We start from the raw sequence: 121,896 nt of genomic DNA on the forward strand, positions 1-121,896 counted from the left end.
AGCCTGCGGATCACGGAGGCAGTGAAAGCTAAGCACTGCAGCAATTTCCTATTTTCTTCATTGTGTTTGAAAGTGTTTCACTCTGCACTCCATTCCTTCTCCAGATAATGATACACACTGAGTCTTCCCAATATTTGGTGCACCTGCAGATATAACTGCTCTACTTCTTCTACTGGAAAATTATCCAATTTTTGCACCTGCTTATTAAAATCTGGCAGCGCAGTCATTAAACTCCAGCCGTGCAATAAGAACTGTATTAAAAATAGAAAGCTCCAATTATGATCTTTTCAATTCGTTTATCTTCACCCTTAAAAGTCTGCTGCATTTTCATGTGAACGCTGCAAACGGCGACTAGGAAAACTGACTGTCCAATGGGACATTGAATATGCAAACACTTAATCAGGCCATTAATCTGGATATAATTAACTGCAAAGTTTGGGGGGAAAAAAATCCACTTATTCAAGACAAATGACTGTTTTTCACAGAGTAAATAAAAAACACAGTGGGTGGGTAAAGTACATGTTGGCTGAAGTATTTATAGTCACTCTTTAGTAGAACGTCTAAAGTTGCCCATGAATATAGTATCAGAGGACGTAGAGATGCACGGATTAGCTGATTAGTCGACTACATTCAACAATGAAATAGTCACGAGCTAATTAGCAAGTCGCTAGCTGGGTTTTATTCAACAGAGTGAAGCTTCACGTCTTTCTGTTTTCATATTTTGCTTCCTAATTCCAAAGACTTGTGCCGAAGCATTGTCAATGCCATGCTTGAAGAGGGAGCAGAAATATGAGCATACTTCTTAATGCTAACATGCTAACTAGCTACCTGCGGCTGCACCTAGCTTTATACGGCGACAGTATTATTTGGAAAAAGTCCAGTTACAGTGTTTTCATCTCACTTATACTGTCAAACGGTCTCGTGATAGAAGCAGTGTGTACCATATCTTAAACTGTGTGATACTAAGTAATACTCACCTCTAATTAATAGCATTAAAATAGCAGGTGTAGCATAGTGTGAAATGTTTGAACGAACATCATTTCTCCCTTACCAGATTAGAGTCTACAGACTCTAAAGTACGGTGGCCCTAAAACCTCAAAACACAAGATGCCCTGAGAGCTCACAACACAACCCAAAATGAAGAACGCCACAACGCAACACCAAACGGTTTTGGAAAATAATCTAATTGCAATATTTTTCCTCAATATTGCGAATGCGATTTCATATGCGATTATTTTTTTCAAGGGACTCTTGTCATGTATTTTTAATGAACACAAGCAATAATTCAATCTGTTTCATAATAAACAATTTCAAGATTTATTGCACCTTTAAATAAATATAGAATATACATTTTAAAGCACAGATTACAACAATAAAGCAAACAAATCTGTGGCTTTACCTCTTCAACATATCTAACTTCACGTTTCATGAAACATGTAAACATGTGGACTTAACAGGACAGTACAAGACAGGACAAGAAAATAAATAAATAAATAAAAATTTCAGCCTTTGTGATTAGAAAATCATGTTTTACAATATCGCAATAATATTGCAAATGCAATTGATCGTTCAGCCCTAATTCCAGATAAACTGTATTATCTTACAGGACTGAGAATCTCAGCGTAGCCACAGAAAACACGAATGAATGAATGAATGAATGAATGAATTTACTGGTCTGAAAACGCTCTACGCACGCAGGCTTTATAAGCTGACTGATGTAGGTCAGTCCATCGGATAAAAATCTATAAGTTTCCTATAGGATCATTCTATCCCTAGGATAAAATGATCCACCTTTTCTTGGGCAGGTCATTTTCCAAGAGAACTAATTGCTCAGATCTTATCCACTTCATAACCTACTCCCGACCAGGTTGGGTGTTCAGCCTAAGTTACCACGGTGATTTATCCCCGTAAGAAGTTAGCCAGCGTCGTAGTACAGGAGGACACACCAAATAAATCCCAACAGTTAGCGCAATAAAAGGAAATCCAGCTTCGTAGTACAGGCCCTTAGTGTTGTGGGGTTCTTCATTATGTGTTGCGTTGTGAGCATTTAGGGCCACCGTACTAAAGAACACAGTAGGTGTTTTTGTGTTTTGTTTCTTCACACGAGCTCCTACAAAGGCCTGACCACCGTTCTCCACCAAACTGTTGTACGTACGTACGTCTCTCTTCATTTTCCTGCTCACCTTCGTCTTCCTCATCATCCTGTGTCTCCACGCACGTCTGCTGATGGATGAGCTCATTTATTGCAACTCTCTCTCAAGTCAAACAGGGACACTGTTATTGCCTCAACACGTCTGCAGCGGGCATGGAGAGTGGATGTTAGCATATGAATAAAATATATCAAAAACAGCCTGTCTTCCACTATATTATTATCTGTGTGTGTGTGTGTGTGTGTGGTGTGTTCTTTCGGAAATGGTCAGTATTTGACAGCCATGTAATTTATTGCCACACAATGAAAAAACGCCCTCGCTCAACAATGTTTTTTGGGATTGGATTTGTTGTGACAGCTACATCTGAACTATTGCAACATGTTCACAATAATCAAAGGAAGATTGTTTTCCTTCCCTTTTATTTTTATATTTTTTAACAGTGTTTTAGTCCTAAAATATCAATCTGTTTCCAGGCTCCACCTACTGCAATAACTCATATTGACTTTCCAAATGTAGTAGGTTTGAAGTGGAAAAATGAAAAGGATTCATGCACATAGAGATAAAAAATAAATAAATAAATAAAAAACAGAAAAAGAAATGAATGAAAAGAAATCTTTGGGGGGAAACGTGAAGAGGTGAAGAGTTTTTGATTTATAGCAGCTGCCAAATGTATTGAAACGATTACAAATGGAGGAAAAAAGGAGAAATCTCTCGTAAGCAGCAGTAATTTAGAAGGAAAGAGGGAAAATCTCACAGATATTTGATTAAATCCTTATTCAATACATCAAAAAGATCTATTTACAGGCATCGGATAAACACACAGAGCTACTGAGAGACTATACTTATATTGTAGATAAAAAACTTTAAAGAAAACTCATTTTCAGTCCCAAATGTTGTGCCTCGGCCGCAAACAAAAGCTGTTTTGTTTTCCAACTCTTTTTGGAAAGAGCGCGATAGATGCTACAACACAAAGCAGTGCAATGATGAGACTGCAGTAGCTGCAATAAAGAGAGACGATTTGTCATTATCATCTGTTGTCCATGTGAATGTGATCCATTCCAGTTAATAAATCGCAAAAATCAATTGTAATTCCCTTCCTCCTCACCACCAGTCGATTAATCTAACCTTTCATGGCCCGTCTCTTTCAGCAGGACCTTATTTCACTCCTTTCAGCTCAGGCTATACCTGCTCGTGATGAAAACAGCAGCTACCAATTATTTTGGGAGTGAGTATCTGTTTTTTGTTTTTTTTGCAGTAAAACTTAACATGCTGGGTAAATGGGAGGGATGGTGGTGGTGACACTGCTTCTCTGATTAAGAAGCAGAGGATGTGAGAGGAAGTGATTAGTGAAATCAGCTGCTGGAACATAGACGTGCACCGCTGGCAGGAGGTTAACTGTTTATTTCTGCTACAGATGCAAGGCCAATTACTCACTTTTAGTTTTTTTCTTAAAGAAAGAGAAAATCTACAGCTTATTTTCCTTATTGCTGCCACACAAATGAAGATCCACTGACAGCATAAAGACATGCAACAATATCAAAATTTCACAGTACGATATTGTCACGGTAATAGGGCCACAGCACGGTATTATTGCATTATTGTAAAAAATAAATAAAAGTAAAGAAAGAAAAAATTAGTGTTTGGAAGAGAAAAAAAATGTTATAGACACACGTGCAAATATTCTAATCATATTTATCAGTCCCTCCACAATTTTGTGGTCAATTTCTGTGATTGTTGCAACATAAAATGCCTGATTTTGCAGCAAATTAAAAAAAAAAAAAGTTGTGCCATTATTATTATTATTGTGACTTTATTGTTTACCAAAACTTTGCACAAACTGCTCAATTAGCAAAAAAAAAACAAAAAAACAATCTTAGTCTTTGAGTTATTTCAGAACCATAATGTTATGGGCTCGGATTTACAACAATTGAACATGATATGGATCATTTCCATTACATTTTAAAGGTCGACAGGGCAGAGAACCATGATTAAGTTTTGGAAATTAAAAAAATTAAATTCCCAAAAATAATCCGTGATACTTTTCCTGTAAAAATCTCCTCAAAGCAGAGTTAATCGTGACTTTTTTCTCTTTTTTGTTTTTTGTTACATGCAGAAAATTCACAGGAGTTTAGCGATTTGTAAATGTGTGGAGATACCACCAGGGGGCGCAAGCACTAATGATATTTGCCACTGCTACCGTTTCTGAACAGTATCTCTCGTAATTTTTAGTTGCAAGCTCTATCAAAGATCATACATAATAGTAGAGTTTTTTTCATCTTATTTCTTCTTTAAAAGTCATTCTAGAGCAGCAGGATATCACAAAACTGACTGACCTAGTTGAAGTTCCCCGCTCATCAGCTCCTCCTCTGCCCTGCCTGCCTCCACTTCCTGCACGGGTGCGCAAGGAATCCTGGGAAATGTAGTTTGCTTCTCAGACTTGCTCGCTCATTAGCGCCAGAAAAAAACTACACTCCAAGTTCCTGTTTGATACCGCCACGTCACATGAAGCATTTTAAAATCGAAATACCGCGGCATTTACAATATCGTCCGTTAGAGTGTAACGATTCGTTTTATCAATGATTCGATTCGAGTCATGATTTGTTCTTGCCGATCCGATTCATGGAAGATAATGGTTAATTTAGAACAATTAGATCCGAAACAATTCAGTGACTAATTGAAATTGATTCAGTAACTTTTAAGCCAAAATAATACTGTAACCAGTGTGACTGTGAAATAAATACCTGTACACGGGACAGTGCGGGTGACGTTTCATAGATTCCTGTTGTTTCTTGGGGAATTGTTTATAAATGAATGGAGAAAAACAAACAAGTAAACAACATTTAATGGCAAATGTATTAACATTTTAGTTGAATAAAGTCCAACCAACAATTCAGTTCAAATTAACAGGATGTTAACTTTTCTGCTCTACTTTTCAATACTCTATGTGTTTTCAATAAAAATACATATTAAGTTTACCTGACTCTTCTGCTTGGTTTTTCCAACATAAAAAATAATACAATGTCAATATAAAAAATGAAGTGCGACCAAAATCTGTTCAGGTTAAATGAGAATCAGAGGTAGCTTGAAGTCACTTTTTTTCTGCTAAATTTGTTAAAATTTGGGTATGAAGTAGTATTTTTGATTGATTCTTGTCCAATCCTTGACATTTCTGTTAAAATTTTTCATTTAGCCATGTTTTGTTGTAAAAATATGAGTGACTGCCCTCTATGGGTTGAAACCTGGCTATTACAGTCACATTTTTCTATTGGTGCAGAATGGTGGTTTGTGACATTTTGGTTACACTTTAAATGTACTGTTTGTTGCAAAAAGTGCCACTCACAATGGGTTCAACAATACAATCCCCAACGTAGATGCACCATTAAAATACATGTTAAACAAAATCCCATCCTTTAAAAAAGAGGAGGATGTAATAATAATAACAACACTGTGGTGTGACACAATAAAGGCACCAACAAACAACACATTATACAGTTTTTCAGCACACAAACTAGGACTGATACTACCACACTAACACAATGAGACCCACAGTCTTACACAGCAAAACTTAAGGTACTTTTGCCGTAAAGGCTGCTCTCGCAGGATTATGTGGGAAATGATTGGATGGGGAATTCATTTTTTTTTTTTTTTTTTTTTATTACTATAAATTAATTTGGTTTAGTTTTAAGCTACACTTTTAATAAAAAAAAAAAAAAAAAAAAAAAAAAGACCAAACCAAATGGTCTGTTTTAGGCTTTATTTTAGGTGCTTATGCCTAAAACGGATGCTAACAAGGAAGATAAAGTCAGATATTTACAGGTTGACATTGTTTTCTTTGATATTGATGTAAATCATTCAGTGTAGATAATATATATTTCCAGCACATCACTCTTTGTATCTGTTCTAAAGTGTATACAAGTGTATATAAGTGTTATTATTACAAATACTATGATTTTGCTGCAGCAAACAAAAAAAAAATATATATATATATTGCATAAAGTCACTCTGTACATGAAACAAAACAGATTCAAAGAAGATTTTGCTTTCACACCAACCCAGTTTGGTCAGATATAAACTCTGATCTGATCTTAGTCTAAACAGGTATAAATTGGTGTCTGACCACTTCAGTGTGAACACATGATAATATTGAGTTTTTTATTCAGCTCTGTATCAGAAACTATCAGTAGAAAATCCCAGTTTAACCTTGCCCAATGTTTCCTACAGACACAATGTGAGGGTGTCACATACATCTGTTCAATCTGTTTGTGCTTCACTGGACAATGTGCCAAAGTCTCAGGGTGCACGGCTCTAAAAATGAAACAGTGACAGCTCTGTCACCCTTGATAAAAGAGGGAATTTAATGAAGCAGTTCAGACTGCCGAGGCACAAGAGAAATGGAGTCGAAGGGAACCAACCACCATCATAGATAGAAATGTGAACATGCGACTGAAATATTTCCCACAACAACAACAAATATAACCATGGATGGCATCATCATGAACCTCTCAGGAAAGGAACCAAGGAGACGAGCTGTATTCAGTGTCTCACCCGTCTCGTCGAATGATGAAGACAAAACTCACAAGGATGTGGGAAAAGCCGTGACAGCACTAAGCAATTTGGCGCCCTGGGTAAGATTTTAGGTGGCGCCCTTTTGAGTCCACTGCCAATTTAGATATCATCCTAATATCATCTATTTATCATCTATATATCATCCTAATACCAACTATTTACAAATGTCTGTCTTTTTTAGAGCTTTTCACTTATGGAACAAATTGCCTTTAGCGACCTGAAAGACATGTCAACTTTACGCATTTTTAAAAATGCTTTAAAATCACATTTTTACCAATCTAAATGTACATATCATGTATTTTTTAAATTTATTTGCTGGTGTAATGAAAATGTGTCTTGATGTACCTTTTTATGTAATGTTTCTATATATTTTGAACTGTCATAATTGTTTTTCTGCTCTTACTGGTACTAGAATTTAGATATTTTTTTTTTTAAAAATTCTTGTATGAACCCCAGAATGATTAGCAACCACCACCGCTGGAAGCTAATGGTGATCCAATCAACAAATATACAAATAAACAAATATCTTTGTCTTTGACCGGTTCTGTAATTTATTTTTCGAAAAAGAAAAACCCATTCAAAATTGTTGCCTAATCAATAATACATTTGAAATTATAAGCAAAATACATACAGTATAATTTGAAGTTGTTTATTGAAAACTGTAAATAAGTGACATAAATGAAGTTATATATAGAAAATGAATAGGGTTTAGCATAAAAGACGATATTAAAGACACCAGTATTAACACAACCAATTAGGATAATAGCATAAAATAACATGGTAAAAAGACCTTCAGTGGTGCATTTAGGGGTTACATCCTTTTTCCAAAGAGCAGGGTACAGCCCATTCAATGGGGGGCAAGGGGGCACATTATTTAATATTAATATTTCATTGACTTTGCAGTGTAGTCTCTTGGTAAAGCTCGTGATGCAATAATTTTTTTAAATAAATAAAGACATAGTGAAGGACTCAAAGATCAATAAATCAAAAATCATTGGTTTGAAAAAAAGATGCAAAAGGTTGAAATTGCTGCTGAAAATGTATTTTTATCTTGTAAACACACTAATTGATCTTGTGGGAAAAGTTTTGCGCATTGCATTGTGGGATGTGGAGTCATGTAGACGAATTCACAGAAGTGTTTTTACTCCATTCTTACCGTGATTCCTTGTGTTTCTTCGCCAGATAAATTTTATGCAAAACTTTTTTCCGACAATGTCAGTGAATGACAAACTTTAATTCAATTAACGTGGCCATGTTTTTTTTTTTTTTTCTTCTGATAACAAATAGTACTAACTACTTTTGATTTAATAATACTATAAGAAAAGACAAAAGAAGAATACACTTCTTTTCTTATGCTATGTGTGGCGCCCCCTGAATAAATAGCATTTTCCTTCACTGCCACAGACTGTAGAAAAAAGCCTGTTCTTCCCACAACAAATGGATCCTTTAAATCCCAAACAGGCCATGACCAATGTTTGATATTTGCCATCACACCATGAAAAGTTATAAATATAAGTAATTAGTCTGCGGTCATCCTAAGGCCAGCAAGAGGTATCAGCCTCCTCCACACCCAACCTCTGAGCAGCCTTCTCATGGGAGCAGAACAAGTGCTTACTAAGTGCTAAAACAGACATCAGCACTATATAAAGGCCCACAAAGGTCTCTCTCTGACTACCGGGGATTCTTTTTATTGCCCTCTTTCATCAAACACTATTTAATTGCAACAATTTATTCAAGTCAAGCTGCAGGACTCTTAAAGATCCACTTGAGACCACGACAAAGAAACTTTTTTGGTGTTTTTTTAAAAAAAATATTTAGATATGAGTGACTCAAGTAAAACCGAGACTTCCTGTGGAGAGAACATCAGGGGCTCCCCTTGGTATCCAATGAGGAAATGGTGGTACTTCAACCACGATGCAGGCGTGACACCTTGTGTGGAGCTCGCCGACCCTCGGCAGATGGAAGGCTTTCAGAGGAGTCTGGCAGCTCCGTCCTGGTTCGGATTCATGCCAACTCCGATGTTTGTGTCCTTCAATAATGGAGCCATGAATCATCATGGCAAGAAGATTCCGAAGTGGAAGGTCAGCATGGATGTGGCGTTGTTCTCCCCTGCAGAGATTTCAGTCAGCATCAGAGATGGATTCCTGGAGGTTAAAGGTACAGAACGCAGCCTGGGGAAAAACTGTGATGTTATGTTAGTGTTGTTAAGGTTGTGAGACTGAGGTATACTACAATAGTAGCACAATACTAATGAAAAAAAATAAAGATAAAAAATCCCAGGATCCACATTTTAAACAACCACAAACATAAGACAGGCTTTAAATGGTTTTATAAATTTATTTTAAACATAACAAGCAATTATTAGAAATCACACCAACATTCTGCATTAAACGCTTCTACAGAGAATACATCATCTTCTATTGATAGAAATCATTTCATGTGCACTGGTAATTTTAACAGCAAATTTTGATTTAGTTTTAATCACGGTCTTTTGATTAAAATGCAATTCAGTTTTAGTCCAAATTTAATCATCAGGGCTATTTCAGTTATAGTGTAGTTTTGGTTAACTTAATTACATCAACAATTTAGGCCATTAACATATAAAACATGAATGTTCAGGCATTTTTTTTTAAGATTCTATCACTATTTATCAAACTGATACTGGATGGTATTAATATTTGTAAATACACACAGACTAACTTGATGAGATCACTGTGTAAGAACACGTGATCACATGAATTCTGATTGGATTTCATCCAAAGTGACAAAATTATACTGTAGTTCAGTCTAATTATGATATAGTCTTCGTTCAAAAGTATTAATAAAATGTCATAGTCTACTTTTTTTCATTTGCATTCATTTATTTACTTATTTTAAACATACACAATTAGAAAATATATATACACAAAAATCAGCATCAAAAGACGATAGAAACAATGAACAAAATATTCATTGAAAATCAAAAGGAAAAGAAATACAACATTTAAACACATATATGTTTGGTAACTTTAAAAAAAAAATGTAGTCGAGGAAATCTATGACGAAAATGTAGTGTTGAATCAACAAAATGAACACTGCTCTAGTGTGATTGAATTATCAGACAGTCAGTTCACAGAAATCCTTCTTTAAACTGAAAACTGATTAAAAGAGCTGTAAATAACCACATTACAAAGCTGTTTGAATAACGGGCTTGGGGAAATTAAATTCATTTCTCTGACGCAGAAATTAATTTCCATGGTCTGTGTGTGTGTGTGTGTGTGTGTGTGTGTGTGTCCTTACATTTTTCCTCATAAATGCTAATCCATCCTCAGGGAAGCACGAGGAGAGGCCAGACCAGCATGGGTTTACTGCCAGATGTTTTACAAGAAAATACAGGTAAGCAAAGTAAACACCAACATTATTTCCCTGCAATCATGAAATGTGCACAGATGAAGTCTTTTCCAAACAGCAGGCACGAGCCGGCCATTCAGCTCTCAACAGTATTGCAGCTTTAAAAAAGCTCAGTGAGCTAAAAAATGAGCCGTTACTCACACCATTAGTTTCACTAGCTGCACAAGCAGAGCAATTATCAACATAGCTGTGTGGTTTCCAGGCTCCCCGGGGACGCTGATGTCACTAAAGTCAATTCTACGCTCTCAGCTGATGGAGTTCTGACTGTGGAAGTTCCCTTTGCTGAAGCCTCGGCTCCTCCTGCCGTCATCATTCCCGTCAAGGTGATGGAGAGTTAATGTTACACACACAGCATTCACAGTGAAATAAAAACATCTGCCAGATGTCTCACAGAAAAGCAGATTCTTCTTCTTCTTCTTCTTCTTCTTCTTCTTCTTCTTCTTCTTCTTCTTCTTCTTCTTCTTCTTCTTCTTCTTCTTCTTCTTCTTCTTCTTCTTCTTCTTCTTCTTCTTCTTCTTCTTCTTCTTCTTCAAAGCGATGACTACTACTACTTGTTGTGCAACTACTACTTCTACTTCTTCTTTTTCAAAATCTAGTACAACTTCTTTGCTGTTGTCTTCTTCTTCTACTACTACTAGTCCTTCTTCTACTTCTACTTCTTTTACTGCTACTACTACTTCTTCTACAACTAGTACTTCTTCTACTTCTACTTCTACTTCTACTTCTTCTTCTACAACTAATACTACTTCTACTTCTACTACTACTACTACTTGTTCTTCTACAACTAATACTACTTTTACTTCTACTACTACTACTACTTGTTCTTCTACAACTAGTACTACTTCTTTTTCATTGTCGTCCTCTTCTACTACTACTACTTCTACTTATTCTACTACTACTACCTCTTCTACTTCTTCTAATTCTACTACTACGTCTTCCTCTACTACTACTACTAGTACTACAAATAGTACTTCTTCTTTTTCTTTGACTATAACTTCTTTTTCTTCTTCTCCATCTGAGGAAATCCAACTTCCCATGTGCAAACCATTACCAAATATTGCACAAAGCTCCAGTCCGATGCCAGATTGTCTCAGTTAAAAAAACAGGCCAATCATCCTAAAGGTGGCGATACAGCAAACGTCCATATATCAAAATTTTGGAAATTCACAACAAATCAACCTTATGTGCTACAGATTTGCAGCTTCCACCAAAATGTAGCCTCAAACATTTTGTACATTTAAATATATTGCAAATCATGAATGTCATTCCAAAAATGTAAAACTATTGGAATAAATAGAAATAAAGCACAACATCTCAACAAAAAGACATTAACTCATCAGTTTTGGGCTTTTTACTCAAAATGACTATGAATGTGTTTATGGTCTTTGCTCAAACACAGGTGGAGATAGGAAGCGCCGGAGAACCAGAAAAACACAATGAAGAGGAACAAAAACACCCAGACCAGGTTTGCTACGAAGCACCTGGCGAGTCCTCGTCTTCCAATGAGCTCAATGATCAGGACCAACCAGACAACTACTCAGCTCAGCTTCACCTGGATGAAGAACTCAATAAACCATTAGCTGAGAAGACCAATGGAAAAGCCTCTGGAGAGGACCATCCTTCAGCTCTTCCTGAGCCATTCTTTGAGCACCAAGATAAGTTGGAAGAAATCATTGCGGAATCTCAAAAGTTCAAACATGAAGCACCAGTTAAAGATAGTGAGATGCAAGTGAATGCAGGTTCCTCTGCTGAGGAGCCAGAGGAGCAGGAGCTCATGAGCAAACCTCTGGAAGCTTCTGACAGCAACCAAAATCATGCTGAGGGAAGAGAAATAAAAGAGTAAAAGTCTGTACCATTATGAATGCTTTCATGTTGGTACAAACCTCAGCTGTTTACCTTCAATAAAGCACGAGCATTTAAAACATCTTCAACACTTTGTATTTATTGGTTTAGCCAACCGTCTTCTATTAACGTACAGGTTTGTTTTGTGTCTCACTCTACAAATATCTGCAGTATATTGCAGTAATAATCAAATATTGACTTTAATTGGATGTCTGCAAATCCAAATAGCAAAAAAAAAAACTTTGTGCAGAATCTTGTGCAGCACGCTCGCAACCTTTTGTTTATTATAATTCATGAAAAACCAGCGCAAAACTTCCACCAAGCACCAAATATCTTCTTTGCTAGATATTCAGATTTTTGAAAAGTCGGGATTAAAGGCGCAATCCGGATCCGATCTGAATGAAACTCTGAGAGATATTTTAGGAACCAACCCGACTTAACTGAGTCAAATCTTATAAAGATCGGTCAATTACGAACTTTGAACATTTTGCCAATGATAGTGAGCCAGTCTCCTTATTTGATGGAGAGGCAACAATAATCAGTTACTCAATACAGCCTCTAGTGGTGGAAATGGATGAGATAAAATTATTATTATTATTATTATTATTATTATTATTATTAGTCAAACAAAATCCACAAAAACATTTTTTTTTAACTTAGAGAACCAAATTAATGTGTTTTCTTTCCCAATCTACACCTACAAGCAAAAAAAAAAATCGTACAGTGCCATTTGTAAACAAGTGATCCAAACTGTCCATAGCAAGCACCGGAGTTTATTAGCTACATATTATTTTGTGATGTGCATGACAATGTGTTGAAAACAAAAGAATTACATAAGATCTGTTTTCTGTCTGAGATAGAAAAATGGGGAGTGGCAGTTACAGTATGTACTGCCCAGGGGGCCAAATATGGGCCCTTGGTTTAATTTTGTTCACCTCCCAAAGTAAAAGCACAAAACCATCCCAAAAACGGAATGACCGAAAAAAACACAAAAAACAACCAAAAAATACATGTTTTTATAAAATACAGAAAGATACAGAAAAAGGACAACAAAAAGACACAAGATGGCTACAAAAAATATCTGAAAAATATGCAAAACCACAAGAAAAATACAAAACAACAAAAACGTGATGAATGACAAAATAATGCACAAAACAACACACACGAACGCAAAAAAAAAAATAAATAAACAGCGGAAATCTGCAAAATGACAACAAAAATTACTCCAAAAAAGAATTATAAAATACAAAAAGATACAGAAAAAGGATAATAAAATTACATAAACCAAACCCTTTATTCTGTCTTGTATTAATGCTCAGGTTGGTCATTATTCTGAATGCTGACATGAACGTTGATAAATATGCAGTTTCTTAGACCTTGAAGACGTTCCACATTTCAAAAAGTGGTTTCCGTTGACGTCCTTCCAACAAGCACTTTACTCTGATACTGTATGCTAGCACAGCTGTGTCCATTCCAAAAAAGGAAGCTGGATAGAGTTCAACGATGCATTTGCCAAAGTGACATACAATAGCAATAAAAAAAAAAAAAAAAACAAACAAAGAAATATCCGCTGCATTGAAGGAACCAAATCTGAAGAAACTATAGAAGTCTTTCCACAGTGCATCTGGGGTTTTTATATCACCCCATTTCAGTTCAATAATTCAAGAAGATTACTTTTTTATTTTATTTTAACACATTCTGCATCATGCCGTGGAACCGCCCCAATTTAGCTGTACTTCCTTTCTAAAGCTCTGGCAGAGCTGAGCCTCAATGAGCCCATTTTTCAACACACAGCAGTGCCAATCTCATCCAGTTCTAAATCCGCTGCTAATCTGCTGCCCAGTCTCTTCAATCCTTCAACAATAACACCAACGGCTCACTGATTTCCCCAAACTGAAGCCACATGAGCTGCACGGTTCACAAAGAAAAGACACATGCACCCACTCAGTGATTGGGATGGCATTTTTCTTTTATTTCATCATCACTCCATACAAAGACATCAACTCTTCCTCAAGCTCAAACAGAAAGGACACAAACGTGATGAAAAAAGGAGATTATCTGATTGTTAATTAAAGAGAATCAATATATAATAAAGCATATTTACAGAAGGCATTGCATGAACACAAAATCTATACACACAGGTTGAGGTTTGACAATACGACAACAAAAACCAACGATTTAAAGTGACATCTGAATATTCGGATCAATCGGAGTCCAATTAAAATAAGTAGAAACAACCAAAACCATGTAAAATGAATCAACTGTTCTGTTGGCATCGATACAAATGTCAATGATTCCTGTGGAACATTTGATCTGAAGTGGGCCACAGATTGTTGGCAAGACAATAAGATAATTCAACCAAGTCTGCATTCCATGTATAGATGATACTGTATATGAAGTATGTAATAATAAGTTAACTTAAACTTAAATTCACTTGAATTTGTATTCAAATTTAGGAAATTTTGTTGAATAATATGAGAAAAATAGCAGGGATTTTTGTGAAAATGTGGTTCTTTTAACAATTTGTGATAAAAAATGTTGGCCATCATGTGATATAAGCATGTTAAAACTAAGATAATATTGTAGCGTTTCGTGCAATTTGTGTATTTAGAGAGGTTGAGATATCATTCATCACTGTAGCCTCACAGCTAGATTGTTGTAAATATCTGAATCATGTTTGTACATTTTGTATTATTTTATAAATGTAAATATAAATGGATAAGATAAAATTATTACTGTCAAACAAAACACACAAAAACATTTTTTTGACTTATAGATAAGAACCAAATTAATGTATTTTCTGCCCCAATCTACACCTACAAAGATAAATAATAATAGTAATAATAATAATAATAAGAAGAAGAATAAGAAGAAATTTTTAAGACACAAAATCACAGGCATTGCACAATGACATTTGTAAACAAGTGATACAAACTGTCCATAGCAAGGCGTGCATAACAATGGGTTGAAAACAAAGTAATTACAGAGGATTTGTCTTTTATCTGAGATATAAAAAGGGCAGTTACAGTATGTACTGCCAATGGCCACATGTCGGCCCTTAGTCTAATTTTGTGCGGCCCCCAAAGTAAAGCCACAAAATTACTCCAAAAACACACAAAATGACAGAAAAATGCATTTTAAAAAAACTACAAAAATACACAACAGCAAAAGGTACATAAAATGACTCAAAAGTTTTTATAAAACACAGAACGATACACACACAAGACTACAAAAAACACCAGAAAATATAAAAAAGATGATAACAAAGATACACAAAATGACTTACGGTATAACACACAAAACAGCAAGAAGAATAAAAACAATTACAAAAGAATCCACAAAACAACAAATTGACAAAAATGACAGAACAATACACAAAACAACATAAATGCAAAAAAAAAAACAAACAAACAAAAAAAACCAAAGTGAAATCTGCAAAACGACAACAAAAATGACTTAAAAAAAAAAGCCAAAATACAGAAAGATAGAGTAAAAGGGCAATAAAAAATACATAAAACAGCACCAAAAACACACAAACCCTTGATTCTGTCCTGTATTAATGCTCAGGTTGGACATTATTATGAATGCTGACATGAATGTTGATAATGTTACGTCCAAGAATCATATTTGTGATAAAAGTTGCTCATCTCTGTGATGGACAATCTCGTGCATGGCCGAGCATTTCCATCTGTCAGTGAGTGCTGGTGCGGCTGTGACAAATGTATTATTATGTCTAAGACATTGTGGCATGTTGTGGCAGCTCATACATGTGAAACTGTGCAAAGTGTTGCATTTATTAATATGTCACAATAATGAAAAGTACAGCCGCCACTTGTAAAAAACATACATTTTATGCTTGTAGGTGAATATTGGTGCAGAACGTCATGTGGAAATACATTCATTATGTTCTTATCTACAGTAATTCTTCAACTATAATTATATGACCCATTGATTCTTATTTAAGCATATTTAATAATGACAAATTCACTTTAAAATGTACTATAAAATGTGATGAGCAATGTTGTGTGACCATGTGAAAATATTAATATTGTTTATTAAACTCAAACCTCAAAGCATTGTTAATATTAATGCTGAATATCACAAAACACAGTGTATGCAAATGTGTATGCAAACACCATAAATTCACACGTTAAATTTTTAGTTCATTAAATTCTTTTTTTTTCTCATTTCAACAAAATCCTCCAAGCCTGGATTATTGGCATTAAAGCTATAAAAGTTGAATGAAAAGTCATACATACTAAAAATTATAATATTAATGTAGATATTTGTGACAAACACATAAAACTTTGTTTTTTTTAATCTTGAAATTGTGTGTTTTTATTCTTAAAAGTAAAAACAATGTGGAACATCTTCCCTATAGAAAAATTGTTGAATAATGTTTTTATTTTCACATCATCAATAATCATTCACATAGAAAAATGGGAAAACATGTATTTCTGTAAAAACAATGATTATTTTTTTTATTAAAAATCAGTGATTGTTGATCAGTGAACTGTCATACAAATTAAGGCCACACATTTTTAGCGAGTTTTGGGGGTTGGGGGTATTACACAGGGGCCTCCTGGGATTTTGGGGACTCCACCTCCGGCATTTCTCCAGCTTGGGAACTAATGCCACTGACGAGGTAATACGGAGGCGTTTGACGAGCTTCTATAATGAGGACACCTTCAGGAGACAAGGAGGCGAAAACAGTCAGAGGGTCGACGTCCATAGGGATCCTGAGGAAGTAAAAGAGAAGAGACGTAAGAGCATGTGCATAGGTTAGGGCAGTGTTTCTCAAATGGGGGTACGCGATGGCACTACAGGGGGTACTAGAGATAGAGTGAGAGAGAGAGGGAGAAAATTAACACAATAAAGCGTCAGTCTTGGTCCCACTCCAGGCGTGAGATGACTGGAAATGATAAAAACTATAGAATAAATCTATTCAGGAGCCACTAAATCAGTGTTTTTCAACCTTGGGGTAAACAGTAGTGCTCTGGTGTTAGTTGCGGTGTATATGGCACTGCATCTAATATCTGCTGTATAATATACTGTATATGTATATAAAACCTCATTTTTTTGTGTATATATTTGTCTGTGAACAGCCTCACTGAAAAACTGGACGGATTTTCATTAAATCTTCAGGAAATATCCAAAATGGGATAAGGAACAAGTGATTAGATTTTCGGAATGATCTGGATCAATATACTAATTCTTGATCAATTTGAAAAATCAATAAATCCCTATGTTCAGTTCTTTAAACTGGTTCTATAACATCTCTTGTGTCACCTCTAGTCTAGTTTTTACTACAGACACAAAAACCCAATTGAACTGAAATGCCAATTATGAAATATTGATTAGCAAAACTTTTGAAAAGTCTTTTTTTTTTTTTTAAATGTCACAAAATAAGAAAGGATGTCAAAAGCAAGCTCTTGTTACTTTGACATAAATTAGCCTGTTTTGTTTTTATAAGTCAGTCTGCAGAGCTTTAACACCTCTGAAGTCATTCCATGTTTTATTTTTGTCTTTCTTTGACACATTTTTAATAGGAAAATATGTTCTGGTGAGCTTAGTGGGATAATTGGCTGTCCCAAACTTGTGAAAAGGTTAAGATGTTAAGGGGAGGATATACACACTAACAACGTATTCTATTTTGGATTCAAAGAATAATTTATTTTATCTTGTTTTTCATATAATACATGGGTTAAAAAATAATTTTAAAACATGTCTGTGACACTCAATTTTGAGAGTGACTGTAAATAATATCTTCTATATCAGAGATGGGCAACTCACAATATTCGTTATGTGATCTAAGGGCCACATTATCAATATTCATGTCAGCATTTAGAATTAAGACCAATCTGAGCATTAATATAGGAAAAAAAACAAAGGGTTTTCTGTGTTTTGTTTTTGTTGTCATTTTATATTTTTGTTCTCTCATTTTGTGTGCATTTAATGTTGTTTAAGTTTTGTGTGTGAAGTTTGTGTAGAATTTTCTCAAGTTTTGTGTCTGTTGTTCTTTTCTGTTTTGTTTTCTTGAGTCATTGGTTATGCTGATTCGTGTTTTGTGTGGTTTCTTGTGTATTATTTTTCTACTTTTGTAGTTGTCTTATGTGATTTGTGAGTAATTGTTGTATTTTGGTTGTCATTTTGTATATTTTTTTCTTGTTTCGTGTATGTTTGTTGTTCTTTTCTGGGGTTTTTAGTCATTGGGTGTGCTGGATGTCATTTTGTGTGTTTTTGGAATTTTTTTTTTTGTATTTTTGTTGTAATTTTTCAGTAATTTTGTGTACTTTTGTAGTTGCCATGTGATTCGCTAGTAATCTTGTGTATTTTGGTTGTCATGTTGTGTATTTTTTCCTCTTGCTTTTTGTGTGTTGCTCTTTTCTGGTTTTTTTTAGTCATTGTGTGTGCTGGTTGTTGTTTTGAATAGTTTTTTGTATTTCTTCTGTAATTATTCATATTTTTCTGTAATTTTGAGTACTTTCGTAGTTGTTTTGCGTGATCTGCAAGTAAATGTTGTATTTTGGTTAGCAATTTTGTGTATTTTGGTTGTCATTTTGTCTGTTTTTACTCTTGTTTTGTGTGTGTTTGTTGTTCTTTTCCATTTTTTGAGTCATTGGGTATGCTGGTTGTCGTTTTGTATTGTTTTTTTTTTTTAATAAAATTTTTTGTGTACTTTTACAGTTGTCTTGATTAATTTGCGAATAGTTTTTGGAAAAATTTTGTCTGTCTCAGTTGTCATTTTGCGTATTTTTTTCTAATATGTTATTCTTTTTTTTCCCCTTTGTGTGTTTTTGGAGTCATTTTTTTTGCATTTACTTCGGGGGTTGCACAAAATTAGACCGAGGGCCGCTCGTAGCCCCCAGACCACCAGTTGCCCATGTCTGTTTTAAACTGTTCCTGCAAACTGAAATGTGTGCCTCAGGGCTGCTCGCTCCCTCCCTCCTTCCAGGTAAAAATCACATCTCAATTGATTCCCATTATGAGATAAAGGTTGAATAAGGAATTTGTTTTCTAAATGTCATCGTGTTTTATTGTATCTCTGTACGATGCTGGCCTGCAGCGCTACACACTACTGACTGTTACACTTTTATTAGCATTGTGTCTTAAGGCTGGTGCGCACACACACACAGACACGCACGCACGCACGCTGCCTGACTGTGTGACCAAATAAGGGCACTGCAGGTTATTCAGCATGAGCAGCCAAGTGTGCTTGGAGAGCTAATATAAACACCAGGCTGCCATGTTAGGAGGAGACAGTGTCTATGACCTCTATTTAATTAGAAAGGACCCTCCACTAGTTCACACACTACAGTGAAATACGAGTTAAATCAGAGTGAAAAAAAAAAAAACAGCCTTAATAATTTTGAGTGCATCACTGAGGTCCTTCAAACGTCCAAGAATGTGAAAATGCAATCGAGCTTTAACTAAAAACAAACAAAAAGACAGTCATCAACACCCCCCGCAAGATTGGTTGTTATTATAACTCACAACCTTCTCCTAAATGTCCTAAATCTAAGAACTTAGATGTTTACATAAGTAAATATTATCACATCAGAATATAAAATTACTAACGATCTTAAATGGTTTCTAAAAAAAGCTGTCCCCTTTGAAGATACCTAGAACAGAGCAAAAAAAATGGCACAAGGGCATTACCTCCAGAAAAAATATTTGCATGCTTCTCATTTTCGAACTCCATCAAGTATTGATACCCTGAAGCCACACACCGAATTTAATTATCGTATTATAAACGGTTTCTAAGAAAAACTGTCCCCTTTGAAGATACCTCGAACAAAGTAAAAAAAAAAATGGAACAAGGGCAAAAACTCCGGAAAAAAGAATTGCGCTCTTCTCATTTTCGAACTCCATCAAGGTATTGATACCCTGAAGCCACACGCCTAATTTGGTTATCATATCTTAAACAGTTTCTGAGAAAAGCTTTCCCCTTTAACTCGGGCAGATGGACGCACGTACGGAGCTCAAACCTATATCCCCGTCTACACTTCGTGGTGGGAGATAATAATGAAGAACAGAAGAGAGCGCAAAGAAAAACAAGCTCACTGAGATTGTAGGAAATACAAACAGAAATACACACTGTCCTATAATAACAGATTCTGTTCCTGTAAAAAATGGTTAACAATTACAACACGCATAAACTAATGTACGTGAACTGGCATCTTGTACATAGAGTCCATCAGAAAACATTTACAGTGCTTCAATGTTTTTACTTCATTCTTATCGTGATACTTATTACCGCGCTTACTTATTTTCACTGAACAAACTTTCGAGTTGCAATTTAAGCTTTTTCCATTTTTTTGTCGAGCAAGTGACCTTGGATTTTATGATCTATGAGATCAAAACTGTCTTTATTTGATTAAAAAAATAGCATCTTCAGCAGCTTTAAGAATAATTTAAAAATACTGTAATTTAAAAATAGTGTAAATGTACTGTACTGTAAATAGTGAATAGTTTATCACGGGATTTTTTTGACAATGAAAAATAAAAGGAAAATAGTGCAGTATTTTAAAAATAAGGGAATATTTTCCAGTCATTTGTGTACAGTCCCATTTTGTAAAATAAATCGTGAGAGAATCGTATCGTGAATCGAATCGTATCGGGAGTTGAGAGAATCGTTACATCCCTAAACAACAGGGTTGTCAACTTTGAGGGGGGAAAAAGGGAAAGAGTTCATTTATTTTGTAAAGACTGTAGAATAGAAAAAGTCAATAAATTGCGTAGGAGTGCACGTATCTTCATCTGATGAGAAGCCTTTAAGATTTTGCATATAAAACAATGGCAGCATCAAACTTTCTGTACAGCATTGCTTTTATATTCATCAGTACAATCATGTCCACTGGATGACAAATTACGTAGCTTATGAAGCAACTACATTAGCACGTTCGTCACACTTAGATAAATAGCAAGTTCGTACAAATAACAGCCTCGTAATTGACTGAAATGACCTTTTAATGAACTTTTATTGATAACTCGTTGAATCTTGATTTGAATTTGGACATTTTTAAACTTTTGGAGATCAAATATCTTGACTCTATAAAGCAAAGCTGTACGTTTAGCACTTCAGCTGTTTGTCGTCCGTAAATAAATATTGTGACCTTTATTTTTTTCACCTGTACCAATTCATTTATTACTCTTTAGTGTCTAAAACCAGGAGAACTGCAGTGAGCCTACAGAATCTTTATGTTCTTGTCTTTCCTTGTCTAAGTCGACTGAGTTGCTGGTTTGGTAGAACATGGCGAGCCAAGTTCTCCCGTCACTTTTCATCTTCCTTAATCACTTGAAATATTGGTGTGGGCCCTTCTGACAAAGTCAAACTACACATCCGACACATACGTGGGCAGAAAGCTTATCATCTCAACTTTGAGCGGTTATTTAACTTTGGGGAAGGGTACAGTTTATCTCAAGCACAAATTTTGTGCAGCGGCCAAAAAACTGTTGAATAACTCGTCAGAAACCTTGTCAGAATTTAGATTTTCTGCACGAGAATGACAGGCCAGTGTGCATGGACGTGTTCTATCTGTATGTGTATTTATAAAGTATGAAGGAAGTCCATGTAACCTTTGTGCTACTTCCCACACACTTACTAAACACTTAACATTGTAAAAAAAAAAAATGAAAATCAATAAGAAGCCTCTTGAGAGGATACTAGAGAGGCAGAATGAGAACTTTCTGAATTATAGTTTCAATAAAAACAGTCGAGTCGTGCTGTGTAACATGCTGACCTGTAGCTCGTGGGTTACCTTTGCACTCTGGGTGGATTTCAGAAAAGTGTTTTTTGGTTAATATATTACATATTCCTCAGTTGTGTGCAGCTAAACACACGCAGCTACTGCTGATGATTTCCAGGCCAAGCACATAATTCATTATTATCTAGTAGATCATATATATCTGGAATTTACTCAGTTGAGTTTAAATGTAATGGAAAACACTGTAAATATGTATTTAAACAGATCGGATGCAAATGTGTTGTTTTTCAGCAAGTTTAGCAAAGCTGAGAAACAAACACTGAACTTTCCATGTAGGCCATGATCTAAATTCATTCAAAACACGCATTAAATAATAATGGAGAAACAAATTAAAACTGTCCTGGTGCAATCGTTTTGTGACACCATTGCGTCTTTTGCTCTTGTTAAAAAAATAGTAAGAATACGTTTATTTTTTGCTTGACTGTGACTGTCACCAGCCCTCATTAGAGAAGAATAAACCAGACTTTATCAGAAGGAAAAACATAAAAAGGGAGGGCAGTGTTACACCAGAGTGGGGGGGGGGGGGGGGGGGGGGGTACAAGGGAAAGGGAGGTTGGGAGGGTAACAAAAAGAGGAATAGGATTTTATCCAATTTTTGGTTAAACCGTTGGTATAACGTGATGCTGCTAAGACTGAAGACTACTGTGCCAGTGTAATTACCTGAAATATTAAATGTACATTATGTTGTACATGTGATGTTGCACATTAAATGTACAACATCAGCTCCAAACTTGGAAGTTTCCTCACTTTCCCCAAAAACAAGGCCAGTCGGACGACTGATAATATACGAACCGGTTTGATCTCAAGTGGGCCGCAAATTTTGAGTTGGAAAAAAGCTATTTCAACATTATATAGTATATGTAAAAACAGACATTTGATTTTGTGACCATTTTCTATGTAATTTCGTGAAATTAATTTGATGTTTGTCAAAAAATAATTTTTTTTTTTTTTTTTACAATTGGGAGTTCTTTCAACATTTTGTGATAAAAATGACTGTAGTCATGTTATATGAGCTGTATTATTGCTATTTCCTACAAAATGCTGTGGAGTTTTGTTGCATTTGTGAATTTGGAGGGACTGAGAAATCTATAATGGAATTTTATAGTAATTTAGACAATAATGATTGTTTTCTTTGTAATATTTTGCTTTCTCCCACGGGCCGATAGGATTCGGCCCCTGGGCCTTCTCGTTGACACTTGTGCCTTAAACAGTCGAAAACCACTTGTGTAGATTTTAAAACTGTTTATTATTTAGGTAAAAGAGCTGAAAGAAAAATACAGTTTTGTAATGTCCCGATACAATTTTTTCATTTCCGATATGATACCAATATTGCTCTGATATCAGCATGAATCATACATACTTTTTTTATATATATAAAAAAATAATAATTACTTATTTTGTAGTGTGGAATGTTAGAAAAGGCTTGATCAAGTGATGTTACTCAACATTAGGTATGAGAAAAACTGACCCATTTATTATTAACCAATTGGTTACATACATTTTAACCTTTAACATAATATCTACAGTATTCTGCAACTGAATAAAATAAATAAAAAAATGAATTTGGGGGGGGGGGGGGGAAACCGGACATTCGGAAATTTGAATCTGATAATTCGTTTTCTAGCTGATATCGGACCTATATCCAATATCGACATCGGATCGGGACACCCCTACTAGTTTGCATTTCTACGTATACATAAAATACAAATAGAGTAGGAAACTGACAATATCAAGAAAATAAGCGACAGATATCAGTCCCAACAGGACCTTCACTTTATATTTCCTATATTTGTGACCAATTTATATTCAATTAAAGAAAATGTTATGCAAAAATTTGGCTTTGTAAGTTTAACATTAAAAATGACTGCCATCATGCGATATAAGCACCGGGAAAACTGTGAGCACCTGCAAATATTGTTGAGTTTCATTTACACAATGATTCATGTTTTCTATGTCGTTTTTACTTTTGGGTTTGACAACATATGCCATACATACTGTAGCAGTGACAACATGCTATATGTAATTATGAGACATTCAGGGCAGTAACTGGGATGAATACAGTATATCTGATTCTACTTTAATGGTGTTTGCATGTTATGTGCAATAAAACTCGGCCAAAGGAAGCAGGACTGCACTTGAACGAAGAAACTAAATAAAAAAAAGGCTTTTCTGGTGAATCTCAGCCAGTGCCTGTAATGTTAATGTGCTGCAAAAGTCATCTTTCTGCCTTATACAGTCTGTGAAAGTGTGTATTGAGGACAGTTATTTATATTTGACCTGCTTCACTTCTCTCCTCTCACTCACCAGTTTTCACCAACCCTGGCATTAACTTGTTGCACTGGGTTTAGATATTAGCATTCAGATATATTAGCTCCTATTTTCAGAATCACACTTACTGTATCTTCTTTGTAAAGTTCTTTGTCACTATTCCTCCTTCTTCTTGTTTCTCTTCGTGTTTCCCTAGTGGGAGAAAAACATTGTCACAGTGAGCAGATTAAGTAGTTATGAATATTAAACACCAAAACAGCACAATCTTGTGACTGTTGTAACACGTAGGCCTGCAGAATGACAATGTGCTACTCATTACAAAAATCTGTACGAAAGACAAACGACAGAATTGTAGAATTATCCAAGCCTGGAGTCGATTAGTGAGCTAAATAAATCTGCAGCACTCGTTTATCATGAAGCTGTAATAATTGTTTCCATGAAAACTGCTGAAGATAACTCTGGAAAGTCTGCTACAAATAAACACAATCCAGGGTTTTGTGACCTTGGGGTTGTGACACCATGTGGGGGTCGCCTGGAATTCAAATGGGGTCGACTAAATTGTCTAGTAATTGATTAAAAAATAATAATAATAATAATAATAATTAAAATTATTTTTTTTCCAATTATTACTCTTTTTGAAATAAAAACAAAAAACACACATTATCACTAATAACTGTTTTTTAATACTTTCACTTTCTCAAATAAATAAAAAAATGTAGTTAAAAAAATTCAATATGAAAATATCGGAGCTGCTGCGTCTCGACAATTTGTGCACAAATTCTTAACACAGTATAACAAACATGATCAAAAACAAATTGTCGAAAGAATTCGCCAGAAATGTGTGATTTTATGTTCATATATATGTGTGTGTATATATCTGATAAATATGTATATGTGTGAATATGTGTATATATACATATACATATGTATATATAAGTCTTCTATATTAGATAACAGTCTTACTGTTATATTTACATATAAAACACAATTTTTTAATATAGAAAGACAATTATAATATATACTGTAACTATTAAATACTGAAGAAGGGGCAGGATTTGATAAGTTTACTTCTTCCTATCCTTTTCAGGCATGGTAATCAGATACAACATATGTATGTACCTGTATGTTGATAAGTATGTGTGGGTCTAATTAAACAGTTTATATATTTTTTGTATAACTATATTTTCATAAGATTTTTTTTTTTTTAGCATCAAATGGTGTATATGTTTTTGGATGTGTGTGGGTATAGGAATATAATGTATGTGACTGCACAAAATGTAAAGTCATATGCCTGAAAAAAAAAAAAAAAAAAAAAAAAAAAATATATATATATATATATATATATATATCAAAATGGGGTCACGACCCCATGTTTTGAGTCATTTTAGAGGCGTTCTGTGTAGGTTTGGTTGTCATTTTGATTTGATTTATTGATTTAGATTTGTCCTTATTTTGTGTGCTATGGGCCATTTTTAACAAGTTGTTTTGTTCTCATTCATTTCAGTCATTCTGTGTTTTCGTTGATGCTTTGTGTGTTTATGGAGTCATTTTGGGGTCTTTTTGTTCATTCCATACATGTTGTTTTTGCTTTTGTGTAGCTTTCTGTTGTTGCTTTGTGTGTTTTTTGATTATTTACAGTATTTGTTGGCTTTTTGTATGTTTTTTGGAGTCATTTTGAGTATTTTTTGCAGTTTTTTTCATACTTGTGATGTTTTTGGTGTAGTTTTCTGCTACGTTGTATGTTTTTGGGAGCCATTTTGTCTATTTTTTGTGCACTTTTGTTGTATTGTTTTGATTTTTTTGTGTGTTCTTGGGGTCACACAAAATTTGACAAAGGGCTGCATGTACCCCAGGGTTACCAGTTGTCCATGTAAAGTGAACAAACAACATGAACAATCTAATGACCTTAAGTTACCTCCTGCCATATACTGTAGTTACCTTGTAATCTCATTTATCATGTGGAACTAACCACCATCTGTAGACATCTTAGATTACATTTAAATGTGTTTTTTGTTGTTGTTTTGCTCTGCTCAGTGAATCCAGGGTGGATTCATGCACATGCTGAAATCATTTCCTTTGATTACTCAGTCCCAAGATGACACTGTCTCCAACCCAACAACAGCAAATGATGTTTCACAGAAAATTACCACGAAGATCTAGTGGTGGAAATGCAATGCACCCCTCCCCCACCCATTCTTTTCTGAGCTCCTAATGACTGATGGAGCTGCTAGCAGCTGCTCCCCGGCTGCTAAATGTCAACGCCGCCACCAGCAGCGAACGCCGTTCTCTGTGCTTTCCAGGTTCAGCTATGTGCTGCTCTACACCCTGCCCCAGTAACACCCCTACTGGCTGAATGTGCTCCACTCCAGAGATCAAGTTCAGGAACCACTGAGGAGGAGTGAGAGGCTCACGCCAATGAAGTCATGAGTTTATTATAATAACATCATCATGACTTGGAAACTAAACTGGTTCCTTACACGTCTCGCAGAGATGTGAGATGAATATTAATGGTTTGGTTGGAAAGTCAATCCAATGAGCGCTGCCTCTTTGAGAAGACACGTACTATAGGGACATGTTCCAGATTTTTGACATGCATGCTCTTGGACAAAGGCTTTGCTTCTGACAGTAATGGAGAAAATCTTATGCTTGATTTGTTCTCAATTTCCCATAATGCCATGCAGTTCCTGCATTAATCCTGAAGGACAACTGAACACAAACGTATGTACAGATGCTGCTTTTGACTAATTTTCTTGAAATTGCCACTCAAAAGTTTGTTTCGATCTTTACTCTAAACACTCAGTTAATTGACATTTCATGAAGGTTTTTGCTTATTGCATTGTGGGATGTGGAGTCCTGTATACGGATGCATAGAAGTGTTTTTACTTCATTCCTACAGTATGGTAATTTCTTGTGTTTGCCTCCAAAAACTCTGCCAAAGTGATTTCCCAACACATTTCTGGTGTTTTCATAGACTGAAAGTTGCAGCAAAACATTGGTAGATGTTTGTTTTGGGGTTTACACAAAAAGAACAGAATCCAGCCAAAATTGAATGTCTAGCAGAGTGAGATGATATGACGGGGGAATACCAGCAAGAAAAGTAGAACAAAAATGGTGTCAAGTTAATCACTGCCCTCCTTGTCTGGTGAAGAAATGCGTGTATTTCCATACTTTCACTTTGTGAAATATAAATCTAGTTCAACTGGAATGCAGTCAAAAAAAAAACTCCAAAAAAGGTTGGTAACCACTGCAATAAATACTGTTTCTTTCCACTTATTTACAAAATTAGATCGTTTAAAATGTGTGTTATCACTCATCAATTCCATCATTATGCTCTATCGTTGATTTTAAATAGTTTTCTAAGCAAAATGTTGTAGTCGGACAAAGGGGGGGCTTGGATTCAGAAATAAGAGAAAGGGGGTACTTGAGCCAAAGAAGTTTGAGAACCACTGGTCTAAGGAACTCAACAACCCACAATGAAATCCACAAAACTTCTCCAAAAATGTGAAGATCAAAACAAACTTGAGCGGCAATTTCAATATCTACATTTTTAATTAATTGATCTATGAGACATACAGTAAGGCATTATTTGATGAAAAAAAAAAAAAAAGTCACCAGCAGCTTTACATCATTGATGCATGACTTCCTGGTTTTAAGGGGGTTGGTCTTAGAAAGTCATCCGACAGGGAGTGTAAACATTATTGGTCTTTGTAAACTGGGATATTACAAGTAGACCATTACCTGCTCTCAGCTAATCTTTACAATCCCTCTGTAGGCTTTTAACTTAAAATAGCCTTCTGCTTAGCAAAAGATGTCCTCCCTTGTGCGCTGAATGCCTCTGACACACGTTTTACATTCTCTGTCTTACTTTTAGGACAGGCTGAGTCACTGAGACACAGCGGCCCAACATGGTGCTGATTGAATGACCCAACTGGAACACCATCAATGCGTTTATAAAAAACTCAGCGCCTGCGGGGCTGCTACCCGGATAATCCTTAACTCTTTAGAGGACATCCAGTGTCTCTGACTCACTCTTGTTTTCAATCACACAACCTGAGAAACAACACGAGCAGAAAGTAAAATCTGTGAAAGTAAGATCAATGTTCCAGAACGTTCTTCCAGGGATGCAGAGAGTTGTCTTCTTGTAAACAGAGACTGTTGTCACGGGCCTGGCCTTAAATCTAAATCAAGCCCATGAGCAGCTGCTGAAGAGATTCTTCTCCAAGAATCTGAAACAGGTGTTTAAGCTTGAAGATCAATGTGGAAGTCCCAGTTGGGGAGAACTTACTTCTTCTATTCCACATCCACACTCACTCACTCACACTGAGCTGTACAAATGAGGCTGGAATGGTAAGATGCTGTTTCAACGTTTGGGTCAAAGTCTTGGTAATTAGTCTTAGATTATTACCATGTTTGCCACATTGGTTTGAGCTTTCAGTACATCTTTGAAGGTTGAATGAGTGAAAAGAATCGACAGTAAATAAACAATAAAGAAAAAAGCCTAATTCCAATATGGAGTTTCACAGCTTAGACTTTACCAGCCTATTGAAGGGCCGTAAAATATCTTTCAATATAAAAAAAATTCCAGATACAAATTTCATTAAATCAATACCCAAACCCCCTGTCTAGAGTGTACACCCACTGAACGCCCATTGAGAGCTGGAGATAAGCACCAGCAAACCCCTGAAAACAGGAACAAGTGGAACAGAAAATGGATGGATGGACGATACGCAACCCATCACAAGTATGCACTTTAAATGGTCGGCCTGGAGCTAGAGTCCTTTCTAAGAACTTTTACACTCAAACACATGGAATATCATTTAGATGTAGACATTGCCATTGTGGAACTCTTGATTCTTCTTATTTCTAAGTTATTAGTTATTCCGAAGAATAAGAAGTAGCTCTCATTCCTATCACTAAAGGGTACATACTGTATAATAGTCGAGCCAATTTTTGTAATTGTGGTTGAGTAACCCTTTAATTATAGTTGAAAATAATATTGAAAATCATAAAATATTTCAACAGAAGTTGGTTTTATTCATGTACATTCTAGATTGACCTAATCAATTCCAGCATCTTTACCGATAATGAAAGAACATTCATACAAAATATATCAATCTTTTTTGAGAGGTCAGAGGTCACACTTCTTCTAGTTTTATTTCAAGAGTGTATTTTAGAATCAGGGAGTTTTTTATTACCATGTATGTTTGCGCCTACAGGGAATTTGCTTTGGTTGCGTAAATTAATACAAATGATTCTATTTCCTGTCACAGGAAGACAAGGATATAGAGGAGTGAGTTGATGGTGGTTTGTGCTATCTGGACACTTTATGATGCTCACATTAAAAGCTGTATGTGTATTTTGGTTTTCTTTAAGGGTGGCCTAAAGTCAGACGTAATATCCTTCTTTGAAATCCACACATTTCTGCCCATGGATGACAATGAATCTTCTTGGTACAATGATGTAAGAAGACACATAATGGTGTTAGGTTCAGTCAAATGAAGACATGTCTGACTTTGTTTTCTTACTAGGTCTGAGTTTTGAGAATAAAGACGACGCTAAATCAAGTTTGAGTTTGTTTCGTTGTTTTCATGCGCAACACTTGAATGTTGATCGAAACACATAAAAACACTGAAATTATATATTATATGACACATTGAGTGAAAAAAATGGAAGAATAACTTCTATTCTTACGATTACTTTGTTATTTCCTAGTGCATATTATTTTTTTTACCTGGCTTAATGAGAACAATCGTACCATGATCATTCAAACTTTAAAGGCTTCTAAGATATTTCAATCCCCATTAACATTTCATACAGTAGGTCAGTGGTTACCAACCTTTTTTTGGGTTGTGACCTCATCTTTATATGACAAATTTCTGGTGAGCGCATGTAATTTTTTTTCTCTACAATTAGTTTTTGATCACATTTGTTAAACTGTGCGTGAGCCACGAATAGTGCAGAAAGTGACAATATATTTTTAACACTGCATTTTATTTCAACTAGATTTATATTTGAGAAAGTGAAAGTATAGAACACTTTGGTTTGAGATTGTGGAGAATAATAATTAAACACTTTTAAATATTTTAATCAGTAATTACTAGACATTACAGGGGGACCCCATTTTAATTCCAGGTGACCACAAGGTTAAAAAAAACTGCAGTAGATCTAAATGTATGGGCACTCCCATCAGAATTGCAATGAAATATGCAATCTGGATCCAATCCAGATAAAACTCGTGGGGTAATTGAGGAACAAACTCGACATAACTGAGTCAAATTTCATAAAGATCGGTCAATTACAAACAGAGATATGTAGGGCTGGGACGATACCCATTTGTCCCGATTCCATTTTAATCCCGATTCTTGGGTACTGGTTCCATTTAAATTGCGATTCTGCAGTGACAATTATAACAATTTTTTCCTTATCCAAACACATCAGTTGGATCCTAAACTTCTAGAAATATGTCACAGTTCCAAAAATCAATGCACATCACATTCAGTCATTCACTGATTTCTCATTATTTATTCAGTGATGTCATTATTTAGACTTTAGTAAATAAAGTAAAACCTCCATTAGAAAGAAGGTAAACAACATGTACAAAAAACCTAATTTGTAAATTTGAAGTTAGTCAACTGAAATTTTTAATGTTCATCAAGCTAGTGTTTTGGAGTGTCTAGGTTTTTGTGTTGGAACAGGAGCTGTTCAACATACTGGGTAGATACTATAGGCTGGCTGCTGCAAGAGAGAAGTCACAATGTATTACAGTGTGAAGATCAGCCGCATTTTTCTGTCCGAGCCACAGTTAGAATATCTATTTTTCCCCTCATACTAATGACAGAATAATGTTTGTTTAAGTGGAAACAAGGGATAGGCCGATGCCGATTTTTTTTTTCATCAGCCTTGGCCGATGACCGACACGGACTGCCAATTTTCTTGAGCCGATATTTGGAGTCGATACTACTTTTGCTCCCTCGATCCTAAAAGTTACACAATGATAACAAATGGTACGAGTCTCAATTTTTTAATAAGGAACATTTAATTGAAATTAACAAAGGTGAGGTAGAACGACACCAAGTAAAACATATTTAACAAATATTAAAAACAGGTGATGTAGAACAAGAACAAGTCAAAAATATTTCTGCTCTCTGTAAATAATGCGGATCGGCGAACGCAGCAGCCCATACCGACCGATGCCGATACACGTAAAAAAACAAAAAATTGGCCGATTATATTGATCTATCACTAGTGGAAAGCCTGATTTTATTAACTTTATTAGCACATTAATCGTCAATCATCATCATCTGTCATTAATGTTACACTTGTTATTTTCTCTGTAATCAAACTGTAGCTTTACGTTGCTGCTCTGAGCAGCAGTCAATGCTGGTTGCCTGTATTTACATGCAACCGGAGCTCTTCTTCTCATCTTCATAATGTCTACGAAACAGCAGAGTTGGAACTGTCGCCCCCTGCGGTTATAGTATTTTTCAGTTTGTGGATTTTGTTTATCAAACTTCAGCAAAACAAAAGAGGTTTATATGGACTTTTTTTTAAACTTTTACTGGTTTTTTTAGGCAACCCAAAGCAGCACAAGTTGTCATTTTGACAGAAAAAGCTGCTAAATGATCCTGAATGCATTCAATCCTGTAGAACTCAATGGGCTGAAAGGAGTGATTTACGTCATCAATGACGTCAATTCAACATGGCGGTGCACAGACTCGAAAAAGGTTAAATAGTCCCATTTTTAAAAGTTAATAAAATGAATATGGTGCAAAATAATGTGTTTTGTTAGGTATAGATCTTCTAATAAGGACATTTAAAACATGGAAGGACATGTAAAAACAGTGGAGGATCCCTTGAAAAAAACTACTGGGGAAACAGAATCAATTATTAAAATCGGCACCCAAAAAATCGCGATAAATCGTAAAAATCTTTTTTTTCCCCCCACCATTGAAGAAATGATTGTTTGAAATGTTGCCATTAATGGAAACAAGGGTATTTGAAACTAACCCAGAATGATTATATTAATCGGGATCTTCTCCAAAGGTTTTCATGGCTTAAGACATATTTTTTAGTTAAAATGTTGTAAAAATCAGTTTACTACTTCTGACATAATCTTGTTTAAAGAAAGAAAAAAAAAGAAAAAGAAATGCAGGTGAAAATATTTAGTCCCCCCTGCAATGTGCTGACGTACCACTAGGGGTACGCGTACCCCTGATTGGGAAGACCGAGAATACAGGACAAAGCTTTTTATAGACCTGTAACTCTGACGTCATCTAAATCCCATCTCACCTGAAACTTCTACAAATCCCTCTTTGGTCTTGACGTGTAATTCCTCGGGTTTGAAGCTGTGGACGTTAACGCACACCTTCCACGGTTCTCCCCCGGTCCCTGCGCAGCTGCCGGTGGGAGAGCTCCGGGGAGAGGACTCCCCGTACCGGCTGGTGTACACGGCCGGGCCTCCGGAGGACGAGGACGGACTCGGGGAGAAACCAGTGCGTAAACCTCCGCTGAAAGGCGACGAGCTCAGACGTGAACTCAGCCGGCCAGGCCGTGCCCAGCCCGGCCAGTCTATCGCCAGGTCGTCGGGGAAAGGAGGCATCCCAAAGTCATCCCCCATGAACCGGGACGCCATCTGGTCCCTGAACGGAGACTCTCCAAACGGGTCTCTGGGAAACCTCTGCCTGTTCCCCATGGTGTAGAAGTCTCCTTCTGCCATGGCCACTCAACTTTAACACCGGGAAAAAAGTTAGTGAAATGGAACAAAAAAAAAAACAAAACAAAAAAAAAACCCAGTAACAGTTTGAAATTTAAATTAAATTAAACTAAATATCTCCTTTGCTTCAGGCGCATCACAAAATGAAAAAAAAGTTCATCTGACCACAAACACGGACTTTTAAACTTGTCAAAGTGAAGCAGTCTGGCTTCTTACTGCGGGTTTTATACACGTCTGAAACTCCCAGAAGTGTGCGTGTGCGTGTGCGTGTGTGTGCTGAGCAAGTGTTTGGAAAGTACTGGGAGGGTCCAGAGATTTCCCACTGAAAAAAGTCCATCCCACCACCAATAATAATAATAATAATAATAATAATAATACACCCCAACTTCTGTCAAAGAAAACCTCAGCAACATCTATGGGACCTTTATCACCCAAATTATTCATCAAACTTCATCTGAATCAGAAATAATCTCTGGGGAAAACTTGACTTTAGTTACATGTATAATTTATAACGAGGTGAAAAGAAACACTAAACAAAGATAAATACTTGATTAAAAAATGAAAAAAACAAAAAAAAACAACAACATAGAGACCAAGACCATGATTACATTAACACAAGAATAAGAACAAGGAATTCAATAAAGATGAAAAAAGTGTGAATATAATAAAAGAAATATATAATTATGAATAGGACAAATTCCTTGTACTGTCCTTAAAACTGTACATGGCAATTTAAACATTTCTGATTCTGATTCTGATTCTGAAAACAATGAAAAATTCTTACAAAATCTTTGAATTTTCCTCAAATTATTAAACATATTTTCCTTTAATAAATAGAAATTGGTCCCAAATCTAGGAAAGTTGAAGTGAAGGTCCAGTTGCTTGTTGCTTGGAGATTGTACGTTGAAGTGCAAACTAGGGCACAATAATGTTGAAATTACTCGTTTTCTTGCATATAATCTGTGGCCCTCTTGAGATCAGACTGCTTTGTATTTGGCCCCTGAACTAAAATGAGTTTGACACCCCTGCTCTAGGAGGAGTTTGCTTTTAAAGATGGTTTGGTTTGGACAAAAATACTAGAAAAAGTGTCAAATTTGGCCCGCTAAATTCTAAATTACAGACTTCCTGTTGGAGCTAGGTTATCGGTCCAAATTAAATTTTTGTTAGTTACGGTCCAATGCATACACCTACCGAATGCAATCCAGCGAGTTCAAACCAGAGGAAAGTTACAAATGCTAGGTGGCACTATTGAGCACTAAAATTGCATCAAAAACGCTACACGTAAAATGTTTTCACCAACCTATTCCTTCCTGCCATTTTACATGAAATTACAACCCCAGGAAGGGCCTCAAAAATCCAAGTAAAGTAAATAAGAATAATAATAAGAAAAAAAGAAAAAAAATAATAAGAAAAAGAAAAAAGAAGATGAAGAAGAAGAAGAAGAAGAATTCAGCTGAATGCAGTTAAAACTCTATCCCTGAAGTGGATTTTTTTTTTTTTGCAGTGCAGGCCCAATGTTTGGAACTAGGCCGGCCTACCTCTGACCAAATAAGCAACAGTGTTCACGTATCAGTCATGCAGAGTTGAAGTTGGACTGCCCTCCTGCTGGTGACTCACAGGCTTGGTAATAGAAAATAACGCAAAGCTCCAAGTCAAACACACTGATGTCACCGTGCGGATAAAAGAAACACAACTCAGTAAAGATGGCATCTGAACTGTAAGCAAAGCCAGCAAAGGTGTTTAAAGTTGACTTAACCAAGCAAAAAAAAAAAAACACGAACGAAAAAGACAACAACACTGAGGATTCACTAGAGTCTAAAAAACAAGCAAAAACAATATATGAGTTAGCAGCTGTAAAGGTAGAAACAGCTGACAGAAATTCAGTTATTAAGACAATAATCTGAGAATATACTGTACATATCGCATCTAGACCGCATGAAGATGTTGGTCATTTGTTTTTATCAATGGTTTATCAGCTCTACAAGTAGATTTATTTAAGTTTTTGCAATTACTCCAATTGTTTGCATGGGCGCAAAATCCAAAATACTGTAAAAAAAAAAAAAAGCAGAAAAAAAAACATTGAAAATATATTCCGCAAGAATTTGCACGTGGATATTCAAAATGAATAGTGAAAGTTACAAATATGTAGCACATATGGTTGATCTGTAGTGAATTTTCACATTATTATTATTATTTTTATTTTTTCACAATTTTGACATTTAGAGGCTTGCTGTAGCGCCACCTTTAGGACGATTGGCATCTTGTTGCAGATAAGGCAATCTGGCATGGGACCGGACTTTTCTGCAAAATTTGGTAGTTTTCACAGCTTGGAAGTAGGATTTCATCAAAAGACAAAGAGTAAGAAAAAGAACACGCAGAACAACAATAAATACTAATAAAATGTATATTTGCAGTTTTTTTTTTTTTGTTGCAAAAATAAAATATGCATCGTAAAAAAAAGATTGCACTACAAGTATGTACGTTGACATTCCATAACATATGCAGACAAGGTAACAAAATAATTTTTACAGCTCTAGGTTAGGCTGTCTGGCCTCCTAATAATGGACAATTTCAGTGTAAATTAAAAATGTATAATGATCCAAATTAGTTATTAATTTTTTTTTTTGAGTTTTCTAATTTTTATTTTAATCCTGAGTTTTAGGTTTAAGATTTTTTTGCACAGGTGATACTTGCTTAACTTTACCCGAGTGTGTTTCTGTTTGTGTGTATTTGTGCTGTCCTAAACAAACAAGAAAATAACGTCCATTTTTCCAGAGCATTGACTTTATTTAGCCTGATCTCAAGACACGAAAGTGGAACAGTGTGTTGCATGTGTTTATGGAGCAGACCGTTTGATTTCCAGGTGATACATCGTTACATGGCGAGCACACGCTACCCCTCCAGTTTACACGTGACAGCATGAAAACTCAATGCAATGTTGTTCATATGGAAAACATTGAGAACAATGCATAACACTGCAACACTGGCTCACTATTGCTATAAGAGCTTTTTTTTTTTTTTTTCTAAACCAAAAACAAAATACACATTTAGGACTTAAAGCACAAAGAACAGCTAGAGTTCATTGGTTAAAAACCAAATGACGTACAACTTTAAATCCTGTTCCTTTGACACCCGCTAAGACCCATGTTACATTCTCATAAACCAATGAACACATCTTTGTGTCATTTTTTTCTACATTGCAATGCATTTACATCAGACTATTTACATATTTATAAACTTTTGTGGACATAATTCAATGTAAACTATACAGAATAGCTGATGTAGAGGTTTTTACACTGAGTGCTCGTCTATAAATCGCCTGCATCGTCCCACTGGCACGCAGTCAACAATGGTTGACACGAAAATAATGAGTTCATAGATTAAAAAGGACTTCAATGTAAGTTCTTTTCCCTGACCTGCACCATATTCCTCTCATTTCATCAATTTTGATGACACTAAGGGATTGTATTATGTAGTACTGAGTGCAGAGAGAGCAGTCTATCATTGCACAGACAGGATAGTGAAGTAGAAAAGACTGAGTGAGAAACAGGGAATGTGCAATCTCCAAAGCCAGCAGCATGTACCGGTAACTTGTTTCATTTCTTTTCTCACTGAGCCATTTAAGAACATTGATAACCTGAACGAGTGTTTTTAGTGCAGAGGCAGATCTTGTAGTTTGAGTTTTTTAACTTTGTGCAGTCCCTCCAGGATTTGATGACCAATTTGTGTGACTGTTTGTGTGCAACCGAAAACACCTGATTTTACAGAAGCTTTAAAAAAAAAAAAAAAACCCTAAAAATACCCCAAAACTAGATGCCTTTAAATTATTTGATAACAATACAGAAAACAGCTTGAATTCTCAACAATTTAACAAGATAATGATCATTTCCGTCACATTTGAAAGGTTTTCAGTGCAGAGAATATTTAACAGAAAACAAGTGGTCGTTTAAGTTTCAATAATAAATAAATAATGACACTTTTTCCTGTAAGAATCACCAATTTACTGCAGTGCAGGTGGTATCCCAATTCTCACCGATCTGTTGTAGCATATTTTGTAAATACTGCGTGTGTTACAAGAATAACTGAATAATCAGCTGCCAAAAACATATCAGTTTACTTCTCCGTATCCGTCACATTTGACAAGCATGCGTGGGTGCATACTGTACATACGCACACAAATCACAGTCCACCTGTACATTTTTTACAGTGTAGACTATAATTTTTAAACTTGTTTAGTCTCTCGCACTTGAGAGAGAGAAATTCAATTGTTCGATGTTTAGCCGTAACATTTGTTGGTAAATGAGAGCGTTTTGACCACTAAGAAGCAAGTTCGTAGACGAACATGATGACGGACCAGGGCGGAAGGATGTGTGCTTTGTCAATTGGTCAAATGAGCAGAAATGTGGCGTTAATTGGACTTAATTCCAGGGCTGTGAAGATTGGCTAAGTTTGCATTAATAGTTGTGATCGCAATATTGCAAATTTCTGGAGGGACTGTTCATGTCGCCTTTTACTATTCATAGTAAGTATTACCCAAAGTAATGTAGGGGCAATGTGAGCAAGGAATTTTTGCGAATGCTAATGCTATTTATAGCATGTTTAAAATTCTCTGATGATGGGTTTTTCGTACAGAAATGATCAGTATTATAACTTTATCCTTCGCGACTTTTAAATGGTTTTCAGCAACAACGCTAACTTGCGAAGTAAGCTAACGTGATAGCATTTTTACTCTAACTACAAAGCAAAGTGTCTATTCCTAAATGTTCACAGCTGTCATGAAAGATGATAATAAGGTAACAGATCATTTGTTGTCCCAACAACAATACAGTACGAGTTCCCATTGTTAAATAATAGTTTTTAGTTTTTAAACAAAAATAACTTCAACTGATGCTGAGCACAAATTCCTCGTCATTCACTAAGGAGCAGTTTTTCTGCTCTTTCTGTATTTTGAACATCTTGAATATTTATTGTATGTACAAGTAAGATATGGCATAACTCACATATTATTAACAAGTGACAAAAATGTACAGTCACAGCATTAAAATAAAACCCACAAACCAGCAACGTTGCATAGAAGCCTGTCTACTAAGACAACAACAATCAATAAATAATAAATAAATCAGAATAAATATGTCTGAAGTGGCAAAGTTCACATTTTGAGATTTTCTTTCTTCCTGGGTTTGTAACGTCTCTATTGAATAAAGCACGTTCCATCAACTTGAGGTAAAATTACTTCAATCGAAGGTTGGCTTTTAATTAAAAAAAAAAAAAAAAAAAAAAAAAAAACTGTAATAAAATGAATACAGACAAGCCAAAATATTATTTCGAGCACTGAGGATTGTAGCTATTTTTTTTTTTTAAAGCCTTCTTCAGATGTTTAATTCATCATGTATTGTCAAAATATAAAGTCTCCTGTTTTGACTCACCGAGTATTTTGGTTAAAGGAACCCCCATCATTCAAACTGTGCCTTTTTATGTTTTACAAATTGACATTTTAATAGTTTTCGCCGTTATGAGTGAATCGATTCATTAGACACTTGAGCTGACAGACATCAAGCTGTCCTCTGAAAAAGACTGTGTTTGTGCACTTTGTGAAGTGCTGAGATGAGGCTAATGAAGCTTTCCATTCCTGCCGGAAAAACTCTGAGAAGCCATTTATATTCTCTTAGATAAAGCTAAACGTTACTTTGATGCTTCATTTATCAGAACAGACTCAAGCACATATACAATGGGGCAATGCTGTAGATACCATATTTTCTATTAAATGGTATATACATGCTATTCTTGTGTGTCTGCTAGTTGGTGCATTTGGCCAAAAACTAAAAAAGGCTCAAAGAAAATTTAAATAAAAGTCCTTCTGAAGCCTCAAATGTAAAAATGTTGAGTTGTTGCAGTCTTAAATCATTTAAGAACATAATGAAACTGGCAATGGAGTTAGCAGAATAGGGTGCCGGATTGAGAGTTATTTTTCTCGCCAGACCTTGATAAACTCCGCAGATAAACAGTCTTAGGCCATTGTGCTGAGAAAAGAGGTCCAGTTCTTGATCAAAACCAAAAAAAGAACATTGTCGTCCCAATGTCCAAACAGATGATGCATTCATTCACCATGAGGACAAAAGCTTAGCACAACGCGCAGTCCTCAAGCACAACGAGTAAAAGGACTGCTGTTAAGTGCACCAAAGTTCTTTAGTGAAGTTTAATGCCGTGTTTTTTTACGTCTCTTGAGTGAACTCCGACTTCGACTGCGAGAGCGGTCCCTCGAGTCCCATGAAGAGCTGCGGCTGTAGCTCCTGTAGGAGGAGTAGCTGAGGCTGCGGCTCCTGCTGCGGCTGACGCTGTAGATGGGACTGCGACTGCGATCACGCGTGAAAAGGCTGCTCCAGGATGACACGCTGCTGGACCTGATGCTGGTTGAGGGGCTAGGTCGGAAGTAAGGAATGGGTCGCTTCCTGGCACTGTGAAAAGTTTAGGAATTATTAAATGTCAGATCCTTAAACAAAGATGATTCAACATTTTGACAGTCAGCCTCACAAAGTCTTCCATCTTCTATTCCCACAAAACCAAAGTAGGATACAGCCTGTCATCAAGCACATGCCAGAGGACTAAAACGGTCAAACACTTCCAGGAAGAATCCTGGTGCACTCGAGCAAGAAGACATACAAACATTCCTCAGTTGGTTTGAACCTCTGTCCCGTTTCCTACATGCAAGGCAGCATTGCTAACATTTATGATACAGAATGTAAGAAAAGCAACCAAGTTGACAGATAAAAAATAGAAAACAAAACAGTTTTTTTTGCCAAAACTTTGCAGTATTTAAAGTGTAACTAAATCCTGGAACCTGGAAATTCAAAAAATGTCTCGATTATGGGTGGGGCTACTGTATACATACCTCTCTATTCGCAATTCCTTCAATCCAACCTACTCGCCACAGATTGCAGAGTCCACAGGATCTAGTTTTTATAGGAGGGGCGGGGCCAAAAGTGGTGGTTCGTGATGTGAGAAGCCACCAAAACGTCACAAACCACCATTCTCAGCCAATAACAAAATTTGACTGTAATGGCCGGGTTTCAAATTGAAATACTTGGACTAAACTGTAAAGTATTGGACACAAATTAATCAGTAACACTACTTCAAACCCAAATACATTTGTTTTCAGTCGAAAAATATGATTTTGGGGTTAAGTTACTCTTTAAATATCAGTTTTTCCTTTTAGAGATTCGCATCATAAGGGGAGTGGTGGCCTAATGGTTAAGGAAGTGGGCTTGTAATTGCAGGGTCACTGGTTTGAATCTCACCGGGGTCATCACTGTGGGATGTTGAGCAAGTTCCTTAACCCCAATCCAACTGCTCCCTGGGTGTTTGCAATTGGCAACCCACTGCTAAAATGGGTGAAATGCAGAGAATAATTTCACTACGGTGATGAATGACGGTTTCATTATTATTATCTTGTCAAAATAAAGCCACTTATCATCTATGTATGCTAGCTTTGAGAGGATATGCTTTAGTACCCTATTAATTAATTATTAAACAAATAAAGAGATATTAAACATGTTTATATGATGCCAATAAAATGGTTTATAAATCAAATACTTTTTATAATTGTTTAATCACATTTTAAATGTTCTTCCCTTGGGGCTTGCTTCGAGTTTGTCAATGATTTGAAGCTGTTGAAAGTCTGTCCAGTGTTCTTTGCTCCTCCTATGGCTCCCAACTGCTCTATTCTTGCTCATTAAAGTCAAAGTGTGAAACAAAAGAAACGCAGTGCTAGCAAACAGTTCTCACAATCTGTTTCTTGAGCTCTTTAAAGTCGACAGTTATCTTGTCCTTAAGCTAAATGTGTTTCCTTTCCGAGCAAAAAAAAGTATCAACCCTTGAAGGATTTGAGGCTGAGGACATGTCCAACTGAGGGGGTGGAGAGACCGGACCAGCAGCACATATTTTTGGTGCCCTTAGGCATTGAAAGGCTATAAATAACCAGTCTAGAAGAGGTGTTGTACCTTGTGATTCGGCGTGCCTCCAGATGGCTTGGAGAATCTCTCCTCCTTTTCCTCATTGGAGAGTAAGATTTGCGTCCTCTTCTTTTCTTACTGACCTTATGTTTATGCTTCAAATCTTTCTCCCGGGAGCTTGCTGCACTCTTTCTGTTTCGTTGCCTGCGAAACAGACAAAACAACATAAAAATTTAATCAGCAAAGTCAATGCTCAGGCTATGTGTCTCAAACTCCTTACCCAAAGCCCTTATGGGTAATTATCACAAGTATAGAAATTACATTTAATGAAGCAGATATGTGCTGTATTTTACTGATAACTGCTTGGAAGTTTATTTGTGTAACAATTTAACAACTTCACAGCACGGCATGGATTAGAGTAGCAGGGAACAAAATAAAAATCACAGTAATGACTGGGTAATCGTTTATTGATTGGACTCTTTTCTTTTCGTTGTTTGTTACAAAAAAAAAAAAAAAAAGTCTGCAGGTTCAAAAACATCATTGAGCTTTTCTCAGTTTACCCAGTTTCAGGTTTTAAAGCAGCAACTTAAAAAAAAAAAAAAAAGTAATAAAACAAACATGGTTTTAATGCATATTCATAAAGCTCACATGGAGCGGCTGATCAGCTGTCATGTTTGGCCATTGTGGGTGATTCATTAGCCTTCATCAGCGGTTTAAGGGCTTTGGAAACTTCTGCTTTGTTACCTTTGCTGATTGTCAAGGTTCACCAGAGCAAGGAGGGTGATGTAGACATTGAAATCTCCATGACTCTCAAGAGAGCAACTCTGTTCTAGGCCAAGTGCAGAAAGCTAGAGGCCAGGGATTAACCTCTATTCATTTTTTCAGATGAAAAAATGTATGTCAGACTTCAATATCATTCAAGGAGAAATGTTGTTCTAAATGACTACCGTGTTGGAAACTGTAGACCCTTTCATTGGGACGATGCTACTATAGGATTATGGTTGCATTCACATTATCTAAAAACTAGTACCAGTCCAAGACCGTGTTCGAAATGTCATACTAACATACTGCACTCATACTAAGTTTGACCTCAAAATTATTATTATCATGTAGTAGTATCACGTTAGATAGTATGAAAAGATTGAGTATGTGAAAAATACCCAGTTGTATACTATATTGGGACATTTTTTAAGTATGCACGGTGGGCACACTAGTCATACTCAACCACCCCGTGATGCATTGTGAGTTTTAGTCATTGTAGGTTCATAATGCATCTTGGGAAACTTGGAAGAATAATTCAGTGAGAACGGTCATCATCCTAATCATACTTATAGTACTTATAGTATATACTCATTGAGTTTATAGCGTATAGTACGTTAATGTACAATTTCCAACACAGTCCCAAGTTTACCTGTCATTGTTGTGCCTGTAGTAACTTCCTCTGGAGCTCAGGCTGCCTGTGCTGTCTCTGCGCCTCAGGTCAACTGAGCTGCTTGGTGAACGTGAGTATGTGCTGCAGTAAATAAACAGTAAATTGAGATAATTTAACAATTAAAGTGTATTCTATGTAATAAAACAATGAAATTCATTGAGTGAAAGTACTTGTACCTGTAAGATGATAGTGACAGGCTTCGAGAGTAGCGTCCCGAGTACCTGGAACTCCCTGAGGACCTGCTCCTGCTCCTGCTGCTGGAGGGACGGCTTTTCCGTCTCCTTCGTGACAAATCTCTTTTCCTCTTTGAACAGCTGGATGTTTTTGGGCATCTCTTGACCTCAAGCCGACAACCCAAGGTTATCTGCTCCCTGCAGGGAAAACATATCAAGATGTTTTGCTTCTTTGTAGGAAACGATATGTGTTGCCTTTTGTTCTTTTTTCAAAAGAGGAAATAGCTTTAGATAAAAGACATTAAGCATTACCTCTTGCCATTTCTGCTGAAAATGGTCGCTGACAAGCCATCGTCCTCATAAGAAGGTTTACACAGTGAAGTGTAGCTGGTCACAGAGTTTCCAGAATCAGAGGCAATGTCTCTGTCAGCGAGCTTCTGTTTCTCTGGTGATGAAAGAAGCTGAGTATGATTTTTCTTGCCGTCAGTGACACCTGCTCGAGAAATGCCGGTTTTGCTTGATGGAGGCGATGAAGTGTCATTCCCCGAATCGTAATCATGCTGACCTTCAGCCTGACTCACTACATTCGGCAAGCCATTTCTGTGCAAAGTCTGGCCTCCAGGTTTGGATGACACAACCTACAAACAGACAGTCGGGGCACAGTTTAACGCCAGACATGTGTTGATGAATCAAACCTGCTATACCCTTTGAATACTTAAGCACAATGGCACATATTCCCTTGAAAATAGTAAAAAGATTTAGTTTTTCCCTTTCAGGACAGAAAGCTTTGAAGATAAAGACATCATGCAAATCTGAAGCATGCGATAACCTTGAAAATAACTAAACTAAAGTGAGAGAAATGAACAAGAAACCAAGGATTAGGTAAGTCTATTCTAAAAAAGGTATATGAACAAAGCAAAATAAAATAAAAACTATCTACATCTACTAATTCTAACTTCAGTGAAAAGGAAAAAATAATAGTCCCCATTGAAAAAAGCCTGATTTAAACACATTGAACAAACAGCACAAAATGGGTGTTATGTAGAAATGAAAAGATTGCAGACAGAGAGATCAGTCTAAACTAAGAAAACCCCCTCAGTATAGGACAAGATGATTGTGCTCTTTCTCCTGTAAGAAGTGAACATTTGGCCTGCACCGACCTACAAGTAACACCCTAAATCTGCGGATAGCATCGACTTACCAATCAAGATTTCCTCCTTAAGAAGGTAAGGTGTAAAAAAAAAAGGGAAGAGCGGGCAACATAAGTGCATCATTAGAGTCGTAAATTGCAAGAAAAAGACAATAACCTTCTCTCTTTAAACCCCGATGCAGTTTGACTTTAATTTGTGTATTCATTTCAAAATTCCCAAGTCTGGACTTTTTGATCGTGAGATAACTTTAATCCTGTGACTATAAATACTGTATGTTCACTTCTAGAGGATCTTCTTACTGCAGAATGTCCACACATGAACCATGAGATACGACCAGTGTACACAGTTATTATCATAAATCCTTTCTGATTACAGAACACTTATGTTAAGATCAGACTACATGGCCATTATATCTGCCACGTTAGTCATTATGTTTGATGGAGGTCTCATGTCTTGATCAAGGGACTGGATCATTATATTACTGACATTAAAGAGCTCCAACGATTGGGGAAAATTTGTAGAAAATCAATCTTTGTGTAGTCTGATCCTGGCATAAGAGGTAGAACCAAACAGAACTGGTAAATGTCATTATATTGTACAAACCAGCAACACAAATGTTTTAGGGGAAGTTTCTTTCATCACTTTTGGCAGATACATCATAAAGAAGACATGTTTATGGTTTACTGCTAATTCAGTAACAATTATTGAAACTTTTTCTTATTGGATGCCATAAGGAAAAGCTTAAGAACCTCCTTGGCACTGGCTAATTGTTAAATATTACCATATACGTATTTCAAAACAATTGCAATTTTAGAGAACCAATGGATTTCCAATGGATCCCCTACCTGTTTCGATATTATCTCGACTTAGCTTCATTCACACTCTATAATTTTGTTCTTTAAACCAGTGTTTTCCAACTTTTTTTTGGCCCATGTAGTCTTTATTCTTTTGTCATATCGTGAGTATTCAATAGTTCATGTTATGCATCGTTTGTTTGTGTCAGCAGGGGCGCCTAAACCATTTTTTGTTTGGTCAAACTTTAACCTCAGATTTAAGCTTTTGTTGAAAAAAAAAAAAATTAATTGAAGGAAATTTAAATTTAAGATTCTAAAGGGATTGATATCTGTCACTTATGGCTCAGATTTTGTTGGTGCCTCACATACTTTACATATATCATTTATAGTTGACAGTGCAAAAAGGGGCACATTAATGTTTAGATTATTGGTTTTCTCTAAAATAAGTTTGACAGCCCTGATCTACAGAATTTCTGATGTTTTGACCATTTTAGATTTTGAACTTCATTTTTTAATGTATTTTAAAGAGATGTACTACAATTTATTATCAATGTATGAGCAAAATGTCTGTGTGCATGTACAAATTTGTCAAATAATGTTAGAAATTAAATTGACAAATGTTTGTGTACCCCCTGCAATGGGTTCAAGTACCCCTGGTTGGGAACCACTGTGAAGCCATTGAAGACTCACAAGTTATTAGACTAGTTAAAGAGTAACCAAGGTTTTGACTGACGTGCATAAAGGCGGGACATTAAAAAAAAAAAGCCTTGGTTATGGGCGGGGCTTCTGGAGCAGTTAAGACACGCCCAGTCTTTACTATAAAATCTCCAAAGAACAAAGTCTATGCTATGCTAACTACTAACTCAATACCGTCCTGCATATTTAAGATGCTTCCCTGCTTTGCCAAACGCAAAAGAACAGTTATTTATCAGGCTTTCTGCAGAGCTGCATGAGCATTAAATTTAGGTGTTTTATAGTTGGAGGACATCTAAAACATGCAGGACAGGAGTTGTCGAGGATCAGGCTTGATGAAAATCTGGTGGCTCATCTTTTGCTCATACCAACTTTTGTTTTAATTATAATGTGAAAAATGATCAGCAGTGAACATTGCGTTTTTTATTCACCAATTCCAACTCTCTGAACAAACTTTAGCATGCTTGAGCAATTTTCCTCCAGTATGGTTACCATTCACCAAAAAAAGAAACACAAAGCAATTTGTGAGTCAATATATAGATTAATTTATCAGATTGCATTTAAAACCCAGGGGAGAGTAATTCATATTATCCCTCTGGGCCATTAGCATAATTCAATGATTGCTGGAGGTACATTCTATGTATTTTATGCCCTAATAAGCAAGGCCTATTGAGTACCAGGACAGTGATATTAATGAGGACCAGGGGAAATTAATAAGAAGGAGGAGTTCCAACAAACACCACCAACTCAATGTTTATTTTATGTCTACCACAGATTGCCTATTGCAATGAAGGAATATTTGTGTGGTATCTTTAATGAAAATGTAGAAAAAAACAGCACCAAGTGAATATAAAACAGCCACCTTGACCAAAATGGTCCCAGAGAGACTAAAGTGTAGAAATATTCCTTTATACAGAGTCTTGATGTTGTATTGAAATGTTTAAAAGAGAGAAGCGTATAAAAGGACCATGATGTAACAGTAAAAGTTTGGTTTTTTTCTCTCCTTTCAAAGTAATAAATTGAAGACTTAATTCATTTAATTGTAATCTTAAATCTAAAAGCCCCTGGGGTTTTCTCGTACATTTGGCCATCTGTTTTTCTCTCTTAAAGGCTCTTAAAATTGTAATTTAAGAAATATGTTACTGTCGTAATCATAATTAAATTGTAATTGAATTTAGATGATTCACTTTGAAATGAAAATTCTATAAGAAAATATAAATTATAGTTTAACGCAAAACTATAGGACCATGATACTGTTCTATGTACAGTTCTGCACATACTGTATGTAGTTAGTTATTAAAATATGTTTAATATCAAGCCTTCCCATATTTTCCCATTTAAAACATTTTAAATATATATATACTGACACAAAAAAGGCTCAGATGCCCACCCCAAAAATATTAAAACCTATATTTTCATTGATTAGGAAGCCGAGCAAGGTAATCAATAAATTGGATGATAGATATTTGTTTTTAGTGTATCTTACAGCTGATTTAGGACCTTTTATCATAAGAAATGCTAACAGAAAGCTAACAAGAATATTTATGGGGCTATTTGTTTCAGACTTAATTTTTATTTTAATTGAACTTTAGTAATTGGGAACACAATTATATTTGACTTCCTGAGGATAAAAAAATAATCGTAATTTAATTCATAATTAGAAATAATGACAGTTATCATAATCATAATTGAATTGTAATTGAACATGGATAATTGAAAACATAATTATAACCGTAATTGACCCCAACCCTGCTTCAAGGTTACACTTGTGTAAAAGTTTGCATCCCAGGATCAGGTTGTGTAGACCAGTGGTTCAAGTACCCCCTTTCTCTTGTTTCTGAATCCACGTACCCCCTTAGTCTGACTACAACATTTCTCTTAGAAAACTATTAAAAACAACTATAGATCATATCGATGGAATGAACGAGTGATAATGCATAATTTAAATAATCTCATTTTGTAAATAAATGGTAAAAAACAGTATTTAGTGCAGTGGTTCCCAACCTTTTTTGGATCGTGACGTTATTTTCATATGAAGAATTTCTGACGACCTCAAAGACATTTTTTTTCTAGAATATGTTTTTGACCATGTTTGAGCTCAGATATTTATCTATTTTCTAACTGCATTTTAGTTTAACTAGATTGACAAAGTGAAAGTATAGAAATACAGTTCTTTAAGTCAAAAACCTATTTTAGTTTTTCAGAAATTTCAGGCGACCCCACATGGGGTCCCGACCCCAAGGTTGAAAAACACTGATTTAGATGCTCCTGAATAGTTTTTATGTTTTCCAGTCATATCACGTCTGTAAATTTCTCTCTGTAGTGCCATTGGGTACCCCTAGGGGTACACGTACCCCCATTTGAGACACACTGGTGCAGACGAAGTTTACCAACTGTGGTGTTAACCCATCATCTCAGTGTTTCCCCAACCATTATCTTATAGGTCAGTACATCCCACAGAACCCACACTACCAGTTAAATCAGTGTTCCATTCCAAATGGTTTCACTTGTAACGCCTATTTTTAACCAGTTACTTCAGCAGCACGGATGCCGATCATCTGATTTCACTACAAGTTAAATGGATATTAACCCAGCCTCAGTTTTCATTATATTTCCCTTTTTCACTAGTGGTTATCTCATCATGATCAGAAGAACATTTCTACATAACACAGAGATTTCAACAAAATAGGGACTTGAGGATAAAAATGAAAAAAATTGAATTAAATGTGAGCTGACTTAATCAAATTTTTGATTACCAATATGTGGCTGCACATGCCATACTGGGGGGGGGGGGAATCCACCTTAACTACAGAAGCAGTATCACAAAAGGCCTGAAAGAAAACTTACGGTTCCAGTGGAGAGGACGGAGCGAGATTTTGGAGCCGTTTTACACACTGATTTGGTCGTAGGTCTCCACTTGATGTCTGCGTGGTTGAGCACTGTATTGGTTGGCTCTACACCAGCTGCCAGGTGTCCTAATGTCTGACGCACCATTGATTTCTGCAGATGGTGTCTGTGGGAACATTTATGACAGAAACTGCTGTCAGAAAGAAGCGTTTGCCGTGAGACTATTCTGCACCACGAAGAGGAAACATAAAATTGTTTTTTTTAATAATCCCAAAAATAAATGTTTTTCTTTTTGTCATGCTGACGGAGAAAACATGAGAAGAAGCAAACGAGTAATATATTCAGTGCCATCAACCAATCAGCATTGAGATGCAAACGCGTGGAAGACTTTTGAGCTTTTTAATTGGTTTATATCGCATGTGTTACTATAGCAACTGCTGTGATTGACAGCTCATAGTCCACAGAGATCATGTTTTTAAGCCAAATGCGCTGCTGCTTTCACTGTCTTTTCTTTCAACAAACGTTCATTTATTAATAAACGGGGCTGAGCTTGTGAAAAACCAGAACAAATCAATGATTTGGAGGAAAACGACCGGGACACGGGACTTAACTCTGAAAACCGGGATTGTTCCGGGTAAATCGGGACGGCTGGTCACCCTACTTTAATATACTAATGACTTTTAAAAAATGTTGGTTAAATCAGAATAGTTCTTGTTTTTAGTATGTTTGATAATTCAAATGTAGAACAAGGAGGTTTTTCTTCGTTGCTTAACCCATGCGAGGTCCTCATATTCTGTATATAAAGACCCGCCTTCACCCTCTGCAAACCACCAGGAAGGCTATAGTCAGCTTTTAATGTGAATATTCTTAAATGCAAGTTAAAAGCTTTCCTTTTCGCTACTGCTTATGACTGAAAGGGAAAGATTTAAAAAAGATTATTTTTTACCGGTGATTTATTGTTTATTATTGTTCATTCACCCAAACGGAATTTTAAACACAAATGTATTTGTTTCTGAAGAAACATGTAATTCACCTCAAACATGTAATTCAGTGCCTTATAATTTTCTCTTTATTAGGCAGAAGAATTGCATTAATGCATGATTTTTCTTTTTTTAAATTTTCTTTCATTGTCCTACCCTGACTTCCTCTTCCCTGTTCCCTTTCCCCTCACTAAGGTGTAACATTGCCCTCTCTTTTTATATTCTCCCTTTAATAAACTTTTTTTTTCACCCTTCGTAAGGGAGGGCTGGTGATGGTCACAATGTATTTGATTGCAATAATAAAACGTGCATAGCTGTCGTGAAAAGATTGCACTGTATGTGTAAGGTAGAAAAATAAGCATTATTTTTTAACCTTATTGGTGGCAAGCAATATTTGTGCAGTATTTTTTTAATAGCTTAAGAAATTAGCAGAATAATTAAGCAATGCATTTTTTTTCTTTGTTTTTGCCAGTGAAAAGTGTAACCTTACCAAAGTTTATTGTTTAGTGTAATATGTAAGCGCTGTGTAACTACAAACATTTAATGTATAATATCTTTTCCATAAACCATCCAGAGTGATTTTTTGAGACATTTCCGGTGAGCGTGTGATAAGAAGCTGTGAGACTCTGCGATCAGGAAGTAACCTCTTCCTTATCAGTCATCGCTCTGGTGTAACCAAGGACTCAGTCGACAGCTCAGTCCGATAAGGTGCAACGTAAAGGAAGGGTCGTAGGATGAGGGAGGGAGGGGGAGGTGAGGGGGATTCTACCTGTCCTCTGGGGAAGAAAGGACGGAAGCAAAGTCTGACTCTGACCTCCTGATGCGACGTCTTCGATGGGAGTGATTCCGTGAGCTGAAGGGGAAGAAAACCACTCAGATCAATGAGAGGCTTTGATATGTGAACTGACAGAAGCTGCTCAGCATTACATCACAATCAACATTTAGGAAGAAGCTTTGGAACATCACAGTTTTGCTAGATTTATAATCACAGTCCCCATGGTCATGGAATTCCTGGAAAAGTTATAGAATTTGAAAAAACTATTTTCCAGTCTTGAAAAGTCACGAAATAATTTAACTGCTTTGGAAAGTTTTTGGAAAAGAAGCCTATTTTATTTTAATGTTTAAAATATATTAAACCTCAAAAAAGTTGAGTGTTATCTCAAAGTGAAAGTGCTGCATTTCGGTATTTGTGAGTGGTATCTCACAAATTCACTCTCCAGGGAAGTTAGTTGGCATGCCACTGGGAGCATCAGTGGTTGGAATGGTATATCAAAGTTTTAGAAATGCCTGGAAAATGCGTATTCAATGCAACGTGGCTGGCAAATGTGAAATACCAACAATGGCTGAAGAGAGAAGAGAACCCTGGCTGTGTGTCTATTGTAATCTTATAATTAAACATGCACTAATGTTACATTCAATAGCTGATCCATTTAAAAAATATTGCAAAATAAGTGTCAAAGGCAATTGTGCCATTGTACAATGCTATACGATAGATAAGTGATAAGTTGCGTTCCCTGCATGTGCCACATTGTGTCTACTAACCGTGGTACACTGTCAGACCTCTGTTACATTAGTACACTGGAAAGGCCCTCTCAGTTTTTGCACTTTAATGGTCTTAAATAGATTTTCGCAGATCAGAACTAAGTCATGGAAATTTGGTTAAATATTTTGGAAAAGTATTTTAAAAAGTTTTGAAAAATAGCAAACCTGTATAATTAAAAAAAAACTAGAAGGGAAAACCATTACAATTCTACAAACCTGTTAATTATTTATTGTAAAGTGTTATAGGTATTGTTCTTTACCAATGCCCCAAAACGCAAAAATAATGCTTCGCATAAAACCAACTTTGAAAAAGATATATATTTTTTTAATGCCAAAACTGTGTCAATGTGTTAATTATAAGCCTCCGAAACAACTTGTTACATTAAACTTCTTCTCCTTTTCTTCCTTCTTGGTTATTGGCTGCAACCAACTTGAATAGGCGCATATCGCCACCTACTGTACATGTTTTACTTCATTACTTTCAATGTCTGAGGTCCCATTCAGCCAGAGTCGGCGCCAGCCAGTATTAAATGGGGGGCATTAAGAAAACTGCAGGGGGCACAAGAACGCTCCGCACTGACAAGTAGGTTAAAAATCCACTTTTTACAACATTGTTCTGTGTGCTTTTTACATTTCTCACCTTTGTGAACAACAAACTTTGGTACTCTATATAATATCTTTTCCTTTTCTCGATTAGAAAGATTGGAGCAGCCGTAAACTACACAAAACAGGGGCATTTTGATTATTTCAGACTGGATATTCTCAAGCTACTTCGATCCTGCCCTCCATCTGAATTTATTCTATATCTATACGGCTTTGGCTCTCGCGATGCAGCAACGTGAGTGACGTCATGTGAATCAACAGAGCAGGCTCCCTCTGCGCTGTCAGTGTGTGTAGTCAGTTGCGATAGCCAATCAGATCTCTTGACTTTGAGCAATAAAAAGCTCCCCCTCTACCGTGGGAAGAGTGGGGTATGAGGGGAACAGTAGGTCAGCAGGGGGGCACGGCCCACGAATGCCCCCCATGATGCCGACACTGCATTCAGCTTGGGTTTAATACATATTAAATAATATTACTTTACACTTCCTGGAATCATACCTTTTATCGGAAAATATGGCAATGTCTCTTAAACTTAATATATTGACCAGCCATACATATACAGTATATACCAGTGACGTGCAGTCAGGGTAGGCAAGGTAGGCAGTGTCTACCGAACCCTAGTGGTCACGGCACGTCACTGCATACACATACCCTATATTGGTGACCTGAAGCTCAGCTTTGTGTATCATTTTGACCAAAGCACCTGATTTATCAGAGTTGTACACGTAGTTGTGTCCCTAAAAATTAGGCGTGGTGTAAAGATTCAAGAGCTCAGTTCAGTTGAAGAACATCACAATGCACCAATCGCTACGATAAGGGATTAGAAAACACAATTTGGTCCATAGAAGAAGAAGATAGTGTTTGCAATCTGCAATGAACCATGTCTGAGATGTAAGACACAATACCAGTGTTCACCTGCATAAACCGATTTCTGCTGGGCCATGAGCACAGACCCCGCACCCAAACACCAACCCCTCACTCTGCATTCACTACAACACACAGACTTACGTCCCTAACTGGCTCCGCAGCATGCACCCCGCGTTACAAGAGCACAGAGTTAGGCTCCGATGTGCACAGTGCCACCATGTTTGTCCTTGTGAGATTCCTGAATGAAGCTTTTTCTGTGGAAGACTAACGACTCCCTTTTTTGCCACTTTAGTCTGGCAGGTTTGACTCACCAAGCAACAGCCCTGAATAATGAGGAAGTTTGGGAAATTTGAGAAAAGTGGGCAAGAAAAAGTCCCGGTATGCACCAGATGTTGGAAAAAAGTCCAGGTGTCGTCACTAATGCAAGTCTGATATGGGTGGTGGGTGGCAGGTGTCCTGCATCTGAAGGCCTTTGTGTTTTCTTGTGAAAGAAAAATTACTTTGTTTTTGGTTCTGCTTTCTCACAAACAAAAGAACAGAGTTCTCTGTTTTGTGGCGTACGCAGAAACAAAATGGAAGCTTTAAAAGTAAAAAAAAAAAAAAAAGTTGAAGAGAAAGAAAGACAAGTGTAGAATAAGTGAGAAAAGAGCTTTAAACTACAAAACAGTCGATAGGACAAGTTAGATGTTGCAAGATAAAAGGATCAAAATAGATTGTTATTCCTTCAAACAATTCTTCCTCTTCTCCATCTGGCTCACACACCGACTCACGTTTTACATTATTTTGTAATAATATGTGAGTTTTTACATTTGGGGAGGGAGGTTGTGTCAGATTTTGCGACTTCGATTACAGACTGACCTTTTCTTATGTTTGCGATCGTCCTTCCTTTTGCGTTTTAAAGTGGACGAGCTGGTGGGATCAAACAGAATAGGACCATGAGCGAAAATGATTCATACCAAGAAGAGATTGCAAATAAAATCAGTCTTTTTCATACACCTAAACACAGTTTATTAGATTAGCAGCTCGAATGCAATGTCCTTGAAAGAAACGCGACTGTTCGAAGCCTTTAACAGATAAAGTATCTTAAAAACAACATCTAAGAAGCCTAGCTTGGAGGGAGATAAGTATAAGAAATTCAAATACATACCGGTGCTTTGACTTCTTTGATGTGTACCTAAAATTAGAAACATAGACACATACTTTAGGTTACACAAAAAGTAAATACACATCTAATAACATCCATCAGGATAAACAAAGATTACCTATGTCGCCTGCTTTTCTTGGAGTTCTTCTTCTTCTTTTTTTTCTTCTTCCTCGGTGGTGACAGACTGTAGGAAGGTGACCTTGAAAATAAACATTACATTAAGCATTTATTTAAATACTCCCTTTAAAAAAATATAGACTACTTAAATGTGGTGGAGAGATATACGTTAAGAAAACTACCTTTTCCTTTTTCTTTTGCGCTCAGCCTTTCGCTTCTTCTTCCTTCCCTTTGGCCGCGGGGAAAGATCCTCATCATCGCACAGCCTGTGAAGATGAAGCAGCTCTAATCTATTCCAAGGGACTAAATGCATAATTCTCTTTCATGAATTCTAGAGCAACCTGTGATTTGGACACACATTTGGACTGTAATACTGTCATATACAGTCAACATGTTCAAATTTAGGAAACCAACACCAGTATTAAACATGTGTTTCCTTTTCTCCAGTCCTTTTTCTATTCCAAATAGCAGTTGGCTCCCCTCATACACGCACGCACGCACGATGCTTGATTTTGGAGAGGAATTCTAAAAATGTCAAGCATTGACGGCTGTTTTTAGCTGTTACCAGGACTGTTTCATCCAAGAGAAGACGAACAGCATCTTGGTCTGTTCACTTGTAAACTACTGCTTTTTCATCTTTGGTCTTTTTATGATTTTTACAACAGGACTTCAACAGTAATTTAACTCAACAGGACTTTCCATGTTAAAGTGAGCTGTCATTTTCAGGTCAACAGGTCAACATTTTTGGGATTTGTTAGATTTTGGTTCACTCAGGACAATAAAGATGATAAAAGCTGAACAACTGACTAACTTGATATTGGCAGTTATCTGGATCAATAATCCATGATCACTCACACTTTAAAGGATTTGATCTCCCGTAATAACCATACAGTATTTCCAAATACATGGGCATCCCTATTTAAAAAAACAAGTAATTGAGGAGCAAGCTCGACATAAACGAGAAGCAATTCATAAAGATCGGTCAATTACGAAATACAAACCAATGATGAGCGATAGGGTCTTTGAATTTTTCAAAACTTACCCATAATCAGTATATTTATCCAGATCCCTTCCAAATTTTAAAGCTGCAGTACTCGATTTATGATTAAATTAAAAAATCAATTCTTATTAGCATCATATAGTATGTCATAAAAGTAATCATTTCTGAAAAAACTGTACGTCTGCGTGCTGTCTGTGCCTTATAATTAATTATTTTAGTTAATAAAACCCCGGAAGACAAAGTCTTGGTGGTCACCTCCTCCAGCTCTAATCACAGGGTTTAGAGAAAGGAGGGGTGAGCAGAGCCTCTTCATTGGCTGCCGTGATATATCGTGAAGTGTGCACGGTGCACACTTGTTTTCAGTCTTGGACTAACTTAGGACTCGCAAGTGGCTGTTTTCCTTCTAGACAGATAATCTAATGTTCCATTTTCCTATTTATTGTCTGAATTCTTTTGCGTGGCAACGTGTTTTACCGGTAGTGCACGTTCAGCAAACTTTTGTGCACTTCCGTGAGAGGAGGAGACTGGGAGGGATTATCAGAGTGGGGGGTGGGATTTACGGTTCGAATTCAGCCATGTCCCTCTGTCATGGTTCAAGAATCAGGTCGTGCAGCTTTAATGGAATCTTCAATGGCGTAAAGTTTATCTTTGGTTACATTTTTTTTCAAAATCTGTTAAAGACATTTTATTTAGTCCTGCTAACAGACAAATAAATGAATAAATGATAAAGATAATCTTTGTTAGTCCCACAAAGGGGAAATATGCAGAGTTTCAGCAGCAGATAAAAAGGAAGCTATACAGTATATACATGGGCCTGTAAACAGTACAGATAGAAAGAGGAAAGATGTGGCAAGAAAGGAATGAATAAATAATAATAATGTGAAAATGTGACCTCCTTGGCAAAGGTAAATATCTAATAACTCTGCCCAGTGCCTGCATATTAAAGGCAGACACTGTTCGTCACACAAAAAAAGCTAGACTTATAATTGCAAAGGTACTGTATATCTCATGGCGTCTCTTAGAAACAACTGTTGGAGTGTATGGAGCCTCCATTAAACCATCTTTTTTATTACCTGCAATGGGTAAAAATCACATTGGTACTTTGGCTCTTTTATATATTCATTGATTTGTTTGTCTTGTACGTAAAATTAAAAGAAATGTAATTAAGTTTTAGATTGTTATATCAATAATATGCAAAGGTTTTCTGTTTATTGTCTCCTTAACGGAGGTAATAACTTGAAAATGTATGAATAGCTACCTGTGGAATAAACCAGTGGTGATTCCTCAGTCTAATCAGAAATAAATATAATTAAAGTTACATTTAGCTGGTAGACACTGCTCCTGTTTTTGTGTTTTATTTGTATATAGATTCAGATGCTGTTGTCTTGGTATTGCTTATGTTTCTACTTAATAGAAAACTTAAAAACTTAAATAAACTTAATGTTTTATATGCGTATCCTGCTAGAAACAAATAACAAACATCATGAGCAAAAACTGATAATAATTACATCAACGAGCAAGTGATCATATCTACCTCAACAAGTTTTCCAAAGCTCAGTATTCACTGGTGTGGGACATTACCATTACCCATGCTGATCAAATACAACAGCTGATTATCTGTTCCCTGTAATTGTAATTGAAATCCAAACATGACATTGACATTTGTGTTTTTGTCACCATCCAGCACAGGAGTGTCAAACTCATTTTAGATGTAAGGACCAGTTTGACATTAAGTGGGCCACAGATTATAGGTGGAAAAAAGAGAAAATTTAACATTATTTTTTTCCTTGGCATGCAATTCTACATAAAAATGATACAGTATATGATAAAGTATAGGAATATATGATTCCCTGCAGGATCTTCACTTAAATGTCCCTGATTTTGGGAATTTGGGGAAATTTTGTGGAATAATTTGAGAAAAATTTAGAGTTCTTTCAACAATTTGACAGTAAAAATGACTGCCGTCATGTGATATAAGAACTGGAAAAAAACAATTATAAAGCATAAGGAATAAGTAAAGGAGTGATAAAACACTTTTTAAAGAATTATTTTGTCAATAAGTGGAATGAAACAGTGTTTAGTGCAGCCTGAACAGATTTATTTCCATAGTTTCTATTATTTCCGGTCATCTCCCTTTGGCGTGGGACCAAGACATGTTTCAGCATCAATATTATGATTACCATTTTTAACTGAAAATAAACATTATAAACCCCATATTTTTAATGCTTTCGTTTGTTAATTTTCTAATTTTTCTCTCTCAAGTACCCCCTGTAGTGCCATCACGTACCCCATTTGAGAAACCTTGCTCTAAAGGGCCGGATTTGGGCCATGTGTTTGATACATGCTCGAGCATGTCTGATGGGCTCCAAATTGTTTATAAAAGGGGAAAATGTGGATTGTTGAAAAACGTGGTTTAATTGTTATGTTGTATTAATTATCTTGGATTAAAAAAATAAATAAAATTTTTACATTTTTGGGAACATTCTCATTCCCAAAACATTGTTTTTACCTGGTTACTTAAAGCCACACCGTGGACTTTGTGACCTAAAGAGATGACCCATACGAGTTATTTTAAATGATTCCTCAGGCCAATATTCAGCGCTTGACAGTATCAATTTTTGCGACAGTGCTGCGGCGCTTGTGGCCACTAGGGCCGCTTGATGTGAAAGTTACAGGTCTAGCGCCCCTAGTGGTCAAAAGTTAGACAATGACCTTTGTGAGTAAGTAAGCAAAGATGTGAAACAGCCCTTTCTTTACACTTAGTGCTGTTTATTTCAGTGCAGTAGGTATATACACATACTGCACACACTAGTAACAAGACTTCTATCTTTCAACAAGGACTACAATAGGTGACAGTGATACATTATCCTCTGATGTCCAGAATTTGTTCTACATACATCTTTTCACAGCACCATGTGTGAGATGGTGAGTGTGATCAGGACTGAAAGTAACAAACTGCCCTTTTATTTAATGGATTTGACCCCAAACCTCTGTGGACTGTGTGCCACTATCATTGGATGCAAATCAGCGTTCTGCTGTAATAAACGACCCTGCTTGCTGTAGTCGGCAGTTAAGCAGCATTAGGAAGTGAAATGGAATTGGGCTGATCAGACAGATTTAGGCGGCGTAGACCCTCTTCAGGTAATGAGGACTATTTGTCACTCATTAACACCTCCACCATACTGGATATGTAGAAGGAGAACACAAGGCAAGCATTTGCAGTTGTTCTTGCAGCAGTTTCCTTTTGATGAGGCAGCAGTGGTTGACATCCAGAGATAAAACAATGCTGTGTACCAATGAATGGAGGGCTGTGGATACACATGGGGCTGCTTGGAGACATCTGACAAGAATATGTCCAATGAGTATCTATATATGGAAAGAATGTGTTTGTTTAAAGCTGCAGGAGATTAAACTTTTTTTTTTTTTTAAATCAGAAAGATCCATTATTCACAGAATAGTAGAACGAAGATCTTTTCTGATATGCCATTGTCAGGTGTTGGTCTCTCACTAGTGATTCCGTAATTCATATATACTTGTGTTAAAAATGTATAGATTTTTTTTAATGACGAAGTGGATTGATATGTAATTATAAAACCTGCTAATAAACTGTTAAAACAAAGGTTAAAGGTGTTAGAGATTTTATCCCGAGTAAGAAATAAAAGCCTTCTTTTGGGTATTATGTCACTTTTTAAACAAAGAGAAGGAACATATAATTAGAGAGGAAATGTTAAAAGAAGATTCATTTCTGTTTATGGTGTTAAAATTTGTATTGATCTTGAGGATCACTTTAAATGAATGAGTTCACCGTTAAAAAAAATCTTTAAAAAACAAAATGTTTTGCACCTATTGAAACATAACATCTATCTATCCATCTATCTATCTATCTATCTATCTATCCATCCATCTATCCATCCATCCATCCATCCATCCATCCATCTATCTATCTATCTGTCGCTCTTAGCAGGCCAGATACCGTCGCACACTGATAGCACACACCAAGGCCTCTGCCTGAGGAGGCTCCGCTAACCCTAAAGCTTGAGTCCGTCTCATTCATCAAAACCGCCACAACAATTTTCTCGAAAAAAAATATGTAAAAGGTTGAATCGAAAGGTTGTTTTGATCTCAACTGTAAGCGAGCTCTGATTGACATTGTCGGAAAAGTTTTGCACATTGGATTGTGGGATATGAAGTCCCGTAGATGGATGCATAGACGTGTTTTTACTTCGTTCTTACTGACAAGGATGACAGTGATTCGCTGACACCATTTTATTCTAGTTTATTCATAGTATTTCCCATGATATCATCTCGCACTTTAACCTGACAGCTTCTTGATTTTACAGTGTAGTTGATATAGATGGCTCACTATACTATACTTGTATTATATTTGTATATTTGTATTGAATTTTCCTGGAGGTGTGCACTTGTATTCAATACCTATTTAATGAACAGCCTTTTATTTGATTATGTATGTTTTCTTTTCTTTCTTTTCTATGTTTTAGTGTTTCTTCTTTTCATTCAAAATATTTCTGGAACATCCATAAAAAAAAAGCAACTTCCCCCAGGGATAAATAAAGTACATCTGATTCTGATTCTGAGACATTCACATTTTTCACTTTTCGTGTGAAACCCAAAATAAACGTGAGCCTTTGTTTTGCTGCAACTTTCAGTGAAAACACCAGAAATGTGTTGGGAAGTCACCTTTTGTGACTTTTTGGGAGCAAACTCAAGAAATCACATTAAGAAAGAAGTAAAAACACTTCTACGCATCCTATCATATCCCACAATGCAGTGCATGAAAACATTTCCCACAATGAGACTTAACTTTTGAGCTGCAATTTTAGCCTTTTACAACATTTTCTTCGTTCGTGCAAATGATCTTCTATTTATTGATCTATGATCTACACTGGCAGCTGTACGCTTAATGATGTTTAATATGCACAAGTGATACCACTCTTGTGTTTTCGTTCTATGGCTGAGGCTGCTTTTTGCATTAACTCACTTATTCGCACAGCAATAAAAGGAAACTTCTTCCTTTTTTGTAGCTGCAACTGTAATTTATAATAAAGGGCTGACAGACTGTTTCTGGAAACGTCCGCTCCCCCTCGTTTGTGGTGTTGATGTAACAGTTCTTTGTTTCCTCGGCTGCTTTTGGCAGCTGCTGTCCAATTAGCCAGATAACTATCCAAAGAATAAATATCTTCTTCAGCAGAGGACACTCGGGCAGTACTTTGTAAGTAAGATAAAATGTTGGGGATAGGATCTCGCTCATGAGCCATTTTTCTAACAAAACAATATTAAATACAGATAATAAAAAAACAAGTTGTAATCTACTGACTATAAATAGATATGTTACATTTTAATATAGATTTGCCTGGAGGCTGTGTAAAGCAAGCGTGCAGCTGAAACAGGCTTCGACCTTAAATAAACTACAAGTAGCTTGATAAAACATCTGAGAGTTTAATAAGATGCTTATCAAGAGTTTGTAGGAAGCAGATTGAAATGGGAACATTTTATTGAATTAAACCAAACATCTGTATTTGCATTGTCATACCGATGAATACACAAATCACAATGCATTTACATGTTCTGGATTAGTGACACAGTTTCCTCACCTGCTGCTTGGAATTCACTAAGATTGCAGCAATCATTAGTGCATGAGCAGAGCTGGTGCAGACCGCCCTTATTTAAATGAGCATTTTGCTCGTTTAATGTGGAGACCTTTGAGGAAGTTCAATTTGAGGCAGATGGACTTCTCTGTCTGCTGCACAAACATTTAATAATGTCGAAAACTAAATAAACAAATAAAAAGTTTTTATTTTATTTTTTTAAAACAACTTTAAAACCTAATGATATTTTTTCCTCCTAATTTAATGTGGCTGCTCCGTCGGGACCTGCAATTTTGCTCTGATCAGTCCATGAAAAATAGGCAGATTAGGACAGAAACGTCCTATAGATCTACTATTGATCTGAGTTAATGCAGCAAGTCTGTCAATCAGTCTGCATTATTTGAAGATGATCTACTGACCATCATCCAGTAGGTCTGAGCAGCGCTGTGTCATATGTGACCATTGCGCCGTCAGTGATCATGCGTAAATTACGCATCTGATCTGCTGATTCGGGCCTGACATCAACACGACATGAGACTTTGACGGTCAAAACATGGAGAGAAAGACACAGACTGGAGTAATGCGTCCGAAGCTAAAAAAAAAATATGAACCTACACTCAAAATCTGCTTAATGTATTTAAAAAAATAAAAATAAAAATAAATAAATGAATGAATAAATAAATAAATAAATAAATAAATAAATAAATAAATAAATAAATAAATAAATAAATAAAACACCAAAGCACTATTTTTTATTTTTTATTTTTTTGTTTAGTGAAATGAAGTTTAATACCTCTGCTTCCCAAAACCTAGTGCTGCCATTCCATTAATAAACAAGATAATTCCTAGTTTAATATTTAGCAAACACAAAGGTTTAATTCTCATGATGTTTAGAAGCTTGCATGTATTTAACACCAAAGAGTAGAAAGTTTAGCATAGAACGTTGTTAGTAGAATGTTTTGATTTTCTGTCATGGACATTAATACTAGTGATATTTGAATATTTTAACTCGTAGATTAAAATGTCATATTGTTACCAGGCCACATGAACACCCCAGTGATGACCTAAAAACTTTTACCATTCAATATTCCATTTGTTTGTTATCCAACTCTTCACAAGTTGTTTTTCTAAAAAAAAAAAAAAAAAAAAAAAAAAGCTTTTTTGTATTCAAAGCAAAGCTGTTTGGCATTTGTGGAAGAAAAGAGAGTAACTCACCTCTTGGCCCTGCGATGACTGTGGTATTTACGTTCTTTGCTGCAGCCATTTCTGTCAACAGAATCGACCTGTAAGTCCACCACCTTGGCCTGGTCGGGTTTGAGTGGCTGACAGCTTGTTGTTTCTGAGCTGGAGAAGCAACAAAATATGAAGAAAAAACAAGTAATTTAGTGTTTGGACCTCAATTTCTCTGATTGCCGACATGGTCGAGGGTTCCATTAAAACAAAAAGATGTGAGACAGATTGGACGTGCTTGTTCGACTTTCTTCTTCTGATTGTTGGGAGTTTTATTTTCCACTGCATGTCAATCAACATGAAATATGTTTCTCACCATTTACCATTTAAATTGGTGAGTAAACAGAAATGTAGTTTTCATTCTTCAGCTCTCCTGACTTTCTCTTTTAACAGGTTGTGTTCATTAGTCAAATGTTGGAAAGATGCAGATTTTACTTCATTGTGTTACTATTTAGTTTTTCTCTCCATGCTAATTAGGTGTTTGCATAAAGAAAGATGCATGTAATGTTTAAAAAAATGCTATTATTCCACCTAAAAAAGATTCTCATACTTTTTCTTAATCGTTATTTTAAAATTTTACCATTACTAACTGCTAACGCTAATGTGAGGGCCATATGGTCATCAGGCACTTCCGATAATATCGGCCATCCCTAACGTTGGATATGTATATATGGTGATGGATGTGTTAGGGCCATATTATCAGGCACCCCCAGTTGTATTTTTCAATATTATTCTGATATTTTATTTGTCTCACATATTATTTTGTTTGATATTTTTGACATTTTAATTTATCATTCTTGTTAGATATTTCTGTACAAGGGCACTGTGATATTTTAGTTGGTTTATTTGTGGATTAAACTGAATAAGGTAACACAGGCACTTTTGGGGCAGCACAGGGGTCCATGATGCCACGTGTAGCTCAGTCGACCCAGATGTCCGAGAGTGTGCAGCCACGCTGAGTTTATGTGCTTGTGTCTCTGTGTTTCAGACGAAGTAAATAGGATAATTAAAACCCATGCACGCTTGGTTTATTGAGTACAAGTGTGCAACACTAACGAGAAGTCAGCTAGCTGCTCCCATTGAACTATTTCAGAGGAGAGTAAAACAACTTAAAACTCAGATGTTCAATGTCACTTAAAATGTCAAAGGTCTGTGATACAGTATGTTGATATTATTTGAGTCAGCCACTCCTTTGCAACCAATGTTTTGTAGTCGGTCATTGTTATTTGTATCTAAACACAATCTCACTGGGATACGGGACACAATCACGAAAAGGAATGTCTCTATTTGTGTGCATACCAACACGATTTCTGCATTGTTTTTGTGCGGAGCAACGCAACTTTCAAGATCATGTGTTTTAAATGGAAGTTATTTTGTGCAATTTCATTTAATTACAATAATTCATTTAGGGCTCTATTCTCCCATGTGCATGTTATGGAAATTAATATATTAATCATCATATCATCAAATGTGTGTTCATGTGTACAATTTGTCATGTGTTTATACACAATGACTGCATTGTATCGTTGTGCTTTTGAGCAGAGACGTTGCTCCTTTGCTGAGACGTGTTAGATTAGATTGCCCGCAGTGCAGACAGATTGTGCTGGATTCACAGTGCCAGCGACAAACAGACTCTGCTAAAGGTCTCATACCAAAGCTCTGATAAACAGAGCTCTGTAACGGATTCTTGTTTTATGCCGACTCACATTCTTTCACCTCCGCACACAGATAAGCTGCATCTGACCAAGGCCAAACTCAAACTCACTCACATTCACATCACACAACTGAAAAAAGCTGCGTAGCGGCGCTGTTTTTGGCTGCTCGTTATTCTCCCCCTGTATTTAAGTGTGCTTCAGGTTTTTGTCGTTGTAGGTTTGAAATGGGATACTTGGAAGTATACTTCAGCGGGAACAGTCATCGTCCTAATCATACTTATAGTATATACAGTAGTAGACAGTATGGAGTGTGGCCCAGTCTGTTCTTTCTGCAGGTATTCCTGCTTGTTAGGCTCCCTCCTGCGTTTCACAGGTGTGCTGCTTTTCTTGCCCTGTTTTCACACTGTGTAGTTGTCAGTGTATGGCTGGATCCTTGCTGTAATTTCTGTTCCTTTTATATCTAGTTGGTATTTTATTTCAACTTTGTTTTGTCTCTTTTGTTAATTAAAATTGACTTGTTGAAAATACTGGTTTTCTCACCTAAAATGTGTGGCCCCTGGTCCCTGAACTAAAATGAGTTTAACACCCCTGACTTAATTTATCCACAACAGTTTCTACTGCGTTACTTTCTGTGTTTTGTCTAGAAAACATCATTGAGATTGTTCTGGATGCTTGAAGAGACTGACCCATATTTGAGAGCCTTTATTTTCTGCTTTGGTCATGGGATATTTAAAAAAAAAAAATGACACATTCTTTTACTTCATTAGGATAATGCAAAGATAATGATAGTCAGAGATTGGGACATCATTACCAGCTCCCACATTCCTTCCTGGCAGTAGCTAAGCAGGTGAAAGCTGTCGTTTTCTATTTCCTTCACCTTAACAACTTAAGATGGTGAAGCGTCGACAGTGAATCTAATAATGTACAACGACAGACCAGGTGCTCTAACAAGAGCCGGAGTGTGAAAGGTGACAGAAGAGATAAAGACTGTCGCAGGCAAGATTAGTGTGATGAAAGAAGCTGACAGAATAGCAATCGCTAAATAACCTTGTTTGACCTTTGGTTTGTATTGATTTTGATCGCCTCGGATTCAAGCCTCATAAAACTAAACCAGAAATAACTAAACATTAAAAAAAAGTTCTAGTCTTAATAAAGAGCTATTTACTCTGTAAAAGTTGAATAAACTATTTATACAGCATACAGAGTTTTTGGGGGCCAAGGTTTTCTTTACAGTTTTCCCATTCATTTAATTAAAAAAAAATTCAATTCTCAATATAATGTACATGTACTGCTTTGATTCTGACATATTACTGTTAGTTTCATGTCACAGATGTTAGTTAACTTTTGATACTTTAGGTTGGTTCTTCTTTTGTTGCACCCAGCAGTTCATGTAAGGTACTGCAGCAAAAATAGAGCAAAAAGTGGCAGCCGGCCTGATATTATCATGAATATACAACATTAAACAACGGGTCGATGTACATTTTTGGAGTCAACATTATCAATTATGTTACTAATCATTTTTGCATTATTGTACATGTTAAACACAATGTGGTTGGCGCAAATCTTGAGATGGTCTATATGTTTAATTCTGTTTTTTTCTTTTGCCCCCTCTTGGCAGGAACCTCAAACTCCGCCTCTGTTCTAATGCTGTGTTCACACCGGATGGGTCACGAAATCTCCGTACGTCCAGATTACATACAAAGTCAATGGATAGATGCGTCCCAGATGTGCAATCTTTCCTGTGCGGCGGCGCGGTCCGATCTGCGCGTCAAGTGCGTTGGCCGTGCGAGCGCGGCTCCCAATTTTACACATATTCGCACATTTGCAAGAGTTGAAAATATTGAACTCCGGCGTATGAAGCGAATTGGGGACATTTTTTGATCCTGCGGACCCTGCGATCCTTTTTTTGCGACAGATGCATCCGGTGCCGCAGAAGACGCATCCGTTGTGAACGCAGCATAAATCCTTTCTTACCTAAAAAACAAACATCAGCATTCTAGTCTGTTCTCACTGGTCACTCATGAATAAAATCTGATTTACTTCAAACTCACAAAGATAAATACATATGACATATGTAGTCAGAGCCTTAATAGAGTTAAATACTGCTACACCAGAAACTTTTTTGTATCAAATTACCCATTTTTAAATATTTATGTCACTGAAACATTACAACAAATGTTTTTAAGTGTTGCAGATTTGGTGTAGGGCAGTGTTTTTCCAACCTTGGGGTCATGACCCCATGTGGGGTCCCCCGGCATTCAAATGAGGTCGCCTGAAATGTCTAGTAATTGACGAAATACTGATTAAAATTCAAAAGATTTAATTTATTATTCTTTTTTTCAAATTAAAACACCACACACAATCTCTAACAAGTGTATTCTATACTTTCACTTTCTCAAATTTAAATCTAGTTGAAATAAAATACTGTAAAAAAACAAACAAACGTGATAAAAAACTAATTCTAGAAAATAAAATGTCTCTTGAGGCGCCAGAAATGTGTGATATCAAAATGTGGTCAGGACCGAAAAAAGGTTGGGAACCAATTGAGTTAGGGTTGAAATATGTTTAAAAAACAAAGAAACGCAAAATGTTTTTTTCCTAATATATTATATAAATGTTATATTTAACAAATGTTTTACAATGAGTTAAACGTTGTTAGTTTGTAGTTTGTAAAAAAGCTTTAGTTACATTATTATATATGTTTTATTTATTTTTTCTCTTTTAGCATTATTACATTTTATAAAAAATTGACACAGCAATTTTACAAATGTTAGGGTTACCGTGAAAAAAATAAATATATTCCAATTTAGAAATAAATTCACCATTACTTCTTTTTTCTGTCTTTCCCTTTTGTCGCGTTATGGAAACAAAATAACACATTTAAATAAAGGTTACAAACAGCAAAGCTTCAGTTCACAGAGGTTTCCTGCACGTGTGAGTAACACAGACAGTGTGTTTCTGCTTCTTTTTGTACGATATTAGCATTTAGATTAGGAACATGTGAATGAGATACAAGAGGAAAAACAATCAAAGGCTCTCTGCAGTCGGGCATCACTCTCCATTTGTTTTTTAATACCAGAGTCCACATCTATTTCCAAAAGTAGGAATTTAGAAATGTTAGCAAAGCAGCTGGAAGTTAATGTAGCATCCTCTTTGTTTTTCTTGACCTTTAGGTTGATTCATTTAGATTTGGCTGATTTAATATAGTCACTGTGTTAAATTCATAAGGAAATTCTAGTCATCAGGGGTGTAAAACCGTTCATTTATAGACATTTTTAAAACTATATAAAAGTTTCCAAAGCTTAATGTCCCCTAGCTATATGTATTCAGAGTAGGGATTTAAAGCTTTCTACATTTTGCTTTAAATTTGTGCAGTCGTTGTTAATATACATTTTTGAGAATTTGTCAAAATGTATGGAGATTTGGCTAATACTCGCAATAATAGAACTGCTAGTTTAATAGCTTAGCAAACACATCGTTTGGTAAGCTAACATATTGTGGCCACAAATTAGCTATGACTTGCACATGAAACACTACTTAGTGATCATGAAATACTAATTTTGGGCCACAAAATGAGTATAAAATGCGCACAAAATACTAATAAATAATATTAACTCACTTTTTAGTGCTAAATCGACTCACTGCGGCTGCTGTAAACAGGAAGTGTTTTCGTACGTTGTTAATCTTATGTGTTCCTGTTGAATTTTACATTTGTATAATGTTGATTAAACAATAAAACAATGAACATGTGTACAATCATTATCACTAAAAAAATATAGTGTCTATTTGTACGGTTGCTGTACGGACAACCCCTGGTGCTATTGGTACGGTTACCAAAGTATACGTACGTAGCGTTTTAGGTTTAGGGTTAGGATTAGGTTTAGGGTTAGGTTATAACCTAATTTCAAAACAGTTTTTAGGGTAAGGGTAAGGTTTAGTCTTAGTCACGTGACCTAAACTGGTCAAATAGGGGGCGTGGCGTACGGATAGAATGTCGGTATATTGATACGGCAACCGTACAGATAGCCGCTGCCTTTACTAAAAGAAAGATTTAATGGGGTTTTCATCCTGTGCCAACCAGAATAAATGATGGTATATACACTGTAGTCACCACTAGGTCAATGGTGCAGTTGTTGGAATGCAGTCACTACATAACATATGAAATACTATTTCATGGTCACAAATGACTATTTTCTCCACGTTACACTTTTTCATGGCCATTAAGCAGTGTTTCGTGCGCACAAATAAGTATTTCGTGGCCAAAATGTATTAAGATTTTTTTTTTTACCATATCATGTCTAGAATTTCATAACAAACAGAAAGACGACCACACACAACTGCAAATTACAGGAGTATTAAACTGACATACCGGTACATGTTTTTTGGTTAGTGGATTAAACAGGAGTAGCTATTCAGAGAAAGCCCACATAAGCAAAGAGACAATATATGAACTCCACACAGAAAATACCTACAGGTAAATGTCCACCCCAGAGCTATAATTTTGACTAATCATCTATAACTATGCAGAAAATACATGTGAACCATAACAAGCTAATGACACCTAGATTAAACGTGTTGTTTTTTTTTTTATAAATATGCTTCTTCCTTCATCAGACAGCTTTCTTCCAAAAGCATGGTCATTATGTATATATATATATATATTTATTAGTGAACGCATCACATATAAAGACAGCAATCAAAGGAACCTCAAGCGGCAAAATCAAAGCACCCATTATAAAGTTTAAATTAAATCAAATACTGAAGCAGAACAAGTGAAGGTTTGGTGGTGAGTATTATAGTCGTGAATACTAATTCTCAAGAATGTTGACAAAGAATTTGTTTACCACGAGAAAAAAAAAGGTCAAAAACAGACACGGACTATAAACTGCTTTATTAAATCCTCATCACTCTATTCCAAACCTCACGTTTCTAAAGTTGTTTTTTTCTTATTCACTGGACACGTTAAAGGATCTGAGAATAGCTTCGACCAAGCTGGGATGACTCCATGTTTCAGTCTACGGTCTCAGAGGGAGTCTTAATGTTTAGCTATTAGCGACAGATGGTGCACAGAAGCATGCTGCTAACAGGAGGGAGTGTGTTATTTCCAAAAGGTAAGAGAAGGATGTCATTAATGCCTTTCTTCACCATAAGGCTGGTTGGATTTTCACAACACTTTATTTCTTACCGAACCAAAGAATTACAATACAAACTTCTCCTCCTAATATAAAAGTGAATTAAAAGCAAACTTCAAAAGTCATCGGTTATTATTTTATTTTTTTGTTCATTTACTGCTAAACTAGTCATCTTTTGACAACCTGTAAGTATTGTTGAATCATAAAGAATTACATCCAATTCTAACTTATTTTGATGGCAACTTATCATGTAAATGTGTAAATATGCTACCGTCACTGCTGTCAATGGCCCGTTATCCAAGCACTGTTAATCAGAATCAGAAAAAAACTGTATTTATCCCCGAGGGGTAATTAGAAAGGCAAATAACAGCATATTTAATGAATAGATAAATAAAAAGAGCAGTAATTATAATAATTATTCACACATACACGAATGATAAAGTGCCAAATGCCTATGTATAAGTTAAAAACAAAAATAACAATAATGAATACAAATTACATAAAAAAAAGTGTATACGTATGTAAACTGATAACAACAAAATGATACATTAAAAGGTTGTAATTTGCTCTATGCACATTGTGTGTCCCTTTAGAAAGCCATATTAATACCTTTAGAGACTGTTCTGATGTAAAATAAAATAACTAACCTATTCTTTTCATTCCGAAGTGATGCAAAATATACAATAACTATCAAAACAGTAGATTCTAACACAAATGATAACACTACGATAAATGTTTTTACGCTTTGCATTGAAAGGACGTCTGGAAAATGAATAAATGCAGCATTAAAGAAAGGTTGACCTCATCTTTTGAACAGAAATGTTTATTAATCTTCACAATTTGATCATCAGCCCTGATAGTTTTTCACTTATTTATGTATTTATTTGATTGAGACAGTGCACGTTAATGGACATACATGAATAAAGAATGTATGAATGTACGTAAACATGCCAGATTGTAGCCAGTGGTTAATTTCCATCTGTTGTCCCAAAGGGGTCGGGATCACAAAGGGCTGGGGTCACATGGGGCTGGGGTCACAAAGGGCTGGGGTCACATGGGGCTATATAGAAAATAAGACTATAAACTATACACAAGTACCAAAAGTTCATTATGCCACAAGGTTAATTCATTTCATACACACAATAAAAACCACATTAACGAATCAGACACTACTCACTATTACGTTCTACTCACTATTGCACACACATGATAACTGAATTATTCATTTTAAGTAAAATAAATTATCACGTTCTATGAATGTTTTTTTATGCTGATTCAGAAATGTGACATTTTTCATTATACTAATGTTGATAGATTTTGTTTTTTGGGTGACTTAACAGCTATCCAGAGACAGCAGATAAAAATGAGCTATTTAAAATCTTTTTATTGCTAAGATGTAGTCACTTTGATATAAACTTGGTGATGGGTTTTGTCCTAAAGTCAAGATAAAGATGAGTCAACAAATATGGTGACCTTTTGCCCTTGGCGGACAATACCGTGTCAGTATGTATTTGAGTCACAGTGAGTATGTGTGTCATGTGTGAGGTGTAGCACTAATGCTCAAAGGTTGCTCAACTCTAGCCAAGAGTGAGTCTGACATCATCAAGTTGAGACTTAAAGGAAAATAGAGCAAAATATAAAGAAAACAAGCTTTCAAATCATACTTTAAAAAAAGAGAGATTCTCATTTAAGCCGAAGATGAGCATCTTTTATCACAGCGGGGACCAAGGGTGGACTGGGACCAATATTCAGCCCTGGCATTTTTTGTCCAGACCAGTTCACTACATTATCAGCGACACCATGTAGAAGCTACTATTAAGTCTGTCTGGCTTTTTATGTCCTAATTTGAGTTATTATTCCCCCAGAAAACCTTCAAAGGGGGAAACCTTTTAACCCTTTTCTAGTTCCTTTGGCCATTTTGCAAATTTTTGTTCCTTTTCTAAAAAGTTCTGACACTTTTTTCAGACATTAGCTACCTTTTGCCAATAAATATCGCTTTTCCTTATTTTTTTGCAAGTTATTTTTGACACTTCAATCCAATTTTTGTCCTCTCTTTAATGTTTTTTGGCCACTTTTCATTCAAATAAGCTACATTTTGCCCAATAAATACCACTTGTTTCCTATTTTTATGGTATTATGCTGTTTTTTTTTTTGCCGCATTTTGCCCTTTTTCATTCTTGTGTGCCACATTTTGCTCATTAAAGCTAGCCTTTGTCATTTTTGGCCACCAGTTGCCATGTCTGCCTCCACTCACTGATAAAAACAAAAAATAAAAAAGAAAGAAAGAAAAAGCAGCCACTTCAGGTCAATGGCCCACCGAGACGATGCCCAGTTTGCCAGATGGCCAGTCCACCCCTGGCAGGGGCCACAAAAATGTGATTGTCTGACCTGAGGGCCACATTATCAACATTCATGTCAGCATTTAAAATTAATTACCAAACTTAACATTAACACAGGAATGAACAAAGAGTTTTTGTTGCCATTCCGTAATATATATATATATTTAATCTCATTTTATGTGTTTGCTTTGTGTAATATTTGAGTTATTATGTGAAATCCTTGGACTGGTTTTGTGTGTTTTTGGAGTCATTTTTTGCAGTTTTGTTGTCTTAAGCTATTCTGTGTCATTTTGTTGTTGTTTTATTTATCTATTATTCATGTCTTCCCTATACTGGTGTAAAAGCCTTTTGATACAGAGAAACCCACCAACCAACCTTGTTTTGTTGGATCCCACATTTAAAAATCCATACGGGTCGACCTTCTGTTATTTTGGTTGCCATGCCAACCTCACAGAAGCCGGGTCCTGCTAACTAAACTAATCAAGAAGACTCACATAACAATTAGTGAACGAGTGGAAGAGAAAAAAATAAATAAAAATTGTAAACAAGATAAAGGTTATGCTTCGACGGGTCGATATCGAAACGCAAAAACATAAACTAAACAACATCTGGTATATAAATGCATGATATGGTTCTATTTGAAGAGAATGATGACATGTTTGAAATGTCTCTAAGACAACATCCCCATTCTCTTTTTTAGATAATGAAACGAATAGAAATACAAGCATACAGACTTTAGTGCTGCCAGGTAATGTGGGGACATGGATTAATGTGATTTTATTACAATCTGAACTAACTGTTGTTTTCTTTTTAAAGTTTCCCCATTTCTTAGTTTTCTCTTTTGCTTCATTTCATTAGAAACAAAATAAATATGTAGGATTCAGATTTAAAGTTTGTTCCACAAGATAATCTGACTCCTGGCATTGTGTTGAATAAAAAAGAACAATATTATTGAATTAGTTTTACTTTTATTTTATTTTTTGTATTAAGAAGTTCGTCCTCTACTTCTATTTTTTTTTTTTTTTTTAATATCAAAATAGAGGAAAACTTCCTCTGAAAAATGTGTGATTTATTTAATTTATTCATTTTTAACCAGAGAGCACTACATTTTCCTGATTTTTCACGTAAACGAGAACCAAGTTTCAGAACCTTCAGTGTAAAACACAGAAGACTATATGCTCTGCTATTCTCCACAGAGGATCCCTAAGGTCCCCAGTCTCTAATGTACAACAAGTTAATAAACGTTTCATTATCACTGTAAGCACTAAGTAGGAAAATTGATCATCGTTGTCATGGGCACGATGATAGTTGTGATAATCGCTCCAGAAAGATGTGATGTACTATCACGATTTAATTAACAGGGCGGTCCAAAAACACTCTGCTTTAACTATTGATTAGTGTTTACCAGGGATTCAGAATCATTTTAGGAGTAACTTGAGAGAAATTTTGAAAAAATTTTTTATAAAAATGTAAATAAGCAACATTCTTTAGTAAAAGGAGATGAATTCAAGGCTGTCCCAATTAAATCTAATGTTTTTTAGACTTAATGCAAAAGAATAAGAAAAAAATAGGTGCTCACAGCTGTTTTTTTTAGATTTTTTTTTACTTGTCCTCACAAAAAATAATAATAATAATAATAATAATAAATGCTGCAGAACAATCAATGCACTTTAACTCATGTGGGAATATTCATGCAATTTTTTAATTCAAAATATTGGCATTGATATCTAGCAGACAACCTTAACTGTACAGAAATCTTCCTATCATAAATGTATTTAAAATTTCCATACATACAATCCACTGTTTTATAAGTTTGGCCTAAAATCTTTGAAATGTTCTTATTAGAAGATATATGCATACTAAAACACATTATTATTGCCTTTTGAAAATGATGCTACGTTATAGTTTAAGAGCCTGTGTACCGCCATGTTGGAATCACGTGATTGATGATGTCACATGGCCCCCTTGCCTGGAAACATCCCATGGTTTTCTATTGGAGGCGCACTGTTTAAAGCAGAGTAAAGGTCCCTTAGGAGAGCTCTTCTTCTCTGCTTCATTGTCTATTACCAAACCGCGGAATTGGAACTGTCACCCCATGTGATCACACTGTTTTTTATTGTCTTTCTGTGAACAAAAGAGGTTAACATCAGCATCTTTAACTTTTCCTGATTATTTAGATCAACCAAAAGCAGCACAAGTTTGCATTTTGACCAAAAAATGATTTAAAAAGCTGGCACTCCAATAAAAAACAATGGGATGTTTACAGACCGTGTGACATCATCAGTCACGGGATTTCAAAATGGCGGAACATGTGCTCTTAAACTGTAAAATGTACCATTTTTAAAAGGCAATTCATAGAATATGGTGCAAAATAATGCATTTTGTTAGGCATATATCTTCTAATAATTACATTTTAAGGATTTTAGGCCAAACTTAAAGGTTTAAAGGTTCAAAGACGGATTCAAAAAGCTATTTTGGGTGGAGGGGAAAATGTTGATTCTGTGCATCGTGCATTGTGCTGAATTTCCAATCCTCGATATCCGCACATACATACTAAAACTACAAGAAAAGTCTTTGCCAGCTGATGTTTTGTGTATTTTTAGTGAGTATTTGTTTCTTTTCTTCACTTGTTTGATATGTTTCAGTTGTTTAAAATGAATCAGTTCAGTTGAGAGTATGGCTGGTATTTAGGCCTATGCTTTGAAATGCTAGGATTTGACTCTGATTACCCCGATCTATATCATGCCATTTCTTTGTATAGAAAAACATACTTCAAACCACTGCTTTGCAATCAGGGACTGAACAATAGCAAACCTTTCAGCTAGTGTGACTTTGTAAAAAGAAAAAAGAAAAAAAAAAACTGAGGTTGGTTTCAATTATTGTGCCCTGATGATAAAATGGCTGCAACATAATGGCTTGATTAATTTCTTTATCACAGCGAGCACAAAGAGTAATTACAACTGCCGTCCAGCGCTTGGTGAAGCACACATCTATCAAACGCCTGCCTCAACTCAACAGCAATCACTTAAAAAAAACAAAAAAAAAAAAAGGAACAAATGAGCCAATTTGCTGAGACCTTTGCCTCCAGCCAGGCAAGTGTTTGTGTAGGAAATGTTAACTCCAGGCAAAGGCTGATTAGAAAGCTTTGGATTTGTCAGAACTGTAAATAGAGATTGTGTATGCACAATAATAAAGCCTGTGTTAGCAGGGTTTGAGTAAATTTAAATGACAAAATCATCAATATAATTCACAAAAGCCTCGACCCGTGCTTATATGATGTGTAATCAAATAGATATACAGTATTAATTCACACAGCGGCAGCAACGTATTGTTCCATTCACAATCACAAGCTTCCCTGTTTATGTTTGACCTAAGGAACTGTTAACTTTACCAAGAGCTGATTGGTCACGTAATATTTCACCTTATTCCTGGTGGTGCTACTGAGGTTTGATTATCTGCACAACCTCCTGTCTACAACAAGGGAAAATCTATCATATCAGCATAGATATAGCATTGGTGCAACTGTTCAAAATAAGGAATAGTCCTACAAACAGAATACTAAGAGTTTTACTTAACACTACAGTACATAGTATAAAATATAGTATGTTACTATTTTTTTTATTACTTTATTGCAATAATTAACAGAAAATGAATTGTACTGTAAGAGACAACTGTCATCAAGAGTACACTGTATTATTTTTAAATGTAAAATATTCATTAAATAAGTCAAGAAACAAAAAAAAAAACAAAACAATAAACACCACCTACAAACAAAAGAGAGAGAAAAAAGGGGTATGGTACTATTTCCTACTCTGTCTCTCCATTTTCAGTGGGTCAAACAAAGACACAAAAAACAAAAACCTAAAAGCCTTTTGCTCTTATTTTCTCTTTTCCGATCTCTGAAATAATATTAGGCCCTGTTTACACGAGAACGCTCACGGGTGAAAACAGCGAAGCATTTTCCCAGATTTCCGTATCGTTTAGACGGCGCCGGGGTTTTCATGAGGTGAAAACGCGAGAATCTCAGACCACCTTCCAAAGTGGGAAACCTGGTGAAGCTCCGCTGCCTCGCCACCGTGTAAACAGTATAAACGGCAACACAAGCACGTGCCAGTGGAGGTAAACAAAACACCAAAATGACTACCGAGCTCCAACTAGCCTTAGCTGCAGTCAATGCTGTACAAGAGTCGTGTCAGCAAGTGTCCCGACTCCTACTAGAGGGGGGAGAGGAACAGAGGAAAACACTCCTTCACGTCCACAACATTTTTGATGGACCGGAGAAGCAGCGGAAGGATTGACAGGAAGTACAGAAGAAGAAAGGTTCTACGTTGCCACCCGGCGCGCACATTACATGGATAAATAAGGGAGTTTCACACACTTTAGCGTTGTTGTGTGCACGTGGAATTCCACCCCAACGCGCTCATGTAAATGCGGAATTAGATGGTTTGAGAGCATCTCCATGGCCTTAGTTTGCAAAATTAACAAAAATAAATAAAAAGCAGTTTTTGATTATTTGGAATTACATTAAAAAAACGAAAAACTTTTTCTTGGTTTCTCTATTTTTTTGTCGTTGTGATGTTTTGTATTTTCTCAGCTAAAAACTGCTCCATATTTCCTTTCATTGGTTTTCAATGTAAATTCTTTCCTTAGTTTTGCTCATGTGTATGGATCATTATTTGAAGGATAAATTTAGTTTTGAATGACCTTATTATAATGTTTATTTATGTACGGTACACGTTGAGTGTTTATGAGCTGAGGTCATCAAATCACAACTGAACAATAATAATTCCCTAACTCACTTATATTCATATATCAGAGAGTTTGCAACTGAGGAGGATCTTTGAAATTATACCTTTATTATCTGGGAGGCTGTTTCAAACATAATGGCAAAAAAATGACTCTACTTTTCTTTCACATGTATTTTCATATCAGAACGAGACTTTTTATTGAGGTTTATTCACAGCCTGATAGTTTAAAAGCTCTTGACACGGCTTTATGATGGCAAATGAAATAGAATGCTTAGAGCAAATTATCTCGCTGGATGACTGCTAGGGTTCTGTCTGAGCGCTGTGGGAGGTCAGGCTGTAGAGATGGATAGATCGATTCCATATGGATAGAAATCTGTGTCCTTTGACCTCAGCACCTCAAGCTAACACGGCTGCTCGTTACTGAGAGAGCATCAGCGCCCTCCAACAACCTGTGGGAATTCAGCAACAAGCAAATATTGATCGAATAAATGCTGTGTCCAATGAACCATATCTGTAGTCTGCTCACAAAGGGGGTAAGCTACGAATCTAGATTACCTCTGATTGCGCTAACTTCCGGGATTTAATCAGTGTGTGCTGTCCTACAAAGCTTGCTGGAGCTTAATCACTATGGCAATTAATGCTGAACATCTAACCTGGTCACGACAAGGTTTTGCTTTGGCTTTGATGTTAGCGAGTCCTAAAGCCCCGCCTCCTGACCAATCAGATCAGATCTCTATACGATTTACATAAATGGCCTATTTTGAGTTCAAAACAATGAATTTCGCCTAAAAGCGACTGATTTGCATGTATGCTGGCAGTTTTTGGTTTACACTTTTCCATGTTATTACAGACCACTTAGCTTTGTGAAGCAAATTGTTTGGGTGAAGTTTGTTGTGTTGTGAGTCATGGAGACAAAGCCCACAGAGTGATCAGCACCAGCTGAGCTGGAAACGACGTAAGAAAGGGATTTGAACACGAGCACAAAAGACGCTGAGCAGAAAACAGCAGCATGCACAAACAAAGCGAGGCTGACAAGTGATTAGCCCACAACTTTGTATGAATCCCAATGCGGTCCTGCTGTGATCCCCCTGTTGTCAACAAAGCCACTGCCATCATTGGCATCATGTTGTTCAAGCTAAAAAGTAAAAGAAAAATGTAGCAAAGGTTTTTGATATTGCGTGACATGTTCGGCTTGAGCGGAAGGACTTTTGTTTGTTAGCTTGTAGGAAATAATCAGGAACTGCCAGCGTTAATATGTATATTCTAGGTTTTTCTTTCAAGTTATTTGGCACCTGCTAAGGAGCACATCGTTGGTGTATCAGCTACTTAAGGCGGGCTTACACTGTGCGATTTTTGCTCACCTTTTGGTTAATATGTTTTTTTTTTACCGAAGAATTGTTTGTTTTATGTCTGAAATCGTTTTGGATCAAGTTGTTCAAGTTCAAACGGGGCACTGCAAATATTCTCAAATGCTTGCAAATCCGTGTATCATTTGTTCATTAGTTTTTCATTATGTAACAAAAACAAGAAAAATGAAAAAAAACACTCATTTGTTTCCAAAACCAAAATGAAAAAACGGAAAACGTCTTGTTTTTCAAATTCAAGCTCCTTTGCTTCGGTACAGAAAACGAAAACGAATATCTATATCCATTTTCTCCATTAGTGATTGGCCAAAGTACGTGACCCAGAAGTGTACTCTCATCCAACGCTAACGGCTATGCTAACGGCAGTTTGGCATGACAAGATTGCTGCTTCCAACTGTGCATCCGAAACGTCTCCTTTTCGCTTTAGCTGGTGTTGGGCACAGAACCTCCTCACGGACATTTTGGAGGATTTAGAGACTCCTGAGTGTTGCAGAGCTAAAGATATCATGGGATGTGTAACGCTTCACTTTCGGGTCACGTACTTTGGTAAATTGGTAATGGAAAAACCGTTTTTCGTTTTCTGTACCGAAGCAAAAGAGCTTGAATTTGAAAAACAAGGCGTTTCCGTTTTTTTCATTTTGGTTTTGGAAACAAATATCAAATAATGAGTGTTTTTTTTTTTTTCGTTTTTAATGTTTTTGTCACATAATGAAAAACGAATGAACAAATGATACAAGGATTCTTGTAGCCAAAGTGTCATATATTGTATACATTATTATCCAGTGAAAACAATCTGTACCTGGTGGATTAAAAGAGAGCTGATAATCCCTGCAGGAAATTAAAGAGACAAAGATGAGATAATAAAGAGTTAAAGTAAACAAATCCATTTGTATTATTTCATTCCCTCACCCAATGAGAATCGATTAGAGAATCGGAAAGGTATCGAATCGATAAGCAGTATCAATAATGGAATCAGAATCGCTAGATTCTTATCAATTCCCATCCCTACTTTTCATGCCTCATAAATCTATGTCTGCATCAATTACTTACTTCCGAATTGAGTTAGAGGAGATTAAAGTGTTCTTTGTGAAAGGGCGTCGAGTGGGAAGTGGGTCTAGTTGGGTTTAATTAGCAGCTTGTGACTTGCACTTCCTCATTGCACTTCTTCCTGTGTGAAGATGATTACTAAAGAGCCTTGTGCACATGCTACTGTACGTGGAGTGCAGCGAGCAATAATCACGGCTCATGCCAACGTTTAATTAGGGCAACGATGACAACAAAGCCACAAGGAAACGGCTGATGGTAGTTCCCCTGGATAACTGGAAAAGGGCAATTTTGGCCAAACAAAGAAAATGTCTTTGTTCGGTCCACGCTGTGTAAACAGCTGACAGATGTTTCTAAACATCTTAGCGTTTAGAAAAGTGACTTTGCACTTGTGCGAATACTTAAATACTCTCTTCTGGTGAAACTAATATTTTTAGGGCATCTTTTCCCTATTAATTAGAAATGAAAATGAAAAGAAAGAACAAAAAAAAACCATCTGGCAGAGATTTAATCATCTAATTAGACAAATAACATTCACTGCCAGCTGCAAACAAAGGAAAAAAAAGAAAAAAAAACTTTTTCTTTGAAAGAGAAAGCAATTTACCATATATTTGACAGATTCACATTTATTGCTGTGTGCCTTAGAAAGTTCTTGAACATCTTTTTTTCCTACTTCAGCTTCCAATTATCTGCCATCACATGTCCTTGTGGTAATAATTTATTTTCCTTTTCTTAATGGTTTCCCCCACACGCCTGTCGAGGCAGTGCAACACCATAATGGGCAACGGATTTGGACACCAAACCGTCTTGGTCGTGCCTTTCTCCTCGACTTTTCTCTATTTTACTTTAATGAGCTGACAGCTTTCCTGCCTATTTTGTGTCAGTAAAATATCAGCTATGCAGGTGAATATGACAACTCAACGCGGGCCAATCAGCGCCACAGTGCATATAGGAGACACAGAGCAACGTCCTGACAGGATTAAGATATATGCAGATAATGAGGCTTGGTGTACATAGTGGACAATCATGTCCCTTTGCTTTCATCTTTCTAACGGTCGCGTGTTTCCTTAACCTTGAATCTCTGTCACTGCAAAAACTGCATTCATTATTCACACAGTTGAGCCCATAAACACATTTCGAAACATATGTTTTTTCCATTCGGGAATCAATGTCAATCAAATATAGAAAAAAAGGAGTGGAGTACTGTGTATACTGTGTGTTCTTTCTTTATGTGGGTTCATTTATAATCTTATTAAAGCAGAGATTTAAATTAAACATCGAAAATGCTCCAACTAGCTTACCTAATCAAAATTATACCCATTATATACAAATAAATTCTGAAACCTAATACAGTTTTTTTTTTACAGTGCAATTTTGGATGCATTTTTTTTTTACAGCGTACGTTGTGTTCTGCGTCCTGATTGGCTAATGCTGAGTTCACCCATCAGCGACACGTCCAACTGGGTGAGTTTCACCGCCTGCTGAAGCGAGGAGCTGTGCTCCTTTTTCTCCTCTCATAAACATAAACCACCAGTGAAAAAAGCCGGTGTGATTAGCGGCTAATGCTATGCTAGCTCAGTGCTACAGAGAGAACTTTTACCTGCTACTACCACCTCCTCGCTGATTACTTGGCGGATTTTGCCTATTGCAGGTTATTTTTAAAACGTAACCCCCGCGATAAACGAGGGACTACTGTACCTTGAAACATATTGTGGTAACTTCCAAGAGGGAATAAAATGAGAACTTAACATTTAAAAACAGTAAGTAAAATTTGTTTGATTCCTTGGTGGGAGTGCAAACATTTTAGCTACTGAATTTCAAAAGAAAAAAGGCATTCCTGCCACTTTTTTTTTCGTACCAATACAAGTCCTCAATGATGTAAAACCAAATGCTCTGGTTAATTACAGTAAATCAAAGTTCCCGTTGCCCGTACAGTCTACAGACTCTTGATATGTGGCATTGTGGTGAACTCTCAGATGTTTTATCAAGGTACTTGATTTCAATTAACCTTTTTTCTGAACTTTCTCCAAACAATTTTGCACACACAAGCTGCGTTCAGCCTTTGATCTTGGTAGCCAATATTAGTGCAGCACTAACAAAAAAATCACACATTTCTTTCTGTTTTTTTTTTTTTTTTTTTTTTTTGCGTGCAAAATTGTGACCAGTCCTTGCCCTCCTCTGTAAATCTAGTGTAAAGTATTTTGTTTTAGTATCACTATTATGTGCTGTTAAGGGCTGTGCTATACTAAATATGAAAGCAAAAAAATCCTCGGCCATGATGACTGAACTATCCAGTAGTATCACATCAACCCGGAGCAGTGGCCGGAAGCTTTGAGCGGGACAACCAAGACCCAAGGAATACCCCGCACTATCCATAGACTCATTCTTAAAGCTGATTTCCGGAGTTTCTGAGAAATCCATGTTTATGTGTGATTCTTTTGAAATGCCAAAAAATTCCTAACTAGTATTTTACTATGGTCTACTGCTGGTGGTCATTCATATACATTAATGTATAAAAGTACCTCCTTCGTCCTATAGACACCTATACAAATGGAAATGGGGGGGATAGCCATTTCACCTATTTAATCGTCAGTGGCAAATTAGTTGATTTTTGATGAGTTTAGGTCTGGACAAACAAGTGCATACAAAACCACCATGAGCTACTGGAGCAGGAACTCTATCACAGCGGGGGCCACAAACATGATCTGAGGGCCACATTATCAATATTCATGTCCTCATTTATAATATTGACCAATCAGAGCATTATTACAGGGGGGAAAGGGATTTGTCTGGTTTTGTCTGTGGTTTTGATGTTTTGTCAGTTTTCAGTCATTTTGTGTGTTTTTTGAGTCGTGTGTATTTTTGTTAGTTCTTTTTGTAATTTTTTGTATTTTTCTGCCATTTTCTGCATTTTTGGCGTCACTTTTTTTATTTCTTTCTGTATTTTCCAGTCATTTAGTCTAATTGTGTTAACAGTTTGTGTGTCTTTGGAGCTATTCTGTAAAGTGTTGTTTTTTTTGTGTGTGTTTTTGTAGTCATTGTGGTTGTTTAAGTGGTTGTTGTGTCCGTCTTTGTTGTCATTTTATGTTTTGAGTCCTTTTGTGTATTTTTGGAGTCATTATGTGTGTATTTTTGTTATTTCTTGTGTTTTAGGTGTAATTGTGTGTACTTTTCTGTCGTTTTCTGCAGTTTTTTTGTCGATTTGTTCATTTTTGGGGTCACTCTGTATTTTTTGTTTTTTCTGTATTTTCCTGTCATTTAGTATAATTTTGTTAACAGTCTGTGTGCCCTTTGAGCTATTCTGTCATGTCTGTTGTGCGTTTTGTGTGTTTTTGTAGTCACTTTGTTTGCTTAAGTGGTTGTCATTTTATGTTTTATGAGCCATTTTGTGTATTTTTGGAATTTTTTGGGAGTACTTTGTGCATTTGTGTACTATACGTGTATTGTGTTGCACTTCATATTTCTACCAACTTTGCTTTGGGGGCTGCAAAAATTATACTGAGGGCCCATGCCTGTACTAAAGTATATATTTTATGTTTTAGCGTCTCTCTCATTCATGAAGCTGTTATTTGGTTTTATCATTAGAGTTTACTAGGCTCCTTCTCTGTGTCCTGTTTTTTTTTATTTTATTTTGTGCTATCATTTCCTTTTTCTGTAGCCTACACTGTCTCTTTTTGTGTGTCTTTCTCATCTCCAATCCTCCAAAAATCCATTAGAGAAGCAACATACATCACAGGACCCAATTCAGCCACAGGGAACTATTTTGATTTCTACGGCAGACGTGACTTTGTGCAATGCGACACAACCTGTGTGTTCTCACTATGTGAGTGTGTGCGTGTACGCACTTAGAAGTGCAACATATCTCTCATATTCTCTCACCCAACTCCACATCTATTAGATATACAACCTCACATCACAGCTAAAGAAATCACAGCACATGTAAATCATCAGAGCATAAAGAATGTGACAACAGGCAGTACAAGCGAGGGGCGTGGGAGTCGACTCCACCATCCTCCACCCAGTCCTGATGATAATCATTGGTGGAAGCTGCTGTTTGTCAGGTGGATGTGATAAGACGACTCCAATGCCTTTGTCGTTTGAAATATGGTGCCCGATATGGCACTATATGATCAAAACGATGGAGTCCTGTATACAACGAGTACGAGTGGTTGGACAAATATCATTTCACAGCATGTGTACCTGATGTACCTGTATTATATCATGTTAAGCAATAGATTCATTTTTTTGGCTTCTTTTTGTGAACTAGTTTAGTGTAATACCACAGGTGAGACGACATATGATACGATACACAAGATTAATATTGTTTTTAAAAAAGGAAAAAAAGAATAAAAAAATATCTATAGATATTTATAGATATTTTTTAATTAATTAATTAATTAATTAAAAAAAGAATAAAAAAATATCTATAGATATTTATAGATATTTTTTAATTAATTAATTAATTAATTAAAAAAAGAATAAAAAAATATCTATAGATATTTATAGATATTTTTTGAAGTTTCAAACTGAACGTAAACAAATCAAATGAACAATAAACAATCAAATCAGACTTTTCCTTTTTTAAAGTGCAACAGCAAGACTGACAGTTCAATTCAATTCAACTTTATTTGTATAGCGCAAGTTACAACAGTCATCTCAATGCGCTTATCAAAATAGAAAATTCATAATAAGAAAGAGAAAACTCAACAAGATCCACATGAACAAGCAATTAGCGCCACGGAGCTTATACTGTATATAAAGAAATTCACACAGTCTACTACACCCAAGGTTCCCAAAGTGGGGTACGGGTACCCCCAGGGGTACACAAATTGTCAAGGAGGGTACACATTGGCCTCTGTAGGACTAATCTCATCCAAAAAGCGCAAATATCATGAGAGCTACATTACTTTACGCTAGTGTTATCAACACCTTGATGCCCTTTGCCACCACGTACTTGTGTGAAAGTGAATTTTCAGCTTTGACAAACATGGAAATAAAATAGAAAACAAGACTTGGCGTGGAGAAAGATTTAAGACTTATACTCTATCAAATTCCTTCAAACATTGCAGAGTTCTGTGCATCCTCTCACCCTTCTCATTAAAGTTGTAGTAAGTTGTATTTCACAGTTTAAAGGTGATGGAAAATACATTTTTCATCACAAAAAATGCCAGTAGGCTAAATATTTAAATAAATCAAGTGATAATTCTAAATAAGATGTTTTCTTGTGTGCTTACACATTGTAATAATGTTTTTTTTTTTATTATATGTTATTCCTCAACAGGATAGGTCAGAGACAAATTTCACTGCAGTGCTACATTGTATATGACGTTACATTATTATGTGTTTTTTTTTTTTTTTTGGAAAAAAAAAAAAAATTATTATGTGTTTTAAGTGTGCAGGAATAGGGGGTACACGGCTTCTGGCTCAGTGTCTGGAGGGGTACGGGACTGTGAAAAGTTTGGGAACCACTGCAATATAGACTGTTTATGGTGTATACACTTCCTCTGCTGACCTGTGGGGGCAGCAACAAGCCTCTGCTCTGAAGAGCAAAGCCTCTCTGGTGTCTTATGGATTTATTTCATTTTATTGAGATGTGTTTTCATTTACGTTCTATGTATTTTGGTTTTGCTCGTCATGTCTTCTTATTTAGTATTTTGTCTGTAAATATGTTTTGTTGTATGAGTGTTTTCACTCAGGTGTTCTTCATCACCTATTTACCTTCCCTGCTACTTAAAGGTGCAGTCTGCAACTCTTATAAAAGTGACTCTTTGTCATATTAGCTAAAGCTGCCACTCTGTAAGGACAGCTTTACATCAAACTTGTAGTTTGTGTGAAAAAAACAGACTAATTGAGTCCCGCCCCCTGCTGCTCCTGCAGCCTTTAGCAGGTTGCCAGAATGCACCGTGACCGAGCAAAAAGAACCAATCAGAGCCAGGATTGTGTTTGATGGGCTGTCTGACAGCTGTTGCTCACAGGCCCCGTTGCGGACTGCACCTTTAAGAAGTGTTGATTTCTGTTTTTCAGTCTCATTTACTCCTGATTATGAGTTTGAACATCATTCAATATGTTTTGAACTTGTTTGGCTTGAGTTACCAATTTTTATTTATTTTTTTTTAAATTGAAGTACACTCCCACCATTCGCCTCTCTCTCTGCACCTGGAGCCTCCACACACTTCACCTTTCCTCAACCATGACAATCTAACAACATGCAAGCTAATGATCAGATAAGGTGAGATTTGAAAGTGTTCTCCTTTTGTTCCCACAAGGTTTAGAAAAAATATTGCTTGATATGCTGTCAATATTTACTGAATTTATTAAAGTTTGATCATTTCAACAGAAAGGAAAAACCTCATTTTACAATAAAGAAAATATGTTTAGTATTGATATTAATACTCACTGTACAAAATTTGTACACTGACTGTTTTTATGGTAAATTATTTTTAGGTTTGGTGTGGAAAGAACAGTATTTGGAGAACTATACTTTTTATTATCTGCTTTAAATATTTCACATACTGTATATATATATATATAAATAAATCCGACCTCTTCCTGATAATGGTCGGGGGTGACCTCCATCCATGTTGGTACACAATTATCGTCTCCCTCCAGGGAGGAACTGGTGATCAATGAGTGAGTGACCTTATACTCTGCACACACCTTCCTCAAAGTCAGATAATAAATTGGTTCATCTCACCTCCCCTACAGTCCTGTTATTTAGAGGGCTATCTAAGGGAGTCCATTACCTTTTTATGGAAAGGAGGTTCATTCAATTTGCTGGTGACCCAATAAGAAGTTCTGTATGGATGCGACGCAAAGAGGCTCAAGGGCAAGTGAATTATTCTATTAGCTTTAATGTGTGGGAAGGCAAAAAGCTGCCAAGGTCCTGGAGGGATTTATTTAATCGTAACCTTTGCTGCCCAATGACAGCAAATAGGAACTGACAATGCCTTAATGCACGTGTCAAACTCAAGGCCCGGGGGCCAAATCTGGTCCTTCAGAGCAACCAATTTGGACTGCAGCAGAGAGTAGTGATGAGAAAATGTTAATTATTGTGTAAATTACGAAATAATTCAGTTCTAGAGATTTCAAATTCACAATTTTAGTGAAACTCTACAATATGTTTTAGGGGCTTACAGTTTTCCCATGCTTACCTCGGTGAAAGAAAAATGTACTTTATTATATTTTAAATTAATTAAAATCTTGACCAGTATATTGAAAATGTACTTAAACAAATTTTTGTAAATATATCAAAATTATACTAACGACACACTTCAAAACAATTGTCTCTATTGTCTGTTACACATGATAAAAAAAATGTTTTAATAAAACATACTCATTTGTAAAGTGTACTTATTTGAAATTAGTTTTTACATTTTTTTTTTTTTTTTACATACTCATTTTATCATACACAGAGCATATTTCACAAGTACACATTTTATTATCAATACTCAAATATTAGGTCTGAACATATTTTAAGTTCATTATTTATAAAATGTATTTGGAAAGTGTCCATTAGTATGCTCTTCAATCCATTTATTGATTTACTAATTTAGCTTAAATTAGTACATTTAAAGTCATATACTTAAAGCATACTTAATGCACTTTTTAGTTGTTCCACTTTAGCACGTAAAAATACACCACATACCCTACCAGTTGAACTTTTTCATAATTTAATTACAATTAAAATGCATTTATTGCAAAATTAGCTGTTTCACAATATCATGATTTAAGTTAACTAATCATATACACACTTGAGGTATATTGATGATTAGTGTGGCTTTAAGTACACCAAAGTATGCTACATTTTAGTACACTTACATTTATTTTTCACTAGGATGTATCATTAGATTGTCATTTTTAATTGGAAATTGTGGAAAAAACTTTTTTTTCCATAAATCTTGAAATTTCACAAAAAAAAAAAAAACAATTCCACAAAATTCCTATAAATTACACAAAAAGTGATTACAAAATCTGCAGCCCACTGGTAGATCAAACTGGTCCGTATTTGGCCCCTAAACTAAAATGAGTCTGACACCCCTGCCTTAATGCAGATATAAAACCAATGGTACTGAATGTATTCTGCTGTTGTGTGTTTATACATGTATAACCAAACTGTAATAAATCATACAGAGACGAACAGCCACCAGCAGATTTCCAAACAGCTGTTATTTTTAAAAACCTCTGTGATTTACCATATGTTATAGGCACATGTGTGACGACACCATCTGTTTATGTAATAACCAACATGTTTTTAGCCTCTGATCGGGGATAAAACGTGCAAATTCCACAAAAGTTTTATGTCAAATAAAAAAGCGACTAATTAAAGTTAAATCTACAGTTAGTATGTCACACATCGTCCTCTGTGTTGTTCCCCTAATTCCCTGCTGAACGCTGACATTTGACTAGAAAGACTCATCGTTACGTGCAGGCTTTAAATCATCAGCTTAATTAAAGAGTCTTCTCTCGTTTTGTCTCAAACTCCATTAAAGTGTAATCCCTGGACGAGTCAGAGGTTTTGTTTAAAGGGTACCCGTAGTGAATTTTTTACTGCAAGCTCCATAAAAAGACGAGCATATACAATATCAGAGGTTTAATTGGGTGACTGTCTTTGTAGATCAGCCAACCGCCGTTTGAAAGAGAAGACGTAGAAGAAGAACAAAACCTGTCAATTCACTTCTGTGTAAAAGCTTTAATATTAATATAAAACAACAAAGTATCGAAAGAGATTAGCTTAACCTGATTTTGTTTGCTTGCCATGTTATGTTATGTGACATTTTGGTGCAATGTCCCAATTTGTCTTATTCTACATTACGTTCTCATATTCTTTATCTTTACCATATTTATTAATATTAATGTAGAAAGGAAGTCATTTCTGCATTTTATTGTGTCATATCAACAGCAATAAATGAAGAAAACGGGTTTAAATTGTAGCAACAAAAAGAAGCTAATCTTTCCTCTATCAATCTAAAATCCCTACAATTACCATAAAACACCAAATCAACTATTTGGTCATTTTTTTTTTAATTTAATTTAATTTGAGTTTTTTTGTATGATCATCAATCAGGGTTTGGGTCAATTACAATTGTAATTGTGAAATGTATAATTAATTACAATTATGCCGTAATTATAATTGAAAAAGTCTGTTGCTGTCGTAATTATAATTAAATTGTAAATGAGTTCAGTTAATTGACTTTGTAATTGTATTGCCAGGAAAATTCTATAAAAATTGTCATTTATAAATTGAAATGAAATTGTGATTGGGGGCACACATACTGTATTTAATTGTGTACACACTAAACTTTTGACAGTAACCTTTACCCCATATCCAACACACATCCACGTGTTAGTTATAGTGATATACGAAACAATATCAAAGAAAATGTGGAGGAAATATAATAAAAAACGTCAATAAAAAGAACACTCAAAACAATCAGGTGGTCCTAATGTAGACACTGTAATGGATTGAAGGACTTGGGCTGTGTTTGAAATGCACTATACTATCTACTATATGCTATACACGTATGATTGGTTGGATTAGGATGATGACCGTTTCCACTGAAATATAGTTCCAAGTTTCCCAAGATGCATTTCAAACCTGCAACGACAAAAACCTGAAGCACACTGAGACTAATTTGTCACCTTTAAATGTTCTAAAACATTTTAAGTGAGAAAGTGACCAAGTAGATTATCATCAACATGTGGTCATATGATCCATAAAACTTGCAGAAACACGTTTAATGCTGACAATTCAGAAATTTTCTGAGACCCGCCATTGTGCTACTGACAAAACTTTTAGTTCACTTCAAAACAAGAGCCCTATTTACAAAAGTGTTAAAAACTAATGGAAGATAAAAAGATATGCTTTTATTCTGAAAAGAGGATGTTTGATTTTTAGCTTGAAGCCAGTGTCATGATCTGAGATTATGTATGTACACATGCACACTACCAAAAAAGGATTTTCTGCAAAAAAAAAAACCGTGTTTTATTTGTTTATTGCATTATGTTAGGGTTAGGGGTTATAATCTCAGTGTGGAGGTAAACTCAGACCGTGTGGTGTACTGGGATTGCAGCGTACTGAGATTGTGTATGCGCACTACTGGAAAATTAATTTTTACTATATGTTTAGGCGTGTTTTATTAGTTTATTGAATTAATTTAGGGTTAGGATAACCCCAACCCAATCTAATAAACAAATAAAAGACATATTCATTCACTTTGAAAACAAAAATAAACAAAACAGAGTTGTTTTTTTTTTTTGTGTTTTTTTAAGCAAAAATTAATTTTCCCCTAGTGAGCATGCGCTTATAATCGATCTCAGTACGAGGTAAACTCAGTCCGTCACACCGGTCCCAAGATGATTTTATGTTCCCCTTGCAATGCTTCATGGGGCGGACTAGTATGTATAACTAATATAACTAGTGCGTCCACCGTGCATACTTCCGGGTATTTCTTGCGTGCTCAAGTGTTAAAAAACTAATGAAAGACAAGAAGAGATGCTTTTGTTTTGAAAAGAGGATGTTTTACTTTATTCTTGAAGCCGGTACCAGGATTGTTTTAAGTTCTGCTCGCAATGCATCATGGGATGGTTGCGTATGACTAGTGTGTCCACCGTGCACACTTAAAAAATGTTCTGATATAGTATACATCCGGGTATTTCTCGCGCACTCAATCTCTCCATACTTTCTAATGTGAACGCACCACACAAATGGTGACGTCAGACTTATTACTTAATACGAACATGGCGGCTCTCATGGATTATATTTTATGGTATAAAATCATTAAGAAAAAAAGTACCTTACAGTTTCCCTTAAATAAATCCTTATGCAGCATCAAAAAGCAGAAGTGGTAATGGCACGACGTGTATTATTTCTTGGTACTTTATGTTTTAAGAGAAGAAAAAAAATATAGTCACTGTTCTTTCATTGAGAAAGAAGAATAACAGATGCAAAACAAAAGCAATATTTCTAGGGACAGGGTGACGTGACCTTGATTAGGATAGGAAAAGAAAGAAAACAGAAAGATAAATATTTGTTAATTTTACTGCAGCTCAAACTTCTGTTAGAACATTCGGTCCTTGGGTTCTCCAAGATGTAGTTCATGGTAAAAGCGTTTCTATAAGAGCGTGAGGATATGCAGTGTGTGGGCAGAGCAGGAATGCAGAATTACAGTTTATTTTCAGCTGCGTGTAAAAAGCATATCCCTCTTCTTAACAGCGCGACACAAACACAAGCACAAAAATGTCACATTTTATATAATTTTCCAATGTGAAAAACATACGAGAAAATAAGATAAAGCTTTCACAATAGAATATGTGGTATTTATGGTGCGTGGGTGAAAAGGTGTTTCATCACCAATCACAGGCAGCTTGACTGGAAGGCTTTGATCTAAAACCTTCATCTGAACTGAGAAGCTGTTGCACATACTTTGGTTCTTTGTCGCACAAAATACATTTACGTATTTACTCAGAGGGGGAAAAAAACTTGGAAGGAGAAAGAGTTGAAGACAAAGGAGGCTCAGATGGGGGAGTAGGGGAGACAACCCCCAATATCAGATATTGGCTCCTGGCGGCTCGGGGGCCACATGAGACCCTTTGGTCTGATTTTTGTGAAGCCCCGCAAAACTAAAGACACAAAATGACTCTAAAAGTACACTAAATATCAGAAAAATACACAAAACGACTTCAAAATGACAGAAAAATACACAAGAAGACCCTACAATTGACAAGGAAATATACAAGACGTCAACAAAATGAGAGAAAAATGAACTCAATGACACCAAAACCACACAAAACAACAACTATAATAAACAAAAATAACAATAATAATGTTCAGATTGGTTATATCCAAAAAAAACCTTTCACCACTGCTTTTTTTTTTTTGTTTTTATTTTTACTGTTGTTAGCTTTTGCATGTGCATACAATCTATCCTCAAGCCTGATTTTAGTTCATACCTGTCAAGTTTTGGATTTGAAAATAAGGGAAATTTTCTGGCGCCCACTACCAGCCGTCCCACCCACCCAACCAAGCTCTAGTATCCATTATATTTTAATATAGGTGTACAAGAAATCTAAAATACCCACTTGTCAACCACTTACTGGGTTGACCTTTATTCACATTAAAATGCTGTGAACATTCCTACTAGGGCTGGGTTATATGGACCAAAACTCATATCTCAATATATTTTCTCAAAATGGTGATATACGATATAAACCTCGATAATTTTATCAAATAAAGTCTCACCAGAAAGACAATTCTGGGTTAAATTTGCTGATGCAAAATACCACACAGGGACATTTATTAACAAACAGAAGATCAATATGTGCACTCATTAATCATCTAACTGAGCTTTACATGTTGTTCTGAGAAGTAAAAGCAGCGACTCCTAAAACTAGTATTTTGATACATAATAAGCTATAATATATATATATATGAAATATTATAGTTTTCTATATCGCCAAAATAGAAAACTCGATTCATTTCGATATATCACCCAGCTCTAATTCCTAAATTAAAAACAACCTAAATAAAAACATAAATGTGTATATGAAGCACACGTATTTATTTAATATACTTACAGTTTATATACAACACGTTGCATATTTACTGTTAATTTTCACATTGTTTGTCTTTAAGTTAGACGTTAACATTTTATTTTAATTATATATGTTGTTCTCTGGTATTAACTAATGACTTATTAAATAGATTTGTTGCAGACTTTACATCCTTTAACACTTTTTTTTTTAAAGCAGTGTATATTTATGGAGTTTATAATTGGCTGATTTTTCATGGTGACTTACGTCGTTCCTTCCGCTGTGGTAGACGCTAAAATCTCACTAATTTTACAGAACGTGTTACTGTGTCACATCCTGCTGCTCTTTAGGAAGATAAACTCTGCCACATTTCACAACGTATTTACACCAGTTGCTTCTGGGTTTGTTGCCGCTGTCGGCACTAATCTCGCGAGAACCGCCACTCAGGCCATTTCAGGTGGCAGTTCTTGCGAGGCTAGTGACGGCGTTCAGTTTCGTAAGGCATCTTTTAATTATTATTACATTAAAATACGGGATATTTACGGGAAAATACTAATACGGGAAGATGGCGGGAATGAGGGGTAAAATATGGGAGTTTCTTGGCCAAAACGAGATACTCGACAGTTGTATTTTAGTTGTATTTCATTTTACAAGTAGATGAAGTTATTAGTAATAATATGGATTATTTCATATGCACAATTGAATAGAATTGAGCAGTTAAGCTGTTACATCTTTGTAGGAATTTTCCTGCATAAAGATACCTTGACATCTGCTTAAGACTATTATTATTCATCAATCTGCAAAACTATTTGCACTTAAGAAAGAATATTAGGAGATATTATCATTTGTTTTTCAATGATCTAATAAAACACTGAACTAAGAAAATAAAAGTTTTTTTTTCTTTTTATTTCTGTCATTTAAACTGTAATTACCAATTTCCCTTGGTTTAATACCCCCACTCAAAACCTCCTTCTTCAGTCTATAACCAAAAAAATAGACTAAATATATCAGAGGTGAGTTAAGTAAACTATCTGTGGGAATTTGGTATAAATAAGTTAAAAACTCATGACCTGTTTAAACAAATTTATTTTTTGTCTATTTATTTCCAAAGTATTTTGAAATGAACTTCAGTCAAAAATAAATATCTCGTAATAAAATATTGTTTAAAAATAACCATTATTTAGAAGGGGAGTAAATAAGATTCTGCCCTGTAACCAAATCCCTGGAGAAACAAAGTAGGTGGATGTGGTTGAGCTGTTTTAGTGACTGGTTTATTGGTTTCTGCTCTGACAGAGGTAGATAAAAAACGTGAGTAACAGCGTGAAAACCTCTCATCCAACTCCTGCACACACACACACATTATAGTCAGAGGGTTTTTTTTCCTTTAAAAATGTTTGTAAGACGTGTAAAAAAAAATCAGTATTAGTTATGTGTTGCAAAACTTCATCTAATTGCATCTATTCTACTGGTGTCAAACTCAAGGCCTGGGGCCCAAATCCGGGCCTTTAGAGCATCCAATTCGGCCCACAACGGCAAGCAAAAAAGTGAGAGAAACCATGAATCATTGTGTAAATTACCAACTAATTTTGTTGTAGATATCTCCAAATGAATACACAAATTCAATGAAACTCCACATATACATCTTATAACACATGATGGCAGTCATTTTTAATCTCAAATTGTTAAAAGAACTCTCAATTGTTCCAAAACCATGCAATTTTCTTCAAATTATTCCACAAATTTTCCCTAAATTACAAAACAATGGGTAACAAAATCCATTAAATTGAAAGTAAAGATTCTGCATGGACTCTGTCACTTTCTGCTTTAATATTATCATTGCTGTACATATTTTATCATTTATTTAAAAGTGGAAGTACAAACTACTTCCACTGAACAAGGAGGAGATTATTCCTCCTTGTTCAATAGAGTATTAGCCCCTAATCTCCTGCCTCTCCCAGCCCAATCTCCACAGGATGAGGTGTCATTAAGGCCAGTGACAGACAGCACAGAGCCACGCTGAAGGACTTTGCTGCTAAAGGACTCAATATGTCAATCACGTGAAGTGATGAGAGTTTTTTCAAAGAGGAGGAGGCAAGAGTCAACACGTTAATTGCTTCCTTTCCTCTTGAACACAAAAAAAAAAAAAACCCTCTGAATGCTTCATGCCTACATCTAAATGAGTCAATGTTTTAAAGAAAAACACATAATTCATCCCTATTTCAAAAGAGTTTTTTCATCAGGCATTAAAACGTACAGAAGGAGGCACCAAGGACGAATATAAGTGAATTATGAATAAAGTCAGTTCTCCTCTCTGACTTTGACGTTAATATCTCAGTACATTAGGTTTGCCCGTTGGACGTCAGGGTAGGATTTATTCCATCAGGCGAAATCTATTCATTTGCTGAAATTATTGATAAGACACCTTCAGAGTGAGTATAGCTTTAGCTAGCAGCTCCTTTAGCCATGGTCTCTTATTTCTGTTGTTTTGTATGTTTTTCAAATTCATTTTGTGTATTTTTAGAGCTAGAGTTTCTGCATGTGTTATTGTGAGTAATTTTGTATATTTGTGTGTGTGTGTGTGTTGTGTGGCATTTTTATTATTATAATTCTGATATTGATGTGTATTTTTTTTTCATTTTGTGTATTTTTGTTGTCCTTTTATATATATTTTAATGTAATTTTGTATGTTTTTGAAGCCGTTTTGCAGATTTTTGCTGTCATTTTCTGTATTTTTTTTTGTCTTGAGTATTTTTATTATCATTTTTTACATTTTCTGTTACTCATGTGTATTTGTTTATTTTTGTTGTCGTTCTTTAGATTTTTCACGTCATTTTTTGTATGTGTTTCGTTACTTTGTGTATTTTAGTTGTCATTTTGTGTATTTCTTTGTCTTTTGAGTATTTTTGTCATCATTCCTTCTGTTTTCTATTATTCGTGTGTATTTTTGTTGTCATTTTTGTGTATTTGTTTGGCTATTTTGAGTGTTTTAGTTGTGATATTGTGTATTTTTGGTTGTCATTGATTTTACATTTTTGGAGTCATTCTGTCATTTTTCTATTTTTTTCCCCATCTATTGTGTGTGTTTTTGTTTTACTTTTATGTATTTTGGTGTAGTTTTTGTACTTTGGGGGCCATGTAAACTTAGTCCGAGGGCCGCATGTGGTCCCCGGGCTGCCAGTTGTCCATGACTAAAATGCCTTCAACTTTTCACACTGTCTTAATTATTCAGCAGTCTTACATGGAATAGAAAGTCATTTAGAAAAGCACAAAAGGTTCTCAAACGTGGTTTGGTTCCAATCAAAGACGAATAAATCATTCCGATGGATTTACTCAAATTGACTACATTGCTTTCAGCTGTCTTGGGAATCCACCAAAGTGCTGAGACAAAGCAGTTTTGTTTCTCCTCAAAGGGCAGCACTAGCCCAAGTTTAAAATGAAAGCCCCAAAATAACAGTGTAATTACGTTGCTATCGGAAAGTCTTTTATGTCTTCCAAATGAATCAGGGTGACTACAATAACTGCTCCTTTTATCTAGACAAAACTTTAAAAAAAAAAAGTTTCACCACTAATACAAAGCCACTGAAGTCACGGGGCAAAGACATTAATTACATTTCTAATTTAGCATGTCCCTCATATCACACTGATCCCAACAGATACATCCAATTACTGGACAAATGTAGTTACTTTGTGTGCAAAAAAGAAACCTGTGAAGACAACACGTGCACTAATCTAAAAGTGTGCACATCTCCTAGAATGGAAAACAACGTACAGATCTAATGGAAAATGTGAATGCGATGTTACAAAAAACCTATTGGTCAAAAGTTTTCATCACAGTTTTCCCAAATTAATTAAAAAAATTACTATTCTTAATATATTGTACATAATACACAAATATTTGTAAGTGAAATAAAATAGTATGTATTACTGTTAGTTTCATGTCACAGATGTTAGTTCTACCTCAGGTGTGTAGTATAAGTTTTCAGTGAAATAGTCCCAAATTTTCCAGACTTTAGGTTGGTTCTTCTTCTGTTGTGCAATTGCTCCTCACAATGTAAATGGTGAAGCGACACTGCACCCAGCAGTTCATGTATGGTACTGCAGCAGAAGTGAAGCAGAAAGCGGCCGCCGGCCTAATTTTACCATGAATATACAACAAAAAAGCTGCAGTTTGTAGAATCCTTTTTCCGCTCTGTTTTGAAACCGAAACCACTTCTTAACTGCTCAAAGATGATTATGGATTTTTGACCAAATGATGCAAAAAAAAAAAAAAAAAAAAGAAACTTACAAACTGCAGCCTTAAACGACGCATCAATTATGTTACTAATCATTTTTGTATTATTGTATATGTTACATTGGTGCGAATCTTGAGGCGGTCTATGTATTAAATTCTATTTCTTCTTTTGCCCCACTTGGAAAGAAATATTGTCTGATCCGAGGGCCACACTATCAACATTCATGTCATCAATTAAAATAACGAACAAACAAAAAAAGAACAATCTGAACATTAATAAAGGAAATAAATGGTTTTTGTGTTAATTGTGCATTTTTTGTTTTTGTATTATTTTGTAAATGATCTCTCAATTGGTTTGTTGTTTTGTTTGTTTTTCCAAGTCATTTTGTGTATTTTTGTTGCCATTTTGCTTAATCTTTTGTCATTATGTGTATTTCTGTACTAATTTTGTTTAATTTAGTTATTTTTATAATAATCTTTTGTGTTTTTGGGAAAAATGTTGATTATATTAGTTTTTTTGTTTTTTTTTGTGTATTTCTTTTCAATTTTGAATGTTTTTAAACAGTGATTTTGTGTATTTTTGTGCGTTTACTTTGGGGGATGCACATATTTACTCCAAGGGCCACATGTGGTCATGTCTGATTTGGAAAAATAAAGTCAGAAAGCCTTCAGCTGAAGCAACTATACAGTACGTATGTATCATATAAACACAATGTGAAACTTAGAATTTTGCTCAGCAAGTTTTTCAAATTTTATTTTAGATGTGTTTACGTTTGCGATGAGTTCCCTTTTTTCAAAAAAAAAAAAAATAATAATCTGAAAACCTATTTTTAAAAAAATAAAGTGAGACAATCAAACACAGATCATTTCATATATACGTGTGATATGTTTGATCTGTTGTGACAAAACAGGAGATTTCTCTTCCCTTTCCCAGCATGTCTCCTACTGGGGAAACAGCGACTAACCTGTCAGCTCCATTTGTCCTAATCAGCTCTCAGCAGGATGCGCTGGCTACTGGAACGTCACTGGGAATAACTGTCAGGCTGGGAAGTTGCACAATGGGGGGATGAGTTTCCAACGACTATAGGCGCTCACTAGTCCTCCACACACTCACTCACACACACACACACACACACACACTTTGACCTTGATGGTGACTTTGACATCACAGCAGTGTCTTCAGCTGCTCAGAATCCTATTTTTTGTTATAGAACTGTTTATGTTGAGACATAGTAGAAAAAGGTACGTGCACTCTCATTTAGAGAAAATACTGACTATAGTAAAGATCCTCAGGGTGATTTTACTGCCAATAAACATCTAAATGTGATTGGCTGATTGTTCTGTCACTAATGTCACAAACCAGATGAGGAAATTTAATGAAAAGCCAATAAGGGTCCAGTTAAGGAACAACAAAACGAACCAGAAGTGACAGAGCACGGGAAAAAAAGAGCAGCTGGCCTTAAACACCCAGCACATTAATTAATAATTAAATTTAATTAAAAGCAAAGTAATGGTTGTTGTTGATTTTGTTGACTGTGAAAAAAACAAATCGATGAAAGAAAAATATCTGGGTTGTTTTCAGTGCATGTGCTACAACTCCTACGTAGATATACACCAAAAACAGCGTTTGTGTAGCTTTGAACAAATAAGTAAGGAAACAGAACTGCTTTCAAACTAACCACAGAACCCATAAACAAGCAAGAACAAATACAGTAAAACCAGTGGTTATCAACTTAACAGTTTTTACCCCCTTTTCTCCAACTACCACATTTTGTTTTCCGATTTCTGTGAAATAACAACTATAAATCATAACGATGGAATGAATGAGTGATAACACACATTTTAAATTATCTAAATGTGTAAATAAATGAATGAAACAGTATTAGGTGCCTCCTGAATGGATTTATTTCTGTAGTTTTTTTTTTATAATTTATGGTCATCTCTAGGAGTGTGACGATATCTCGAAACGGCGAGACCGATTATCGATATGCTCGCGCTAAGTATCGATTTTTTAAAATGTATAAAAAAAATTTTTTTCAAAATCTTTTCTGCTTTTTCACTAAAATGTGCTGGTAGGTCTTCACAGAAATGTTGTCACTGTTTGTTGAAGGAACCAATATATTGTTTACTGGAATATTGCACTATAATGGTGTCACTGGTGAGAAAGACCCTATTTTGTTGTTTACAAAAGGACTATTAGAGATACTTACTTGTTTACATTGGTATGTTGACACTTATTTACAGAAATGTTGCACTAAAATAGTGTCACTGTTCATAGGACACTTTTTCAATTTATTGTCTTTCAGAGATATAAAATAAAAATTGTATTTTTTCACATACTTTTTTGTTATGTCAGATTATCGCAGATTGATTTCTGACCAATATATCAATAATTGCAGTATCGTCATATCGTGAGATAACGTTATCGTGAGCTTTGTATCGCGTATCGTATCGTGAGGTACCCAGAGGTTCCCACCCCTAGCATCTCCCTCCTGATGTAGAACTAGGAAAATGATCCTTATTTTTTCAGTTCATGTTCTAATCAAGATCATTTCTATCATCATTGTTTTGTGTGTTTCTGGTGTCATTTTGTGGATTTAGTTTTTGTGTGTGGTTGGTATAATTTCAATTGTTCTCTCAGTGTGTATTTGGTGTCGTTAGGTTGTTTCTTCTGTCGTTTCTTATGTTTCTCTGTTATGTTTGTGTCATTTGTAGCAATCTTGTGTGTTGCGGGTACTGGTAAGTATGTTTTTAGAAAAGGAAAATACGGTATAATTTGTGTGTAATTTAGTTTTTCACCAAATTAAAACTTTGGTGAGAACACATTGTAAATGTTTAAAACCATTTTGGTATGTTACAGTAGGAGCTTTGACTTTTTTTTTTGTTGCTAGGATATTCATAACTACATCATTTATTGTTTATAACAGTGATGCCAATGGGACAGCAGATGCAAATTAGCTTCAAAATCAAATCTGGTAAAATGCTTTGGATTGGAATAATCACGCTTAATACTGCATGATGTCCCTCATCAAATAAAGTTAAAACTTTAAACTTGCATGGAACTAGAAAATATTGGTATTGATCAAGAATTTGAGCCCATTTTTGCTGACTTTTAACCTTTTTCTGCAACTGTTTTAACCTAATTTTCACCACTTTGTCATATTTTTGCTCCATGACTCCCATTCCTGCCACTTCTCCATCAAATCTCACTGCCTCTTCAGCTCATTTTTACCACTTTCAATACTTCTTTCAGCACTTATAAACTGTTTTCACCACTTATCCGACCTAATGTCACATACGTTGACCCATTATTGTCACTTTTAACCTCTTTCCCCATATTTTATGTTTATTTTTGCCAATTTAACCACATGATTATTATACCACCATTATATGCCAGTTAAACTAATTTTCCTTACATTTTTAAATTCCATTACACACAATTTGCCACTTTTAACCAATTTCTGTGGTTTTTATTTCTGATTAAAGCAAAGATTTACATCTTTAAGATGACTATATGCTATGGCCCAAATAATGATAAACTTCCTGGATAACAGTAAATATAATTCAGAAAAATAAATAAATGTGGTTATCACAGATTCATACGCCAATATTCACACTTTGGCCACTCTGATTTGCAACTTTTAACCAATATCTGTGGTTTTTAAAATTTCACCACCTTTTCTACCACTTTTGGTCACGTTTAACCCAGTTTATTGAGAAAACAAGGATTTATATCTTTAAGATGACTATATACCATACTATGGCACATATAATAATAAACTTTCTGGATAACAGTAGATATTATTCAGATAAATAAATAAATGTGGTTATCACAGATTCATAGAACAATGGACAACCCTTCCCCTGCCTTGAGTATACCATGTAAAATAAAACAATTTGACATGAACGACAGGTCGTTTTCATAAAACGAGGATGGATAAGGACCGTAAATGAAAAATAAAGGAGGGTGAGACATAAGATCCATTCAGCCTTGAAATGATTTAATTTAAATGATGAGGACTTCAGATTGGTAACTTTGTATTTTCCTAATGAGCGCTCAGCGCGCTTCAGGCTCCAGTTATAGAAATGCTCACTTGGCAAAAAGACAAATAAGACTAACTGTTAGACAGAAGTGAAGCTACATCTTCTGTGTGCTGCCAACCCATACACCAAATATACATATTTTCCAACATGCTGACTCTGGAATATTACTGCATGGAAGTTTCTCTGCAGAGTTTTTAGTAAAAAGATTACAGTCGACTGTCATTATGAGTTATAGTGCTGCCTATAAAGTGCTTATTGCAGTTAAACTTGGCAATAACTATCTGAATATCTCCTAAAGCAAAACAGCATCATGATAATATTTTGAGCTGTTGTTTTTCAAAAAATCTGCCACAGAATATAGAAGTAGGAGAAATGCAGCCTCACTAGCTAGTGCTATTTACTAGTATTGTTTTTTTAGTTTTCTTTTTAATAATGTTTTACATTTCTTTACCTTTTTTATTTTATTTTTTTTTACTATTTTTACTTTTTTTGCTTTTTCTTTTTTACTATTTGTTACTATCACTATTATCATTATTATTATTTTATTACATCTTACTATCATTTACAATTTTTTTAAATAATTATTCGTTTTACTCTTTTCTAAATAAATAAATAAGTGACAAATTACTCTCTTCAGTTTAACAGCAATAACAGTGTACAGAAAGCTGACAGTTTGTTTTATTACATTTATAATTTACATGTTAAAGTGGCAACCTAAAGGGCACAAACTATAAATACAATACTGACATTATTATATTGAGTGAAATTTTCAATAGTTACTGAAGAATTATTAATATTTCAATGATTTAACAGCTTTACAGACTCAACACAACATACTTTTATTGTTTTTTGTTAACCTAAAAATACAGCAATTGTTTTTTTTTTTCTTTCGTTTAAAACATCTCTTGTCAGTGATTTTATTAGCAGTTTTGGGACGAACTTGTTACTGTGGTGTTTCTTTTGGCAGAAACTAATACTGTAATGCATTTATTCTTGAAGTTAGCAATCATATTGTAGTGATTCCGGTTATTCCTTATATTTCCTGTTTCTGTTGATACACAGAACATGTTTGTTTACTCTGTATAAAACGTGCAGTCATGCATGGGGGCGTCCTTTAGGACAGACACAGTCAGCTGGTGACCCATGGGCCACATGTGGCACCGATAGAAAACTCTACATTTTTTAAAAAAAAAAACACATGAAATGCACAAAAAGCAGGAATAAATAGACAAAAAACACAAAACGAAAACTGAAAAAGAAAAATACATGAGAACAAACACAAACAAAAATACACAAAATGAGAAATAAATTTACAAAAATACATGAAGGGTCACAAATACAAAGAAAAACACACAAAAATACAAAAAAACCCAAACGACAGCAAAAATAAACATTAATACACAAAAGAAGAAAAACCTTTGCCTTAGTTTAATTAATTAAATGTATAACTTTCCTGTATTAATGCTCAGATTGGTCATTATTCTAAATGCAGCCTGTGTCTGTATTTCTCATATACAGAACACATTTATTTTTTATGACTTTGTATTTCTCTCTTTGTCTTAGCTCGTACATTTAGTTAATGTATGTTATTCAATACATTATATATCAATATCAACGAGGCTACTCCTACTACCACTTTCTGAGCAATTCTAAAAACGGGCGGTTTTAGGGCCTACTTCTGCATAGACAGTGGGCGTGTCTATGCAGACTTCATGCCTCGCTCTTGCGATGCAGATCAGTGATCATCACCAAAGTTATTTTCTTTTGCTATCCACACACTCTTGTTATTGTTTTCAGCCAAAAAAAACTGCACATTACAGCTATTTAAGCAACTATTGTGATTGTGAGTCCGTCTCAGTGCTTCAGGGTCTGTGTGTTTATCTGAGCAGCAGCAGCCGAGTCACCCAGCTGCTTCAAACACTCACAGGAGAGTTAAGCTGCTTAATCACTTTCTTCTCCTCCTCATCTCTATAACTACAGGAATAGTGCATTTAAGGCGATAATCATTTGTTTTGTCCAACCGCTGCGTCGCATTGTGTCACAAACACATCAGATCAAGTCAGAGGAGATACGAGGCGATGTAACGGGTACTAAAAATGAAACTGCTCTGGGTGCTACAGCGTTGGTGCCCACTGCTCCTCAGGGAGGGGTTAAATGCATTTTGTGTATTTACATAGGGTAGAGGAGCCAGGATTGTCAGGAGGAGGAGTTTCTACTATCCGACGTCCAGGGATAAAAATCCAACTTACCTGTTTGGAGCTGACTTTTTACAATAACTATTTTTTCAACTGTGGCCCAGTGAATGATGCTAAAGGGATGCATATCACTATAGCAAAACCATTATAAAGGATTTTTTTCATAATACTGTGCCTTTAATTGCAAATATAATCACTGAAGACTAGAGAGTATAGGGTAAAATATATTGTTTGGGGTTTTTTTTTATCGAATTTTTCAAAGTTTGGAGCTCCATCATGTTGCTGAAGGAGACAATGTTCGATGAAAGCTGAAAGTCGGCTTCCTCATGTCTGAAGTTTCTCTCTGGCTTATGAAGATCTAATGTGTCGAAACGAGTAAGTTATTCCTTCTCTTCCTTCTCTTCCAGTTGGACGTGATGATGAATCGCCCACAGAACAAGGTCATCTCTTTCTGTCTGTGAGATTTACTGCTGTCCATTGGAGGACAAAGGAGTTTCACCCCCACTCCCATCGTCCATTAGCAGTTCCTTTAGCCTTGTACATTATGTGCTTACACATGGTTCAATTCCCTTCAAAAGCGGTTTTTGTTCACGGTTTGGAAAAGAATATTCCAATAAATGTGATAACCTTTGATGGACGAGACACTGTCATGCCAAGTCCTTTCTTCAATTATTTCTCGTCAGATTTTGAAACATTTCCAATTGTATTGAATTCAGTGCCATTTATTCTTAGTATTTTAATTTCTCAAGACATTTTTGTCTCTTTCCTATGTGCGATGCAACCACAGTTTATCTTAAAATAAACCACAGGATTTTTCCCATTGTTTTCCGAAAGTCATCACTAACTAACGTATGATTGAGAGGGAGATTTTTGGTCATGTTGTTGATGTAATGTGTTTGCTGATGATTTTACTGATGATTTTAAATGTTCTTATTGATTTTAAGCTGTTGAATGTTTTATCATGTAAAGCACATTGAGTTGCCTTGTGTATGAAATGCGCTATACAAATAAATTTGCCTTGCCTTGCCTAACTTGCTGCTTCTATTGCTCGTCAGTATTTGTAAATTATATAATTTTTAAACAAGGTGCAAATCCACTTTAGCAGAAGCTAATGGAAACACAGGCATTTCAAATGTGACAGGTTTTTTTTAAAAGTTGAGTTGCTTTAAGTTGAACGACTGACAAATCAAACGTAAAGTTTGAACCAATAGTCTGGTTTATGGTGCTCTGAAAAACATAAATAGTGAATAATAATTTGATTTTTGCTGGAGTGTTATATAAGTTATATAAATATATATATACATATATATACATATATATTCACATATATATATATATATATATATATATATTTTTTTTTTAAACTATTGTTAATAGAGATTAAATATTAGCTTTTTGCCGATACTTGATATGCCGATATTGTCCAACACAAAATGTTCAATATTGGATAGTGACCGATAATGACACATCACCCCCCTCCACCAACCTAATTTTAAGTCGGATTATGTATCTCTCTATAGAAATACCAGGTTAACCCTACTTTTAATGTGATGGCGCACTGGATGTATTTCACAAATAAATATGGGCCATCTGTAGTTATACTCATTTTAAAAAAACTACATTAGTGTTTTGCAGCACTTGACAGGGCTTTCTTTCTGCTTTCTTTGAACTAACAAAACAAATTTCAGAATCATAAAAAACTTTATTTATCCCAAGGGTTAATTAGAAAGGCAAAGAGCAGCACATAACAAAATTAAAAGAAACAATCATAATAACTATTACACACACACACACACACACACACACACACACACACACACACACACACACACACACACACACACACACACACACACACACACACACACACACACACACACACACACACACACACACACACACACACACAAAACAAGGAATTATTCAATTTAATAAATAATTTATCCCACTGGAAGATTCACCTATAATAAGAGAGTCGCAGCTCTGAACGTTGCTAATATTTATGTATGAAACAAAATGTATTTTGACATTACTTAGTTTTGTTTCTGCTCTCCAAGTGAAAAGGTAACTCTATTCATCACAAAGCTGTCACACATTTGAATACAAACACAACTCCTTTTTACTTGTAAAACGCATCATTCACAAATATGAATTATGTCATGAATGTTTACCTAGTTTCTCCCTCACTAGAGTAACTCCTGGGGAATAAAAGCTTTGATAAGATCATGTTTGATGACACGATGCCTATAGGCGCGTGTTGAGTGAACGTAGGATTTCCAGCTGGGTTTTTTTTTTTTCCAGTTTCAAACAAATATGAGAACAGGGGAAAGTGTTTTGATGGATCCCAGTATAAATCACAAACAAGGTGCATGTGTACGTACAGTATGTGTAACTTCAACAGGCTTCTTTAAATATATTTAATGTTTTAATCACTATTCCTGGAAGGATTAGTACAGTGGCAACAAATGATTAGCAGTGCAAATTAATTCAGTCAAAAGCAAACACCAGCTCACTTTACATAACATATTATTGAGATAACAATGTGAAGCTTAATTACATTTGTTTTATAATTATGAGTGCGAGACAGGCATGACAAACAAATCAGTGACTATTATAACTACATAAAAATAAGGATGCGATTTTTACTCTGTGCAGGTGATAAATGAATAGATAAATGCTGCCTACACTTGAACATATGGAAATCCAAGTCAATATTTAATATGTATACTTGATATCACAGGTCAAAAAACACAAGTTCATTCATGAGCTGTAAAAGACATGCTAACTATACACTAATGAATTAAGGTCCTAACTAATGCATACAATTGTAAGTTCATAAATTCTCACGAGTTAACTTGTTCAAGTCGTTTTGGCCCTTAATAGTAAACTAGATTATACCCAACATGCTTTTTCCTCGTGAACTAAAAAGTAACATCTACTAGTTGACTAGTAAACCATTTCCAGCAGATCTAATCTAGTGGGATTAAAATGTATACTAACTTTATGCAGAACTAAGTAACTTTTCCACCTTAATAAATCCTTCTCATAGTCCCTGTGAGGGTAATACAAGTGTTTATGGGGTGATTGGGGGTCTTTCATCCCCCCTGCTGTCTCTGGCCAGAAAACCGCACTTGCAACTTTCCTGCCTCCGACCTGGTGGCAAGATGTAGTGCTTTAAGGCAGTCCAATACAAACTAATGCTAGATTATGACCAGCCCCATGGCTGCACACGGTTGTCTACAAATTCACTTTTCTCAAACTTATATCATGGAGGAGCCAACAAAAAAAAGGCAGAGAAGATCTTTCTCTGAGGAACGGAGCAACTCCATGCAGTGACAGCTCAGCAGCAACCACACACACTGTCGTCGTGGCAACAGGCACACACACACACACACACTGACAACCCAGCGCTCCATCAGGCAGCACACACACAAAGTGTGTGCGCGGAGTTTTCACAACAGTGACATAACCAAAAGGGGGAGAGCTAAGCACAAGTTACTTAGTTCTGCTTTGATTTAAAGAACAAATGAGCACTAGTTAAATAGTTGTAGCAGTGAAAAATAATGACATGGAGGGAGGAGCCTGTGCTGAGGCTTTCTATTGGCTCCCCAGACATGATGACCAATGAATATACAGGATTTTGCTCTCATCTTCCACCTGCTTTATTTGCACTAGTAGTAGTGCTTCTAGTAACTTAACAGGAACAGTGCCTACGAGTTAACTAGCTAACAGCATATTAACTAGCTAACATGGGCGACTGGTGGCACGCGGGCCACATGCGATCATAGGTTTAATTTTGTGCAGCCCCCAAGATAAACGCACAAAATGACTCCAAAAACACACACATTGTAAAAAGATATGAAATTACAAAACGACAACAAAAATAACAAAGATGATAAAAACATACGAGACCAGTACAAAAAAAAGATTAAATAAACAAAACAAGAAAAAAAAACACTACCCAAATACCTCACAAAATGAACACAAAAACACGCAACAGGAGAAATAACACAAGATTACGGCAAAAATAAACAAAAACAGACTAAAGCCTGTATTATTCCCTGCCTTGGATTGTTCATTATTATAAATGTATAAATGGATTGTATTGCATGACTGATTAGTGATTCAAAATGTTTTCCACTAGTTAGTTTCGCCAACTCAATACAACTAAGGGGCAGTAAACATCACAAGGTCTAGAATGACTCTCATAAAATATTGTGTATATTACTGAGTGATAGAAAAAAGGCAGTGGCTATCCGTACGGTTGCCGTATCAATATACCGACATTCTATCTGTACGCAGCGCCCCTCAATGGCCAGTTTAGGTCACGTGACTAAGACTAAACCTAACCCTAACTATAAAATTTGTTGCGATAAGGGTTATAACCTAACCCTAAGACGCTACGTACGTGTACTTTGGTAATTGTACCAATACCAATGGGGGTTGTGCGTACGGCAACCGTACGAATAGACACTTTCTAGAAAAAAATATATTTAAGGACTAGAATGACTGACGCTTAAGCTCCTTCCAATAGTTTCCATCATTTCCTGTGCAAGCAGCTAATGCTACATGAGGAGAATGATGCGTGGTGGACACATGCACGCACCCACAAAGAGATTAAACCCTAAATCCAAGCTGTCCTGCTTTCCCTGAAAGACAAACGATCATTTGTTGGCGACATGCAACAATTCCAAAGACAATGTGCTTCTGAGAATACAAGGCTAGCTTCCCTCTGGCCAGCAGTTGCAGTGCTGGAAAAAATAAAAAATAAAAAAAATAAGGCAGCGAGCAGATTTCTCTCCACAGAGGTGGACCTCACTCAGGATCCCTGAGGGGGGATTTCACAGCAGCTTAGAGATCAAGTCTGAAGAAATGGGTATCGCCAGGCTATGTGCTTTCATCCTCTGAAACGCTCCTGCTGCTGTTCAGCTACGATGGAATTATCAAGTTCAACAGCCTCCAACCTAGCCTCGACCTCCCAACAGCATGTGGCACTCACGCTGTATTCCATCAACACTCTGTGTCCTTGTGTGCCTATCACGACACCTACACACGCAGCCGTAAGGTTCACGTATTATTACGTATTTTGCATGTTTGTCCTACAAGGACAAGCTGAAGGAGACCTCAGCCTCTTCAGTGTTAGCTCAGGTCATGCTAATCATCTTTAGTGTATGGAAAGAGAAATAACTGAAAGATCTTATCTACAAAAGGGACTCTCAACTTGTCGTGATCTCTGAAAATGTAAAATTCATGTGGAAAAAGGAGAATCTGAACCCTTTTCCTATTATTTTTTTGTAGTTTTTTTTTTAAATAAGGCCTCAATATGATACGAAAATATCGTACATGCATGTTGTGGGACAATATTATACATTTGCATTTTTTTTTTCTGAAAACAGGTAGTCAAGCATGTGGAGAAAAGTTACAAATACGTTAAAAATGTGCTATAATTTCATTTAAAACCTTGCTTCCCAAAGGAGGCGAATAAACATGTTTTCATGTAAACCTCAATTCAGAATTACTATTTCCATGTAAACATGAAGCAGAATACTCAAATTAATTCATTCTGAATTATAAGATACACATTAAAAAACATAATGTAACCATGGCCATTCCTCAGTGATAGAAGTCCCATGCACACTTTTCTAAGACACCATATAAAAAAAGTTATGTACTACATAAGCACATTTTGCTAAAAAAAAAAAAAAAAATGAAATGGAAAGCTATACAACACGGACTAAACCCTCACTTACAAGATTTGGGACCATATCACACATTTCTATCATATTTTCCTGTGGTGGCTGAGTGCACGGGCGTAACGCTTGTTTGAATATTGGGGGGGTTGAAAATTAATCCCCTCCAGGGGGTCTGGGGATCATCCCCCAGAAAAATTGAACAAAATGCATGTAATTTCCTGCATCCTGGTGCATTTTAGCCTCATGAACAGGTAAAAAATCTTCATAAAAACATTGGTACAATAATTTTACTGAACTCACTCACACTTCTGTCACAACAGTGCGTAATGAATAAACAAGCTGTATTTAGAGGAATATTTAGATTTATTTATCTTTATTATTATTACAATAAAATACAGGATATTTATGGGGGAAAAAAAACTAATATGGGACAATGGCAGGAAAGAGGGGTAAAATACAGGAGTTTCCCAGCCAAAATATGGGCATGGAAGCTACCAAGTGTCATATAAATACTGTATGTTATGTATTTTGTCATTAAATGGTTGTAAAATACATCACACATCAACGTAGGAAACTTTAAATTTAATGTTTTGGAATTTAAGTTTGAACAAAAACATTGGGGGGGTTAAATTGGTTAGGTTTGAACATTTGGGGGGGCTCCCCCTGTATTTTACAGGGTGTCTAACCTGTTTATTGTGTCTAACATGTAGAAATGGACATGTCAAATTTCTCGCGACAAAGAATATAAATACAAAATTAATGACAGTAGTTGACTCTATTAACCCTATTAAGCATGTTTGGTACAATTTTAGAAAGTGTATCAGCCAGTAAAGACATCTAAAAAGGAAAATGATGTTGAAACTGAAACAAAACCAAAATAGTTCATAAAACAGTCAGTATTTCTTTGCAACACTTTCCAATGGCTGTGTTCGAAATGTCATACTAACATACTACTGATACCAAGTCTAACGTCAAAATGAGTATGTAATGCGTTCACATTAGATAGTATGAAAAGATTGAGTACGTGAGAAATATCCAGATGTATACTATATGGGGACATTTTTAAGTATGCACGGTGGGCACACTAGTCATTCCACCCCATGATGCGTTGTGGGCGGAATGTAAAATCGTCCTGGGACTGGCTTCAAGCTAAAAGACAAACATCCCCGTTTCAAAATAAAAGCATCTCTTCTTGTCTTCCATTAGTTTTTTTTTAACGCTTTTGGAAATAGGGCTCTTGTTTTGAAGTTAACCATGAAATGTGTTTCTGTGAGTTTTATGGATCAAATGAGCCGTGTGGATATTCTACTTGGTCACTTTCTCGCTTAAATGTTTTCAGAACTTTCAAAGGTGGAGAATCAACAGAGATATTTAGCCTCAGTGTGCTTCAGGTTTTTGTCGTTGTAGGTTTGGGAAACTTGGAAGTATATACTTCAGTGGGAACAGTCACCATCCTAAGCATCATAATCATACTAATAGTATATACTCATTGAGTTTGTAGTGTGTAGTACGTTAGTATGCGATTTCGAACACAGTCATTGCCATTGTATCCTATAATTAACGTAAACCAGCTCACACGTGAAACTCAAATTTCATAAAGTTCACCCGTCAAAGTAATTCTTGAGTTATTGCATTCATTAATAACAATCACCAATTTCTTGACTGTGTTGATTTTCAGCGGTTTCTTTGCAGGTGTTTTATAAGCAGGAGATGACAAATTAAAGTCATCCTGAAACCAAGAAATACGAGCGCTGGTTTGTCCTTGAGCTGCCTTTTAAATGGAGCCGTGTATAGCAGAGACAAATGATTGGTTTTGACTTGTTAATTTGATGGCTGTGGAAGTAGTTTGACATGCTGGCATTATGTTCCCTGATTCTTCAGGTCGACTTCACGGGAGACGTGACAGGATCACTTATGAAAAAATATTAATGAAAACCTGTCTCCTGAATGAAAGTAGTGGAAGGAAAGCTGCAGAGGAAATGTACATCATCTAATGAAAAGTCTTCAGCTATAACACGCTCAGTGTAAATAGATCCAGTGGTTTTTGACTGTTAATGTAAAAGCACGACATTTGGAAACAAGATTAGACTCAATCAGTGTGTGAGGAAGTTGCGATCACTATCACAAAAGTTTCACTCTTTAGCTTTTAAAAAATAAACCCTCGTGCACTTTAATAGCCTCTGGGAGCAGATGTTCAAACGATGACAGCGCGTCGCACACATAAAGCAAACGTGACGTCTGAGGCTCTGATTTGAAGACAAACACTGATCATTTTTGGCTTCACACACACTGCATAAATCCATCTCTGAATTGCCTTAGTAGCTTATCTCTTAATGTCAGCCTCCACCCAGAATTTACATCAGTCACAAACATCAAATATTTTTAAGTGCCAAAAGCACAGTGACTAGGTAATGATAAAAATTGCAATATAAAATTCAAAGGTTCACAAAATAAAACCAGTTTTAAAGGACCTCCGCAGCCAATGACATTTGTCCCTCCTGCTTCCCGTAGCAACTCAGACACACACCAAATTGAAAGACTGACTTAAATGTCAAGAGTCGGACAAAATTCAATCAACAACACTACTTCATACCCAAATACATTTGTTTGCAGCAGAAAAAACAAGTGGTTTGGAGGGTTGGTTGCTCTTTAAAGTGAAAAAACTATAGTAAATTAATACTGGATAGTCTAGTTTCTCAAGTTAAGGTACATGTACCTCTTGAGGTACGCAATGGCACTACAGTGGGTACTTGAGAGAGAGAGAGAGAGAGAGAGAGAGAGAGAGAGAGAGAGGGAGGAACATTTACATATGAAAGCATAAAAAACATGGGGTTTAATTATGTTTATTTTTAGTTAGAAGTGATAATCATAATAATAATAATAATGATGGAAATGATCTTGATTAGAACATTTACTGAAAATACAAGAGTAAGTCTTGGGCCCACACCAGGTAAGAGATGACCCAAAATTCTAAAAACTATAGAAATAATCTATTCAGGAGGCATTAAATACTGTTTCCATCCATCCATCATTTTCTGACACGTTTCTTCCTTTTTTCTGAGTCCCTGGGGTCTGCTGGTGCCTATCTTCAGCTCTCATTGGGCGTTAAATGCCGTTTCATTCTTCTTATTTATAAAATAAATTCTTTAAAATGTGTGTTATCACCCATTCATTCCATCATTATGCTCTCCAGTTATTTTTTTTCAGTATTCTGCGGAATAAGAGACGGGGTACGTGAGCCAAAAAACTTGGAGAACCACTGGTTTACTAGACTAAAAGTGTTGTGGTTATACTCATACCTTATACGTCGTATTTTTGGATGATGAAGGACACAATAGTAACCACAACTCCCAAGTGAGAACATAAAAACGACATCTAAAGACCATGAACCCTGTGCAGTCCTTAGTGTTGTGGACTCCTTTGAACTCTTCTGTTTTCATTATTTTCTAAAGAGACTCTCAAAGCAGAAAATCAATATGTTTGCCTCAAATGTCACTCCACAGACATTCAGTTAGATCCAGATGGATTCGGGATTCAATAGCAAATAAAAATCAATTTTGTTGTGGGACGAAGCCACGCACAGAAACAATATCGGGACAGTGTAAGGGAGACACTGCAGTGAAGTCCATGCAGAGCAACGTGTACCGAAAGGATTTAGTAATGGACGTGTTGTTTGTCTGTCGTTCTCAGAAAGACGCACAAAAAGAGAGACGTGGCATCCCTCGGGAGCTCTGGCTACGAGTCCTTGATGTTTTTGAGACGCTATTCATTTATTCTCACTTTCAGAACCCATTTTTTAAGCCTCTGTTTACTTGTTTGTAGGTTTGGTCGATGTTCCAACATTTTTTGGGATGTGGTAGGCTTATCAATTCAAATCCAGAAAATTATTTTTGCTAAGCATAAATCGCCTGATGCCAGCAGGTGAATACAAAAACAATATTACCTCTTATGAGGTAAGGACTCTTAAAAATGTGTAACAAAAATATGTAACAGAATAATAACAGCAACAGAAATAATCATATTAACAATGGTAATATTAATCATATTGATATAATAAACATAATAAAACATGACACATGCTTCCTCTGAAAGAGCCTATCCTAGACAGAAATTTGTTTCTTAAATTAAAATTCCCTTAAATAATAATTAAAACAACTAATTTGATATCATGAAAAGTTGAAGGTGGGATTATATCTCATGCAACGAGATATTGTGATTAAAAAAATCACAATAACTAATGTCGATGTTTCAAGTGGCTTCACGTAACTGTGAAATGTGAAGTTCGTGCACAAAAAGGAATGAATTTTTAAAGAATGTTGTGATGTTGACATGATTTGGTTTTAATTATCAGTCTCTGTTTTTGCATCTTATTTATGTTATCGTTTATTGTATTTCTTATATTCCAGTTGAGTTGCAAAGGTAGTGGTTGTTTGTCTGTGTTGCCCTGCGATGGACTGGCGCCCTGTCCAGGGTGTGCCCCCGCCCAGCGCCCAATGAGAGTCGGAGATTGGCACCGGCAGACCCTGTAAAAAACAGGAGCAAGTGGGTTTGAAAATTGATGGATGGATGGATGGATGGATGGGAGTTGCAAAGGTCATACCCAGTATGTACTGTAACTATGTCCAGAGTTAAAGTCATATAAAGGCAATTTATTTGGTACTTTTTTTTCTTTCCAAAACATTGTATCATGAACTCCATCTATCATCTCACCTCCTAAAGGTATCTATGTAATGCTTTGCACTAATTTTTCATATCGCTAACTGGAGCTAGCTATAAAACCAACCATTGCTGTTTGTCCTATCTTGTTGTACCACAAAATAGAGTACCTTTCTACTGATTTAATGGACCTTTAGAGAAGTACGTACGAGCCTGGCCACTCATAGCGAGAAAGTAAAGAATGTGTCAGTATGTCTGATCATAGCTTAATGTTATTACTTTTCACCAGTACAGACTGGTTTCAGGGTTGGAAAGATAAGATAAGAGGGGGAATGGATGCTTTAATATTCTTAAAAGTGGTTGTAGGAAGTGGCAAAATGTTGGCGCAAGCACAGACTTCAAAATAAAAGCTTATGGTGAAAAAAAGAAAGAAAACAAAAGATTCAAATAAAGAAAAAACGTAACAAGAACTTCTATAACTTTTAAATGAGTTGTTCAGAAACATTTGATACATTTAATAAGTTCCCATTAAGTCTCTATTATGTAAGTTAGATTATAAAAGATGAAATATTTCTTTGTAATCCTTTCTATCATTTATGCTTGTGTTTTTGCCATTTGATTTAATAAGAACTTAACATTTGAGTACTTACACATCAACTTTAATTACTCGTCCTCAAACAATATCTTAAAGAAAGTGTCTATTTGTACGGTTGCTGTACGGACAACCCCCGGTGCTATTGGTGAGTTTACCGAAGGACACGTACGTAGCGTGTTAGCGTTAGGATATAACCCTATATCGCTACAATTTTTAGCGTTAGGTTTACGGTTAGGTTTAGTCTTAGTCACGTGACTGCCTATCTTAAACCACTGACATTGTATTGAAATGTGTGTGTGTGTGTGTGTGTGTGTTTCCAATCTCAATTCAACTCAACTTTATTTATATAGCGCAAATTACAACAAGTCACCTCAGTGCGCTTAACAAAATATATGGTCCATAGTAAGAGACAAAGAAAGCACCAAACAAGATCCACATGATCTGCTGTATATATTCCCAACGGTGGTGCCGTCAGTAGTACACGGCCCTGTAAACGTGTTCCTTCTCGTCTTGTTAAAGCAGCATGTGCTGAGGAAGGAGGCACGAAACCCCCATAGCCACGCCCCCCCCCTGCCCAACCCCCTGCACTCTCCCTGCGCTCGCCATCTGCCAAAGAGTTGAACAAGAACTCACTAACAAAGCAGCCACACACAAACCTGTACACACACGCACACACTGAAAATTAGTAGGGGACTCTACTATCAGTGACATAGTGCTCGAATTAGTTGCACATTTGAGTTCACTAGTGCGTGAGTACACTACTTTTGAATTCAAAAAGGTAATTAGTAAAATACTATTGCCGACAAGCTTTGAGTTTTTATTAGTAACACATTTCAAATCTACTAGTAACACTAGTGAGGTCTACTTGAGCACTAGTATGTCTAAAACCTTCACAAGCAGAACTCCATTTTTGTTTACGAGCTCACTTAAAAAAGCAGGCTGTTTTTATTCTACTAGTAGTACTAGTAATGTGTTTTAATTCTACTAGTAGTACTAGTAATGTGTTTTTATTCTACTAGTAGAATGTTTTTACTCAACAATTAGTACCAGAAAAGCTAAAAGATTCACTAATAGTACAAGTAGACTGTTTTTATTCTACTAGTAATACTAGTAGACTGTTTTTATTCTACTAGTAATGCTAGTAGACTGTTTTTATTCAACAATTAGTACCAGAAAAGCCAAAAGATTCACTAGTAATACTAGTAGACTGTTTTTATTCTACTAATAATACTAGTAGACTGTTTTGATTCTACTAATAATACTAGTAGACTGTTTTTATTCTACTAATAATACTAGTAGACTGTTTTTATTCTACTTGTAATACTAGTAGTCTGTTTTATTCTACTAGTAATACTAGTAGACTGTTTTTATTCTACTTGTAATACTAGTAGTCTGTTTTATTCTACTAGTAATACTAGTAGACTGTTTTTATTCTACTTGTAATACTAGTAGACTGTTTTTATTCTACTAGTAATACTAGTAGTCTGTTTTATTCTACTAGTAATACTAGTAGACTGTTTTTATTCTACTTGTAATACTAGTAGACTGTTTTTATTCTACTTGTAATACTAGTAGACTGTTTTTATTCTACTAGTAATACTAGTAGACTGTTTTATTCTACTAGTAATACTAGTAGACTGTTTTTATTCAAACTAGTAATACTAGTCGTTTTTACTCAACAATTAGTACCAGGAAATCCAAAAGATTGATTAGTAGTAGTAGTAGATTTAATACAAATGAAGTAGGAGGGAATCCAGGTCCAGCACTCTGGTTGTAATATTTTTGTAACACTTTTTCTTCACTAGTAAAGTCTACTCACGCACTAGTAAACAAAAATTGAGTAAATGTACTTCAAAATTGAGCACTAGCAGAGCTTAATAATGGTTGACATGTTTGATATTAAATTTATTCTCAAACCGCTTTCCATAAAAGCAAAAAGATTCACTAGTAGTACTAGTAGACTTAACGCAAATAAAGTAGGAGGGATTATAACAAAATCTAGCTCCCTGATTGGTTGTAATGTTTTTTTTAAACGCTTTTCACTTCACTAGTAAACCAAATTTGAGTACGAGTAGAGGTTTACCAACATGAGACTATGGATGGAAATGATAGCGTTTAGCTAAATCTGGTGTATTACACACCGTGAATACACACCGTCATAAATAAATATGACATTTATGCTTTAACAGCTTTCCATATGCTGAGCTGTACACACAATCCAACACAATCCAACAACACACAACTCAGAGTTTGTGACTTTGCATTGTTTTAATGTGGAGCTCCTCCTTCCATAGAAAAGACAGCTTCTGGAGAACTAAAGGTTTTGAAAGCTCACGCTGATGCACAGAGCTGGTGAACTCCTCCCTCTTCCATACACAAAGAAGAAGAACAGACTCTACTAATCAATCCTCAGGTCCCTCCAGCCTTTCTGCTCCAGAGCAGAGGCAGGAAGGCGGTGAAGGAGAGGACGGCCCAAACAGAAAAAAGCCAGTCATGCTGATTAAACATGAAGCATCTCCCTGTGGCCCTCCTTTTGCCTCCCTGCTAGTCTCTGTCTCTGCTTGTTGTACATCATGCCCTCTCACTTTCACTACAATTGTTCATCACCCCTCAGTTATCTACAGTGAATAATATTGTTTCCTCCTGGAGGGAAAAAGAACGAGTGAGCGCGCCTACGGACATGATACTCTCTGATGCTCTCTGATGGTCTTTGGCATTCCAAAGTCATTCTCTTTGCATAAAAAACTACCAACAAACCGGATGCCTCATCTTTTCCTGCATCCACAGTTGTGTTTCCTTGAGTTTTACTCATTATTTGTTATACGTATCATCCAAAGTCGATGTCATTCTGCCTTCTTGCTAAATACACAAAATCCATTGGATGAGACAGAACAGTGGGAGATCACGGGATGCTGCGCTGTTGCATTTGGCAAACAGATTCTCTGCAAATTAGCAAATAGCAACATTATGTGATGCTCTCTGAGCGACGCTCGCTTCCTCCCTCTCTTTCACTCTCTGGCCCGTAACGACACGCTGTCATCACAGTCACTGTGGCCCAGATGGAGCTCAAAACGTGCAGGAGATTTTTCATGCAAGGGTTTCAAACTCATTTTAGTTCAGGGGCCAAATACGCAGCAGTGTGATCTCAAGTGGGCCACAGATTTCAACAATACTGTGCCCGAGTTTGCACACCCACCTGGATGTATAGCACTTGTGTCAAACTAAAGGCCCGGAAGACAAATATGGCCCTAGCATCAAACTTAGCCTGCTCTAGAAAGTAAAAATGTTTGAAAAAACATGAAACATTGTGTAAATGACAAACTAATTCAGTTGCAGAAATCTCAGCCCCTCCAAATACCAAAAATGAAATTAAAATCCACAATATATGCAGAGCTCAGTTTTCTAGTTCTTAGATCACGTGACAGTCTTCATTTTTTAGTTAAATCTCGCAAATTTTCCAGGAAATGTCCCCAAATTCGCAAAATCAGGAACATTTAAGTGAAGATCCGGCAGGGACAGATATACTAAGTCGAAAATTGCAGAATTTTTTGAAAAATTTAAAATGTATTTGACAATTTGAGATAAAAGACGATAGTCATCATGTGATAGAAGCATGGGGAAAACTACAAGCACCTGCAAATATTTTGGATCGTTATTAAATTTGTTTATTTGGGTGGGCAGTATGGGGCACCGATTGTAATTTTGTGCATGCTGAAATAAACTGCAACTTTAAGCAACAAACCATATTTAAAAACTTTTTTTTTTATGTTACTCAGACCAGATTTGCAGCATTATTTGTGAAATTTGTGATGTTTTTTCTTGTAAAAATATGTTAATGTTAAATCAAAATGTTACAATTAAATGTAAATGTTAAATCTAAATGCTAAATGTTAAATATAAATGTCACAGGTGAAACTAAATATTCAACTAATATGCATATTCACCGTTTATATTTAACATTTAGATATAACGTTTAACATTTACCATTTAGATTTAACAATTATCATTTACAGTTAACATTTAGATTTAGATTTAAGATCTAACATTTAACATTTAGATTTAGATTTAACATTGACATTATATTTTTGCGAGAAAAAAAAAATCACAAATTTCCCAAATATTGCTGTAAATCTGCTGTAAATCAAACCAATAATTCACATACATGATGTAAACTTGATCTATTGCTAAATATTGCAAAATGTTGCTGTTTATTTTAGCATGCACAGCTTTACAATAGGTGCTCCATAGGGCTGGGATATCTACAACTGAATTATTTGAAATATACACAATGATTCATGTTTTCTCTGTCATTTTTACTTTTTCCAGTGGGGCAAATTTGATGCTCTAAAAGGCCATATTTGGCCCCCGGGCCTTGAGTTTGACACATGTGCCTTCGAGTAAGGCAGAGATGAATCAAATTTTTTTTTTTTTTCTCAAATGTGTTACTCTGTGTCTCTACATCTCTGCAGGGATTATGGTTTGCCATTAAAGACACATTATTGTGTTCACTGTGTCTCTGTGCTGCCTGTATAAATGGAGAAGGAAATGGACCATTCTAATCCTCATTATCATAGCTAATTTCACATGAGAGAAAGTTGATAGTGAATGTCAAAACTGTTTATAGGTCAGGCTATTGAGCTTTCCAAGATGATAGATAAGTGTAATTTACTGCAAGAATATTTGGTTAATTAAAATATTTTTGAAATGCAGATAGTCCTGTAATGTCTTGAAATTAACATCCTTTAAGGCAGTGGTTCTCAACCTTTTCAGCCCGTGACCCCCAAGACAAAGGTTCCAGAAACCGGGGCCCCCCACTGTACCTGAAGGTGGTTAAACACAGACATGAACATTAAAGAACAGCCATGTGGAGACAGAGCCATATATATAACGGGGAATAAAGGGGAGAGATTTTTGGGGTCCATCCATAAAGTCAGCAAAATGATGGTCCATTGTTCTATGAATCTGTGATAACATCTATTTATTTAGCTGAAAAATATCCACTGTTATCCAGGATGTTTATTAATATTTGTGCCATAGTATATTGTCATCTTAAAGATGTAAATCTTTGTTTTAATTAGAAATAAAATGGGTTAAAAGTGACCAAAAATAGTGGAAAAACTGGTGAAATAGGATTTTAAAAACCACAGAAATTGGTTAAAAGTTGCAAAATAGAGTGGCCGAAAACAGACAGAGAAAGTGGTAAAAAGGGTTTAAAGTGTCAATATTGGCTTAAAAGTAGCTGAAAAAAGTAGGAACAATTAGTTTGAACTGGCAAATAATGGGCATGACAAATCGTGAATGTGGTTAAATTGGCAAAAATAAGCATGAAATGTGGTGAGAAGAGGTTTTAAGTGACAATATTGGGTCAGCATATGTGATATTGGGTGGGAAAAGTGGTGGAAAGAGCTTAAAAGTGTCAAAAATGTCTTAAAATTGGAAACAAATATGCAGATCAGGCATTGACATTTGATGGAGAAATGGGAATAATGTTTCAAAAATGCATTAAAAGGAGTAAAAGAAACATGACAAGAAATATTAATGAAAATATGTTAAAATATAGTAAGTTTGGTGTAGTTGCAGAAAGAAGTTAAAAATAAGCAAAAATGGGCTCAAATTGTTTTAAAAAAAACAATATTCTTAGTTCCTTGAAGGCATCTGGCGACCCCATTACAATGTTTCGCAACCCCACAGTTGAGAACCCCTGCTCAAAGGATGTCAAAAAACTAAAGAACACACAGAGCTGTGGTTCATCAAACAAATAAGTCCATCAAAGCGTAGCAGGTGATGGTGGATGGTGCACTAAAGGTGGTAGAGGATGGCACAAGCACAAAGGGAATGGGAATAAAACAGGGTGAGGGCGTTCCTCCTCATGGCTGCTGCAAAAATGTGGTCTCAGGGATGATGATTTGTTGACTCTGGCATGGAGACGTGTCACAACGAAGGAGAAGACGGCTCTGACATTAGGGCAGGAACATGCTGTCCCATGACCTTTAAGAGAATTTTTTTAAAAATCCCCTCCACACACACACACACATATCGCTCAATTTAGGTGAGACACACAAAGATGCAACAAAAACCAGCACTGCAGATGTATGATTGGTGATAAAGTCATATCAATAGTGAGGACATATGTGCGGAAACCTCTGGCAGAGCATGTCAACACACTCGTCACGATCTAGCTAAACGTAGGACATTTATTTAATTCTCAGTAAAGCACAACCTCCGATTGACCGTGGTTTCCTTTGGTACAACAGTGTATAAAATAGTAATGTCATGGATTTAGATGGTTTATTTCAGTGGGTTGAAGGTAGAAAAAATAAACTCAAACATGTACAGCTGATTCACAACGCTGCAGCTCATGTTTTAACCACAACAACAAAGTTAACGCACGTTATTCTAGTTTTAAAGTCTCTAGGCTGGCTTCCAGTCAGCCTCAGAACAGATGGTAACACTTTACTTTAGGTTTTCTACACATAGGCTACATTACGCTGTGATTATTATAACATGTTAACCTCCATTAGCATGAATAAAGTGCCACGAAGGCTGTCAATAAGTATCATTCATTATCATCATCATACCCTAACCCTTTGTTACCCTAACCCCTCGAGATCCCTCCATTTAAAGGACACATATCATGCATTTAAATCCTTCTATATAAAACGGAACTGCAATGCTTGGGTCTGAATCCCTCATTATTATAGCTCCACAGGCCCCTTTTCTACCACTTTTCTGATGTGCTTCTGAGAGAAAATCGTTTTGGTGCGGTCTCTTTAAATGTAAATGAGACACTTCATACCCCGCCCCCTTTCCAGGTTGCAGAGGTGACACTCAGTTCAACTCCACCCTGTTTGGCCATTTTTGTAGTTTGATAGAAGAGATACGGCTATGTAGCGGTGCAGAAAATGTTTATTCACACGTTATTTACAAAATGTCAACAACAGAAGACTTGTCCATCCAGCCTTACATGTTCGAGCCAGAGTCTGACCTAGTGGAGCGAGATGAAAATGAAGATGATGAACCTGCAGAACCCTAACAAGTGAGCTAACATAAGCGCCGAGCTAACATAAGCGCCGAGCTAACGCTAGCGCCAAGCTAACGTCACTTAATGCATTTTAATACAGTTTTTTCGGAGACAAAAACGGCAAAATGAAATGACTAATGAAAACTTTAGACTTAAATTAAACCACGTAGGCCATATCATCAAGGATCTAAAACGAGCACACAGCGCTAACATATGAAGTCTGAAGACGGTGCAGCTGCTAATGCTAACAAAACAATGACAGGGACGTCTTATCATCACACTTTTTAGCGTTATTTACAGCTTAAGTGCTCTGTTCGTCGTCTCCAAAGATAGAAGGAATTGAACCCTCAATCAGACAAAGTCTTTCGGCAAATCCTTCTTTATACTGGCGGAGGTTGCAGAAGCAGTCATCCTTTAAGTGCTTCGCGCACACAAAAATGACCGTACCCACAGATGTGGGTACATTTCTGTGAAAAATAAAACTCAACCAGGCACTTTGAAAAGGTTCTGATGCTGGGAGACGGTGTAATGAAGCGTGTGGGTTACTACATCTAACAACAAACATTTTGACTTATCCTCTTGTAACTTCAGCATCCTTGAGCTTGGACTACAAAATAAAAGCGAGAAATAAAAATGGCGGATTGCTCGAAGTGTTGGACCTGGAGTCGATGTACTAATTTGGCAGTTCAGCTGCAAATACTGTGACGTAATAGTTCAAAAAACGTAATAGAGAATAGAAAAATCGAAAGAGATTGAAAAATGATCAAAACAGAATATAAAGATATCAACGGAGCACCTGAAGAGACTAATTTGAACTTTTCTGTACTTCTAAACACTCTAAATATACAACAAAATGCATTTACGGGCTAAAAAAGTGGATTTAGCATGATATGTTCCCTTTAAACCATAAAATGCCAACATAGCTCCAAAGGTGTCATCATTTAGCGAAAGAATCAGAATCAGAAAGACTTTATTTATCTCAGGGGGAAATTAAGGCTCAATAAATATTACAAACGAAAAGAATAAACACGAAAGAAAGAAAGTATATAATTATGTAAAAGACTGTTAATTAAATAAGGATTGAATACAAGTGCATGCATTACAGTATAAATGTATCTTATTATTATAAGGTAAATAATAATAATACCAATATACAAATGTACAAATATAATACAGATATATAGGACAATCAAAAGTGTTATAATTTAGCAAATAACACTAAATGACAGCCTTCATGACACCTTATTCATGCTAATGACAGTGTAACGTCAGCCTTACCTATAACACCAAGTGTTACCAAACTGCCTTTAAAGTTCTGCTACTGGTGTATACTGTAAATGTGTGAATCTATCAGGGAGATGTTAGTCAGATATGAACCCAGCAGGTCTCTCAGATCTATGAAACCAGGTCAGATAGTGGAGCCCAGAGTTCACAGCAAACATGATGACGCTGCTTTTAGTTGTTATGCTGCTAAGGAGTGGAACAAACTGAAGTCAGCATCACATGGGGACATTTTTAAATCCAAGTTAAAAGCTTTTCTTTTTTCTGTTGCTTATGACAGAAAGATTTGTTTTTTAATCATTTTGTTGTTGATTTGATGTTTTTAATATTTTTTTTATTGTTGATTGCAAACTGTTTAGTGTTGTGTTTTTATTGCTGTTTAATATTTTCTGTTACTCTTTTTAATCGTGTGAGGCACATTGTCTTCTGTATAAGAAATGTTTTAGAAATAAATTTGCCTTGAGTTCTGATGTTATTGCTTGTGTTTTATTGGATGTTTTCTTATTCTCCTGATCTAATGCTTGCTTCCATAATGGATTTCCTTTATTTAACAAGTGTAGTTACACAGCACAACTAGAACTACGTATGTCAGAACTGCTGGTGTTGAAGTCACTTTAGCATCCGGTCCAACTTCACACGTGTTTTACTCAGTTGTAACTTAAAAATCCTAAAGCAGTTTAACATATACAGTATGTATATATGTTTTTGTCAGCATACACAAGCTCAAGGTTCAAATTTAATTATTTTTGGCAGCACATCATGATTAATTCCCAAAGCGACATCATGAAACGTAGTGTTTATTGAATTCTACAACCTTTAGATCTCAGGACAATCAATGAAAACTGTTATTTTCCATGTTTTCAGCACCTTTAAACCTAACACTCTTTTACAATGAACGTTTGTAGTATTGTTTTGGGCAAAGCTTTCAGTACACCAGCCTTCATCTTCACCGATAATCCCGTTTGTTACTCACCCAGTCACTCTCCTACTGGCCGTGATGCTCGCCATGATCACGCTCTCCAGTCTCGGGGTTGCCACAGCTTTGAAAGTCCCTTTCCAAAACTTCTCAAACAGCTGCTTCTCCTCCAGCTGGAAACTGGCAGAGCTGTCTTGTGGTCCCAGGGATGGAGGAGAAGGACCACAGGTTGGACCACAGGGTGGCCCCAGTCGGATGGAGCACAATGACTGCATCTTTTATCTCCCGGTACCCCAAAAAAACAAGAAGAATCTGAAGTTTTAAATTCCTCTGATGAAGATGAAGCACCTCCTGATGCTGGAGTCAGGAACTGTCCAGGTCCTGAACCGAGCTGCACCAGAGCCCAGAGACTGTTCTACACCGTCTGCTCAGTGTGTCACTGAGTCTGTCCAACAGGGACAAAAGAGGAGCCTTTCTTCTTGGGTATTGTTCTCCCAAATAAGTAGCGATGGCAGAGGGGAGGAGGGTAGTGTTTCCTTTCCTTTCCCCGCCTTTTCTTTTCAGTTACATCTGCTGCTCTGAGGGGATAAAGAGGGGGGGTGAGGGGGGGGGCAGAGGAACAAGTGGCTGCTCTTGTTGTTGGAGTTTGGATGCAGAGATGATCGACGGTGGTGGGGATGTGCGTTGGAGAGAGTGTGTGTGTGTGTGTGTGTGATGTAGAGAGGCTGAAAATCCAATGAGGAGCTCAGCTGAGAGCAGCTGGTTTTGTGTCTGAGTCGCTGACGTCAAACTGGGGGTGGGATTCTGGGTAAGAGGGACACCCCTCATCCATCCCATTCTCTCTCTTTCTCTCTCTGTGTTGATTAGCTCCTCATCTTGACGTCTGCCATCTCTCTCTCTCTCTCTCTCTCTCTCTCTCTCTCTCTCTCTCTCTCTCTCTCTCTCTCTCTCTCTCTCTCTCTCTCTCTCTCTCTCTCTCTCTCTCTCTCTCTCTCTCTCTCTCTCTCTCTCTCTCTCTCTCTCTCTCTCTCTCTCTCGATCCATCACCAGTTTGTTATTGATCTCTCTCTTGAGGAAACCATAATGCCTCACATTTATCACTAAACACTGAAGCAACAATTTAAATATTTAATAAGCTATTTAAGCAAAACAGAATTAATCAGCAATGCCGCCGTGTGCCAGAATAGGAGAGTCAGAGATGATGAAATATTCAAGTAGACACCCACAAAAATTCCGTTTGTCCATCTTATCGCTGTATTATCTCTATCTTTTAGATTAATGTATATTTTGTTTTATATTTGTCAAGTGTAACTGTGGCTATATTTTTTGTTTGTTTTTGGAAGGAATCCACATTAATATACTAATTCTGGATCAGTTTTGGCGAAATTTCAAAAATTCATATCTTGGTTTAGAATTAATCGATCTTTATGAGATTTGACTCAGTTATGTTGGGTTGGTTCGTCAATTAACTCACTGAGTTTCATCCTGATCAGATCTGGATTGCGCATTTCATTGCAATTTTTCAGAAAAATACATTTGTACCAGTAACAGTATGGTTATTAACAGGGATGTACATTTCTTACAAGCCTTTAATGGTACCATGATCAGGATCACTAATCCAGAGGATATTTGA

The 121,896-nt window shown here is 36.0% G+C and overlaps 3 protein-coding genes and 1 long non-coding RNA gene across 5 annotated transcripts; 2 read left to right on the forward strand and 2 right to left on the reverse strand.

Annotated features, from left to right (window-relative positions):
• The first annotated feature begins 8,377 nt into the window (after positions 1 to 8,377).
• Positions 8,378 to 12,014, forward strand: LOC114470068 (heat shock protein beta-1-like). The gene is made up of 4 exons (XM_028458078.1): positions 8,378 to 8,873; positions 10,028 to 10,091; positions 10,309 to 10,429; positions 11,506 to 12,014. Exons 1-4 carry the CDS (start codon positions 8,537 to 8,539, stop codon positions 11,947 to 11,949), a joined length of 966 nt encoding a protein of 321 aa, XP_028313879.1. The 5' UTR covers positions 8,378 to 8,536; the 3' UTR covers positions 11,950 to 12,014.
• Positions 12,015 to 16,333: 4,319 nt separating this feature from the next.
• On the reverse strand, positions 16,334 to 32,942 carry hspb8 (heat shock protein b8). Its single transcript, XM_028457944.1, has 3 exons — positions 32,273 to 32,942; positions 24,112 to 24,175; positions 16,334 to 16,687 (listed from the first exon to the last, which is right to left on the reverse strand). The coding sequence occupies exons 1-3, from the start codon at positions 32,697 to 32,699 to the stop codon at positions 16,516 to 16,518; spliced, it is 663 nt and encodes a 220-aa protein (XP_028313745.1). The 5' UTR covers positions 32,700 to 32,942; the 3' UTR covers positions 16,334 to 16,515.
• Positions 32,943 to 38,582: 5,640 nt separating this feature from the next.
• Positions 38,583 to 120,982, reverse strand: srrm4 (serine/arginine repetitive matrix 4). 2 transcript variants are annotated; one of them, XM_028458372.1, is made up of 13 exons: positions 120,321 to 120,982; positions 60,807 to 60,935; positions 53,168 to 53,251; positions 52,987 to 53,067; positions 52,872 to 52,898; positions 52,583 to 52,633; positions 49,530 to 49,568; positions 47,736 to 47,901; positions 42,563 to 42,888; positions 42,254 to 42,448; positions 42,057 to 42,158; positions 40,694 to 40,849; positions 38,583 to 39,151 (listed from the first exon to the last, which is right to left on the reverse strand). In XM_028458372.1, the coding sequence occupies exons 1-13, from the start codon at positions 120,536 to 120,538 to the stop codon at positions 38,893 to 38,895; spliced, it is 1,833 nt and encodes a 610-aa protein (XP_028314173.1). In that variant the 5' UTR covers positions 120,539 to 120,982; the 3' UTR covers positions 38,583 to 38,892. The 2 variants fall into 2 exon arrangements, with proteins under 2 accessions (XP_028314173.1, XP_028314172.1); XM_028458371.1 differs by having other exon boundaries at positions 49,485 to 49,568.
• Positions 54,710 to 56,275, forward strand: LOC114470281 (uncharacterized). Its single transcript, XR_003674856.1, has 3 exons — positions 54,710 to 54,724; positions 54,830 to 54,831; positions 56,148 to 56,275. It is a non-coding gene; the product is annotated as an uncharacterized LOC114470281 (long non-coding RNA).
• Positions 120,983 to 121,896: the final 914 nt, after the last annotated feature.

Source organism: Gouania willdenowi, chromosome 9, assembly GCF_900634775.1.
Source record: "Gouania willdenowi chromosome 9, fGouWil2.1, whole genome shotgun sequence".
NCBI lineage: Eukaryota > Metazoa > Chordata > Actinopteri > Blenniiformes > Gobiesocidae > Gouania > Gouania willdenowi.

Coding starts and splice junctions, on each gene's coding strand:
- LOC114470068 (XM_028458078.1), top strand. CDS start 8,537: ATGAGTGACTCAAGTAAAACCGAGACTTCCTGTGGAGAGAACATCAGG. Junction 8,874..10,027: donor TGGATTCCTGGAGGTTAAAG/GTACAGAACGCA, acceptor ATCCATCCTCAG/GGAAGCACGAGGAGAGGCCA. Junction 10,430..11,505: donor CCGTCATCATTCCCGTCAAG/GTGATGGAGAGT, acceptor GCTCAAACACAG/GTGGAGATAGGAAGCGCCGG.
- hspb8 (XM_028457944.1), bottom strand. CDS start 32,699: ATGGCAGAAGGAGACTTCTACACCATGGGGAACAGGCAGAGGTTTCCC. Junction 24,176..32,272: donor GGGATTTGTAGAAGTTTCAG/GTGAGATGGGAT, acceptor TTCTCCCACTAG/GGAAACACGAAGAGAAACAA. Junction 16,688..24,111: donor AACTTTACAAAGAAGATACA/GTAAGTGTGATT, acceptor TTACTTCCTCAG/GATCCCTATGGACGTCGACC.
- srrm4 (XM_028458371.1), bottom strand. CDS start 120,538: ATGCAGTCATTGTGCTCCATCCGACTGGGGCCACCCTGTGGTCCAACC. Junction 60,936..120,320: donor GCCAGTAGGAGAGTGACTGG/GTGAGTAACAAA, acceptor TTGCTTCTCCAG/CTCAGAAACAACAAGCTGTC. Junction 42,889..47,735: donor CCGTCCTCTCCACTGGAACC/GTAAGTTTTCTT, acceptor GTCTGTTTGTAG/GTTGTGTCATCCAAACCTGG.